The sequence below is a fragment of the Pleurodeles waltl genome, chromosome 5, assembly GCF_031143425.1.
Source record: "Pleurodeles waltl isolate 20211129_DDA chromosome 5, aPleWal1.hap1.20221129, whole genome shotgun sequence".
NCBI classification, from domain to species: domain Eukaryota; kingdom Metazoa; phylum Chordata; class Amphibia; order Caudata; family Salamandridae; genus Pleurodeles; species Pleurodeles waltl.
The window spans coordinates 1,146,800,858-1,146,945,036 of NC_090444.1; positions in this window are offsets into that span (position 1 = coordinate 1,146,800,858).

Consider the following 144,179-nt stretch of genomic DNA (forward strand, 5'->3'; position numbering starts at 1 on the left):
TGAGTGAGAATGATTGAGTAAGCATAAATTAGCAAGGAGTATTACAGAGTGTAAGAGTGATTGATATTGAGTGGGTGTAACTGATAGTGAGGATGAGTGAGTCAGTGAATGAGAATATGTGGCAGTGAGAGTAAGAGTGAATGTGAGAGAGTGAGTGCAAATGAATGAATGAGTGAGTCAGTGAGTGGGGATAAGTGAAAATGATTGTGAATACATGAGTGATAGTAAAAGTAATTGCAAGAGAGTGAGAATGAGTGGGTATGAGTAACAATGAGTATGAATGAGTGAATGTAAGTGAACGTGAGGGAGAATGTGGTGTTATACATACAAGTCTGCTGTTTGCCAGGCATACTCAAGATAATACTTGGCTTACAGAGGCACCCATAGCAAAATATTAATGATGACATACTGGAGGCAACAGTTATCATTACAGACACCTGTGACAAAATACTGGCACTGTTATACTAGATGTAATACTTGGCATATGGTACCCTTTTAGCAAAATGCTGGCACTGGCACACTGGAAATAAATCTTTGCATGGGCCAGCATGTGTGAGAAATACTGCCATACTGAAGTTAATTCATGGCATAGTGGCAACAATGGAACACTTCTGATGCTGGCATGCTGGAGAAATCTAGTAGCATAAGGCACTTGTGGTCAAATGTGGATGCTGGCACATAGGAGGTAATTCTTGACATAAGGGAGGACAACCATGGAATATGGGTTGGGTTAGGGCAACCATGACAAATTGCTGGCCATGACATTCCAGAAGTAATTTTTGACACATCGGTCTCTCATGGAAGGCACTAATGGCAAAATTCTGGCACTGACATATGTAAATTGTGGACGAAGGGTGCACCCATGGCATCTGACAGGCCATGCTGGCCATGGCACGTGGAAGTAATTTTTGACATATGCGGGCTCTTATAGTACACTTTGGAAACAATGGGGTCAACTCCTGGAGAGCATCAGGTTTTGTTGGTTTGGGACACAATGAAAGGACTTGAATATTTGATGAATGCCTTTTCAGATCCTATGCTTTTTTTTGTTGCAAGTTTAGGTGAGTATTGTGCATTCAAAATGCACTATATAACACAATCTTTGTTTTGTTTTTTCTTGTAAGGGGTGGGGAGATACACTGCTTCTCATTAGTCTCCTTAGAAGAGGTGGGATTTCCTTGCATCATTGTGGAAACAGCCCGAACCACAACTCTGGAACAAAGACTGCGTTGTTTACGAAAGCGGAACAACGCTTTCGTGAACAATGACTCTCTTTTTCTCTGCCTTAACCACGCATGTGCTGAACAACACACGTGCGTGGTAAAGGCAGAGAAAAAGGTAGTCAGGATCGGGAGAGGACATGGTTAGGTAAGTGGGGCTGGGGCAGGGGGTAGGGGTAGTTTTAGTTTTAGGGGTGGGGTATCGAGGTAGTTTTTGTTTTTTAGGGGCGGGAGTAGGGGGTCGGGGAAGTTTTAGTTTTAGGGGCGGGAGTCGCTGTAGTTTTAGGGCCAGGGGTGGGGAGTCGGGATAGTTTTGTTTTAGGGGTGGGGGGTCAGGGTAGTTTTAGGGGCAGGTGGGGGGTTGGGGTAGTTTTAGTTTTTAGGGATGTGGTGGGGGGTCGGGTAGTTTTAGTTTTAGGGGTGGGGTTGGGATAGTTTTCATTTTTTGGGGTAGGGGTGAGGGTAGTTTTGTTTTAGGGGCCAGGTTGGGGGGTAGGGGTAGTTTTGGGGTTGGGGTAATTTTAGTTTTGAGGGGCGGGGTGGTGGGTCAGGGTAGTTTTAGTTTTAGGGGCAGGGTGGGGATGTCGGGTTAGTTTTAGTTTTATGGGCAGTGGGTTGGGGTAGTTTTTGTTTTTAGGGGCGGGGTGGGGAGTTGGGATAGTATTAGTTGTTAGGGGAGGGTGGGGGGTCGCGGTAGTTTTAGGGGCAGGCCAGGAGTGGGGGGTTGGGGTAATTTGTGTTTTAGGGGCGGGGTGGGGGGTCGGGTTAGTTTTAGTTTTTAGGGGCATGGTGGAGGGTTGGGGTAGTTTTTAGGGGCAGGGGTGAAGGGTCGCAGTAGTTTTAGGGGTGGGGGTGGGGGATCAGGGTAGTTTTCGTTTTAGGGGCGGGGTAGTTGTAGTTTTTAGGGGTGGGGGTCAGGGTAGTTTTAGTTTTAGGGGCGGGGTGGGGGGGTCAGGGTAGTTTTAGTTTTTAGGGGTGGGGTGGGGGATGGGGTAGGTTTGTTTTTAGGGGTGGGATTGGGGGTTTGGGGTAGGTTTGTTTTGAGGGGTGGGGGTGGGGGATCAAGGTAGTTTTGTTTTAGGGGTGGGGTGGGAGGGTCGGGGGTCGCATGCTAGAACCACGCATGCCTTGCCACACATGCCTTTACCAGGCATGCCTTTACAACAAAAAATTGTTGTAAAGGCATTCGTGGTTAAGGCATTCGTGGTAACAATGCGGTCGTTGTTCTGACCGCGTTGTTCAGAAATGCGTGGTTCCAGCATGCATTGTTCCATCCTATATTCATCACTTGGTGATATGATTCAGGGCGAGTATTATGCCCCACCATTTCCAATGATTACTACCTCCCATTTCAAGAACAAAAGGTAAACAGTTTCTTGAAGAGTGTTGTTTACTTTCTGCAGCTTCCAGCAGGGACCCGGACATTATGCTTTAGGTTTTGTAACATAAAGAAATTCAGTAGTGCAATGCATAATCTCTCCTGATTAAGTCAAAAATATGAACAAAATACACATTTTAAACATGTTTTTGCCATGTTTCATTATTGTGAATACATGAAAAATAATGTGTGCATAATGCATTCTTCTCTGTGTTTCACACAAGTGATAGTGCCTTGTACACAATCATAAATCAAAATGTAAGCCAATAACAAAGTTCATATTCGATATATTGTCTATACCAGTGAATACATGTGGACATAGCTACTATTTTATTAATCTAGTTTCCTCCTCTCTATAATTTATCAATACATTTCTCATTACAGCAAACACTAGGAGAACAATTATATTCTGACTGCTTGTAAGTAGCCTCTGCTCGTCTGTGTTATGTTACCCTATATCCTCTTTGGGTGAGCACACAATTTTTCATGTAAAACAAAGAGATGTGAATAATGGGCCCCTGGCATATCATGTCAGCACCCTAATGCAGTTGATATCTAAAACAGCCGTTTGTCTGTGCTATTATGTTAATCATGCAGTTAATATAGAACTTCAGCAATATTAGCTATTGTGATATCATCAACATAAAGGTATGTGACATCACTTCCCAGGACTAATCAGGGATATCCTTAAGATGAAAGGGTGTTTGATGTCACATTCCCTATCCCTGGCATTTTGTTGAATTGACGTTCAAGTATAACTGTCACTTCTTCCCCCTCCCTGCTGTTTCCTCCAAAAGATTTCTGTAGAAAGGGTCAGACTGGCCTATAGGGCAATCAGGCAGTGCCCGATGGGCTGGTGTCCCAGGTCTGTGTGTGGGACGTTTTTTGGCTGTTTGTAGGCCTGTTTTGTGGTCTGCTAGGTCGTTTTTTACTTTTGAATTCTCTGAAAATAAAAGAAACATTACTCACAGCAAACTCAGATCCATGAAATCGTGCATACATTGCAAAACAATTCAAGCAAGCCTTTACAAGTTCAAAACTGCCCCAATTTCCAAACATGGGCCACATTCTTAGTTTCCTAATTCACTAATGTGGGCACTTTTATTTAGGTGCCCTGGCCGATTTTCAGCCTCAGTCCGACTCTCGCAGTAGTTCAAACCTACTTTAATGCATCTGGGGCAAGGGACCAGAATAAAGCCCAAAAACATATAGAATTTTGTGTGTTAAATACTGACTCTGGCTGTTATGCCTTATTTCCAAGTTGAAAACTCGGAAAAGAGGACATTTATCACTTCTCACTACGGTGATACATATCTTACTTTAGGATAATGGCAGTTCTTTAAATGCGCCGGGACTGTCCGGTACTGAGTACCGGCACTTTTTTATTTTGAGAGGGAGAGTACCGGCAGTTCTAAAAAAAAAAGTAATACTTTTAATTGGAAAGTACCGGCACTTCTCAGAAACAAGCAGTTATTCTTGTTCAGAGTACCTGCACTTCTATTTTTCCATTTCAAGCACTGGATAATGGTATTTACTTTGTTTTGTAAATACCTCAACCTCATGGCCTAAAAAATAAGTCTGTTGCCTGTGTTTAGAGGCAGCTCTTTCAAGAAGGCTTCAATGTATACTGCAACTAGGGTTACCATCTAGCCTGTTTTCTACCGGCGCCACCGGCCTTTTAATGTCACAGCCGGTCCAAAGCAAAATGACCTAAAATTACCTAAAACCAGTAGTTTTAGATCTTATTTGTATATACCTGAAAGAGCAAATGTATACAGAAAGCATTGTAAATGTTTTCTAGTGCTATGTAACCACCCCTGACTTATAATTAAAGTAGATAAAGGCAGACTTACCTCTGCTCAAGCACGAACATATAAATGGCCCTCTCATATCCACTTTCGCAGTTCGTCAGAGCAAACACTATTGTGGCGCGCAAAACACATTTTGCCTTTTCGTTTTATTAACCAAACCAAACTTCTTAATTCCTAGGCATGGTGCAGTAACATAAAAATCCACAAGAGGGCAGTATTGTATGAAAATTGAAGCAGGGGTCTATATTATGAGGAAACTACCCGTCTTATTTGCTTGAACCTAAAGTTGGGAGGAGAGAAGGTGGGTTCACTCAGTACCTATTGCTAAATACTTTCTCGCCAGATGTTAGGCTTTCTCCCTGTGTACTCATCATTGTTGTAGCTCCTGAGTCAGGGGTCCTTACTGCTTTATTCTTCTACATTGATGTGTGTTTTTACAAAACAGACCTAGCTACAAAGCTACAGATATCAAATAGAGATTCCGCAGCTGTCTGAGCTGTTTTAGAAACTACGTGATGGAAAGTAATGCCTGACATATTGTGTAACAGCCTAGGTTAGGATTACTACACATTTGCCCCTTTCCATCACAAAATGAAATATTTTTCAGCGCGCACACCATAACAAGTGTTTAGGGAACAAGGTGAGCTTCTGCAAGAAGTCCCAAGACCCACTGAGTCATGGATGCTCCAGCAACAAAGAAGTGGGCGGTTAGGAATAAGGGGCATATTTATACTCTGTTTGCGCCGGAATTGCGTCGTTTTTTTTTGACGCAATTCCGACGCAAAACTAACTCCATATTTATACTTTGGCGTTAGACGCGTCTAGTGCCAAAGTCCATGGAGTTTGCGTAATTTTTTAGCGTGGACACCTACTTTGCGTTAATGATATGCAAGGTAGGCGTTCCCGTCTAAAAAATGGACTCCGAGGCATGTGCGCCGTATTTACACTCCCGGGCAAAATTCACACCCGGGAGTGGGCGGGTCAAAAAAAAATGACGTACGGCCGCTTTTGCGCCGTTTTTTAGCGCCTGGACAAGGCAGGCGTTAAGGGACCTGTGGGCTCGGAAGGAGCCCAGAGGTGCCCTCCCATGCCCCCAGGGACACCCCCTGTCACCCTTGCCCACCCCAGGAGGACACCCAAGGCTGGAGGGACCCATCCCAGGGACATTAAGGTAAGTTCCGGTAAGTATTTTAAAAAAAAAATGTTGTGGCATAGGGGGGCCTGATTTGTGCCCCCCTACATGCCACTATGCCCAATGACCATGCCCAGGGGACAGAAGTCCCCTGGGCATGGCCATTGGGCAAGGGGGCATGACTCCTGTCTTTGCTAAGACAGGAGTAATTTCTATGGGGGTTGGGAGTCGAAAAAAATGGCGCAAATCGGGTTGAGGCGAAAAATTTGCCTCAGCCTGACTTGCCCCATTTTTTGGCGCCCAAGCTCCATATCCCCCTACGCCGGTGCTGGCTGGTGTACGTCGTTTTTTTTCACGCACACCAGGCAGCGCCGGCGGCTAACGCCGGCTAACGTCATTGATTAAATACGGCGCCCGCATGGCGCTTCAGAATGGCGTTAGCCGGCGCTAATTTTTTGGACGCAAAACTGCGTTAGCGCAGTTTTGCATCAAAAAGTATAAATATGGCCCTAAGTCTGGGAGATAACTGCGTGTTTTCCTGTGCGGAAACTTACCAAATGCCTCCAAATTACACAAAATGGCAGGTTATGATGCAAAGTGACGGTCCGAAATTTAGTGCCATTTTTTAAGCATTCTACCATTTGGACATACGTAAGGACTCATTTGGTGCTATAAAATAGTGGAAAATCCAGTGTGAGGCGAACAACAACCATCCGCTCTTGGGTCCATATTTATACTTTTACACGCAAAACTGCGTCAGCGCAGTTTTGCGTGTAAAAGTATAGCGTCGGCTAGCGCCATTCCTGGACGCCGGCCGGTCGACAATATTTATGGAATGACGCTATTGCCCTACCGGGTGGGGGAGACGTAGGGGAAACCAGAGCTTGTGTGCCGAATAATGGAGCTACACTGTTTAGAGGCAAAAAAAGGCTCTAACCAGTGTAACACCATTTCCTGGCGCACAACCCCCCATGGTCTTAGTAAAGACAGGAGCCATGCCCACTACCCCAGTGGCCATGCCCAGAGGATAAATGTCCTCTGGGCATGGCCATTGGGGCCAGCGCCATGCAGGGGGCTCCAAGTCAGGGCCCCCGAGTGGGTGAAAAAAAAAAATACACTTACCGGGACTTACCTGGGATGGGTCCCCCATCCTGTGGTGTCCCTCTGGTGTGGGTGGCGGTGTGCCTGGGGCCAGGGAAGGGCACCTGTGGCTCTTTCCATTGTCTCTGACCATGGAAAAAGGTCCACAGGTCCCCTAACGCCTGCCCTGTCCCAGGCATTAAATAATGGCACCAAGCAAGCTTAGCGCCATTATTTAAGGCCCCCATCTCCCCGTGCTAGATTTTAGCATGGGGGGATAAATATGACGCTAAGGCCATATCGTCATTTTCTGGACGAGAATGCCTACCTTGCATCTCATTGACGCAATGTAGGTTTTCACATCCAGAAAATGACATAAACTCCATAAATTTGGCGCTAGGCATGTCTAGCGCCAAAGTATAAATGTGGAGTTAGGTTTCCGCTGAATTAGCGTAAAAAACATTTGATGCTAATTCGGCACAAACCTAGTATAAATATGGGCATAGGTTTGTTTGCGTTGTTCCCGTGCTGCGCAATTGGAAATTTTATGGAAACAAGATCTCAATTACACGACGTGGTGCAAATTCAAGCATTTCACATGATAATGGTTATGTGAAATGCCGGAAATTACGTGCGATAATGCTGGTGTGAATGAAATTTCGCCTTGGCTTAGTTAAGACCACATGGATACTTGGGCGCTTGGTATAGTGAATGATGAGAGATCTGGAAAGAGATTAGCGTTTAGCCACCCAGAGAAAAAGGTGGCAGAAAATGTGTTCTCCATTGTCCAGGTTACCAGTAAAATGAGGTATTTAGGATTAGCAATAGTTTCCATAAGATGGGAGGTGAAGGAGACATCTCCAGCGAAAAGGGAACAATAATGGAGGGGACAAGACAAAGACAATGGTCCTGGAGAGATCAAGGAAATTGCATGGACACCCACGTCAGTAACACAGATGTAGACTACAACATATAGGTTTTACACCTGTGTTTTATTGCTGCTGTCAGGCTTGACCTTGAAAAGGTTATGACCACCAAATTAAATAAGGTTAGGCTGGACTGAACACAGTCATCACATTCTTAGTATGAGACTTCCATTTCATTGCTACTGTATCTCCTGAGGCATGTGGTGTGGGTTGTCAACCATTCCTTCATCTGAGATGTCCAAACCAGTCATAGGGTACAGACCTTCTGGCCAATGACCCTTCCAAGCCAATATCAAGAGATAGGTGTACTGGAAGAGACTGAAGGATACACGTACAACAGTCAAGAGAGCACTGAGATAGTAGTGCCGCTGAGAAAGTGGGACAAGTAGGGGAAAGAAGGGGACAAGATGGTAGAAACAAGTTTCAAGCTAAAATCGGGATTGTAGGACATGACATATCGGTACAAATGGATCAATGACATAATATTAGAACCAACAATATCGTGGAACAAAAATATCTTGTAAAAAATATAGACTACAACAATATAGTTTTGCTATACTTATAATGGTAAGTACAAAAATAATGAAAAATATCGTTTTACACTAATATCGTTTAAAACATACAAAAATATTGTTTTTAATGTATATATAGTTTAAAATAGTAAAACTTAAATATTTTGATATAAAACATTTGTACAATTTTGATTAAATAGACTTAGATAATATTTGTGAATATTTACATGTATATAATGTAACACTATTATTAAAATATATACTTTCTTATATTGCATTTTTTTATTTATTTTTAGAAAATGTACTACTAGAATATATATATGCATGTATCTATATATATAAACACACACAAATAAAACTTAAAAATATAAACACATCAACTGTAAAACATTACATAAATAACCAAATTAACTAAATATAAAAAACTATGAAATCTAACAAAAGACATACTAAAAATATTACAAAAAATAACACACACACACATATATATATATAATCCTGTGTTGCTCAACATGTATGTTTATTGAGAACGCTTCTCAATAAACATACACGTTGAGCAACACAGGTGTGTCCGGACCTTCCTTTGCACTAGGCGGAGTTAACTGTTTATGTTTTGGTTGACTGGAGTCCAGTCTAGACAAATGCGCAGCAGCCAAGAAACTCCGGGACGCTGGATATATATATATATATATATATATATATATATATATATATATATGTATATGTATATATATATATATATATATATATATATAATATATACACATACATACATATATATATACGTTTACATGTACATATATATATATATATATATATGTATATATATATATATATATATTTACTGAATAAAACATAAAACAAAGGTTACAGCAACATTACGCTTCGGAAACAGAATTAAAAGAGCCATAGAAATTCACTTAAAAAAACAAAGGTTACAGGGACATTATAGTTAGGTTCACAGGTAATTAGCAGTGCATGGCGAGGGCGGGTGTTATAGTTAATTGAAATAACTCAAACTATGACAGCTGAATTTCTATGATTTTGTGCATGTAAAATCTGAACCTAACTATAACGTCCCTGTAACCTTTGGTTTTTTAGTGAATTTCTAGGTTTTTTTTAACAATAAGATGCTCATCGCATTGCACAGTGGTGGTGGGGGTTGGATGCAGGGCCGTGCTCCCTAGTTTCCTTAATTACTGCAGTATCCTCAGTAGCAAATGCTTTCAGTTTTCCACTTCGATTCCATGAAGGTGGCATTCAGATGTGCTACAATTTTGGCATAAATTCAGAATGTTAGCACTTTAGTTGCTCATTATAATACTGTAAGCGACTGATCACCAACCAGGGAGTTAACTGGCAGTCTGGTGCTGGTGTTGAAAGTGCATGTTTCAGTCTGCATGTCAGAATGTTTTAATGAAATAAAAGTGTAAGATATTTGAGAACTCAGTTAAAGCATGTGCTGTTTTTTTCTTCATAAAGCACTAACTATAATTTCTATGACAAAATGAACCCCCTCATTTTGTTCCTTTCTAAATTAAATGTTTTAAGTTTTACCAGTTTGATTCCATCAAAGTGGCTTCAGGTCAAAACAGTTCTCTCTCAACATGATTCATGAAATCCCAGCAAGGTAAAATCACCTTAGAACACACCACAATTCTGATAATTAGTAAGGTACCACCAACAAATGATTTATATTGTAACTAAAATTTGTTATCACACTTTATATGTTATCTTTTTTGTGACTCTGAATGCCTGAAAATCACTACAATGAATTTCAATGGGGTGCTATCATGTATATTGGTCCCAAGATGGCTGCTATCACTTTCTGGTTGAAGTGCTGACAGCCAATCAGATCTCACCATGAGATCTGTGCTTATGCTCCAACCAGATGTACAAATTATTTTTCCTTTTATATCCCGAAAACTACTAAATGAATTTACACTGAATAACAAAAAGCACAATCTGTGGAGCAAAATCAGGCTTTCTGCCACATTTGGTGTAATTCCGTCCCGCTTTTTGGGCTGTAGTCGTGTTCAAACTCCTATGTGAAATTAACACAGGAAGCACATTTGTTTTTTCCCCCTACCCCTTTTTCTCGGCCCTCACTTGACCAATCACCCCGAAACTTTCCATGCACAAGAAGAATCATTCCCACACTTTGTTTGGAAAATTTTGTGAAGATTCATGAAACAGCGCCAAATATATAGGTAAGTAAAAAAATGCTTTTGCTATGGAAACATGGTCCTAACTATAACTACCTAAAGGTGACTGCCAGTAGGTACTCTCTCTCTGTCTCTCTCTCTCTCTCTCTCTCTCTCTCTCTCTGTCTCTGTCTCTCTCTCTCTCTCTCTCTCTCTCTCTCTCTCTGTCTCTGTCTTTCTCTTGCTATTACCACTCCAGTCTGTGCAGCAGTAAAAAAATTGTTGGATTTCTGAGGGGTGAAATTTACTATTCCAACTCCAGTTTGTGCAGCAGTAGGGAAAGCGTTGGATTTCGGATGGGTAATATTTAATATTCCCACTCTAGTCTGTGCAACAGTATCGTAAGCGTTCGACATCAGAGGGGTTACGTTTACTATTCCCACTCCAGTCTGTGCAGCAGTAGGGAGAGCATTGGACTTTGGAGGGGTAATATTTATTATTTCTACTCCTGTCTGTGGAGCAGTAGGGAAAGTACTTCATATCATGCACATAACTCATTTAAATAACCCTATTAATTTTATTTTCAAGAAATATAATATGAAAACGAATGATTAACCAAAAAAATAAATGATATATAAAAATAAAAAAACAATTAAACAATTTACATGATTATTAAATATTTAATTAATTATTATCAATAAAAATAACAATTATCACTAAACTACATCCCACACTATATCCCCACAAACCCAGCACTCCACACTTAACATGTAACTGAATTAAAGAAGTATAACACAATTAACATAATAATCAATTTACTAGTTATTAATAAATTAATAATTAAGTACTAATTATTACTTTAATACCCTCCCAACCTATGCCCTTACAAACTCAGCAGCCTGTACCTAATATATACCTTATAATATATCATTACTGCACAATTTACACAATTAATAATCAATGAAATAATGAATAATAAATGTGTTAATTAAGTATTACTTAATGACCCCGCTATAGCCCTAGAAACCCAGCTGCCCGCACCTAATATAACTTAAAAAATATAATTATTACACAATTTACATCATTATAAATCACTTCAATGAATGATAAATTGATAAATAGTTGTTCATTAACTATTGCTTAATGCTCTTCCCATGTTATACGCCTGCAAATTCAGCATCCTGCACCAAACATATAACTAAAAATATACTTATTACACAATTTACATCATTATTAATCAATTAAATAATTAAACAAAAAAAATGGTGAATTAATTATTACTCAATTACCATATACCCCAACAAACCTAGCAACCTGCACCTAATATATAGTTAAAAAATATAATTATAACACAATATACATCATTATTAATCAATTAGAAATGAATTGTTAATTAATTATACATAGTTATTTTCCCACCTTATACCCCTACAAACCTAGAACTCACTGCAACACTATAAATTACTGCTATCAATCGAATTAAAATGATAAACCACTTAAAATTACAAAATATATTTAAAAATGTCAGTAATTTTTATACAAATAATAATAACACATAACAATAAATGAACGAAAACACTTAAAGATAATGATAAAACAATATTTTTGACAAATTCTATTATTGAAAACGATAATAACAACAAAGGTATTCTTGAAAACAAAATTACATATTTTAAAAAAATCAATATTCTTGACAACGATATTTCTGCATCATGATATTTTTGTATCACACTATTTTTTTCGATACTTCTGCTACTCTATATTTACAACTCAATATTTTGTCTAAATACTGGTACAAACCTAACAGTTTACTTCCAACTCATCCAGGAATAGATCAAGTGAACAGGTTAGAAAGCTACCAAAAGGTTACTGGACAAGATGACAGATACTTGAACAGACCGAAGAAGATATCTAACCATATTGAGGATGCCATTTCCAAAATAAAAGCACTACTTCTTTTATCACCAGTCAAGTTACCTTTGAAGAACATTTACATAATATGGTATGCCACAAAATAAATCTTCAAGACCCTTGTTCTAGCTTGACTCTTCTTTCCATTACCTACCTTTTTGTATGCCTCTCCTTTGACTTTAGAGAGAGATTAGTGGCTTCTATTGTAAATACGAGGCAGAAAAACAGTTTGCTCAAAATCATAAGGGGTAGCTGAAGAGACAGCACTTACCTTTGTAAACCCCCTCCCCAGGCGACATCACAGAACAGAACATAACATGAATACAGTAAAGTGATATGAAACAACAATTGGCTGCAATGACGTCATGGGGAATGACCTCAACCCATCCTACACTAAGGGGGTCATTATGACTGTGGTAGATGGTTTACACTGCGGGCCCCATTACGAGTTTCCTGCTGGGGCAGCTGGCTGGGAAACGGCCTCCAGCATTGTCTCCGGATCGTAATCGAGCCCGTGACAATGCAGTTGTGTGTAGGGTGCACCAGCACCCGTCGCAAAACAGACACTGAACTTTGCGACGGGGCTGGCCAGCGCGGCCCCTTGTCTGCCGGGAACCACAAATAGCCTTGTTGTGGATCTCATGTACACAGCAAAGACTCTAACGGTAGGGTTTTAAATAAGGATTTAATGATAAATTAATCACCACTAACTAGCACATCAAGCAACTTTCACTCCATTTCGCGATCCGTCTCCAACTCTGAAAATGCAAGCCATCACTGGAGAACAGGAACACAGAATCCAGCGCCTGCTAGAATGATGCCTCCAGGTAATATTCTAATCATAGTAACATATAAACACAGCCTTTAAATTAGCTGTACAGAATACTTGTAATACAAGAATACAACACATCTCCCCTTTATAAACATTCATAAAGAGGAATAGTTTTTGTAAAACTTATACAGAAAAATTATGCAGGTAACCTAGCTCCATACAATAAAAAAAAATATATGCATGCAACTTATACAGTAAAATCATGCAGATAACCTGACTTCTTAGATCTCCTACTGTTAGAAATGGGGTCTTTGGTTGGCAGTCAGGTTACCCCCTGTCCAAGCAAGGACCCTCACTCTAATCAGGGTAAAGGAGAATCACCCTCAGTTAATCCCCTCTTGGTAGCTTGGCACGAGCAGGCATGCTTAACTTCAGAAGCAATGTGTAAAGTATTTGTACCAACACACACAGTAACTCAGTGAAAACACTATGAAATGACACAACACAGGTTTAGAAAAATAGACAATATTTATCTAAACAAAACAAGACCAAAACTACAAAAATCCAAGATACAAAAGTCAAGTTATGAATTTAAAAAGCAAAAGAGCCTTATATCCTTTAGAAAACAGTGAGATGTTTTTAGCCTACAAAAGTACCTGGGTAGCGTCAAAATAACACTGCACGGGCGAGTGTGCATCAGAAAAGGCCAGTGATGTGTCGATTTCTCACTCGCAAGCGAGACCGTGCGTCGTTCCTCCTCCGGTCGGGTCGGGCCGGCGTGCGTAGTTTCTCCTTTCCTGCAAGAGAGCGATGCGTTGATCTGGACAGGCACCTCGGGCCCAGGCAGGCTTTGCCCTGTTTTTCCATGCCCAGCAATGTTGCATTGAAGATCCGGTTAAACGGTATCACAAAACCACACTGTGTGGGGTTTGCGTTGTTATGAACCTCCGTTAGTGGGTGTTGCATGTCATTTCTCCAGCCGCGTTGCGTCGAACTTCCAGCCGCGATGCAGGTGGAGCATTGATTTCAACTGCAAAGCCAGTGGCACGTCGTTTATCAGCTGTGTCATGGAAGGTGCGTCGAAAATTTCCCCGCACAGCAGACTGTGCATGGATTTTCAGTCTTTGGCTGCCAGCTTTACCTTTCAAGGGCTCAGGAACTGGATAGGGCACCACTTGGCAGGGCAGGAGTCTCAGCAGAGAGTCCAGGTGCTGGCAGGGGAAGTCTTTGATGGCCCTGAGACTTCAACAACAGGAGGCAAGCTCAGTTAAAGCCCTTGGAGATTCTTCACAAGCAGGAATGCACAACAAAGTGCAGTCTTTGTCCCCTTTCACAGGCAGAAGCAGCAACTGCAAGGTAGCTCCACAAAGCAGAGTCACAGACAGGGCAGCACCTCTCCTCAGCTCTTCAGCTCTCCTGCTTGCCAGAGGTTCCTCTTGATTCCAGAAGTGATCTAATTTTCAGGGGTTTGGGTGCTCTTCTTATACCCCTTTCTGCCTTTGAAGTAGTCCTACTTCAAAGGAAAGTCTCTCTTGTTTGTGAGATCCTGCCTTGCCCAGGCCAGGTCCCAGACACTCACCAGGGGGTTGGAGACTCCATTGTGTGAGGGCAGGCACAGCCCTTTCAAGTGTGAATGACCACTCCTCACCTCCCTCCCAGCACAGATGGCTCATCAGGATATGCAGGCTACACCCCCAGCTCCCTTTGTGTCACTGTCTAGAGAGAGGTGCAAACAGCCCAACTGTCAAACTAACCCAGACAGGGAATCCACAAACAGGTAGTCACAGAATGGTTTAAGCAAGAAAACGCCTACTTTCTAAAAGTGGCATTTTCAAACACACAATCTCAAAACCAACTTCACTAAAAGATGTATTTTTAATCCATATGTTCATCTACTCCCAAAGGGAACCTGTGCTTTAATAATATTTAAAGGTAGCCCTAATGTTAACCTATAAGAGAGACAGGTCTTGCACAGTGAAAACCGAATTAGGTAGTATTTCACTGTCAGGACATATAAAACACATTAGTATATGTCCTACCTTAAACATACACTGAACCCTGCCCATGGGGCTACCTAGGGCCTACCTTATTGGTGTCTTACATGTAAGAAAAGGGATGGTTTAGGCCTGACAAGTGGGTACACTTGCCAAGTCGAATTGGCAGGTTACAACTGCACACACAGACACTGCTGTGGCAGGTCTGAGCCATGTTTACAGGGCTACTAATGTGGGTGGCATCAGTGCTGCAGGCCCACTAGTACCATTTGATTTACAGGCCCTGGGTACCTCTAGTGCACTATACTAGGGACTTACCAGTTAATTAAATATGCCAATCATGGAAAGCCAATAACACATACATTTTATATAGGAGAACTTGCACTTTAGCACTGGATAGCAGTAGTAAAGTGCCCAGAGTTACAGAGTCCAGCACATATCAACAACTTGGGAAACAGAGGCAAAAATTTAGGGGAGAACACACCAAGGATGTTAAGTTTAACACCTACCACTCCTGATTGTAAAATAAACATTGTTATCATGTGCCACGTCTTTGTACAACTTTCTTGCTTCGCTGAAAACACCCACCACTACTTATGGAGCTGAATCAAGGTTGGATGTGGCTGGCTGTAAATGCAAAGAACAGTTATCTTTTAAAGCTTCATTAACAGGCAACAACTTTAAATTCCCTGGCTGTGAGAATTTTCTTCTCACCACAGAACTTTGAAAATTGTCAATTTGAACAAGATTTCTTATTGCCCACCACCATCCATCTTCCAACATAACCAAGGAACGTGTAACTTTAGACATTTTAGATGGACCAATAAAGTAAAACTCTGCTTTTGATTTCCTGGATCTCATGTCTTTCAACATGACCCATGACCCCTCACATAATTCTCTCTTAATTATGGAATTGGTACCCTCATGACTGAACTTAATTTTCTCTCGAGCTTCCTTCACTCTGGACCTCGTCTTATCCAAATCTATGAAGTTGCTAGTTTGCCAGAAGATTTTAACCAACTTGGATTTAAACCTGTGTGAGAATGTCTCCCCCTTCACAAAGCAAAAGGTGGCAACCCTGTAACACTGTGAGGTGTATTATGATAAGCCCAAACGTTACTCCAAATAAACTTCTTAACTTTCGTTCAGCACATCAAAGCGATCTGACTACCTTCCTTAAGCAACCTGTTAACTCTCTCAACAGCAACATTAGCCAGGGGGCTATACAAAGCTACATTATATCGCTTAATGCCTTTGCTTTTAAGAATGGCTCCATCTGTTCAGACACCATTTGAACCCTATTATCTGTAACAGGTTCACCTGGGTGTCTTTCCAAAGCAAATATTTTGTCCAAAAATTCAATAACAACTTGAGTAGTAGTCTCTCTTACAAAATCATAATATATCCACTTTAAATAATAAGCAATTATCACTACTAAATATTTGGACTCATTAGGTAGTGTCTCTGTGGGTCTAATGCTAGCTTGCTCCATGGTCCCTCAGGTAATAGAATACGTAATAATGGAGTATCAATGGTTGTTGAACATTATACATTCCTGGCACTTACTCACAAACTCATCACCATCTTTCTCCATGTAAAGCCATCAAGAATGACATCTCAAGTTTTTTTGTAGCCGTAGTGCCCCGATGACCTTCATGAGAGAGGCCAATTATTTTAAGCCTTAGACCCTTTGGTACTACAAATCTGCCTGCATGCAACAATATCCCAAATTCAATTCCCAGATTCCCAGATTCCCAGATTCAATATCCCAGATTCAATAGTGAGCTGAGCTGACAAATGACCAAAACAATACAACCCCCACTTGCATTTTTTAAATGTTGGCCAACTGTTATGTACAAAATCCACAACTTTCAGGAGAATTACATCCTTTTCACAAGCCTTGTTCCATTCCTCTTGAATCACAGTTTCATGGCACTTGTGTTTTATATCTATACTAGCCACTACATTTGTTATAAAAAATACTTTCATTTTGCACCACCTCCTTCTCCGAAGCAGACTGCATGGGTATTAGTGCCCCCTGGTATATATCTGACCTCAAAATTGTATTCCTGCAACATTGACAAGATACGCATCAATCTTGAGGAAGCAGCTGATGACGTTATGTAACCCAATAAATACATTAATGGTTTGTAGTCAGTACATAAAATGGTTTTAAACTTTTCAATAGCCCAAGCACAAGCTAGGGCCTCCCTCTCGATTGTGCTGTATTTTATTTCCACCTTAAACAATACATGAGCTGCATAGGCTAAGGTGTAGTCCTCATTGCCAACACATTGGCATAAATAGCACCTAAACCAACTGTGCTTTGATCCTCTGTTATCACACACGTGTGGCCATTGATGTGAGTCTTTAATACTGGTACCTTGGTCAGAATATCTTTAATTTCTTCAAACATTTTATTTTCTTCTCTGCCCCCAAAAAATCTTACTTTTTCCCTCAACATTTTCTTTAAGGGTTCCATTAAGGTAGCATATCCCTCCATAAACCTTGAATAATGGTCACTTAACTCAATGAATGATTTCAACTCCTCCTTATTACTAGGAGCTCGTACTTCTCTTAAGGCCTTGATAAGATCCTCCTTAGGTTTGATACCCTCTGCATTGATAGAGTGATCAAGATATTCCATACTATTGGTATAAACTTATATTTATCTTTATATACCGTCATTCCATATTTACTCAAGATATTAAGTACTATATCGAAAATGCAATTATATTCACACAATTTTTGCAAATATTAGAATATTGTTGTGAAATTCCTGCACTCCGAGAACATCTTTAAAGAGTGTAAACCTGAGCTTTTGAAATAAAGTGGCTGCTGATGCTAGGGCAAAAGTTATGTTTAAGTGCTTATGAACCCCAAATGGGGGGATAAATGTCATGAGCAGCTGTGATTCTTCTTTCAGAGGTACCCGGTGGAAAGCTGCTCTGAGGTCCATATTACTAAACACGTTTACCCCTTCCAAAGGTATTAATAGCTCACGAATCTTGGGAAGCGGATAACAATCAACCATAAATCTGAACATGAGCGGATTTCATCATTTTTTGTTTTGTAGCAATCACCACTGCACTGACCCATTCTGCTGCATTTACTGGTTCTATGATTGTACATAAACACAAGTGATCCAGATATTTCTTTAGGTCCTCTCTCACACACAATGGAAAATCACATACTCTGTTTTACAAGAATGGCATTCTGTTTTAAAATGATTTCATGCTCAAATCCCCTCACTGTGCTAGTATCATCTGACAAAACATTGTGTTATTTGTTTGTGCCCTCGACACTTTAATTTTTTAGATCCACTAACATAAAGGGAACACTTGTACCAGGCCTTGGCTCTATGCTGAGCCTTCCCAGGCCTATCTAACACACAGGGGGTCATTTCAACCCTGGCGGTATGGGACCGCCAGGGCTGAAATGACGGAAGTACCGCCAACAGGCTGGGGGTGCTTCCAGGGACATTACGACTGCGGCGGAAGCGCCACGGTAGCACCGCCGGGGCCGGCGGTTTCCCACCACAATGGCCCAGGCGGTTGTAATCCGCCAGGGCAGCGCTGCTAGCAGCGCTGCCCAGGGGATTACGAGTCCCCCTACCGCCAGCCTTTTCATAGTGGTTTGAACCGTCAGGAAAAGGATGGCGGTAGGGGGCGTCGTGGGGCCCCTGGGGGCCCCTGCACTGCCCATGCCAATGGCATGGGCAGTGTAGGGGCCCCCTGACAGGGCCCCATGCAGCTTTTCACTGTCTGCTCTGCAGACAGTGAAAAGCGCGAGCGGTGCAACTGCACCCGTCCCACGACCGCAACACCGCCGGCTCCATTTGGAGCTGGCTCCCATGTTGCGGCCCACATCCCCGCTGGGCCGGCGGGCGGAAACTCTGTTTGGATGTAAAAATGGGCACCGCGGGAGTGCGGCCGCATTGGCGGCCGCACAGCGGTTACAACCGCCGCCTGCCATTGTTGTAATGAGGCCCATAATGTCCCTGCCCTTCACTGCTACATACATTTTGGTAAAAATCACCCTGCCTGAAAAGTGTAAAACATCCTCACAACCTCAAATTACCCCACTGTTTCTATCTCAGAATCCCCATATGCTTTGGCTTTAATATCTGCTTTTTCAATGCCACATCTTTCCAAGATGACTCAAAAGTTTATTCTGACAACATAGTCAGTGGTGAGCCCGAGTCGATGATTATCTTTGATTCAACTTTGCCATTTTTAACCTCAAAAAGGTCAATTTGTTTAGCGACTATTACTGCATCTTGATCAGACTCATTTTTGTCAACTTTCACACAGGCATTTTGGTCAATACCAACTGTCAGAATTGTCACAGTATTCATACTATCCTCCATTTGTGAAATACACTGTTCAGCCTCAGGCACACAACTTACTGTGACTGCAACTTCCCCACTTTTACAGACTTGCATAAAGGGACCATTTTTTTTGCATTTGTTACACTTTTTACCATGCGCAGGGCAATTTGAACTATTCCCCACATGACTATTAGATCCGCACCTCGTTCTGAGCACTCTACTACACTGGTAGTTATCTTGTACTTTTTTAAAAGCATTGACACTCATACTCTCTGAATTTGCTGAAGCACCAGATAACACTTTCACAGATTCTGCTAAGCATTCAGTTCCCCAGCTATTTTCACAGTTTCTTCCAATGAAGGATTGGCGCAACAAAGATGTTTCTGAAACTTTTCTAGAATAACAATTCAAAATAATTTGATCCCATAGATGTTGATCCTTGGCATTTTCAAAATTACATGTGCTGTCTAAAATTCTGAGAGCTGCAACATACTGGTCAATATTTTCATCAGGAGCTTGTTTCCTTGAATAAAAATTGAGGCCCATGTTTATGGAAGGTTTGCGTCACCTTAGCGCCATTTATTTTGGCACTAAAGCGGCACTAACCTAACTCCATTTATATACTTTAGCATTAAACCCATCTAGCATCAAAGTTTTGGAGTTAGCACCATTTTTTGGATGCACCAACCCATCTTGCGCGAATAACATGCAAGGTAGACGTTCTCCTCCTAAAAATGACGTTAGCCCCCAGCGCTATATTTAACTACTGACACACCATGGAACGGGCACAAAGATGCCCACCCTAACCCCCAGCAACACCACCACCCACACCACAGGGACACTACAGGAGGAGGGATCCCATCCCAGGTAAGTTGTAGGTAAGTGTTTGTGTGTGTGTCTCTGGTGTGCCATTGGGGTCCCTTGCCTGGCACTGGGTATGTAGGGTTTGCCCAAGGGACACTGGCCCCCTGTGGTGGGCATTAGACTAGGGGTAATGACTCCTGTCTATACTTAGACAGGAGTCATTTTTTGGTTGCTTGTGCATCCAAAAATGATCCCAGTCTGACTAGTGGCAGATATTTTGCCGCTAACCAGCCTAACGTCATTTCAGACACACTAGCACCATTTCCCCTAAGGCCATTCCTCATTGACTAGCATCTTGTTTTGAGACGCTAGCCATTCATTAGGGCCATCATGCGTCATTTTATAAATATGGTGCATGGTTGGTGTTAGGGAATGGGGCTAGTCAGCGTTAAAAAAATGACGCCCAACTGTGTTAGCACAGTGGTGCACCATTTTTCATAAAGAGGGGCCTGAATCTTTCCAAAATAATACTCTGTTCCTCGAAATGTGAAGAAAGTCTCTTCTCTGCTTCAATTAATATTTTCCAAATACCAGCATCACCTGACTCATCTGTGGGAGGTTGTATTTCTGACAGGTTATCAAATATCTTTTGCCGTTCAGTGCCAAGACAGTTATACAATAAATCCAATTTCCTGACTGGACTGTAACCCACACTATAAATGGCAACAAGGTAGTTATTAAATACATGGAACCAATGCTTCCATTCCAGTCTAGGTTTGCCAGGATTATCAATAAGATGTGCAGGTTGCTGCACATTGCCCCCTCATGACATGATAACAAATTATTAAGTGTATGTAATGCAAAAATACAGTGGCTGTTACAGATAGTGAAATCCTGTGAACCAACTTGTTGAGAATTATATGCAAATATAATACATATTGCTGGTATATATTGAATAAAGTTAGCAGATCTGAAACTCTCCCATTGCGTATGTTCTTCAAATTGCAACTGCTTAGCAAAATACGGAGCCCACCAAAATGCACTGAATATTGTCAAATATGAAAGATGGCCACATGCAATTCACTTACATGAGTACATAATGCTGCTAACATCACATTGATCCCAAACCAAAATGGCTACCAGTGCTTTTCCTTACCTGACTCAGGTGGAGCCTTCTCCTGTTGGTTACAGTATGGCCATTTCCCCTTTACCCAAGGACAACTGATTCTCCAACACGTTCTTTAATGATCCAGAAACACAGCACAGTTCCCAGTGAGTGATGTGCTTTCACTTTTGAAGCAGAGACTGTCACTGTCACAACAAGCTGATGTTGATGAGTCCACACTACTGTCTTCAACTTCTTTTCTCCTCCTCACCATTATGTTGTGAATTGCATGTACACAGAGAGGGCTCCAAAGGCAAGTTTTTAGATAAGGATTTCATGATGAATTAATTAGCACAAATGAGCTCATTAAGCAGCTTCCGCTCTTTTCAGCAATCCGTCTCCCACTCTGAAAATGGCAACTATCATTCGAGAACAGGAACACAGAACCCAGCGAACACTAGAATGATGCATCCAGGTAATCTAATCATAGGAACATGTAAACACATCCTTTCAATAAGTCAAAGTCAGGGTAAGTCAGATACACGCCATAAATTCACCTGTGCTCACCCTCTCGTAGCGTGACACAGAGCAGGCAGACTTACCTTAAGAGACAATGGCCCTCATTATGACCTTGGCGGGCGGCTACAGCCGCCCGCCAAGATCTGACCGCCGTGCGGCCGCCAATGCGGCCACACCCCCGCCGCGGTTATTAGGAGATCCCCGCCGGGCCGGCGGGCGGAAACTTGGTTTCTGCCCGCCGGCCCAGCGGGGATCTCGGCTGCAACATAGGAGCCGGCTCCAAATGGAGCCGGCGGTGTTGCGGCCGTGCGACGGGTGCAGTTGCACCCGTCGCCCTTTTCACTGTCTGCATAGCAGACAGTGAAAAGCTGCATGGGGCCCTGTCAAGGGGCCCCTGCACTGCCCATGCCAGTGGCATGGGCAGTGCAGGGTCCCCCAGGGGCCCCACGACTCCCTGTACTGCCAGCCTTTTCCTGGCGGTTCAAACCGCCAGAAAAAGACTGGCGGTCGGGGACTCGTAATCCCCTAGGCAGCGCTGCTAGCAGCGCTGCCCAGGCGGATTATCACCACTGGGTCAAATGTGGCGGAATACCACCCGCCCCGGCGGTGCGACCGCGGCGGTTCTGCTGCGGTCGTAATACCCCAGGAAGCATTGTCAGCCTGTTGCCGGTGCTTCCGTCATTTTAGCCCTGGCGGTCTCGTACCGCCAGGGTCAAAATGACCCCCATTGTGTGAAGTATTTGTGCAACAATGAACACAGTAAAAGCAGTGAAAACACCACACAAAAATAATCCACACCAGCTTAGAAACATAGAGCTTAATTTAATGAATAAAACAATACCAAAATTACAAAAATCCAATAAGTAGAAGTTGTTAAAATATGAACTTTCAAGAAACTCTGAAAACGTAGTGTTTAGAAACTTAAAAGAGTCAACCAGGGCTATCTGGTTGCGCTAGACTGGAGTAAATCCAAAAGTTCAGGCTGATTGCAATGGAGCGTGAGCTAGTTCTAGGGACCAACTTTGTCCAGCTAAAACAGTACCTTGTATGGAGGGTTGCATCGACGTTGAGGATCCAATGCGAGGAGCAGAGGAGACTATGTGAAGGCGGTGCGTCGGTTCTGATCTGTAACATCATAATTGAGCCATGCAGTCCTTGTTGCATTGTCCTTGCTGTGCGGTATTGAACCTTTTGTGACAAAGGGATGCATTGGGACTGGGGGTGATGCGCCGGTTCTGAGCCGCACAGTGGGTGCTATGATGTCTGTCCTCAGTGGCAGCAGTGATGTGTCAGTGTTGAGGAGCGATGCAGTAGATCCAATCGGTGCAGTGGCGGCGCTGCATGGACTTCTGTTGAGAATAGCTACAGAACTCTCTTCCAAGGGCCCAGGACTGGACTGGCACCACTTGACAGGGTAGGACTCACTGGTGACAAAATCCAGAAGCTGTAACAAAGTGGAGTGAAGTCTTTGATGCCCCTGAGACTTCAGAACAGGAGGCAAGCCAGCAAGCCCTAATAGTCCCTTTGTTTCTAGAGATGAAGAGATACAGGTCCAGTACTTCTCACTCCCAGGCAAGGACAGCAGCAGGCAGCAGGGCAGGCACAGCAAAGCAGGAGTCCAGCAAAGTCCATCAGAGTGACAGTCCCATTAGCAGCACAGCAGTACTTCTTCCTGACAAATTGTCCTCAGGTCCAGAAGTGTACTGATTTGATGTTGTCTGGGGTCCAGTACTTATACCCAGTTCTGCCTTTGATGTGGGAGAGACTTCAAAGAGAGGTCTTTGAAGTGGACAAAGTCCCTGGTCTTTCTTCCCTGGCTCTAGACACACTCCACTGGATTATGCAGCCTTTTGTGAGGGCTCAGGACACAGCCTATTCAGGTGAGTCAGCTCCTCTCCCCCATCCTGCCCAGGATGACCCATCAAGATGTTAATTTCCCATCAGGATATGAATGACCCATCAGTCAAACCTAGCTCCCTTTGTATGTGGCTGTCTAAAGGGAATGCCCAGGAGCCCAGTTGTCACTCACCTGTCACCTACACACATACACCTAGACGTGTATTCAGAGACAGGCAGAGGCACAGAATAGCTAAAGTAAAAAAATGCCATCTTTCTAAATCTTCATCTTGCAATTTAAAATCAACCATTATCATCAGTTGTGATTTTAGATTGTGAGTCCAGAGACACCAAACTCGAAATATCTACCTGGATCTAATAGTAAATTCCACTTATAAAATGTAATTAGGCAATCCCAATGTTAACCTATGGGAGAGATAGGTCTTGCAGTAGTGAAAAATGAATTTAAGAGTTTGTCTCTACCTGGACATGTAAAACTGAAAAGTACAAGTCCACCTTTTTAAATACACTGCTCCCTGCACTTGGGGCTGTCCAGGGCCTACCTTAGTGGTGATGTATATGTAGCAAAAGGAAATGTTTGGGCCTGGGGAGAGGATTAACTTTCCAGGTTGACATGGCAGTTTAAAACTGTACCCACAGGCTCTGCAATGACAGGCCTGAGCCATGTTTGAAGGGCTACTGAAGTGAGTCGCACATCAGTGCTGCAGGCCCACCAGTAGCATTTGATTTATCGGCCCTGAGCACACTTTACTAGGGACATTTATGTAAATTAAATATGCCTTTTGTGGATAAGCCAATGCTATCATGTTTTAGGGAAAGAGCACATGCACTTGAGGACTGGTCAGCAGTGGTAAAGTGCACAGAATTCTAAAGCCAGCAAAAATGTGGTCAGCAAAACAGGCAGTCAGAAGGCAAAAAAGACAGGGAAAACCACGTCAAGGATGCCAGGTCTAGCAACTTGTAATACAAGAATATGACAAGGCTCTTTAGGGCCTTTAGGACGTCTTTCTAGTGTCTTCCTTGATTACCCGAACAAAGGACAACTCCTCCCAGTAGCCACAGTGTGTTAGGGGAAGGAAGACTCATTTTATATTGATTAGGCATTACATGACATTACAGAAAAAGACGTTGACACCATTTTGAATTGGGAACTTCAGGCTACAAACACTGGGAAAGCCAACATCTTGATGGGAATACACTTACAGCAAGTGAGACGCAGTGCCTATGAGAATGGTGGTTTCCAGTATTGGCATGTGTAGGAAGCCCTGTGTTTGCCATCCATTCTTCTGCACTTCCCAGCTTTTTCCTTAGTCCAGCACTCCACGTGATACATGGATTAACTATTCTGTCGACCATAGAAGTTCAAAGACCTCCACTGGCTGTGCAGAATTAAAGATGACTGATCACCATGTGCCAAGTGCCAGGACCCTAAATGTGTTGTTTTTCCTTCCATGGTTGCGAGGTCAAGTGAGTATGCTGCCAGTCCTGCTGAATGTGGTCCTCACATGTAACAAGTGATGGTGGGCCCAAAAGATAGACGGTAATTTTTTCTGAGACTGTCAAAACTTCTTTCAGGTTGCACGCATTATGCCTCAGGTGTTAACAATTGCCATTTATTACAGCTTACACTGCTTCACAAAAAATTGGTTCTCCTTATTTGACATGAGAAAAAAGAATCAATTTAGGACTTGTTGTAGTGTCCTTCTGGTAAGCGTTCTTTTGTAGATATGTAAATATGTAGAATGTTGGGATGATGAATTTGATCAGGAAAGGCGATAGAGCGAGCATTGGCAGTTGCTGACAGGCTGTATTGCTGTTGGTGTCAATAAAATGCTTGATTACATTTTGTGTTTGCGAGTCTTGCTACACAAATTGGCGACGAGACAGAGGAGCAGTGACCGAACCACATGTGTTGCTGGAGGAAACGAATCGCAGAAGGGTAATTAAGTTTCAACTCAAGCATTCTACTTGTATCTTTAGCTCTCAGCAGATTAACTGCGCATTTTCAGAATTATATATTGAAAGAAGAGCTGGCTGGGAAGATTAGTTTGACTTCTGCTGGGTGTTCAAAAGTTGTTTTTTCTTCCCGACTGAGAAAGTGGGTGCTCAAAACTGAGCTTGAGCCCAGAGGTGTTCATGTGCATTGGATTCTATTGCAGGACCGAGGCTCTGATTATGCTTTCTCTATCTTCAATACTCCAAAATAGCAGCCAATCACAAAACAGTGAAACATACATCAGCAAACTACGGCCCAGAGTTAACAAAAGTTAACGCCACCTTTGCGTCATTTTTTCACATAAAATCAGTGCTAACCCAGCGCCATATTTAGATTTTGTTTGCTAGAGCAGTCAAGCATAAAAATTCCTGAGTTAGCCTCATTTTTTCAGAGCGCCACCTCACCTTGCATCGTCGACAATGATATGCAAGGGAGGCGTTTCCTCACAAAAAATGACACTAGCTGGCTAGCGCCATATTAAGAAGCCAATGGAAAAACAACGCACGCATAGGACCAGGTCCAAAAAATGACGCTAATTCCAATTAGCTTCAAAATTGTAAAGCCTGGTCAGACCAAGCATTAAAAAGAGCCCCAACCACAACTATATAAGGGACACACACACATAAGGAACACTAGCAAGCAACTGGAGAACATGTACCTGTTACTACTACAGCTCGGCACCCGGAGAAGATGACAGCAACAATGCCAAATGCCACCACCACCACATTAGCAACCTCCAACACCACCACTACCGCCACAAAGGCAGCGCAGAAGGAGGGAGAGGATATTTTGCCAACGCGCATCCATCCTTGGCCCCAGGGAAGAAGAGGTGATCAGACTCTACCCTCTGAAGAGGGAGTCCAATGTACGGCTAATCCATCACATTGCTCCTGACATCACAGCAAGAGTGGAAAGCCACACAAATATACCATCCATCACCAGACTCCTGGTTGTCCTACACATGCTGGCCTCAAGATCTTTCCAGACCACTGCTGCCCAAGGGGGCGGTCTTTCCGAACCATCCCTTTCTGCCTTCCTTTCTATGGTCCTACGTTCCATCATCCGCCTCACACCCCACCACATCCGGTTCCCCAATACCCAGCAACTACAGCAGGAGAGCAAACAAGGATTCCATCAAATAATGGGTTCCCGCATGTGCTGGGTACAATGGACTGCCCCCATGTCCAACTTGTCCCTTCTGCTACAACGGAACACCTCTACAGGGACAGCAAACATACACACTCAATCAATGTGCAGGCCATTGTGGACCACCATGGAATATTCTCCAACATCCTTGCAAAATATCCCAGCAGCGTCCATGATGCCTATATCTTCAGCCAATCAATTATCAACTAAAGATTCCAGGATGGACAATATGGCAATGGCCTACTTGTAGGTAAGCCAGCATACAATTCATAACACAGACAACACACCAAACCTGTGGGACAAACAATACATACACCACATGAAACACACACGGACAGGGAAACACAGATGATCTGACAGAACATATCTCACCTGCAACACTACACAGCATTCAATGCACATCACCCTCACATATGCCCATATATACAATTGCACCACCTGACTGACACCTTACATGACAGACAAGTAGAGCTATGTCCTCTTTGCATACAAAACCGGGAGTCAAACCACTACATGTGTCCACTGGTTGACAACAAAATACAGATCCTTCACACATAACACCTACCAAGGAATAGCTCAGCTATGTGTCTTACATTGGCTATGTCACTGTCAAACAACTCACATATTGGCACTGCCCCACATATATCATGCTGTAGAAATCTGAGGCAGCACCAATATTTAATGCCACCCGAGTGGTGCCATCACCATCTACATATCACCAAAGCATACCTGATATACTCATTGAGGACAACATTCCCTTGTGTGGTGCATGATGCAGCACACATTGAAATTCAACATTGCCATCTTTGATAGATCGTGTGTAGGAATAAACACCTCACAGCACACCAACTATAAAAGCCATAAATCCCACATTTCCTTATCATGATACAAGGGTACCAACAGTGGACTGTGGCACCTGAACTACTGCTGATGTACTGGCAGAGCCCAGAAATGCATATGATTGAGGAGACATGGGTCTCAGCAGGACTGGACTGGTGATGCAGGGCAGGGCAGAGAAGCACATCATGCCCTGTTCTGTCCCACCGGTGTCTGAAAGCGCTTGCATGCATCACAATACATCCCCTACAACTATGTCACACTGTGCATATGAACCTTATGCACATACGCAAGCCAGCCAGTAATTAGCAACAACAACACTTTGTGCAAGGGAGGCATTTCAAGGGCAAAGGTTTGGGATTCACATGCAACACACAGGGCGAAAAACCTGTTTCATGGCACACAACACACAAAATAGGTACAAATTTACCTAAGATCACTCATCTGCAGGTCTAAAGTCTAGGGATTAAGGCCCACATGTTAGAAAAGTGGTGCAGCATACAAAGCAACGCCACTTTTCTTGCACCCCACGATGTGTGCACCGTATTCAATATACAGCGCACCATGGCGCAGAGTAGGTGTAATAGTGTCAAGATAATTGATGGTATTGATGGACTGTATAGGATCCTGCTCAGTACACAGGGGCCCTTTGAAAGCAATGGTGTGCCCCCTCTTAAGGCCAGCTCTGTGCAGGCGTTAGAAGTAACTGCAAACAATGATGCTTTGGAACCCCTTAGATTCCTCTGCACCATTTTTGCAGTCCCCCTATTGCATACATGATGACTGGCACATGCATAAAGTTGCACAAGGGGTTATAAAGTGTTGTACTGCATGCGCAGTGCCACTTTGTAAACATGGCGCCGTGATTTTGGCCTTGTTGGGCCACATTAGCATCAATCAAAATGACACTAAGGTGGCACAAGGAGGCGATAGGTCCTCCTAAATTTGGGCCTCAGGCTCAAATATAGACAAAACCACACATATTCTGCATGGGTGAACTGTCAGACCAGTATTTATTTAACAATCACCAGGTCCCTGAGGCACAACCCATGATAGGAAAGTGCACCACAACATACCATTACAACCATCCATCCAAACAGGAACACACACAATACCAGAAGCAAATAACAAATATGCATGTCTGACACATTTTCACACATTCCTAAGAGCAGATCAAGGTTATGGCATCCAGCAAGGGTCATGATCCCTTTTGGAAGTCCAACTACTGATGGTGAGCGGGCTTACAATGAAGGCCATAGAAGGACCAGGAATGTGGTGGAAAGGACATTTGGTCTTCTAAAATCCAGATTCAGGTGCCTAGCTCTTACAGGAGGAAGTCTGTTATATGCACCACCCCTTGTCTGCAAAATGATACTTGTGTGTGCTATTTTGCATAACATTTGGGTACGCACCAATGTCCCCTGGGACGAACAGGTAGATGTCCCCAATGAGGAGGATGACAACAATGATGCACAACAGGAGGATGGGAAACAACTAAAACTCTGCTGCTGGAGCATGCAGAAGTGAACACATTGTGCACAACCTTTTCTCATAGACACTCTCCTCTAAGATTCACCATTTAAATATTGCAGTAAAATCCCATTTACTCTGTTTTCTCATGGCGTACTCATTATCACCTTCACATACCATTCTTAACTTGACCATATCCCTGAGAGCATGACTACACCACAGCTGTTGTAAATAACTTTGGAACATAGGCCCAGATTTAAGTGGGCCCAGCGCCTCCTTGTGCAACATATGTGTAATTTTCTTTGATGCAATATGTGGCCCAATGAGGCTAAAATCGATGCACCAGATTTACAAAGTGGTGCAATGCATGCATTGTACCACTTTTTAACTGCTTGTGCCACAATGGACTTGCTCAGGCATAATGTAGGCAAGGGGGGGAGTACCCCCATTATGGGAGCTGCAAAAATGGTGCAGTGGAATTAAAGAGATTCCACTGCTTCATTTATTGCAGCTACTTTTAATGCCTGCTAAGAGCAGGTATTAAAAGGGGCACACCGATGGTTACAATGGGCCCCTATGTACTGATCAGGGTTAGGGCCACACTTTTGGCCAATAAATCTAAACAGTACATCAATAGAGTCAAAATAATAGACACTATTGCCCCCTACCCTGCCCCATTCTGTGCCTTATTTTCAATATGGCACACAGATGGTGGCCGTAGGGGGGCTCCAAGGGGGGCAAGAACCAGGCTGGCGGGAACGGGTGTCGTGGGGCCCCTTGGTGCCCCTGCAGTGCCCATGCCACTGGCATGGGCACTGCAGGGGCCCCCTAACAGAGCCCCACATTGATTTTCAGTGTCTGCTTGGCAGACACTAAAAATCGCGACGGGTGCAACTGCACCCGTCGCACACCAGCAACTCCGCAGGCTCCATTCGGAGCCGGCTTCCTCGTTGCTGGTGCTTTCCCGCTGGGCGGGCGGGCGGCCTTTTGGCGGTCGCCCGCCAGCCCAGCGGGAAAGTCAGAATGACCGCCACAGTCTTTTGACCGTGGTACGGTCTTTTGACCGCGGTACGGTCTTCTGGCGGTTCCCGCCAGGCGGGCGGCAACTGCCGCCCGCCAAAGTAGGAATGACCGCCCATGTGTTGAAATGTGCGCAATGCAATAATTGTAGCTATTTTAAACCCTGGTCTCAAATGATGCTTGTGCCAGGCATGATGAATGCAAGGTGTGTATTCCTGCGGTAGGAGGCACACAAAAAAATGAGCATTTAAATCTACTAGTTTCCTCTGCGCCATTTTTGGAGTGCACCTGAATGCGTGCCCAAGGCAGGTTGGCTAAATGACAATCCCATTGTTTTCAATATGCCTATTTTCACTTAGCAGGTTTGGCACCTTCATGAATGGTGCAAGGTATTCTAAGTACCAGCATGATGTCATAGTTTACAACGTCAGTGTCCTAACATGCGCCATGGTGCATCATATGTCAAATATGGCACACACATGGTGGAATTATGTGGTGATAGTAAGGGGTTGAAAATGGTCACACATCTCAGTGCTTGCTCCATTTTCACATAGATATACTACTAAGTACTAAGCTTCTGTCAATTGACAGTATCCTGTCCCCAAAGAATTTGTAACATATGTATGTGAGACATCTTTGTATGGGTGAATCCCATATGTGTAAATGTTGGTGTGGGCTAAATATGTCTGTCTGACTGATGGTATAGATGCCAGTTGGTCATTCCTAAAACTAAGTTGACTAGGTCACTCAGCTGAACAAGTGGTATGAGTAACAGTTGTCCATGCTTTCCTTTGTTCAGCAATCACACAGCTATGTCTTCCTGTCATGTCTTGCAGGTGGGCGTCCGCCCTATACTATTGGCGAGGTTTCCCGATTTGAAGACCGCAATGTAGCCAGTAAGTGTCACCTTGTACGTCACATGTGTAGATCAAGGGTTGTGCAAGAAAGAGTATGATGTGTGGAATGCCATGTTCAAATGGCATGTGTATCAATTAAGACACCATCCTTGGGTATCAACATCATGTCTAATGGTATGTTGAGGATGTGGAATGAGTTGAATGATGCACAGCTGCAAACGTGTGCTGCAATGGATTAGTGAGTATTTGGAAAAGGTAAATATGCCCCCAAACACAGTGATGTCAGTCAAGATATGTGTCAGAGGTGTGGGCTTTCAGAAATGTATGGATGTTGACAACATATTAGTCACAGCACGTTATTGCACTGTGTGTCACACATTGCACATATTTACCTGGACATGGTACAATTTATGTACATGAGTTGAAGTCTCCAAGGGGCTTATCAATGAGATACTTGCACCATCGGTGATTCACTACTCTACAGAAATGAAGTGAGGCACTGGCCGTGGAAGCAGCTTTTTGAGAAGGCCAAGAGTCAGTTGGGTACACATAGAGATTTTAGCTCATCTCAAGATGGATGCGTGGCATGTCTACGGATTGTAGCAAACACGATGTGTGCATAAAAACATACATGAGCTAACAATCATGATGATTGTGAGCGAAAATGGTCAATGTGCTACATTAGATAGCCGTTATCCCAGCAATATGAACAATATATCGTAGATGCTTGGGAGGCAGATTGGTATACACTTTGGTCTTAACATTGCTTTCGGATGTCTTGTGGATAACATGTGTCATCAGAAGAAGCTGTTTCCATTGCATGCTTGTTCTTCCTCTACCCAATGCAGTTTTTGATAACATGTTTTCCTCATATTTTAGCAGCCACAATGACTCCAGCACAGAAGCATGCATTTGAAAAGAGGCAGAGTGATTCAAACACATCTGTGAGGTCCAAAATTTACAGGATGTTGCAGGATGGGCAAAAGGTACAGAAGGGCGAACACATCGGGGTTGTGGAAGGGGTTTCCACACGGAGGACCAGTAGCAAACTCAAAGAAGAGTGTGACCTCAACGCAGAGGGTCACGGGTGCCTCAGCAGGTCACGCCCCCTGCAAATCCACTGCCTGTAAAACACTGGCATCCCAACAACAGCCACCAGCAGCTGCCACAGGCAAATATGCGCAAGGACATGGTGGAAGTGAAAGCAAGGTTGGCCAAACTGGAGCAGGACAATGCAAGTAACAATAAACTCTTGAAATACATCAAGAAGAAGCTGTAAGTGTGGACGGGGTCCCCTTCCAAGTACCTTCCCTTCCCCTAGTGTCCATTGTAAATAGTTTTAGTGGGTTTTAGGTGGGTAGGCATAGGTTAAGTAGCATAGTGTAGGTAATAGTTAGTATAGTTAGGAGGATAGGGTTTTGGAATTGTTTTTGTTTGGGGGCGTTTAGGTATAGGGGTATATGTTTAAAAAAAGTAACAAATTTAACAAATACAGAAATATATATATTTGATTAGACAGTAGCTTTAGTTAGTCTATGTTTAGCTTTAGTTCATGTTGTCCCACACATCTACTGTCTCTTAAGAGGGGTGAAGGGCCAATGTTTTGCGTGGCATCACATGCATAAGATAAGTTTAGATTAGTATAGATAGCTGAAGGAATAAGTTAAGATAAGTTAGTATAGGTTAGGTTAGTGAAGGTTAGTGTGTAGTTTAGGTTTTTTAATAGGTAGTGTATCTTAGTGATAATAAATCTGGTTAGTTTTCAACAAGATGGTGTCCATGATGATTGATTATCTGGGTGTTATCATGTCTGCACTGGCCACGTTAGACAAATGCCTTTGGGTATGCATTCAGTATTGATTTACATGTGTAACTATGTGTATGCCCTATAACCAAGGACCTTTCTGATTGGCAGTGGTATGACATCAGCTACTCAATACACTTTTCTGTGTAGTTCCTGGCACTCGGTTTGTGGATGGATATAAATTCTGAGATAGGTAATCATGCAACATCTATTGTTTGTGTTAAGTTCTGTAACATTAATTCTTGAAACGTTTAGCACATTGCACTCCACCTCATTTGGGTAATGGAAACTGGCACACAAACGATTTCCTCTCACAGTCTGACATATGCCTATTCCAGACACTTGTGTTCTGAACCACACATGCCAAATGTGAACTTGCATGGTACCTGTATATCACATGTTTGGAAAACTCAGACATTTTATCATAGTCCACAATACTATCAGTCACCTTAATCATGTTTGGGTCTATGGGTGTGGCTTTGTGTCAGACAGAAAGCCACCCTTGTTCTTTTGATCTGTGGTTATTGTTCTAACTTCATTCTATGCATACATTGGAAACAGTTTATGGATCACAGCAAAGTACAGTACATATGTGATAATTGAAATGTATATACATGTGCAAGTTTTGTATTAGATGATTTACAGGGCACAGTTCACTGACCCCAAGAGAAATCCCAAGCCTTTGAATGTCCAGGCAGAGTCCAGGGGTGAGGGACATGTCATGAGACACGTGTCGGAGAGGTGAGCATCAGTGAGAAGGTGTCCAATTTGACAAAAGGTAGGAATTGAGACTGTGGCAGACCAGGCATGACGAGTCAACAGTGATAGAGTGAAGAGGGCAAGTTGGCAGCTGTCACTATACTGGCATGATCTTAATCACAGAACTAAAGCGATACTGTCCATGTGATACAGACTGAAGCTACCGGGTGTTTTTTTTACTGAATGTATTTCCTTCCACATCTTCATCCTCTGACGTGTGTGGTGCCTCCTGTGCCATGGGTAGTATTGTTTTGAAGTTGAGGGGGGCACACACTCATCAGGGGATTGAGATTTGGAAGCAATGGTCCTGACTGCTGCCATTTGTAGGAAAGCCAAAGGCATCACTGGAGCTAGGATGAACTGCTGGTTTCGCAACACAGCAGCTACATCACGGTGGTAGGCAGCCATGTTTTCAATGAGGGAGGCCAGATCGCACTGCATGGACTCCAGAAAATTTTGGATGGCTCCCAGCCTGTTGTCAATCATGCTGCTGCCACCTTGGGAGGGCAGTTATTCCAGCCTCTGCCTCAGGACAGCAGCTGTGTTGGCCAGGGAGTGCTGGAGTCCATGTAGCAGACAGTGGGTGCCTCTGATGGCAGCAGAGTTGTCCTTATTTGGACTGAGGCACCTCTGCACTCCCTCTAGGCTGCCTGCCATGGTCTCCATCCCCACCCACACTTGTTGTGCCAGCTCCCGCTGGATTCCTACAGCTGTCCTCTGAAAGGTAATAACTAGGTCCTCAGAGTCCATGGCTGTGGCTGGACTGGTCGGTACAGAGTGTTTGTTGTTGGGTGGTTCATTTGGAGACCCCGCAATACTGTGTGTCCTCCCTATGACTGGAGATGGTGTCTGGAACGAACCCAGGACTTACTGGAGAGTGTCAACATTGATGGTCGTCATTTGGTCATCCAGATCATCAGAAAAATCCAGGACAGGCAGCTCTGCAGGAGGTAAGTCTTAATCGTCCGCAATGGGATAATGAAAGGTCAATATTGGACTGTGATGGCTGTTGACACGAGTCACCATTTACTTGCTACTTGTGGCTTTGTGACATGGTACAGGCCACACATCAAGGCACACATTTATGGACCCGTAGTGCTACAGTGTGCCACTTGAGCATCATTTCAATGGAGTCACCATTTGACAATCTGCCAGTCCATATTCCCCAGTGAGTTACCCCACCTTGATTGCCTTATCGTAGTCTTTTGCATATGTTCCACTTTCATTGATTTGACTGTGTTACATATGCATGCCATGGGCATTGTTAGCGATTTGTGCACACACCACAAATGGAGATGTACAGACTACTTAGCATTTGTTTTTTAGATATTTGAGTGAATCACTGACTTCTTTGCCACCCTACGTGTGTTGTTGGAGTGATGAAAGGGTCAGAGATGTCAACATACATCCTCCTAGCCACTTTGAATCATGTGTCCAGCATCCTGCATCACCGATTGTGAGATTCAGCCACTTCATGTGTATGTGTGCAAATAGGAATTCCTCCCTTCTTGCAGAACAACACTCATCCATGCATTGCAGGTTTCCTTGTTGCAGAGCTGCAAGGATGCCTGAATCTCTGTAAATAGTTTTGTTTTGCTGGAAGGTAGACCTTCTTGTTTGCACACATACACAGATGGTGGTCCATCATTACGTTGTGTTGTGCAGGATGCTGAACGCATGACTCAAAGTGGCTAGGGGGATGCATGTGGAAAGCCCACTCACTTCCATCAGTCAGACAACACATGTGAGGTGGCCTGAGGACGTTACACATTTTAAGGCTTGTTGATGTGTGGATGCATCATATTTGGACACTGCATCAGAGGTGACATTGTAGTTGTAGTACTAGTGACTGGCATTGTTGTAATCCTGTGGTGGACTACTTTAAATGGGTGTTGAAATCATCATCAGTCATTGTAAGTGGCAGACAGCATTCCTGTTAGTTGAATTTGCAGGATGTGTGCCTTCCTGCACATGTGCATTGGGACCGATAAGAGGGACACCCCTACACCATGCAGTTTATCTGGCAAAGTTGGTATTGTCTGTCATATGTTTTGACATAAACAAGGTTGATAAAGTAATGCTTTGACTATCTCTGACAAATATACATCCCTGCACATTTGCATGATGCAGCACAGCACAGCAAGCTGAGCTGTTGCACTGCGTCTTTCATCATATATGGGTACATATGTGACACAAAATCCTGACACAGACATCATAGTGCTCTACCAATGCATCGTTTTGTTTCTGTACACTCCAGTGGTGGATAATAGTAGCTCATAAGTACCAGGCCAAGGTAAGGCACCTTGCATACCTTATCCTGTCCTACATATCATTTTCCCCTCTCACACATGACACTGTATATAGTAGGCATTCCATGTGCATATTTGGGATCTTCCCATGCAACATGTGTGACCCACCCAGCTTCTGATGCCTTTACAAATTTTGCACATCTGTCTTTAGTTCAGTGTAGTCCAGGAACTCACGGGTGGTGTGTGAGTAACAAGTAGGTACGTTATAAGTTTGTATTTTTAAAGATTGTAGTTGTTCATTGTGTGTTGCATTGTGCATCACACATAGGACAAACGTTCTGTGTGTTTAATACATTGATCCCAGACCATCTTTTTTCTAGCAGCACCCTTGCCCCTGCCAATAACACCATGGGACCACTTTATTTACATTACTGGTCACCATGGTGGACATTTCCCCAGTAGTCTCATGATTTGTTTCACTATTGTGTTGCTTTACTGCATTGGCACCATATATGATGTAACTAGTGCAGCAAAGCACAGATAGGTCCATTGCTTAGAATAATTGCATCACTTTCACATATGCCCTTGGCAGGCCTAAAAAATTAGGTTTGCAGATAGCATAGTGCAATCTTTATGGAATGTTTGCCCCATTTCTTCTTCCCTCCCTGCGTAAGAAATATTTCCTTGGATACATCATATATGGCACAGGCATTTTGTGGTGGAAGGATGTACAAATTGGATCTATGCATGTATCGTGTGACTTTGTTAAGGCAGCACAAGGAGAATGGGTGGCTTGAGTCCACATTGGCATCACAAGATATGATGATTATGTTGCAGTAAGGGCTTGTAAATATGTGCCTCTAGTGACACAGTGAGACCACTTGATGTTATGCATGAAGGTGTCCCTTTGTGAACAACACCAACCATTTGAGTGCACAGGCTACCTTGTTACTTGGTGACATGGAAGCTGCTTGTACGGCAGCACAGATGATGATCACAGACATGCCCCATATGTTATGACTAATCACTTTTGTGGCCATTCCCAATGGTGCGTGGAGGCGTCTCGCAGTTCTGTGCAGCAAGTGTTGTACATGTTGCCCAATGAGTGTTACACATGGGCAGGTGGTTCAGTTGCAACAGTGTAGGGATTGTTGTGTGGGTTGTGTAGTGATCTTTGCATATAGGGGTTAAGGTGTGAGTGCATTGGAAGAGTTTGGGCATTATTGTATCCCGATGCAAGCCGTTTGCATTCATTCAGTGTGTCCTAGGTGCCTCCCCCTTCTGCCACTTGTTAGTTTCAGTTTCAAGATTGTCTCCCACTGCAACTTACCCTGCATTTGTGGTAGTCTTGGAAGTCTGCGCTGTTCAGTCCTGCGACTCCGGTAACCAGCTCATCTGGGATGACCGCTGTCACCATCTCCTCCAGCTCATCCAGGTCCTCCTGTGGCGCGGGACTTCCACCTCCGGTCTGCAGTGCTGCCTTTTGGTTCCTGGCCAATTTCTCTTTAGTTTTGTACGTGCAATTCTGGTAGTGCTTCTTACAATCAGTGATTGTCCTCTTCACCTCAGCCACACCGTTGAATTTGTTGACGATGACTACCATATGTCCTCCTTCCTACCTATTGGCAATTTGGAGGTGACAAAGAGCTGGTGCTGGTGCTCCATCACCTCTCTGACCAAGATGTAATTATCCTCCTCACTGAAGCAACACTTCCGCTTCCTTTTCTCATCCTGGGATTTTGCTGGTCCATTCTTGCTTATACTGGGCTGGTTGGGATCTCTCTGGGGTCTCTTCTGTCCTTCATTCTCCATCTTGGGTCCTTGTTTTCTTTTTTTCTTTCTGCCAGGATTTTTTTTACTCTAATGATCACAATTATATATAAAATGTGCCACTAGTCATGCTAATGCCTCTTTTGCAGCATTAGCATTGTTTTTCTTTACGTGTCACAAAGGTTGGCCTAATTTGTATTTAACGCTAACCTTTCCTTAGTGCCATGGTGCGTCGTTTTCTAAATACTACGCACGCATGGCGCAAGGAAATGTCGTTGGCGGGCACTAATTTGTTTTGATGTACAACTGCAATAGTGCAGTTGTGCGTCATTTTTCTTAAATCTGGCCCCACATTTCCCCAGAGGTTTTGAACAACGCCTCCATCATAGTCCACCAATAGTAACAAGACATAACCTACAAAACAGTGAAGCACCATCTTGACTGCCTCTTTCCTTGGTGCTCCGCACTCAAGATAAGTATTTCACCGTTTTCTAGTTTATGCAATACCATATTGTGTGATTATTTGCTTCCTACATGCTTATATTTGCTGCTCTCATAGTGCTAAGTTTATGTTAATATTACTTTGATTTTGCAGGCCCGTTATGCGCTCTGCACTTTCAGGTGCTTTTAGCGTGACCACCTTCTGGTCTGCGTTCTACTTCCACCCGTTGGTGCGTGTTTCACATTTTTCATTCCCCACATTTGTCCCAATCATCATCAGTCTCCTTTGCGCTCTAGTGCATCTGCCGACTGTTCGGCAGCTCCTCATGGGAACATTTACGTGTGCATAGCTCTTTTGGGCTACACATGCACAAATTGTGAAGTTGTCAACGCGTGCTTCCTTTTCACTCAGTGGCTTCACGGAATACTTCTCACTGGTGCCACTGTACCCGGGCTGAAATAATAGGGCGTTTCCTGCAGACAGCAAAGAGACTTTGGGGCATTTTGCCTATGTTTTCATGACATTCTTCTGATTTAAGGAGTTTATTCTCCTTTGATAAGGAATAATAATTTTTTGAACTGCTGTTATAGTAATAGCTTAGTGGCCTACTTCCAGCTTGTTGCTCCCTTTGACACCCTTCATATCTGAGTGCTGGGGTTGTCATAATTATTATCAGTGTCTAGTTTCCTCCCCCTTTTTTCATTCTCGAGGCTTGTTTTCCTCTGAGGACCATAGAATACAAGATTTTCCTTCCCTCTTGTGGCCATGTCTGAATATGAGTCTTTTGACCAAGGCCTTAAGGCTTATGGATCCAATGAGGACGAAGATTATTATTATGATGATGGCTTTGTAGAAGTCATTGACCAGTCAGTCTAACGCTCCCAGGACAAAACCCTTTTTTCAGCCCTTCAATCCCTTTCAAAAAGACTTAATGAACTCTCTGGCTGTGCAGACATTCCCTCTCTTACCCCTCCTGCGAACTCCTCCCAAACTCCAGATCTAACCACTGAGTCTTCCTGGCCGCAATTCAGGTGCCCTTATCAAGTTATCTCAAGTAGGTTTGGTGGAACACACTTACATTAACAAGAAGCACTCCTAATCTCCTCTGACATCCCGAGACACTGATAGAGATTCAGATACCTCTTTTCCAGTCACCAGTCCAGGACCACTAAACATTCCAAAAAAATTTAAACATCCATCCCCTTCCTGTCCCATCCCTCTTCCCTCCAACCCCTTCAATTTTGAACCCTCTGACATTATTCATCCCAGATCCTCAGAATGGGTCTCGCCCCTGCTGTGGCAGATTACGTTCAACAGCATTTCCGCAAAAGTTTTAAGAAAGAAGGCCGAGTCAGCGGAGCGCCCAGACCCTACCTTCCCCATAAGACTGCCCAAACTCCGGACATTGATTCTAACATACTAATCTTTCTAAGGAAATTTGCCAAGGATCCAAAAAAGGAGACAGACAGAGCCCTCAGAGCTTGTCAGTATAAGGTTCTGGACATTTCAGGCCCCTTAGCAGAAATTCTCTGGTCCTCCACACTCAAGATATGGGCACCCCCATCAATCCGGATATACCAGCAGGGTGGACCCAGCGTGCTGTCTGTCTGCTGGGCAGCGCCAACTGTGTTCTAGCTTCTGAAAGGAGGAAATCAGTGCTTTGGAGGATTGACCCCCAACTGGTAAAATTGGCCACTGCTTACCAGGTCCCTTAGCTGAAGGGCAACTTTTTGGAGATGGATTTGTCAAGGATCTTTGCAAATTCGTAAATACCTTCGCTTCTCTTGATAAGGTGCAGATTTCAATGAAGAAGTTGTTTAACCCCCTTTTTGGCAGGGCTGGCCGTGGCAGAGGACGTCTGACCGGCTGCTTCAACCAACAAGTTCCTCAAGAGGATTTGTTTACAGACATAGAGGTAACTGGCAAGACCCAGCCCAGGTGGACTTCTTCTCCTCCAGGTCTAGAGACTTCTGAGGAAGATACAATAGAGATGTCAATAGGGGTAACCAAGCCTCCAACTCTCAGTCAACAGGTAATGACTCTTCTTCTTTCAAATCTTCCATTGGGGGACAGACTACATAATTTTGCACACAATTGAGAAAGCATTTCAACAGATTCTTGGGTGTTAGACACAGTTCAATGTTAAAGTATAGAACTCTTTCAAATTCCTGTGTAAACATCCCAACCCCCTCCCCTCCGTTTTCCCAACTAGACATGAATTTCATGGACTCCGAATGCAAGAACTTTTGACAAAAAAGGCTATTTTATCAACTTTGCCTTATCCAAAGGGATTTTGGAGCAATGTGTTTTTTTCCAGAAAAAGGGTGGAGGTCAGAGACTGGTTCTCAAACTCAGAGAATTAAACCCCTGGGTGATCTACCGCCATTTCAAGATGGAGGATATTCACCTACTGTGAGATCTCCTTCAAGAGAATGATTGGATGGTGTGCTAGATCTCAAAGATGTATACCTGTCAGTCTCTATTTTTCCTCATCTCAGGCATTATCTTCATTTTCAGTGGAGAAATCAATGGTACCAGTATCTCTCCCTTCCTTTCAGGCTTTCTTCAGCTCCTTGGGCATTCACAAAAATCATGGAACCAGTGGTAGAACGTCTAAGGGAGATGGGAGTTTGCATGATCGTCTATACGGATAACATGATTCTGATGGCACGACAAGACACAACTATTGATGCATCTGTCCTGGGCAGTGTCCCTGCTGCAGGATTTGGGGTTTGTAATCAATTTCTAAAAATCCATGATGATTCCTTTTCAACAGGTAGAATTCTTGGGATTTCAAGCAGACTCAGTCAAAACCCACCTTCTTCGTCCCCACACAAAAGTGAAGGCTATCAAATGAGAATTGAAGACAACTCTGTGCAAACAGATGGTATCTTTGAGATCCCTAGCACGGATTGTGGGTCTGTTAGCTTCTTGTATTCAAGTAATCTTCCCAGGTCCATTACATTATAGGGTTCTTCAACGCCTGAGGATTCATTACCTTCAAAAAGGTCTTTCTTATGATGCTTTAGTTCCTTTATCTCCCGAAGCTCAAGACAAACTCCAGAGGTGGCTCCTCCACATGGAAGCTTAGAATGGCACATGAGAATCCCATTAGCCACTGATAACGCTCCTTGAATCACAGACCATGGTTTATCCAGCTGCATACTCTTACCAGATTAAATTACTTCTATAATCTTAGAGAGGACAGGATCCTTTCCAACCTTATCTTTCCACTCACCTTCTTCAGTGGCCCCTGATGTAACCTCACACACACTTATTTGTATGTCCTGAAAGTCATCCTGAATATCATCCAACATTGACAGGTTATCTGGACCAGGAATATATTCATCTAAAAAATTGTAATCTTGTAAAGAAATAACCCACCTCTTGATCCAGGAAGAGATGGTATGAAGTAATTTTCTTTACTTCTATCAATGGTTTGTAAACTGATCTCACAGTAAATTCTAGACCCCACACCACATTTCTAAATTTGCCAAGAATCCAATTGTAAAAAGCTGGGTTGTTGGTTGAATTGGGTGTGAGCCTTGGTGAAGCAGTAAACACAATCCTTGTCAGCATAAGACACATGCAAACCCCAAATTAATCTTTGCTCAACCCCCTGGTAACTTGGCACCGAGCAATCAGGCTTAACGTAGAGGCAATGTGTAAAGTATTTGGTCAACACTTTAAACAGTAGCACAGTGAAAACACGCCACAAAAGGAGCCCACAACAGAGTTAGAAAATAGAGTAGATTTTAATAAACAAAACAATAAAAACCACAAAAATCCAACTAGTAGAACTGGAGATATTGAATTTTAATATTTATTTAAAGATTGTGCCCAAAAACACAAAATGTTATTGGGGACATCTGGTCACGCCAGACCAGGGCAAAGACATGAGTTCAGACCGACTGTGATGAGCCCGGGCCTGCTACAGGGACCCAATAAGGCTTGCTGGACAAAGTGCCTTAAATCCCGGTTGTGGAGCATTGCGTGGATCCGCATCGAAGATACGTCACGCAGCCTAGGTCATGTGTTGGCTCTGAGATGCAGCAAAGCTGTGGTGTGAGGTACTGTTGCACTGATGTTGATGATGTAGTTTACGGGTCTTGCAAAGGCCAGTGTTAGTGATGCATTGCGAAGTCAAGGTGATGCGTCAATTCCGATGAGTGGTGCAGCTGTGATGCGGAGGTTCAGCGTTGTTGTTGAGGCTGCCATGGACAGGAGATGTGAGGACTTGCTCCAGGGAAGTATCACACAGCAGCGGTTCCGAAGGTGATGCATGTGATCCAAGATGTGGGATGCAACAGTAATGCAAGTCTTTTGCAAAGGGTCCAATCCACACAGCAGCTGTGATGAATCGGTACTGTTTGGGAATGTGCCGCTCAGCCAAGGAGATGCATCGGTTCTTCTCTGGGATGTATCGCTCAGCAGACAGGATGCATCGGTTCCACTGGCAAGCATCTTAGGCCCACTTCCAAGGGTCTAGGCCTGGGGAGGCACCACTTGGCAGGGTAGACTTGTGGATGGGTGCAGAAGCAGGGTTGTTGGAAGTCTTATGTTCCTGAGACTCCAGATCAGGAAGCCAGGCAACTAGACCTTGGAGTCACTCTGGGTTCTGGGTTGCAGGTTGGTGGACCTGGCCCTTTTTGCAGCATCATTCCCAAACTTGTTGCCTCATTCCTCCTATTTTGTCTGACCAGTTTTTGCTGGCTTTAGGACTCTGAGCACTTTATCACTAACGTGCATATGCTCTATGTGTAAATTGTATTGATGACTGGTTTATCCCTGATTGGCATATTTGATTTACAAGTAAGTCCCTAGTAAAGTGCACTAGAGGTGCCCACGGCCTGTAAATCAGATGCTACTAGTGGGCCTGCAGCACTGGTTGTGCCACCCACACGAGTAGCCCAGTAAATATGGCTCAGAACTGCCACTGCAGTGTCTTTTTGTGCAGTTTTAAACTACCAAGTCGACCTGGCAAGTGTATACACTAACCAGGCCCAAACATTCCCTTTTTATAAATATAAAGTACCCCTAAGGTAGGCCCTAGGTAGCTCCATGGGCAGGGTGCAGTGTATGTTAAAGGTGGGACATGTACTGATGTGTTTTACATGTCCTAACAGTGAAATACTGCCATATTCGGTTTGTACTGTTGCAAAGCCTATCCCTCTCATAGGTTAACATGGGGGCTTACTTTAAATAACTTTTAAGTGCTGTTTCCCTTTGGGAGCAGATGGAGATATGAAGAATGGGGTTTCTGAACTCACAATTTAAAAATACATCCTTTGGTAAAGTTGCTTTTTAAATTGTTTGAAAATGCCACTTTTAGAAAGTGGACATTTTCTTGATTAAACCATTCTGTGACTCTGCCTGTCCTGGTCAGACTGACAGTTGGGCTGTTTGTGAATCTCCACTAGACAGTGACACAAAGGGAGCTGGGGTGTAGCCTGCATATCCTGATGGGACAGCTGGGCTAGCGTGGAGGATTGAGTGGTCACTTACACCTGAATGGGCTGTGCCTGCCCTCACACAATGCAGTCTCCAACCCCCTGGTGTGTGTCTGGGGCCAGGTCTCGGCAAGGCAGGATCTTGGTAACAACAGAGACTCTCCTTTGAAGTTTGCCTACTTCAAAAGCAGAAAGGGGTATAAGTAGTGGACCCAAAAACCCAGATTTTCAAATTACTTCTGGAACCAAGAGGAACCTCTGCCAAGGAGAAGAGCTGAAGAGCTGGAGGAGGAGTACTGCCTCTTTGATTGTGGATGTGCTTTGCTGGGTTGGCCTGCAGTTGCTGCTTCTGCCTGAAAGAGGACAAAGAATGGACTTTGTGGTATATTCCTGCTTGTGAAATGCCTCCAAGGGCTTGGACTAAGCTTGCCTCCTGTTTTGAAGTCTCAGGGCCATGAAAGACTTTCTCTGCCAGCACCTAGACTCTCTGCTGAGACTCCTGCCCTGCCAGGTGGTGCCCTATCCTGTCCCTGGGCCCTTGAAAGGTGAAGCTGGCAGAAGAAGGACTGAAATCCACGCACAGGAAGCTGTGAAGGGAAATTTTTGATGCACCACATGCAACACAGCTGTTAAAAAGGCACGTCACCTACATCGCAGCTGAAAGCGACACACCACCTGCATTGTGGCTGGGAAATCGACGCCTCACCTGCATCGATGCTGGAGAAACAACACAACACCCTCTTGCAGCTGCTGTAAACAACGCAAACCCCACACAGCGCAACTTTCCATCACCCTGCAGCCAGATTTCACAGGCATCATCACTGAGCGTCACAATCATCATGAACCTGTGCATATCCGAGGAGCCCTGTCTGGAAATCAATGCATCTCTCTCTTGCGGGAAAGAAAAACGGTGCATCCCCTACCCGACCGTAGAAAAAAACAACACACGGCTTCACTTGCGAGTAAGGAATTCACGCATTGCGGACTTTTTTGATGCACACTCGCCCATGCAGCTTTATTTTTTACGCAAAACAGTTACTTTGTGTAACAACAACGTTTCCATTGTTTTCTATGGAGTAAGACTCTTTTTACTTTAAAAATTCATAACTTGGTTGTGTATGTTGGATCTTTGTCGTGTTGGTCTTGTTTGATTTAGATAAATATTGGCTATTGTTCTAAACTAGTGCGGTGTCCATTTTCTAGTGTTTTCACTGTGTTACTGTGTATGCCAAGCTACCAAGGGGGTGGGCAGGGGTTATCCTAGGTGTATATCTCCCTTACCCTGACTAGAGTGAGGGTCCGTGCTTGGACAGAGTGCAAACTGACTGCCAACCAGAGACCCCATTTCTAACACAGGTCCAGTTCTTCTCACCCAGGCAAGGGGGCAGCAGGTCAGCACGGCAAGGCAGGAGTCCACCAGAATGCAGCCCAGCAGAGTGGGGGTTATTCTGCAGTAAAGCAGTCCTTCCTTGCAGAGTATCCACAGGACCATCAGTATACTGAAGTGGTGGTGTCCCAGGTCCGCTGTTGATACATTGATGCCCTGGTTCTGAAAGGTGGGAGAAAAGTCTATGCAGTGGCTTTGAAGTGCAAGTAATTCCCTGCCTCCCCTCCTCTGACTCCCAGGTGGTTGGAGTGACAATAGAGGGCTGGCCTAACTGTCAATATTCACACATCAACATTCTATAAGACCAATATGAGAGAATGCTTTGAACTGAAAGGTTCCTATCTAGAACTTCCCAATCTCATCGCACAGTGTGGCATGTTGCAGGTTCTGGATGAATCTCTGTGTGGTAGTTTGAAAAGAGTTGTACAACCTCCTGTGACGTTAAAAGACTACATTTGTGAGTGTGTTAAACATGTTATAATAATATTAGAGTTTAACTTTGCTCTTTCACTTTAAGTATTATTTGTGTTCATTTTTATTAGTCGTTTATGTGCATACAGTTGGGGAAAAATAATATCTCAAATGTATTTTGTGATTGTATATAGAGGGAAGGGATCTGTAGTGTCCTATGGTAAGCATTCTTTTCTATCTGTTCAAATGTATATAATGTTGGGTCGATTAATTTGATCAGGTAAGATGTTAGACAGAGCAGTGCAGTTGCTTCCAGGCTGTGTTGCTGTACAGTCGTAACAAAGGTGCTTGATTACATTTTGTGTGTGCGACTCTCATTACATTTATCTCTCCTAACTTGCTTACTTGAATACTTCGGCTTTTCCAAATATACTTTCGTGTCTTCCTTGCGCTGATATTCCTTTTACTACTTCAAACAGATTTATTTTTGCCTCACACATTCGTCATATCTCTTTCAATATCCCTGGAATCCTACTTACTTTTCTATCAGCCTCAGCAAGGCTTCGTTGGATCTTTAGGTAATCTTTGATGTTCTATTTCTAAAACTTTCCAGAGAATTATTAACGTGCTTCATACATGGGAAGATTTCCAAAGCCTTTGTCATAATTATTTTATGTAGATTTTCATAATTCATACCTATTTCTGATTCCTCAAAGGGACATTATTCATCCGATGGTGAGTGTAAAAAACGTCCATATGCAGTGTCATTGTGGAGGCGGTGAGGTCTGCATGTGCACCACTGGATTTTAAAACCGTCTCCATGCCTGAAAAAATGCATTTTTTACTATTTTATCTATGAAAACATCCATTTAATTTTCCCACAAACCTGGCGTTGTGGTGTGGTACAGCAGGGCATCCCAGGCCAATTACATTTACAATTTGTATTGATATTCGCCCAATCTGTGGGCATGTTGAAATCAGATACAGAAAAGAGGAAAGAAGGACCATCAAAAAACACGTATTGGTGAAATCAAAGCGAAGTTTGAGGCTTGCTCCTACGGGTTAATTCAGTAAGTTCAGTCACGACTGTATTTTTTGCTTGACCAGTCTGTTTCTCATCAACTATGATAACTCTCTTGCCAGTGTCTCCCATAAAAAGGAGCTTTTTGAGTTCATATCATTGAGGTGGCTGAGTCAAGTCTGATTACTAACTTGCTTTGTCACGTCTGTGTCCAGTTTGATCTGCCCCTACTAATTGTATGTTTACACATTGTTTGCCAAGGTGCTCACCATTTTATGCACCTGCCCACCAAAGCTTGGTGGCCTAAGGCCTGTGATCACATAATGCAAATGCTGCCTGCTTTTATTGCGCTTAAAATAACTGCATGACGCTGTGCAGCTAATGTGTTATTTAACATGGTGGTGGGCTTTCAGTTCATATTCATATAATGTGTAGTGTTCTTCGCTTAGGGGTTTTAATATGGACAAATACAGGTAAGAATTGCCAGGCGTTTCTTCTCACACTACATCAAAAATTACGGGTTAACTTTCTCACAATAGGCAGTGAAACAGTACACATATAGCACCTTCAGCTGTCTCAGACCGAGAGGTGCATTTGCAGAGTCCAGGGAGGATGCTCTACCACCACCAAGGATATAGGCTGATGACTAGCTTGGTTTTCACAGGCAGAGGCATCATGGAGCCTGCCTGCAACAAACAGTATTGTGATAAGAATTATATAGAGACATGTATTACCTATTTGTACATTATTTAATTTGTGCTTTACTCACCACAGTTTTTGTGGTATTGCTGCCACAGTTCTGCATATGTTCTGCACTAGCCTGACTTCTAATAAAAGTCAATAAAAGACTAGTTCTGTTTCTTTCTGTGCATTCGATTTCAGGAAAGGATGATGGGAACTAAAGAAATATCTGTATCTATGACAGGTATCATTCATTGCCAATGTCGATCCGTTTCAGGCAAGTTTGGGAGAGATTATTGGGACACTGGCTGTCTGTTTTCCCTGCTCCATGTGGCATGTTGGGATACCTGTACTGCGTGTGGGTCAAAGGAAATCTACATGTGACTGGGATTAGCCTGACATGCAACATGGTGCCCATCTGCTGGGCCTTAGTACCGTGAGTACTCTAGAGGGCAACATACAAAAATGATAGAAGTTCCTTCCTTGCATCAGACAGGACTCCCCTGCTCTGCTGAACAGTTTTCTACTAAAAGTAAACCCTATAATTTGGTTGAACTTTGAAACCAATTCTGAATCTGTTGTCAAATTACTATGCAGATATAGATTAGTGATTAACTATTTAATGCCCCTAGGGTTCCCAGCCAAAGGGGGTCAGGTGACACTAGTTGTTAAAGCAAGTCCAGCTCATCTGGTATAATCCAGTTATTGTACTCGTAGGTGAAATTCGCCCCAGTTGAAGTACATACTTCGCACTTTATCAGACATAAATACTTAAAAGCTCCTGCCAGTTACATGACCTATTAAAGTCACGGGATTCCCATGAGTTATCAGGAACACTTGCAGTGGCTGAGTGGGGAATTACCATACACAGTAGAGTCACTGAGTCTTCCAGGGCTCACATGGCCAGTGTTCGAGTGATACACGCCCCCTTCAAACGCACATGATTTATATGCAGATCAGTTGAGACAATTGCTGAGAGAATCAGTGACAGTATCGAGATACCTCCAACAGTGTGTCCTACAGGCACTGAGGTTGAATGGGAATACCATGGTTTCACATTGGTCCCCTGCAGCTGCAACAAATCCACACTCAATAAATCTCCGTGTTCAGAAAAGGAAAAGAGCCTTCTGTGGGGGCGTTCGCTTATTTATTTGGATGTAAGTTAGGGAACGCCTTGCCATTAGAATGTATGCAAATCGAAACCACCTGACCTTTGAGAAAGCTTCACAGACTGCTATGTTATGTTACTTTCAGTCAGTCAGTGTGTGTTTCTTTTTTTGGGTCACACTTTCTGTTTCATATTTTATTGTTTTGTCTTTAGCTCCATGAAGTCTTTAAGTTGTATTCACCGCCTTTATAAATAATGTAGTAAATAATGAAATCAAATCAAATGAACTTAGATATGTCAACATTTAACGCAAGCTACAGCCAGTCCACTTCTCGATGGGCATAGAAAGACCATTGAGCGACCCAGTGCCACCATCTCTTATACCCATAAAAAAGCTAGGAGCCATCTATATGAGACATTTCTATCTTACTTTGTCCAGGACATGGAGAGGATATCACGATTGCTTGTACTAAATATTTTAGATTGTTCCAATAGCAGAAGCTGTAGGACTGAACTTTGGTCTGCCGGTCATAACAATAGTTTTCGAACATAATTTCTTTGTCCAGTCTGATAATTGGCTGCCTATTGCCCACTAAACTATTGGATTCCAAATATTGAAGAAGTTGTAGCATAACCAATGTACCGATGATCTTTGCCAAAAATAGAGGTCGACACATAGAATTATACCAGATCGGTAGGACCCTGTGATGGCTTCCTAATCAAGAAGCAATCCATGCTCTAGGAGAGAATTATCAGCAAAAGGCAGATTGTTGTTTTGGCAATGTTTGTCAAAAGACCATGAGAACCGTCCTTGCCCAAAAGAATAGGACATGGGCCACTAGTGCTTTGTGCCGTTGATAATGTTGATGCCAGGCTACTCCATCTAGCAGAAAGTGTGTTTTAGAGACTTTTAGTAGGGAAGGTTTCTTTTTCAAGTTTGCAGGACCAGTGGTCATAGCCTGGAGTACTGTATGGACGCCAGGGTTGGCTCTATCTTTATTGATTTGATTTCTTGTGCTTAGTTGCTTTTCTTTCTTTATTGTAATGGGGTCATCTTCAGATCTATCAAACATAGGTGGGCTTCTGTTTTAACCTGTATCACATTGCTGCTTTTTTGTAGAAACCCCATTTTCAGTTGTGTGGTTGAAAATAGGATTTTGTTTTCACGTCTCAGAGCTGGAATTGGCAGCATCTTTATCAGATTGATCCTTTTTCTAAAATGTCTCTAGGTCAGAGCACTGTTTGCCCGTTAAACACAAGCAAACCTCCATAAACCACCTTTGTTTCCATGTACACTTGGTGACAGCTCATAAGTAATTGCCAAAATTGTATTGTTACATAGTTCGATAAATCTGTGCTTCTGTTTAGCTAGTCTACATTGTTTATATAATCAAGTAACTTTTCTGCAATGGTGTCCCTCAAGAGGATTCTGTTCGTGGTGTTGTTAACCTGGCACAACAAGACTAGAAATACGATCACCCCCCCTCTGAAAGAAGAACCTCCTCACCCTTTCACTCTTCCCAGTTCATGCTAACATGAGGTGTGTATACCTCCCATACAGGCACCCCTCTGCCCACCTAAAAGAAAAACCTGCCCTGGATTCTTACAGTGGGAGTGCCCCGCTTCAATGTCCCAAGCACAATATAAGCAGAGCAGGCCTAACCACAACTACCTACTTATGCATCTGTCTGTGACATACTCCTCACTTTACCCTCATTGAATGGCCCATCTTTTGCTTTTTTGTTTTATTCGGATCTGGTGTTGGGCATGGATTCCAGGTTTGGAACTTGGTGTTGTCCGTGGACGCTGCCTGGGTCAGAGGCAAAGATCAGGGACTGCTAATGAGAGGTAAGGATTTACCTTTTTATTGTCATGCCTCCCTCCTGTTTATTTGCTTCCTTCTCCTCACTGAATGTTTGCTGGGGATGTAGGGGTGTCTACACACCGTGCTGTGACTGTGCCATGGCGTGTGTGCTGAAGTTGGTACTCTACTACGTCACTTGTTTTTGCTATTGTATTTGTTCTTTCCAGGCGCTGATTGACAGCTTATGTCAATGCTTCTACATTGTCGGAGTTTTGTCCCTTAATGAGTTTGCCATGCTGCCTTACACTCTTTTGATGAGGGCTTGTTGAGACTGACATGGCTTGGCTTGCATCTGTGTTATATTGCAGTTGAGTAATGTCTACTTTGGGGCATGCCTCTGTCCAGGCACGTTTGTGGGAGAGTTTCTCTTGGGACTGTGCTACCTTTTGAGATGAATCTGTGGAAGACATCGCACAGGCTGCTTCTGCTGCAGCTTTGACTTTCTATTCCCTTTTCTACTCTCTCTGATCTACAGTGTTCATGGGAATGCAGGGAGAAACCTTTATTTTTTTATATGGTTATTCATGGTGTTCTTGGCTCTCAGTTGTGGCACTTTTCAGTTCTGTGGCATGTACATTGGGCATCTTGTGTGTGATTCTTTTCTGGTCGTTGTATGAGTCTCCTTGAGAATATCCCTACATTAGTAAGAACTGTGATGAGGAAGTAAATAAGGAGGTAATGCTCTGATTATTTACTGGTAATCCCATTATTCTGAATCCATGTTCCATGGCCCACCCACCCTTACGGGCTTGACACATGCCTTTCTCATGTGGTTGCTATTTTGGTAATATGTCTGCATGTTTTCAGGTGGCAGCACCATCGAGTGTAGGTGACTGAGTCAGCCCCATGCTGGCTGGAAGATGTCTGCCTATTTCCTGGCTAGCCAGTAGTGCCCCAGCAAACCCTAAAAATGAAAAGTGATTTGTGGCAACCTAAACATGACACTATGACTCCTCAGGGAAGTTGTGGTGAACAGATCATACCCCTTTCGCTCAGTGACTCAGAGACTCACACATGCTAAGGCAGGATACAAGATGCAAGATAGTTTTCAATGTATTTATTGAAACAATTGCATCAGATTATAAAAAATATGGTCTGCAATAATTAGGCAGACGAAACATAGAACAGTGATCATCATTACGATTAGTGTGAAGGATGTAAACAACCTCACCATTTTTGCATGATCCTAAAAGCCTAAAGATTCCTATGTACACCCTATGTCTAAAATCTGAGAGCAGAGCCGTAGTAACCCTTCTGCCTATCCCGGTCTAAGTGAAGGACCCTTACCCCACACCTGAGGTGGCTGGCAAGGGTCTGCCTGTTGTTTGAGTGGCAATCCTCTCTGGAGGCTGAAGAGTCAGCGCCAGGATCAGAGAAGCTATCAATGGAATGATGGAATGATGTGCATCGCAGGACGGCCATGACTGGAATGCCCTCTGCCTCCCCTTAGGCCGGTACAGTGTTTATATAATATAAACTGCAGTGTTCTAAAAACAGGCCACAAATTTCATTTTACGAGTCGGATTGCAGTGTGAATCAAAGAAGTCTGCTCGCCAGTTCCGGTCCGCTCGCATCGCGGAGGTCTCCATCAGCCTCGGGCCGGGCGGGACGGTTCAGAGCCCGTCAGAGCCCGTCAGAGCCCGTCAGTGGACGGAGGGCTCGGCGTGCAGCGGCGCACGGAGCCAGAAGGAGACCTCCCTCCGCTCCAGGATCAGCAATCTTACCTGTTTCCAGGCCGCGAGGGGAAAACGGACGCGGCCCGGTTCGACAAACAACGCCAGCAGCAGACGCTCTGCCTAGCCCGGGGAGCCGGGAACACGCAGGCACGCAGGCAGGCAGGCGAGACAGCGTTTCACAGCCCCCTGGTAAGCCGCATCGCACCGCACAGCTCGCCCCTGAAAACCGTCGCACGCGGTCACACTCGGTGGCCTCTTACAATAAACATTTGCTCAGTTTAAGCGCACGCGGCAATAGCCGGACATTGCAAACGAGCGCCCCACTCATCCCGCGCATTTAATAGGATTAATCGCCTAAGTAAAAGTGACTGGGAAAGCGCTTTAGTCTCTGATTCAAGTGGCATTTTCTTTAACGCCAGCTAGTTTGCCTCTTTTTAGCGAACTCAAAAAAAATCCCGGGCAGTGAGCCGGAGAACGATCTCAACAGAAAGAGACTCGGGTGGTGGCACTCTTGTTAGACGAGCTGACGACTTTAAGAGAACGACAAACTGAAAACTGAGGCAAAGCAAACCAATTAGACCTTGAGAGTTAAAGCAGAAGAGCGGACATGAGACTTGTGAAAATGAGAGACTGAGCAAGGACTGATTTGGGGCCTAGAGAAGCATAACAGACTTAATAACACTTTTGGTCTCCTTTCACGCCTCTCCTTTTTGTGGAAACGGAACTGGAAACGTCTTGGTTGGTCATTTACGTCACGAGGCCAAGTCAGAGATTACAGTGAATTTACCAACGCCCGCATCGTGCTGCATACCTGTGTGCCCCTGTGGTTCTCGGGGCTGCTGTTCCTTCTGCTGGCCTCCACGTCTCCCCCCCGCCGTCGCCTGATACCGCGACCGCTGTGTGGGGGAGCGTTTGACGGGACAGGACGTGACCACATTACTCAGGCCCCCCTTGCACCCCAAAAGCGGATCCAACGCATTTTGCGCGCCCGAAGGCGCTATTAAACTGCCCCTGCCCCTGGTTGAGCGGGACCACGCTAAGCCCGGGCAAAGGGCGGGCCGTTGTGTGGTCGTTAGGGGGCCGGAAGGGGTCGGGTTGGGCCAATTCGCTAAGCTATCGCTAAAATATTAATTGCTTCTATTTAATCTGATAACGCTTTAGTAAGCTGTACACTTGGGCTCCATTCAATTGAGTTATTGTGCCTCCTGGGTCATATACACTTGTTGCTCTGCGTTATTGCTGATATATATAGGTGCCCTACTTCGTTACGATATAAAAGCTCTGTTTGGGGAGGGCTATAATACTAGACAGTCCATCGAGTATTTTATTTTATCAATACTAGTAGTGGCTGTTATATACGTGAGGGTGGTGTAGAATGGCTAAAAATATTTCCACCCTGGATAATTACTTGGTTAAAATGGTGAGCAAGATAAACATCGATAGAAGGAAATCCTTAGGGAAGGAGTCCACCTCAGAAATTTTTTCTTCTGTTGTTGATGGTAGCGGTTCTATTATGGTGGATCCCCTTAATATTGAAGCTTCCCCTTTGGAAAACTCAGCCATTTTACCCTTAGCTTTAGAACCACCTATTCAAGACCCATTGGAGCCCCCGAGTGAGTCTGCATTGTCTCATTCGCCTCCTAAGAGAGCTGTTAGAAAATGCAGAAAAACGCAAATTAAGCGGGGGAACATACATCTTAAACCAACGATAGAATATGGTCATAGAAGTAATGTAGCTAATAACGAGATTATAATTAATAAGGACGATGTGAATTGTGATCCTTTGGGTCACATCGCTAAGCTATTTGAGGAAAAACTTGACCATATGACTAAACCTCTTATGGAAAAAAATGAATTGTTATCTATGGAGGTATCTAGGTTGGGTGGTCTTTTAGACAAGATGTACAAGGTACAGACTATGAAACAGTCTGAGCTACCCGTTCAATCCGGTAACTCTGCACAATTTGGTTGTAGCACAGAGGTCATGTCTACCAGAATCTATGGAGCCACCATGTATGGTGGATAGTACCCCTCATATGAAAGCAGCTGCATCTAATATCGTGAGGTACACTACTCCCCTGAACAGACCAAATCATATTAATCTTCCACCTGATTGTGAACCATATGTCATAGTCCTTTCAAATGTTCCTCCCTTAGACCCGACAGCAATGAATTTCCGTGAGGAATCACATGATTCTCTCAAACGGAAATCAGTTGCTTGGTTAAACAAAAATTGTGGTTTCCCCCCACATCTATCCAATCATATACTGCCTACTAGACGGGTACCATGGATCGGAAACGCGAGGAAAAAATGTAAAGGGGATTGTGTAATTGTTAATTTTAGGCACCCTCAACATGTTGCGACTGTTCTTCTTAGAGCAGCTTCTTTGGATGTAGAGGAGTCTGACGTGGGTGTGCATCCTCTGGGTTATTTTTATAGACATCTAGCCAGTACATCAGAATTTTCTAAAAAACACAGACTCTTGACTAATAGAAGAAACACAAATTTCTATATTCCAATTGAAAATAGATTTTCGGTACTGAGTACTTTGGATGAAAACGATTGACTCCCACGAGCAGGGGAATTTATCACAGAAATGTTAGTATATACCCAGACGTGGGAACAAAAACAGAGTATAGAATATTTAGAACCGAAACTTATAGTACCTTCGAGCCCCAGAAATTCATGGACAGTTAAATTGGTAAACAGCGTTAAATCCCCTTATTCTAGCTTGAGTGAGGTAATCAGTTTGGGCGTACCTGATAAGTGCCTCACAGTAACTATGGAGGTTAATGACGTTAGTAAAGACTATAATCAAGACAAAGAGTTAAATCCTTTAGTTGAACTAGAGGATGTTACAGAAAAAGACAACTTCCCTATAGTATTAGATTCACCCTGTGTAAAAGGGAAAACAAATATTAGACTGATATCTTGGAATATAGCTGGCTTAGCCAGGAACCTTGAGGATGTGGTATGGTGTTCCTATATTGAGAATTACGATATCATATTCCTACAGGAAACTTGGATGGTAGAAACCCCCCATAGGTTGGGGTATAAAACATACTGTTCTTATGCTATTCCATCAACTAGAGGTAGAGCCTCTGGGGGGCTGGTTATCTGGGTTAAAGTGACCCTAGAAATAGATGTCACCCAGTTATCTATCCCCTCTCCGGACCTACTAGGCCTTAAAATTGATACAAGAGGGAAAGAAACTATACATTTAATAAATATATATAATAGACCGTCCCCATCTAACAAGGAATCAGAGGTGGTAGAACTCTTGGATTCCTTTTTAGATTCATTAGGAGATAATGTAAAGGTGTTAGTTGGTGGGGATTTTAACTGTAAATATGAGCCTGTCTTGGGGTTGGAAAAACTATTTGATGAACAAGATGCTGCTAATGATATCTTACCCTTAGAATCTGCAAGTTCAGCTAAAAGCACAAAAGCCGCCTTACAGATTCTACAGTTGACTGTGGTACAAGATCTAAGGGCTTGTAATGGTCGATTTCGATCAGATAGACCAGCAGCTCCAACCTATTTTAAGGGAAATTCCAGGTCACATATAGATTTTGTAATGGCTACCCGGAATCTATGGAACCAAATAACCGATTTCAAGATAGACCATAGGACGGAGAGTGATCATTTCCCCCTCCAACTATGGCTAGACTCTCAATCATTTATTATTAGATCCGAAGAAGAGACCCTATTAAATACCACGGTCGCGGAGCTAGAGGTAACCAATAACAGGCGTGCTCTAAGATGGCCATATATCTTGGGAACAGAAAAGACGCTGATAAATATTTACAATGTATTTACTGAAACGGTAGGAGACTCACAGCTAGCATTATTGGGAACACAAGGTGTTCTTGATTTACATCTTAAGCTGGTAGATGCACTAACTCCACTATTGAGTAAAATTTATAAAAAAGATGGTAATAGGATAAGGAACCATCTTGAGACAGCGAACCCATGGTATAATAAAGATTGTCGAATAGCAAAATTAAGACTGATCCAGGCAGTAAAATCCGGGAACTGTTTGGATGTAAAAAGCGGTAGACTAGCCTACAAAAACACTATGGCCCAAGCTAAAAAAGTATGGGATGAAAGTTTTTGGGAGGATCTCTTGAATGCAGCTAAGTTACGGGATAAGAGCATGTTCTGGAATTTAATCGCTAAGGGAAATAAGCAGGGTAGATCAACAAAGGATATTTTCCTAGATGAAAATACTTGGTGTGATCATTTCACTAAGCTCTATGCTAATAAAAAGGAGAGTTTACCCTTCGGGGAATATGAGACAAACCTAGAAATGAGTATTGCTCCATTAACTTTTAGTTTAGAAGAAACTAATAAGGCTTTATCAGCTGTGAAAATGGGCAAAGCCCCAGGCCCTGATAAAATTCCCGGCGATCTACTAAAATTTGATGTGGATGTGTGGGGGCCTTATATAAATTACCTGAGTAATTCCATTGTGGCAGGCACACCGATCCCCGATTCATGGAAGGGGGCAGAAATTATAACAATTTTTAAAAAAGGTGATTGCTATGATCCAAGTAATTACCGCCCAATATGTTTAATAGACATTTTTCAAAAGATATATGCCAGACACATTTTAAATAGGCTTTTAGATTGGATTGAAGAGTTTAAAATATTAACCAAATATCAGGCTGGTTTTAGAATAAAAATCAGTACGGTTGACCAGGTGTTTAGGTTTATGTGCATCTGTTGGAAGTACATAAACATAAGGAAGGGTAGTCTCTATGTGGCATTCGTGGATCTAAGGGCCGCCTTTGATCTTGTTCCGCGCAATTTGTTGTGGATTACATTAAGGAACATGGCGGTCCCTGGGGAACTACTTAAAGAACTTATCAAGCTTCACACAGGGAACTATGCAAAAATTAGATGGGGAAAAGAAGGTGAAACCTCAAGGGCCATACCTGTAGACCGTGGTGTGCGCCAAGGTTGCGTGTTAGCACCTACACTCTTTTCATTATATGTTAATGATATTCCGAGCTATCTAAGGAATTGTGTACATGACTCCCGAAGCTAGGTGGTGAGCCGGTTACGGCATTATTATTTGCTGATGATACCATCCTCATTTCTCAAACTCCGAGAGGTTTGCAAAATTTGGTGGATTCTTTCCAGAAGTATTGTGTGGGGAAGGGGCTAGAAATAAATCCTACCAAAACTAAGTATATGTCCATAAACCCCAAGAAACCCCTCAGGAATAATCTGTCCTTGGAGAATCAAAAACTGGAACAGGTAGGGAGTTTTAATTATTTGGGGTTAATGCTGGATAGTAACCAGTCCTGGAAAGGACAGATGGATAAAAGCATCTTATCCCTTAAACAAAACTCAATGCCTATTTTAAAAGTACACGGAGCTAGTTATTCTAAAGCAATCTCACGGGCACTTGAAGTATATAAAGCGAAGGCCCAATCGGCCGCCCTTTATGGTGCTGAACTCTGGGGTTACTATTGTAACAATAATTTTGGAAAAACGGAAAACCACTTTGTACGAAGGCTACTTAAAATACCGATAAGAACTCCTCTAGTCCCTGTTTTCCTTGATATTAACCTTAAAAGAGCAGACTATCAAGCATTATTAAGACCACTGCTGTATTGGGTCAGGTTATGGGTAACCCCGGAGTTGAGTGATTACAAGAGTGGATTGACTGAACTAACTCAGATAGATGGTCATATGAATACCCCTTGGTTAAAATATGTATCTAAGTGGTATGAGAGATTAGGTTTATCACACCTATGGGAAGTTCCTCAGAATATGACAACATGTACCAGGAAATATGTAAAGGACACCTTTTGGTCTTATGTCAACGGAGAGCTATTGCATAGTTCATCGATTGGTATTCTGTCTTTGAATTTTTTGAACATAAAAGATACACCTAAATTCGAACAATTTTTGGATGAGATCGGTCCTCCACTGGCAAAAACACTATGGCCCTCATTCTGACCTTGGCGGTCGGCGGAGAGACGGCGGTCGGACCGCGAACAGACCGGCGGTATTAAAAATGGCATTCTGACCGCGGCGGTCCCCGCCGCGACCGACCGCCACTTCCCCACTCCGACAGCCACGGCGGTCATGACCGACGGGCTGGAGTCTGCGCACTCCGGTCCGGCGGTCGACCCAAGACCGCCAACGGTATCATGACCCTGCTTACCGCCGCGGTTTCTGGCAGTCGGGAACCGCCATGCGAACCATGGCGGTAGGCACTATCGGGGCCAGGGAATTCCTTCCCTGGCACTGATAGGGGTCTCCCCCACCCCCCACTGCCCCCCCGAGTCCTCCCCCCACACCCTCCACCCCCCTGCCACCCCCCAGAGGTGGTACGAACCCCCTCCCCACCCCCACCCCGACATGCACATACACGCACCCCGACATGCACACACCCCCTACATGCACATATACACACCCCCTACACACACACATACACAACGGGGACACATACCCGCACACATACATGCCGACATGCGCACCCGCCGAACTACACACATTGCCCATAGGCACAGCAGCACTCCCCGCCCGCATGCACGCACTCACACACCCCCTCTACACACTCCCACGCACACCCCCATGCACGCACACATCACACAACACCCCCCCACCCCCTCCCCTCACGGACGATCAACTTACCTTGTGCGTTGGTCCTCCGGGAGGTGACAGGAGCCATGGGGAGGTGACCGCCAACAGAAGACCGCCAACAGAAGACCGCCACACAGAAATGTGGGTCGTAATTCTGTGGGCGGTGTTCTGCTGGCGTGGCGGTGGAGGTTGACCAGTCTCCACTTTCCCGCCGACCGCCAGTGTGGCTGCTGGCGGTTTTCCGGCGGTACGCTCCCAGCGGTCAGAATGCGCACAGCGGCATACCGCCGCGGTCGGCGGTCTTCACCGCGGCGGTAACTCGGCGGTCTTGCGAAAAGACCGCCAAGGTCAGAATGAGGGCCTATATCTACAGTTTAGGTATGGGGTCTTACAGATTAATGCTTACACATGCAATTGGGGAGGGGTAAAAGGTTGTGAATTGTGCACTCTCTGTACTTTAGGGGCTAAAGAAGATGTTGTCCATCTACTCTTCGTTTGCCCAGTATACAAGAAACCAAGGGATTGTTGGATCAAACCCGTTTGCAAATATGTGGGGGTTAGATCCTACAAAGAAGCAGAGCGCATATTTCAGTCTAATACTTCACAATTAGTGGTGTTTGGCACAAGTAGATTTTTATTTAATGTGTACCTTATCAGAAAACGACTTGGTCACAAACTGTAATATTTTGTTAGGTGGCCCGCTCTTTCCCTTCCTTGTAAAGGTATATGATGCACTGTTTCTTCGATCCAAGTTATTTAATTTTTTAGTTCTGGCTTTTAATTAATTTATAAATTGTTATTTATATTTTTATATGCAGTACTGCTTAATCATGGAGACATCCATATATTTCTTGCCAACTGTATGTATTGTTTCTTATATTCAATTGTGAAATGTATATATGTATGTTGTATTTATCTCTTGACTTGACTTTTATGGCAATATTTGCCGAAATAAAGTTTAACGAACGAAAAAAACAGGCCTGACCTGAAAATGTGTCTAGGATTTGGGGACTGACTCCTGAGCTCCTGGATTGGCAGTACGAGTTACATTTTCATGTACCAAACATGACAGCCTTGAACAGGTCACAAAGTGAAATGTGTTAAAAGGACTGATAAAAATATGCAACACTAACAACTATGTCTTCTCAGAATGAAGCAACTGATTAAAATATAAAAACAACGAGCTACAAGCTGCTGTGCTAAAAATATGAAATGAATGAAAATGTGTCTGCATGTAAAAGGCACAGGCTAAGGGCCTAATGCTTAAATAATGTGTCTGCGTGTAAAAGGCACAGGCTAGGAGACTAATGCTCAAATGAGGGTGCCCAACCCAGGAATCTAAGGAGAACCCACAACACCTCTGTCTAGTTGAGGGTTGGGCAGTCTAATCAGGAATTGTGGTTGGATCTGCTCTGGTTATATAGTGCATGGAGTACAAGTGGCAATCTCCATTATGAGGACATACAAAGATTGTGTTGTTTTGTTTGAGTTGAGCAGTGGTTTGCCTGTCTGGCAGAATTATACACTTCACATTATTAGGGACTAGGGGGAGCAAGATGGAATTGGTGTAATGGAATTACTATTAAGAAAGGACGTGATGACTACAGACTTTGAAGGCAATGCGAACTAAAATTAAAAAAAAAAAAAACAGTCATTGACAATGCCTAAGAAGCTGTCATACTTCTACTGGAACAGACATGAGCCACTGGGGGTAACTACAGCTCTACTTGCAAATAAACTTTCAGCATAATGATCCTAACCCAACTGCTTAATATAGCAATTTATGTTTTTTGGTCATTTTTTGCTGTACCTATTTTCACATAGAGTTCCTTCCACTCTCTGAGCCCAGCCACATTGATGTCATATTATAGCATTATCTAATGAACACCCAAGAGTGTTGATTTACCTGCCTCTGATATGTCTATGCAACCTGGAGGAATCACCTCTTGCTATCAGTGACATTCTGATTTTTGGAAGAAAGAACTGAGTTGGTGCTGCAGTTGTGGTGTGTGGAAGGATTATTTCTTGGGGATCTGAAGATACCAGGAAACCTAGACACCATAAAGGCTTAGCAAATAAATTGCTACAAAGATCAATTGAAATCTACCAAAGACCATAAAGGGATCTCTTTGCAGATGGCTGATGACCACAGCGAGATCCTGAGGGGCGAGCACCACCTTCGGTGAGTGGTTAAAAACCCTTTAGTAAGTGGAAACGAAATGATCCAAATATATTAAGTTAGTAAATGGCGGGCAAACATTGTAATAAAAGTCCTCCGGATTCATAATGTAACCACAGACAAAGGGCCTGATTCTAACTTTGGAGGACGGTGTTAAACCGTCCCAAAAGTGGCGGATATACCACCTACCGTATTACGAGTTCCATAGGATATAATGGACTCGTAATACGGTAGGTGGTATATCCGCCACTTTTGGGACGGTTTAACACCGTCCTCCAAAGTTAGAATCAGGCCCAAAGTTTTCCTAAATCCTTCCTTAGACACTTTGTTACGACCCTAACAAAATAGGCACTTTGGAAACCCAATAGTTATAGTAGACACCGTCAGGTTTGTCGATGAAAACACAAGCTTAACTGACGTCATTCCCAGTGCTTGCTGTCCAAAGTACCTGTTTCCTACTGAACACTGCTGGTACTCTCCCATTAAAAGTACTGTACCAGTGCTGCGGAGAGAAGCACCCTCCCTTTCAATTTTAAGAAGTGTAGGTACTCAGTACCAGACAGTAACTACCCATTTAAAGCACCACTCATTCCTAATCCTTGCATCCTTTCATCAAAATCATACAGCACTGAGCGGTTTCAACTCTGGTAACCATTTCTTTCCAGTTGGGATGGGGCCCCATTCTTTTGATAGTTTCCTTAGGGGTGCAAGTGAAGGAATAGGTCCAACTCTTGGGGGACCTCTAATGACGTGGTGACGCGATCTCCTCTACTTTGGGTACTGAGAAAGTGGTCCCCATTGCCTGAGAGTAGCTGAGTAGCAGAGGTTGCAAGCAAGCTCTGAAGACCTTCAGGTGGATTTGCCAATAGCAAAGAACTCCATGGCTTGATCCTAAATATTGATCAATAATTAGCTATTACTTAAACGAGTTCAGAGAAAATGTTTCCGAAACCAGGTCAAAACCTGTTTTTCAATGTATGTATCTTTAAGGGGTTTGCTGGTGTACATTAATATACGACTAATATGCACCGAGATTATCATAATAAATAATTCATTTTAAATTGTATAATCTTTTGTTTAGTACGCTTTCCAGGTACACGGGATGCGGGAGCACTGTTTGCATTTTCTAAATAAATATGTAGCAGGTTTAACGTGGGAGTAGCAATTCTATTTGCATATCTCCATTCTGTGGTTTACACAAAAATATTACCGTAACTGTCACCTTCTCACAGTTCCCTCGGATGCCAGAGTAAATCTCAAGCATTGAACAGCTCTGACGGGCTGTGGATTTATGGGGCACCAGGCCTCACCTCCGATGGAAAAGAAACCTTCATTTCCCGCCCGCTTTTCGATTTCCATTTCATGTCCTCAAAAAGATTGGAAATGAAAGCTAATGAATGATTCCCCCGTGGAAGTCTCTGCAACCGAGAGATCAATCAGATGCCTGCTATGCAAATAGTCCTCCTTACATACCACGCTGCATTTCAAAATGGAGCGGAGCAGAATATAAAATATTGTGAAGATGGGCTGGAACGGAATGCTTTTGAGACATAGCCCCCACAGGTGGTCAGTGGGATGGTGTGCTTGGTGCATGAGGTCCTCTTTGGTTGCCCGTGCCAAAATCGCTTCTTAGTTTTTCAACATTCATAGGTACAGGAAGGAGGACAAATCATACCTCTGCCTCCCTGGACTTTACCACATTCTACGCCAATTGCTCCAGGAAGTGGTTCCAGCCTGCATAGTGCAGTGTAATTGCTCTTTTTAGGTTAACCACTCTTCTTCTTTGAGGGCACATCAGCTATGCTAATACTCGGAGTTAAACAAACAGGCCCTATTCACAGCTTCCACATTCTTGTAGCACAATTTGTTGCTTCATTATGGTTTTTTCTTTTTGGGACTCTTGGGGGCAAATCAAGCAACTCCTCCAACTATTACTAAACACTTCCATTAACAAAAAGCCAGATCTGTTCCTTTTGCCATTGCCTATTTTTATTGCAGACTGGGCCTGCTTTACCTTATGCTCCCTGCCCAAGCAGCAGGTGATGTCTCTGGGAGCCATCACATTTACTGGGAGTACAACCTCCTTTACAGTGAAACTAAAGTTCCTGTGCATTGGACAACAAGGGCCCTGGCGGTCCCCCAATGCCACAAAGCCTTCCTACTGGAGCTGGCTCACGAGATTCCCCTGGTAGGACACCTGGCTCAAGAAAAGAGCTTTGCAAGGCTTGTCCCCCACTTTTATTGACCTAAGATCAGAAATTCCTCAGACATGTTCTGCAGGACCTGTGTGACCAGCCAGGCCTCTGGGAAGACAGGGAAAAAGCAAAAAGCTCCCCTGGAACCATTACCCTTCATTAGCACCCCCTTTGAAAGGGTGAACATTGACATTGTTGGGCCTGTGGACCCCCAGACTACTTCTGGTCACAGGTTTATCCTGGTGCTGGTGGATCATACCAAACGGTACCCAGTGGCTATCCCTCTGAGGACCACCACTGCATCTGATCTTTGGCAACAGCAGCAACACATGGAACAACACCTGGTGGCCATCAGACCTAAGACCCGCACCCACTACTTTCGACAACGCTAGTCGCCTCATAATCATCATTGACAACAAGCTCACTATGAAATCCCATATCAAATCCGTCTGCTCCGCCTGCTTCCTCACTTTGCATATGCTATGTAAGATCTTCAAGTGGCTACCCCTACACACAAGACACACCCTGACACTGGCCCTTATTGCCAGCCGACTGGACTACAGCAACACCCTCTACATAGGAATTACCTCCCACCTCCTACAGAGACTTCAGACCTTTCAGAACGCCGCAGCCCGACTCATCCTCGGCCTACCACGACTAACCCACATCACACCCCATTGCAAGCAACTCCACTGTCTCCCCATACTGAAGAGATGCCAATTGACAGCAAAGTGTCAGACTATGAGGGCTTGTGCAATCTGTTGGTGAGAGCATATTTTGAATAACTCTGTGTCTGACTTGTTGTACCAGTACTTCGTAGACTCAGATCTGACCTCTCTCCAAGAATTGGGAAAGAAGGCAAGACAAGGACAAGAACAAGGATGGTAAGTTACATGACAAAGGTAGGGACAAAGAAAAAAACATAGTCTTCATCATGCCCCCAAAACTCTTCTGGGGGTGGGTCTAAATCCTCTTCTCACAACCATCAGAATAAAAAGCCTTGGTGCTATATCTGTAGGAATGAAGGCCATGGGGCAGGAGATAGCTCTTGCCCTAAGAAAAGCACCAAGCCCCTCACCACCACAACGCCCAGTGCTACAACTAGTGCCCCTAGCAATAGCAGTGGTGATTGAAAACTAACACTACAAACAGTCAGTCCAAGGGTGTATCAGGGCTCACTCTGGGAAATGTAGTGGGGGTTGGTTCAACCACTGAGGCTGTTTTAGTCTCTGATGGTGGCATTGGCCTTGCCACCCTTGTTGCTTGTCCCCGTAATATGGATAAGTACAAGCAACAACCCCTAATAAATGGTGTTCAGGTTGAGGCCTACAGGGACACAGGTGCCAGTGTCACAATTTGACTGAAAAACTGGTGGCCCATGAGCAACACCTACTTGGTCATCAGTACCAAGTGACTGATGCCCATAGCAACACTGTAAGCCACCCCATGGCAGTTATTGATCTCAGCTGGGGGGAGTTACTGGTCCTAAAAAAGTTGTGGTATCCACAGACCTACCTGTTGAGTGTCTACTAGGGAACGACTTGGAGACTTCAGCTTGGGCTGAAGTGGACTTAGAGGCCCATGCAGCCATGCTGGGCATTCCTGGGCATGTCTTTGCTTTGACCAGGGCTCAGGCCAAGAAGCGAAGAGGACAGGGAAACTTGGATCCTGAAAGTATAGACCAAGAGCTTCCCAAAAGTAGGGGTAGAAAGGGTAAAGAGCTATCCACTATCCCTCCCTCCACTTATGATTCCCCTTTTGAGGAGGAGGAGTCAACACCCTGGGCAGAACCTACACCTGAAGGACTTCAAGCTGATACAGCTGAACTCTTAGGTGCAGGGCGCCTGCCAGGGAGGAGTTAAGTGTGGCACAGCAAAACTGCCCCACACTTGAGGATTTGAGACAGCAAACTGTCAAAGAAGAAGCAGGGGATATCTGTGGCACCCACAGGGAGTACTGGGAGAACAATCTCTTGTATTTTGAGGCAAGGGACACGAGGCAAGACGCCACCAGGAGACTGATCATTCCCTTTCAATACAGAGAATATTTGTTACCTTTGGCACATGATATTCCCCTTGCTGGACATCTGAGACAAAGCAAGACCTGGGACAGACTGGTCCCTCACTTTCACTGGCCTCACATGCCTGAAGATACCAAGGAGTTTTGTCGCTCCTGCATCACTTGTCAAGCCAGTGGCAAGACAGGTGGCACTCCAAAGGCCCCCTTAATCCCACTGCCAGTGGCTGGGGTACCCTTTGAAAGGGTAGGGGTTGATATTGTTGGCCCCCTTGGCCGTCCCACAGCTTCTGGAAACAGATTCATTCTGGTGGTGGTGGACCATGCCACCAGATATCCAGAAGCCATACCTCTTAAGACCACTACAGCACCTGCAGTAGCCAAAGCCCTACTGGGAATCTTTTCCAGGGTGGGCTTCCCAAAAGAGGCTGTTTCAGACAGGGGTAGCAACGTCATGCCTGTATACTTAAGAGCAATGTGGAAAGAGTGTGATGTAACTTATAAATTCCTCTCAACTTACCATCCCCAGGCAAATGGGCTGGTTGAGCGTTTTAATAAAACACTCAAAGGCATGATTATGGGACTCTCTGAAAAACTCAGGAGGAGATTGGATGTCCTGTTACCATGCCTCCTCCTTGCCTACAGGGAGGTGCCCCAAAAAGGAGTGGGCTACAGCCCCTTTGAACTCCTCTTTGGTCACCCTGTTAGGGGTCTAGTAGCTCTTGTCCAGGAGGGTTGGGAGTAACCTCTGAAGCCCCCTAAAGAAGATATAGGCCCTCATTCTGACCTTGGCGGGCGGCGGAGGCCGCCCGCCAAAGTCCCGCCGTCAGGTTACCGTTCCGCGGTCGAAAGACCGCGGCGTTAATTCTGACTTTCCCGCTGGGCTGGCGGGCGGTCGCCTTCAGACCGCCAGCCAGCCCAGCGGGAAAGAGGCTTCCACGATGAAGCCGGCTCGGAATCGAGCCGGCGGAGTGGAAGCTGTGCGACGGGTGCAGTTGCACCCGTCGCGTATTTCACTGTCTGCGCAGCAGACAGTGAAATACATGTAGGGGCCCTCTTACGGGGGCCCCTGCAATGCCCATGCCAGTGGCATGGGCACTGCAGGGGCCCCCAGGGGCCCCGCGACCCCCCCTACCGCCATCCGGATCTCGGCGGTCCGACCACCGGGATCTGGATGGCGGTAGGGGGGGTCGGAATCCCTGCGGCGGTGCAGCAAGCTGCGCCGCCGCCGAGGATTCAATGGGGCGGCGGTACACTGGCGGGACCCCGCCAGTGGTGCCGGTCCGACCGCGGCTTTACCGCCGCGGTCGGAATCCCCATTGGAGCACCGCCGGCCTGTCGGCGGTGCTCCCGCGGTCCTCCGCCCTGGCGGTCAAAGACCGCCAGGGTCAGAATGACCACCATAGTGGGCTATGTGCTTGGCCTAAGATCAAGAATGGCCGAGTACATGAAGAAGGCCACTAAGAACATTCAGGCAAGCCAAGAATTGCAAAAGCAATGGCATGACCAGAAGGCTGTCCTGACAGTGTACCAACCAGGGCAGAAAGTGTGGGTCCTGGAACCTGTGGCACCAAGGGCACTCCAAGACAAATGGAGTGGATCACAGATCATTGCGGAAAAGAAGGGTGAGGTCACTTATTTAGTTGACCTTGGCACTCGAAGAAGTCCTCTCTGAGTACTTCTTGTGAACCGCCAAAAGCCCTACTATGACAGGGCTAACTTAACCCTGTTCATGGCCACTGATGCGGCACAGAAGGAAGAGAGTGACCCTCTCCCTGATCTCTTCTCTAATACTGCAGCTGACAGCTCAGTAGATGGAGTGGTACTTTCAGACTGCCTTACTGAATCTCAGAAGGAGGACTGCAGGAACCTTCTAGGACAGTTCTCTGAACTGTTTTCTCTAACACCTAGTCAGACTACATGGTGTGAACACACCATTGACACAGGGGATAGTTTGCCTGTTAAAAGTAAAATGTATAGGCAACCTGATCATGTTAGGGATTGCATCAAAGCTGAAGTGCAGAAGATGCTTGACCTAGGAGTGATTGAGCACTCTGACAGCCCCTGGGCTAGCCCAGTGGTGCTGGTACCAAAACCTCACTCCCAAAATGGGAGAAGAGAGATGAGGTTCTGTGTAGATTATAGAGGGCTCAACACAGTCACTAAGACTGATGCTCACCATATACCTAGGGCAGATAAGCTAATAGATACACTGGCATCTGCCAAGTATCTAAGCACTTCTGACTTGACTGCAGGGTATTGGCAGATCAAATTGTCAAAAGATGCAAAACCCAAAAATGCTTTCTCAACAATTGGAGGGCGTTATCAGTTTACAGTTATGCCCTTTGGTTTGAAGAATGCACCTGCCTCTTTTTAGAGAGGGTGAATACAGTCCTCCAAGGTCTGGAAGCCTTTAGTGCTACATATCGAGATGATATAGCTGTCTTTAGCACCACCTGGGAGGATCATCTCTGAGAGAGCCTCCAAACTTTCCACCTATGGAAATTTTGGAGGCTTGCCAGATAGGGCAGGTGAAGGTGGTTTATCTGGGACACCTGGTAGTTGGAGAACAGATTCAGCCACTCCCGGGGAAGATCCAGACTATTTTAGATTGGACTTCCCCTGCAACACAGACCCAAGTCAGAGCCTTTCTAGGCCTCACTGGGTATTACATGAGGTTCATCAAGAATTATGGCTCCATTGTGGCCCCCTTTAATGACCTCACATCCAAGAAGATGCACAAAAAGATATGATGGACAGTCAGCTGTCAAAAAGCTTTTGAGGAGCTAAATCAGGCCATGTGCTCTGCACCTGTCTTAAAAGCCCACACTACTCTAAGAAGTTTATAATTCAGACTAATGCTTCAGAGGTAGTGTTGGGGGCAGCTCTCTCACAGTTTAATACAGAGGGCCAGGACCAACCAGCTGCTTTTATCAGCAGAAGGTTGACCCCCCCAGAGAAAAGTGTTGGTCAGTCATAGAGATGTAGGCCTTTGCTATGGTCTGGGCCTTGAAGAAGTTGAGACCATACCTCTTTGGTACTCACTTCATAGTTCAGACAGACTTCAAACCTCTTTCATGGCTTAAGCAGATGAAAGGAGAAAACCCAGAATTGTTGAGGTGGTCCATTTCCCCACAGGGTATAGACTTTACAGTGGAACATAGACCTGGGAGTAACTACTCCAGTGCAGATTGACTCTTCAAATATTTCCACTTAGACAATGGAGACTCAGCTGGGCAAGGTTAGCCTTACTGTCCCTCGTTTGGAGGAGGGGTTGTGTAGGAAAGTACCCTCTTTCTTGGCATTGTTACCCCCATTTTCTGCCTAATGTCAGTGTGTGTGACTGTGTCTATTGGGAACCTGCTAATCAGGACCCCCAGTAGTTATGCTCTCTCCCTCCAAATTAGTCACTGGATACTGTTAACACAATATTCCACTAACAATTGGCACATTGGTGCCCCCTTATAAGTCTGTAGTATATGGTACCTAGGTACCTAGGGCAATGGTGTTCAAGGTGATCCCTATTGGCTGCAGCATATATTTTGCCACCCATAGGGAGCCCATGCAAAGGCTTCTGCAGGACTGCCATTGCAGCCTGACTGAAAAGGTGCATGCACCCTTTCACTGCCATTTACACTGCACCAGGTCACTCATATCTAATCCCTATAACAGGCCCTCCAGCCCTGAGGGCAGGGCACAAAGTATTCTGTGTGTGACTGCACCCCTGCACTAGCAGAGGTGCTCCCACAACCTCCAGGACCATTTTCCCAGACTTCGTGAGTGCAGGGACGCCATTTTACGCATGTACTGGACATAGGTCACTTCCTATGCCCAGCTACATAATGGTAACTCCGAACATAGGCATGTTTGGTATCAAACATGTAGAAATCATACCCCCATACTTTTGCAAGCATTGGTTGTATGATCCCATGCCCTCTGGGGGCTCCTTAGAGCACCCCCAGTACTGCCATTTAAGCCTTATGAGGTTTTCCAGGCAGCCCCAGCTGCTGCCACCTCACAGACAGGTTTCTGCCCTCCTGTTGCTTAAAAAGGTGAAGCCGAGGAAGGCAGAACAAAGTATTTCCTTTCGGAGAGGGGTGTTACACCCTCTCCCTTTGGAAATAGGTGTTACAGGCTTGAGAGGGGTAGCCTCCCAAAGCCACTGGAAATGCTTTGAAGGGAACATTTGGTGCCCTCCTTGCATAATCCATCAACCCAGGGGTGGTGCTCAGAGCTCCTCCACAGGGTCCCTGGGTTTTGCCATCTTGAATTCCAAGTTGGCAGGGAACTCTGGGAGCATCTGAGTGGCCAGTGCCAGCAGGTGACATCAGAGCCCTCCCCTGATAGGTGCTTACTTGGTTATCTGACCAATCCCCCTATATGGTCTCTCCTTTGGGTGGTTCTTCAGATTCGTATTGCAAAACTCCAGCAGGAATCCTCTGCATCCTCCACTTCAACTTCTCACCAAAGAAACTGCATCTGGACCCTCCAGGAACTCTACAAACTGCAACAAAGAGGCAAGACGCCTTCTGCAACATTGTATCTTCAGCTCCTGCAGCAATTGTAACTGTTTCCTGGTCGTGCATCCTCTGAGGACAGTCCATCTTCAGCCTGCACCAGAAAAGCGAAGGAACCTCCCTTGGGGTTAAGAAGTCACTCCCTTGCTCCAGCAGGCACCTACTGCAACGATGACGAGTTGTATGGATCCCCTGTCCTGCTTAGCTGCATGGTTCCTGCATCATGGGTGATGGACTGAAGTGGTCCCGACGGTCCTGACGTCCTACTGTCCAACTTTGGTGGAGGTAAGAGCTTGCCTCCCCACACGAGACAAGTCCCTTGTGCACCACGTGTTTTGCAGTTGTCAAGGCTTGTTTGCATCCTTGCACAAAGTTCCTCCTGCAGCTTGCAGCTCCGGCTCCCAGCACTCCATCCTGTAATGCACAGCTTCCTGAGTGGTTCTCCGATGGCATGGTAGCCTTTGTCGTAGTGCTGCGTGGGCCTCTTTTGCACCTTCGTTCGTCCCCGTGCTGTGGGACTCCTGTGTGCACTGCCTGGTCTTCTGTGGGCTTTCTGAGTTGCTGAGAGCCCGCTTCGACTCCCCCTCCTGCGTAGCGTCCACCTGGTCCTTCCTGGTCCTGGGCAGCACCATTGTCTGCTAACCGCAAACTTTGCGTATGCCAAGGCTTGTCTGCAGACTCCAGTAACACAAACCAGACTGCAATCCTCCATCCAGCGTGGGACATCACTTGCACCAACCAGGAACCCGACTCTATCTTCTTGGGTGCAATACTGACTGTTCTTCTTCACTGGTGGATCTTCTGTTGCACCTTCATCTGGGTTAGCAGGGGCTCCTGTTCTCCCTGGACTCTTCTGTGCTTCTTGGATTTGGTCCCCTTCTTCCACAGGTCTTCAGGTCCAGGAATCCACTGTTGGTGTCTGGCAGTCTCTTCTGGTTCTTGCTTAATCTTCTTTCTCATTTCTGTGTGTGTTCTGGAAAGTTACTGTGTTTTACTCCTGCTTATGTGGCACTGGGGTGGGTTGTAGTACTTACTTACTTTTGGGGTTTTCTAGTACTCCCAGCTCCGCCTCTACATACTACACTTGCCTAGGTGGGAAACCAACATTCTCATTCCACTTTCTTAGTATATGGTTTGTGTTCCCCCAGGCCCATTTCTAACTATTGTGATTTTCACTAATTGCATTGTTTTCCAACATTTTTTACACCTGTTTTTGCATACTGATGTATAATATTTGTGTATTACTTACCTCCTAATGAAGTATAGTCTCTAAGGTGTTTTTTGCATTTGTGTCACCAAAATAAAGTACCTTTATTTTTGTAACACTGAGTATTTTCTTTCATGTGTGTGAGTATTGTGTGACTGCAGTGGTATTGCATGAGCTTTGCATATCTCCTAGATAAGCCTAGGCTTCTAGACACTGCCTGCACTACACTAATAAGGGGTAACTGGACCTGGTATATGGTCTATGTACCATAGGTACCCACTACAACCAGGCCAGCCTCCTACACTCCAGAAAATCAGTTGTGAACAAACTAAGCCACACAAGTCGGTTCAAATCCAATTTCAGAACAAACATACATGCCCAGTCCTCAGGTTGTGACTGCTAACAACCTTATATTCAAAGAACCAATCTAAAAGGAGAGCACTTTCCTTATCCTAAGTCACTTATTGATCAATTTACCCGCTTTATGGAGAGCCACTTCCATTTATCACTGCTTTAGAAGATGCTAATTCAATGAAAATAATTTTCAGTCCAATGCGTCTTCAATTAATTTGATATTCTCCTTTATTGAAATTCCATTTCAAGCAGACACAGCTAATGAGTTTCGTTCCTTCCTAGGAACTTCATCAGGGAATATTGTATAGTGTTCATTCACATTAAATAGAAGACAGTTTCACATGTCTTAAGTAGATTAGCCTTCCTTTTCAAAGGAATATGCTTCAGATGTGGGTCAACAATCCGGCAGCATCACAGCGTGCCAGAAACTCAAGACCTGGCTTTTCTACGCAGGCGCAGCAACCTCAGCACCCATATACCCCTAGGGGTGATAGTGTTGCGGTTTAAAAAAGGCTGATTGATTGATTGATTACTGTGTGTGTGTTTCACAAATACTTTACACATTGCCTCTTAAGTTAAGCCTGACTGCTCTGTGCCAAGCTATCACAGGATAAGATGTGTATCTCACTAACCCTGACTAGGATTGTGGTTCGCTAGTTCGTCAGGGTTCATACCGCTGCCAACTAGAGACCCAATTTCTAAGACGGCAAAACATGAATGTCTCAGAAAATATACAATTTTTCCTTTTGAATGTTTTTATCCACTTATTAAGTATTGTTTGTCTAAAAGATAAAAGGAAAATTGCTATCCCCCTTGTAGACCTGTGCTATTATTGCCAGTGTCTCCCACTTTAGGCAATAGCCCATAGATCACTGCTGCAGAAAAAGATGGATAGTGGGCCTTGCTCTGTGACACAATCATACATCTGACCTCGGTCATAGTTATTCTTTGCAAATATTAGTCATTTTTGAGCACCCTGCTTATTAGAATGGATTCTACCACTTCAGCAAGCTTATAGTGATCATTGATTTAAACGCCAAAATAGGAGCTGGTCATAAAAATGAGGATCAAAACATTAGGAGAAATTCTGCTTGTGGAAACCCTGATGTGATAGCTTCTAATTCTTGGCAGTACAGGGATGGGAATGATCCATTTAAGTATACTATATTTATTTAAGAGTTTTGTATAGTGTTAAATGCCATCAACGCCACTTCAGAACAATGGCTCAGTAACAGAAAACATGACAATGAATCAGCAAGAACATGAAAATGAGAACCAAGCCTGATGCAAAGGGCGATCTTACGTCTGGCATTCTTTGCTTGCTTTCATGTGGGTGCTGAAGACCTTTTTGAGAAGTTCATTTTTAGGAATTCCCTGAACTGAAAGTAACCAAGATCTTTCTGAAAACAAGACTAAAGCAGTTGCATAATTGTGGACCTGGTAGTACTTCAGTCTCTTAAAAGGTCATGGTTGTATCAGGTAGACTGACAAGGAACACAGGTTTCTTGCTGGAACCTACTATGCTTTGTTTGGAAGGTAGCCATGTCTTTTGCACAAATATGCTGTGTCCAAAATGCTTGCAGTTATGAATTTGAGCCTGAATTCATATGATAATGAAAATCTTTCCGGAATGCCTTAATTTGGCCCTGTTTTTTTAAGGTAGGCACATTCCGGCTGCTTGATTTTGCACTATTTGGAGTCTGCCAATAAATGTTTTTGGGAGGGGCATATAGAATACTTTACAGTAGATCACCTGAGCCATGTATCTGCTCTCTTCAGTGGTTCCTTTGGAGGAGTCGTATAGTTTTTCCATAGAGGATAGAGTTGGAACTTGAATCCCTAGACAACTACTTTTATTTGTGCTCCTAAATTGAGGTCCAAGTCAAATATGATTCCCTGATTTCCAACATATTAGAAGGATGTGGGGGAGTTCGCAGGTCAGAAAGCAAGTTGATAAAATGTGACTGTGAGTTGACACCTCACGTGATTAGGTCTTCAGTCTTTGACCAGTTGAAACAAATATACTTTCCTTCATTCACAAATGAACATGTCAAGGCACATCTTGAAGTTAGCCTGTTGCACCACACTATTCCCAAGGAAGATGTGGCTTTGGGTATTATCTATATATATATCTAAACGTTTACTTGATAATGGTCTACTGATTGAAACATATAGATATTAAGGATGAGCAGTGATAGTGAAGACCTCTGTGGCATTGTACTGTCCTGTTAGTCAGACAAGGAAACAAAGATATATACTTATTTGTTGACTCCGGTTATGCAGAAATTAGCCAATTCACTTAGGGGCTGTCCCTTGAGATGCTTCCACATATTTTGAGCCTGCCAACCTTGCAATTGTGTCTGAGTGTCTTGCAATCAGTTTGAGTGGACCAGGATGATAGCAAGAAGGTCTCCTATAATATTTAACTGCGCTTATTCTATGCCTCCAGTGAGTCTGAATCAAGACTGGCATTTGTTCATGATGCTGTTCTGTTCCACATACTCTTGCAGTTATTTTAGAAACTTTATTCAGCTTAAGGCCATAAAAGACAAAAGAAAAACATAAGCCAAGATAAAAACAACTGTAAGTTGCATCATAAAGTGACAAGTGCAAAGTGCAATGCCACTTGAAAAAGCATCAAAAAGTGGCAGGTGCATAGTGCAGGTAAGTCATTGGCATGTGATGTTCAGGGCAAGCCAGAAAAACGCTACTAGCTACACAATCTTTCAATAAAACAAATGCAAACACGAAATAAAAAAGCAGTTTTAAAACACAGGAAAATATAGAATATGATGATACATATAACTGTCAAACATACTACTCGTTTTTCTGAAGGCAAAATTTCCTATGCTTCATTACACATTGTATGTAGCTCACCACAGTCAAATATATGCCCAAATATTGAAGGGATTGTAAGTAAGTGTTGAGATTTAGTACACTGAGTAAGATTAAGTAAAACAAGTTTATTCCGAATACCACCAACCAGGGCAGGCACACACATCTCAGGCTCAGCTCAACTGCCGTGGAACCCTGCTCCCAGAGTTCTTAAACCCTCATATAGAACCTCACCAGCGAGGAGGCTCTCTGTTGCATGCCCAGCGTTCCACAAGGTAAAACACAACAGTAAGACATGGCTGACTTATAGTGTCTAACACAGGGGTCTCCAGCCTTTTCTGTAGCAAGAGCTACTTCTGATCACTGAAAATCATCATGAGCTACTCAAGGATAAAGAAGTTGTGCATTATTACCAGCCGCTCTCATGCTCAGCTTCCTTGACCATAAGCATCATGTCCATAGAGTCAGATACTATGGCTTGAACAAAATACTTTGACTAAGGGCTGCCATGAGTGTCAGTGAGAGCGTGGTCTTTGGGGATGTATGAACATGTGTGCATATGAATGAGATGTACATGTATGGGTAACTGAGAGACTGTGTCGTATGTACTTGTGGCACAGGAAATACCTATCGCCATATGTGGCACCATTACATGTATAACACAAACATACAACCATATTTCTAAATTGGAGAAATGTAAAGTACAAAAAATTTCATAATGTGGAAAAATTTTCTGCACTTAAAATTTCTCCCATTTAAAAATTACTATTTTTCAGTTATAACTATGGCACAGTGCTCTACTGGCTATTGGGAACAAGAGACCTGCTGTTTGTAAATGCAACACTTTGAACAAAAATTTAGAAAACTAAAATGGAAAGTTAACTTAATCATAAGGTAACTTTTCATTTTAACTTTCTCCACTTTAAAGGCAGTGAGAAACCTCATTTTGTCCCCACCTCCAATACAGAGCTGACAAACACTTTTATTTAAGAGTTACATAGCTCACAGTTTTAGTTATTTAATTCTGTGCCTGGGTCATAAACCTGACTCTAGTACTGCTCCTTATCAGGCCCTGCTATATGCAGCCTGATGATAATAATGTTAAATAGACACAGCCTTCCCTTAACTTTAAAAGGAAAAATGTGACACTGTGCTCCTTTAAAATTGAATACCAGGCTGTGAGCTACTCTGAAGGTATCTGGGAGCTACTGGTAGCTCATGAGTGACTTACTGGAGACACCTTGTCTAACATTAATGTCCTTTAAAAGTGGAAATAAGATAGTGTTGCTGAAACTAGAATAACATTTACAGAATAACATTAAATGCAGGGTGGACTGTGCTGAATGATCATCACATGGGCAAAAATCAATAGTCGTTGGATACCTAACATGGTCTGGAAAGGCAACCAGTGCAGGGTGCTTAATCCCAACTTGGTTAATAGGATCCACTGGTAAGTGTTGCTTACCCATGGAAGATAGAGTTCCATTACCAATCCAGAGTTTAAAGGACTGTACAGGCATACTGAGCTCTTAAACTTCTCAGTACAGTCTCTACTGTCCCTAGTCTACTATTGCTAGCCCAGCTCCAGAAGTGACCTTTAAGAAGCTGTCTGAAGGCCGAAGAGAGGACCTGTGGGCTACTGTAAAATATGGGAAAGCCCAGAGTATTACTCATATTATTTCTATACAGGAGCCAAAGGATGCTGGCGACCTTGCCCAACTTCATGCAATCCCTGATCATATTGCAACTAGAATTAGTCTCTGGCTCTGTCCTGATTGGCAGCCACAGAAGAAGTGGTTGAATTCTGATAAGGTCATTTACATAGTTGAGGCCAAGTTCTGCAAGACTTATATAGGTAGCTGTGCCATGAGGGACTCCCAACAACCTTTTCAGACACCCATTTTCCACTCTCTGCATAGCCATAAAATCTTTAATCTCCCGAAATCCAGATTCATAAATTGCACTGTAAGACATTTGGCTTTGTGAACTGTCACTAGCTCCTTAATGGGTTTTGAGCATAAGGTTTTCATAAACTTAAAGATCCCTTGCACAGTTCAGACAAACTTAGCTGCAGTGGCTACATCAAGTTGGTTCTATGTGCTATGATCATTAAAATGTATGCCCAAATAAGTAAAAGATTGAACAGGTACAATGCCGGTGGTGCTAATGAAAAAAGACTTTCCCTTATATGATCTTGCCCCATAAATCATAATGTGAGTTGTAGAATGATTCATTGCTAACTCCAACCCATTCATAAAATTCACAAAACTATCTAGGAGCGTCTTTAAACCAAGTTTCATTCTAAACAATTAAGACAGCATCATCTTCATAATTAATACTGGAACCGAGCCAGAAACTATATGCAGCACATCAGCATTTATGTTAGCCAGGTGATGTTATAGACCATTTGTACTGAGAGTAAATAAAAAGGTTGCCAAGACACATCCCTGTCATACACCCCAGAAAAGCAGAAAACTTTCAGTACTTTCCCCTAAAGACCCATACCTTACACTAGCTGAAACCTCGCTAAGGAGTTCTCTGAGAAAGTTGACTATATTTGCCTCCAGTCCCATGGCTGTTGATGATACTCCAAAGTTTAGTACAATTTACATGGTTGAATGCAGTCTTTAAGTCCATGAAGACTGAAGAAACATGCCCTGACTTGGCTATGGTATATTTATTAAGTATTAGATGTCAATTTAGGCATTGTTCCACAGTGCCTAGTCCTGCCCTAAAACCATATTGAAAATCAAACACAATATTGTTTTCCTGAACCAAGGCCCCTAATTGGTTCAAAATAACTACACCCTTAATTTATGATGTTGTGTTAATCAATGGGATGGGCTGATAGCATTTAGGGCTGCCTCTGTCTCCCTTTTTGAATATGGGCACAATGAACGAGTGAGACCAGGACTCTGGCGGTCCAGTCGTGGATAAAACATTCAAAACATTAGTCAGAAGTGTTGCCCAAAAATCAACATTGTCTTTGAAAAAATCAGCAGGAACCCCATCAGGGCCAGATGCTATTCTTATAGGGCATCTATTTATGGCTGCTATTCCTTCCTTCAACTCAATTGACATTCCTTTATCAAAAACCAGTGATTCTCCTACCCTATTACCCACGAGATGGATTAGTGAGTTGGTTAAAGTTCTTTAAAATGCTCGAACCAACTATCAGGGCTAACAACTGAGGCAAATTCCACTAGAGGAACATCTTTTAAAAAAGAGTTTTAATAATTTTCCAAACTTGCTGGGAGTCTTTCAAATTGCTGGCAATTATCAAGGTCTCATAGGACTCAAATCCGAAAACACTCTTTTTTGATTCTAATGCTAACTTATAGGACCTACTGCCCAACATAACAAGCTCAGCATGTCGTTGGACAACTTTTATAGCCTTTAGTAGGGCTGTATGTGCTTTAGAATAATTAGACTCAAACCACCTAACAGGTTTCTGCAGGCGGTTCACAACCCAAATCGTAAGCATCTCTTTAACCAAGGTGCAGAGAGAGTCAAAGCATGTTATGATTTCAGAAGGTACCCCATCAATATCTCAACATGTAAGCAATGCCCCCCTATTGTTCTTCACAAGACTGTTAAACAGTTGTAGCTTGTCAGTCCTGTCCCATTTCTGTAGAACACCTTGTTCTTAGTGACAGCTAAGGGGACAGGTACTTTGTAGTTATTCAAGGGGCATTTGTAGCCTAAAGAGAACACAGCAAGTAAGTTGGAGTCACTAAACACATTACCTTCAACATCATACCCTGTAAGAAATCCAAGAAATCTTAACAGGTCATCTGAAGACAGCATGAAATCAATTATACTGTGGTAGTCCCTGCCAGTAAAAGTTGGCTTTTAAACAGGGCACTCAACAGTTGAATCAAAAGTGAAATGCAACTGATACTTGGCTACAAGTTCACTAAGGGCATCCTCCTAAGGTTTGTGAGTATAGTGCATTAGTGGTTCACCATAAAAAACCTCAAGACACTGTACAGCCTAAGTTGCAGCATTGAATAATAATATTACTCATCCATAAAATAGGACAATACACCCAAGAATGTGTGGAAAAACCCTCCAACACTCTGCTCGCAGTGTAAATAATGGTACAACTATTAAAAGCAAAACAATTGCTATAATAATTAATGAGCAAAAGCTTCTTCGAGCAGTATTCCAACCCTGAAATTTGGAAGTTGCTAAAGCTTAAATTCACTTTGGTAATCTGTCTGGGAAATGCGGTTAATATTAAGGTTAGCAAGCCACCCTGGTCCCCACCAAAAGAGCCTGGGATTGCTGGTGTAAAAAAGGACATGTAGCCTAGTAAAAAATAAGGATTGAGTGTCCATGTCTCTTGAAGTGCAATTATGTCATGACTATAAATAATGTCTGTACAATGGGGATCGTTCATTTTGGAACCCAAAACAGCCACATTCCATAGTCCAGTTTTCTCTCTGAGCTTTTATTCAGAAGCCAGGCTGTTACCCAGAGTGGAAAAGCAGTCTCCAGAGAGGTTTTGGTCAGAAACTTTAACATCACTATCAATATTGCTGTCCATGATGTCACATGGCCCCATTATAGTAGGAACTTAACAGTTTGTTGCTTGTCAATCCACAGAATCACAATGAGCAAGTGCAGCAAATCTTTAATAAAGTGGAAGATGGTAAGTTAAGGTAACAACTCCACTCTCAATGGAGGCCCTAAAATCAGGCTGTGGATCCTGGATGTGTTTCGGTCTGTAGCAATACCCTAAGGGAACAGCTACTATTCCATTACAGGGCTACCTGCTGTTAAAAAGTCTCAAGAGAATGCTTCTGACTTGTGAATCAGACCTAAAGTTGACAATGACACAATCACAGTTATCTAATTTAGGACTGTTACCAATCCATGCATCCATCTTTGTAATGTCTCTGTGTAAAGTAGAGGTATCCTTCAGCCATGATTTGAACCAATGAGGTACCTTATTAAGCAATTGATAATACTTTTCTAACTTACCAGGGGCCAATGAGGGGACACCTTTTAAATCAATAATATAGGGCGGGGCAGCAGGTGGAAGATCTCTAACTTGCAGTTGTTTAATGACTTCCCTTTCCAATATTGTGCTTGGGATGGGGGATCATAATTGGTTAGTAATTGGAAAGCATGTGTGGATCTGCAGTAGGTTTCTTAAGGAGGGGATTGATAATTACACGTTTCAAAGCATTAAGCATTCTGCCACACAGAAGGGAGGTGTTACTGATGTTTGTGATACCAACTGCCTGGGAAGAGAAAACGTTGCTCATGAATGCATCTGGGCATGACTCAACTGGGAGTTTTCCAGGTTCTATGCATTGTCTTGGGGGGGAATTGCATAGAGCCATCCCTTCATAAGTGTTTAAAAAACTGCACCACAACCTCCCCCAAAGGACTCTGACGGCAAATATTTAGCCGCTTTTAACTATTCTGAGGTTTAAGACGGCCCATATGGGTAGTCTCTCTCTATTTTACCAAGCTCCTTCATGGCTCTTGGTATGTGTTTGACCACGTGTCTTTCAGACCTTTGTTAAAACACTGTCTTCTGCTAACTTACGAGACCAATCTTTTGGTGTTCTTTTGTGCCTGTTTTCTCTGTCCTAGTGCCACAAATCTTGTAAAGAAAGCCTTTGAGCTCTACTAATTTGATCAATTAATCAATCAAACATCGATACAATGGCTTGTGCATTTATTTACCACTCTCTGCTGCAAGTTGTAACATTTGTAAAATGGGTTGTTCCATTTAATTATAACCTCCAGCTTTGGTTGATGGCTTTGCAGCCATTGCTAATGGCTCCTAATTGGAAGATCCTAGAGGTTACTGTGATTAGAGTCCGATCATCTGGATTGGGAATACATCTTTCAATCACTGGCAAGCATATCATGTACTCTGACAGTTCACTAAGGCCCTCATTCCGACCCTGGCGGTTTGAAACCACCAGGGTGGAGGGCAACGGAAGCACCGCCAACAGGCTGGCGGTGCTTCCAGGGCTATTCTGACCGCGGCGGTAAAGCCGTGGTCAGAAAAGGGGAACCGGCGGTTTCCCGCCGGTTTTCCCCTGGCCCAGGGAATCCTCCATGGCGGCACTGCTTGCAGCACCACCATGGGGATTCCGACCCCCTTCCCGCCAGCCTGTTCCTGGCGGTAAAACCCACCAGGAACAGGATGGCGGGAATGGGTGTCGTGGGGCCCCTGGGGGCCCCTGCACTGCCCATGCCACTGGCATGGGCAGTGCAGGGGCCGACTAACAGGGCCCCACCATGATTTTCACTGTCTGCTATGCAGACGGTGAAAATCGCGACGGGTGCTACTGCACCCGTCGCACCCCTGCAACTCCGCCGGCTCCATTCGGAGCCGGCTTCCTCGTTGCAGGGGCTTTACCGCTGGGCCGGCGGGCGATCTTCTGGAGATCGCCCGCCGGCCCAGCGGGAAAGTCAAAATGACCCCCGCGGTCATTTGACCGCGGTGCGGTCTTTGGGCGGTTTCCGCACGGCGGGCGGTGCCCGCCGCCCGCCGGACTCGGAATGAGCCCCTAAGATTGAGGAAAGAGAATGCCACCTTCTGCAGTGCTAACCCAGCAGTCTCATAGACATTTTCTCCAAGCACACTCTAAAAGGAAAGAAAACAGAGTCGATTTCTACTAAAAGATGTCTGCCTGTTGTACTAAGTAATTGCTGACATTGACTGGTAGGTAGGTCACCAAGTGAATGGAAACTATCTTGAGATCTATTCTCTGCTCTGTCATCCATATTTCCTCCAATAGAACAGCTTTTCCATTCTCAAAATCATCCAAAGTCTTGCTCAATTAGCATACACTGATCGTAGATATCAGACACAGTATTGTGTGAGACATTCCATAGATACAATAATTTCAGTGAGCAATTCCCTTAATAATTCTGTTGGACTAAAAAAATAACAGGATTATGGAGGACTACACGTATGTTTGCAACATGGATGTTCAACTTGAAGACTCTATCATGTCTTTAGTGGTACCTTTGTCTTCTTGACAATATATGTGACTATTAGTTGCCATATAGCATTAACATAATTTGCCAAAACATTGAAAGCATCACCACTCCTACTCTTAGCAGCTCTGCTTGTAAACATGCTTCATGCTGTCACCTACTCAATGTCATCATTGTGAACGGGGTTCCCCTGATGGCACTAGCTGAACAGACATCTTTAAAGTTCTACTCTTTGGGGTATTGCCGAACTCCCCCTCAATTAGCCCTTCAACTGTGTTACTCTCCGCTAGTTGTAGAATGGAAGCCCTGTGTGTCTTTTGGTTGATTTTAAGTGTGTGCAATTGTTCCAAAGGTGATCCATGCTTTTCCTGCTGACGTGGTATTTGAAAATATAGTGATGTGACAGAGAAGTGAAAGTATAGCCGCTAATGATATATGTTATAAACACACACAAGCACACACACATACACACACACACACACACACAGATGTATATCTCACAAGTAATTCTTTAGCAAGAAGGAAAATGCCACAGATTAATTGAGGTCAAGCTTCCAAAATTATTTTATCACACACAACCAGATGAATGACTCTCTTTGACCATACGGCCTTGCTCACGATCATTAAGAGTACTTTTATTGTTTCTTTGAATTTTTACTTCAACCTTCCCTAGGCCTTCTGGGTGGTGTAGTCTTTTCTACTCACCTTTCACAAAGCGCTCTTGTGCAAAGTTACATTCTTTTTAAGTCCCCATTATGTGCATTTGTGAAAAATGCTTAATCCTAACTCATTGAAAATGTTAGAATTCTTATACAGGCTTCACAAATCCGAATATTCCACTTCAACTGTCCTTTATATTTTTATTTTCTGTTTTGTGGATATTTTCTCAGAGTATCTCCCACGACGTGGTCTAGTGTCCTTAGTGGATCATCCTTTATTGCTGGTTCCCATTTACCCCATTGCTTTTCAGTTCTTTCAGAAGCTGGGTCTTACACCAACACTCTACATAATATTTTTGTCCCTCTCAAGTTCCATTTTTGGCATTTTTATGTATCAATATTATTACTAGATTGATAGGTGATTTACACCTAATTCAAATATCTTACCTAGGTCAGTGCTATCTTTTGCCTCTATGTTATTTTTAACTTACAGGTAAATGTTCCTAAGGCCAGCCTTTCTGTGCTGGATATTGTCCATTACTGATTTATATATGTCTGTGGGTTTTAATTGGTTTGATCTTCAATTCTCACATATTCTTTTTCAAAAATGTGATTTGAGACATACATCTATTTCCTCATCTTGATTCAAACCTTTTAGTGTCAGTATAGTTAACTCTTATGTTTATTTGTAATTGCAAATGTGTGCTACAAATTTTTTTTTAGCTCACAAATGGTACTTCATACATATTTCAAGTTGTAGATCTTGTCTATCTGCTCTTACAAGTGATGACAATATATATATACTGAAAATGCCAAAGGTTACGGATTACCAGTGCACTAAGGTAACTATAACTCGCACCCCTTCCATGCATAGTTATCTCATCAATAATTATACTGCAAATGTTACAGTGACATCATCAATGGTGTTATAAAAGATGTCAGGCCAAAATTTAGGGGGGCTGCGCAGACCTCCCTGAGGACCACCACCTCCCCATGGTAACATTAAAAAAGCTTGTGCGGGACCACACTGACCACCCCAGGCCCTGGGGACCACCACCTCCCCAGGGCAACATTTTTAAACAATATGGGGGGCTGCACAAACCTTCCCCCGGACCCTGGTGACCCCCACCTCCCCCAGCCTGCATTATAAATAAACGTAGGGGGTGCCATGCAGACCCCCCTGGGTCACACGCACCGCCACCTCCCTGAGATAACATACAAAAAATAAGGGGGTCCTCACTGACTCCCTGGGGACCACCACCTCACCAGCACAACATTAAAAAAATATGGGGGTGCAAGGACTTCCCTGGGCCCAAGGGACCACTACCTTCATGGGGCTACATAATATAAAAACTTAACGGGTCATGCAGAGCCCCCCACCTCCTCCCTGGGACAACATTGACAAAGTATATGGGTGGGCACACGGACCACCAGGTCCTGGGGACCACCACCTCCTTGGGTCTATTTTTAAGAAATTTATGGGGGGCCATAAGGACCTCTCCTACCCCAGGGTACCACCAACTAACCAGGTCCAAATACTTTTTTTTTAAAAAGGGAGAGGGGCCCTACCTAGGCCAATTTTGGCCCCGGGTGTCCCCATCTCCCAGGCCCAGCCACATGTACCTGTGTGCCCAGGGCAGCCAGTATAGATTTATGCAGACCACGGGGGAAGCTTCAAGGCCCCGAAGTCCCAGCCAGCTCCCATCTCCTGCAGGACGCAGCATTGCTCCTGCACACAAGGAGCTGCTGCTAATAGCAACTCCCTGTTTGCAGGAACAATGTTTTCATCTCTTTCCCTGCCCGCATGTCAGGTGGCAGGGAAAGAGATGAAAACTCCACTTTCAAGAAACTGGAGCATTTTTAAAACTACCATTTGCTGAAAGCTGAGTGTTTGCTTTTCCTTGGGCGGGCTGTCACCTCCCACCAAGCAAAAGCAAGCAGCTACCTCCCAAGGGTGGGCACCTCGAGAGGTAGCAGGAGTGGGCCCTGGCAGTCCTCAGGCCATGTATGGCTGTAAGAGGGGGGCAGTGCAGCCCCCCCCATCTATTTTATTTGCCCCAGTAATGTGGTGGTCTCCGGAGGAGCGTAAAGGACCCTCTTCTAAAATCATTTTGCAGCTCCTGGGAGGTGGCGGTCCCCAGGGCACGGGGGATCTGCAGAAGCCTCCTATTAATTTTTTTAAATATTGTCCCAGAGGGGCCGCCCGCATACTATTCAAAGATATCCCCGGGAGGTGGCAGTCCCTGGGGCCCAGGGGGGACTAAGGACCCCACAATTATATTATCACACATCGAGCCCCGGGGACGTTGTGGTCCCCGGGGCTTCTAAAAGCTATTTTGTAGCCCATAATGCCCCTGACACCTGGCCCACCTGGGGCCAAAGCATTTACTGGTGCGGGAAACTGCGTTTGTTTTTTAATCACAGTGAAATTCATAGATCCAACTGTGGATTTCTCTGTGATTTAGCAAAATACTTTTAAACCTTGGGGGGAACGTTGCAGGAGGACCCCTGGACAAGGCTAGGGGGTTAGGATATATATACTGTGCCCCCTTTTCTTTTTTTATGTTTTTCCTTTGGGACTCAGCTGATGCCAAGTCCCAAAATGGCTGCCAACACTTTTTGTTAGAAGTGTTGGCGGTGAATCAAATCTCAGCAGGAGATCTCTCTAGATCCACGGGCCTACCTATAAAAAATGTAGTTTCCCTTAAATATCTCAGAAACTACTGAACGGATTTCATTGAATAAAAAAAGGGTGTTCTGCAGACCAAAAGCTACCTTTTTGCCAAATTTGATGAAATTCCATCCAGTGGTTTGAGCTGCAGGAGTGTCTAGAGTCTATGGTTATGAACATGGAAAACACCGCCCCACCCCCCTTTTTCTTGGCCTCGGCTTGACGGATCATCCCAAAACTTTCCATGCACAGCAAGACCCACAATGGCACTTTCTTTTAGAAAATTTTGTGAAGATTCTCCAAATAGTGCCAAAGATATAGACAAGTAAAAAAATGCTTATCATGTGGAAAGTAGGTCCTAACTATAACTAACTACTGGTAACCGCCAGTAGGTAATATATGTGTATATATATCTATATAGCAATACCTATATGTCTATCTCTCTATCTATCTATCTATCTATCTATCTATCTATCTATCTATCTATCTATCTATCTATCTATCTATCTATCTATCTATCTACTCACTGAAAAAACATAGGTTACAGGGATGGTATAGTTAGGAAATAAAATTAAAAGAACCTTAGAAATTCACTGAAAATCACAAAGGTTACATGGACGTTATGGTTGGGGTCACATTTCACTCGTACAATACTGTAGGAAGTTGGCTCTGTATATACTATTTCAAAGTAAGAAATAGTGTGTACAGAGTCAAAGGGTTCCCCTTAGAGGTTAGATAGTGGCAAAAGTAGATAATTCTAATGCTCTATTTTGTGGTAGTGTGGTCAAGCAGTAGGCTTATCAGGCAGTAGTGTTAAGCATTTGGTGTACACACACACAGGCAATAAATGAGGAACACACACTCAAAGACTTACTCCAGGCCAATAGGTTTTTATATTGAAAAATATATTTACTTAGTTTCTTTTATGAACCACAGGTTCAAGATCTACAGTTAATACTTTAAATGTAAGGTACTTCATTTAGATACTTTAGGAACTTTGAATGAAAACAATATGTACAGTCTTTGTAAAAATGGCAATAAGCTATTTTCAAAGTGGACACAGTGCAAAAAGTTCCTGGGGGAGGTAAGTAAAGGCTAGTTGTGGAGGAAAGTAAAACACTTACAAGTCTCAGTCCTGGGGCATAGGCAGCCCACCGTTGGGGGTTCAAGGCAACACCAAAGTAAACACACCAGCAGCTCAGGGCCGGTCTGGTGCAGAGGTCAAAGAGGTGCCCAAAACACATAGGTGCCTATGGAGAACAGGGGTGCTCCGGTTCCAGTCTGCAGCAGGTAGGTACCTGCGTCCTCAGGGGGCAGACCAGGGGGGTTTTGTAGAGCACTAGGGGGGACATAAGTAGGCACACAAAACACACCCTCAGCGGCACAGGGGCGGCCGAGTGCAGTGTGCAAAGCAGGCGCCGGGTTTTGTATAGGTTTCAATGGAGGGACCCGGGGGTCACTCTAGCGGAGCAGGCAGGCACAGGGGGGGGCTTCTCGGGACAGCCACCACCTGGCAAGGCAGAGGGTCACCTGGGGATCACTCCTGCATCAGCGTTCGGTTCCTTCAGGTCCTGGGGGCTGTGGGTGCAGTGTTGGTTCCAGGCGTCGGGTCCCTTGTTACAGGCAGTCGTGGTCAGGGGGAGCCTCTGGATTCTCTCTGCAGGCGTCACTGTGAGGATTTAGGGGGTGTCATCTCTGGTTACTCACGGGCTCGCAGTCGCCAGTGAGTCCTCACTGAGGTGTTAGTTTTCTGCAGGTCGAGCCGGGGGGGGGGGGGGCAGGTGCAGAGTGTAGAGTCTCTCCCTTACGGCGGGAAACGTGAAGTCCTAGGAAGTTGCTTCTTTGTTGCAAAGAAGTAGCTGGTTTTGAACAGGGCCGCTGTTCACAGGAGTTTCTTGGTCCTGTAGTCCAGGGCAGTGCTCTGAGGCTTCAGAGGTCGCTAGTCCCTGTCTGATACGTCGCTGGAGCAGGTTTTCGAAGTTGGAGACAGGCCGGTAGGGCTGGGGCCAGATCAGTTATCGTCTTCCTCCTTCTCTGCAGGCTTGTAGGTCAGCAGTCCTTCTTCTTTCTTCGGGTTGCAGGAATCTGATTTCCTGGGATCTGGGGAGCCCCTAAATACTGAATATAGGGGTGTGTTTAGATCTGGGAGGGCAGTAACCAATGGCTACTGTCCTTGAGGGTGGCTACTCCCTCTTTGTGCCTCTTTGTGCCTCCTCCCTGTGGGGAGGGGGGCACATCCCTAATCCTATTGGGTGAATCCTCCAAACTCAAGATGGAGGATTTCTCAAGGCAGGGGTCACCTCAGCTGAGGACACCTTAGGGGCTGTCATGACTGGTGGGTGACTCCTCCTTGTTTTTCTCATCATCTCCTCCAGCCTTGCCGCCAAAAGTGGGGACAGTGGCCGGAGGGACGGGCATCTCCACTAGCTGGGATGCCCTGGGGTGCTGTAACAAAGAGGAATGAGCCTTTGAGGCTCACCGCCAGGTGTTACAGTTCCTGCAGGGGGAGGTGAGAAGCACCTCCACCCAGTACAGGCTTTGTTCCTGGCCACAGAGTGACAAAGGCACTCTCCCCATGTGGCCAGCAACATATCTGGTGTGTGGCAGGCTGGCGGGAACTGGTCAGCCTACACTAGAAGTCGGGTAAGTATTCAGGGGGCATCTCTAAGATGCCCTCTGTGTGTATTTTGCAATAAATTGCACACTGGCATCAGTGTGCATTTATTGTGCTGAGAAGTTTGATACCAAACTTCCCAGTTTTCAGTGTAGCCATTATGGAACTGTGGAGTTTGTGTTTGACAAACTCCCAGACCCTATACTCTTATGGCTACCCTGCACTTACAATGTCTAAGGTTTTGCTTAGACACTGTAGGGACATAGTGCTCATGCACGTATGCCCTCACCTGTGGTATAGTGCACCCTGCCTTAGGGCTGTGAGGCCTGCTAGAGGGGTGACTTACCTATGCCACAGGCAGTGTGAGGTTGGCATGGCACTCTGAGGGGAGTGCCATGTCAACTTAGTCATTTTCTCCCCACCAGCACACACAAGCTGGGAAGCAGTGTGCATGTGCTGAGTGAGGGGTCCATAGGGTGGCATGAGACATGCTGCAGCTCTTAGAGACCTTCCCTGGCATCAGGGCCCTTGGTACCAGGGGTACCAGTTACAAGGGACTTACCTGAGTGCCAGGGATGTGCCAATTGTGGAGACAAAGGTACAGTTTAGGGAAAGAACACTGGTGCTGGGGCCTGGTTAGCAGGGTCCCAGCACACTTTCAAATCATAACTTATCAGCAAATGCAAAAAGTTAGGGGGTAACCATGCCAAGGAGACATTTCCTTACAAATACCATATAAATTCAGCAGTTATAGTTACCTGAGTTATCTGTAACTTATGCCCCCGTAATGCAATGCTTATGACCTCACATATTACATCACTCATGACAAGGTCAGTGGCATCACTTATGACATCACTAATGACATCTCAAATTACATCATCCAGTGAGTGTAAATGTTTTGTTAAAGTTTCTGAGAAGTAAAGAAATATAATAAGCTACTGCCTAAGTTAAATTACAATCTTTTATACTATGAATGAGTGATACTGTTTCTAACATAAGCAATCTGAGTGGGTGTGTTACTGTCTATATCAATGTGTGAGTGGCTGCATGGGTGTGTGAGTAACTGTATGAATAAGTGGGTGTGTGAGTACTGTATGGGTAAGTGACTGTGTGAGTGGCTTTATTGGTGAGTGAGTGGGTGGGTGACTGGCTATGTATGTAGGTGAGTGACTGTGTGAGTGGCTGCATGAGTGGGTGAGGATGTGTATTAGTGGCGGTATAGTTGAATAAGTGAGTGCGTGAGTAGGCAAATGGGTGAATAAGTGGGGGTATCAGTAACTGTATGGGTGAGTGACTGGCTGTGTGAGTAGCTGTATTGGTAAGTGACTGGGTGTGTGAGTGACTGTATGGGTATGTGAGTGGGTGTGTGAGTGGGTGTGTGAGTAGCTGTATGGGTGAATAAGTGGGCATGTTAGTAGGTGTATGAGTGTATACCTGGGTGTGTGAGTAGCTTATGGGTGAGTGAGTGGGTGTATAAGTAGCTGTTTTAGTGTGTAAGTGGGTGTGTGAGTGGCTGAATAGGTGAGTGAGCAGATGTGTGAGTGCTTCTATATGTGTGTGAATGGGCATGTGGGTATGTGAGTAGCTCTGTTTAGAGGCTGTATAGGTGAGTGACTAGGTGTGTGAGTAGCTGTCTGCATGAGTGAGTGACTGTGTGAGTGGCTGTATGGGTGAGTGAGTGGCTGTGTGAGTGACTGTATAGGAGAGTGAGTGGCTGTGAAAGTGGCTATGTGAATGAGTGGGTGGGTGTATGAGTGGCTATGTGCCTGAGTAAGTGTGTGTGTGTGTTTGTATGTTTGTGAAGTTGTGTTGGTGTGTGAGTCAGGGTTTGAATGGTTCTTTGATGATGTAATCAGTGATTTCATTTGATATATCATTAATGATGTCATCAGTGAAGTCACTGACCATGTCATGAGTGATGTAATATGGGAGGTCGTAAGTTATAGTTAGCTTAGGTAACAGTTTTTTTAGTGCATTTCTAAGGTTTTTTAAATGTTTTTACCTAACTATAATGTCCCTGTAACCTTTGGGTTTTTCAGTGAATTACAATGTTGTTTTAAATTTTATTTCCTAACTCTAACCTGTATCTTTTTGTTTTTATTTAGTGATGTTTAAGTTTTTTTGCAAGGTGTCCATATTAATATGATGTTTAAATATATCTACATATTTTTAAATATATTTTGTAGAGTTGGGCCCTGGTTGCGGCTAGTCGTGTGGGAGACACGACTCCACCATATTTTTCATAGTCCTAAAACAGATATATACACATTTTATAGGTTTTGATTACATTAAGAGATTCATCTATAAACTAAGAGAGACAAACTTGCACAGAAAATTCCTTTTACAGGGTTTTTTTAGTTTTTGGGGGTCATGATGCGTACGCAACCCATGCCTCGACGTATTTCAGGAGACGCAGTGGTGACGCAACTCTACCGTATTTTTTACAGTATTAAATTATATAGGAAGACACTTTTAAAATTTAATTTGAAGAGGTTTACTAATAAAAAATTTAAAGTAGTATAAATGTAGAGAAACAACTTGATGAAAATGCGACGGCTTTGCACACCCCATGTGACACAGACAAAAACGGATTTGATTAATTAAACACTTTTCTATTATTTGCAGAGGAAGGCCCCACCCATTTGTCTGCCTCCTTTTGGTGTGTTTCAGTTGGAACAGACCTGTGTTTTTCAACTGCAATTCAGGGTTTTTTAGTTTTATACTTGTTGGAAAATCTACACCATGGCAGCTGCTTTACAGACAATAAAAACTTTCACAGCAGTACATCTGAAGAAGAGGAATCTGCAAGAAGGAGGAAGGAAAGCATAGTATGGACCTTTTTTTAAATCCCTGAAAGAGAAAAGAAGGTGAATGCATGAACGATGGCATGTATATTGTGCAAAAAAGTACTCTCTCAGGAATCCGAGAAAAAATATTCATGTGTATCTTCAATTATGATGAAGCATCTCCAAACTATTCACAGCACACGCCTTGCCAGAGCACAGAGGGAAAGGGAACTCTTTCTTGGAACATCCACTGAACATGGTTCGCAGCCAGGTACATCTGGTCTTGTGCTCTCTACAGATCCACCAGCCACTGTTCCTGAATTCGCTGCTGTGGAACAATACTGCCTAAAATGTAAGGCAATTTTGAGTGTTGGCGGGCAGTCGATCCTTACCATTGTTAGCAGCATCAACACTCGTAAGTGTTAGGTTTTACATTTTTTATTTTAGCAGCAGTTCTTTGAGGAAGATTAGTGCTTTTTATTCGCTAGCACTATGGTTCAAGGTTTTTAACCCCTTCGCTGCCAGGTCTTTCCCCCCTTTTTTTGGCTATTTGGGGCAGTTCGTGCATAGGCCCTCATAACTTAATGTCCACATAAGCTACCCACGCCAAATTTGCATCCTTTTTTTCCAACATCCTAGGGATTCTAGAGGTACCCAGTGTTTGTGGGTTCCCCTGAAAGAGACCAAGAAATTAGCCAAAATACAGCAAAAAGTTCTTTTTTTAAAAACAAATGGGAAAAAGGGCTGCAGAAGAAGTCTTGTGTTTTTTCCCCTGAAAATTGCATCAACAAAGGGTTTGCGGTGCTAAAATTACCATCTTCCCAGCTTTCAGGAACAGGTGGACTTGAATCAGAGAACCCCATTTTTCAACACAATTTTGGCATTTTACTGGGACATACCTCATTTTTACTATTTTTTGTGTTTTTAGCCTCCTTCCAGTTAGTGACAGAAATGGGTGTAAAACCAATGCTGGATCATGAAAAGCTAAACATTTTCGAAAAGTAGTCAAAATTATGAATTCACCAACGGGTCATTTGTGTAGATCCTACAAGGATTTCCTACAGAAAATAACAGCTGAAATAAAAAAGAATTGAAATTGAGGTGAAAAAAACTGCAATTTTTCTCTGTGTTTTACTCTGTAACCTTTTCCTGCGATGTCAGATTTGTAAATGCAATATACCGTTAAGTCTGCTGGACTCTTCTGGTTGCAGGAATTTATAGGGCTTGTAGGTTCATCAAGAACCCTAGGTACTCAGAGCCAGTAAATGAGGTGCACTTTGCAATGGCTTTTCATTGGATACCCAGTATACAACAATTCATTTGGTGAAATATAAAGACTGAAAAATAGGTATCATGGAAACCTTTGTATTTCCGAAATGGGCACAAGATAAGGTGTTGAGAAGCATTGGTTATTTGCACATCTCTGAATTCCAGGGTCCACATTCTAGCATGTGAATTGCATGGCATTTCTCAAACAGACGTCTTTTTTACACACTGTCTTACATTTGGAAGGAAAAAATGCAGAGAAAGACAAGGGGCAATAGCACTTGTTCTGCTATTCTGTGTTTGCCCAAGTCTCCTGATAAAAATGGTACCTCACTTGCGTGGGTAGGCCTAATGCCTGCGACAGGAAACGCAACATGAATACATCATATTTTTAAATTGAAAACTGACGTGCTTTTTGGAAAGTGCCTAGCTGTGGATTTTGATCTCTAGCTCTGCTGCACCTAGGAAAACCTACCAAACCTGTGCATTTTTTTAAATTAGGCACCTTGGAGAATCCAAGATGGGGTGACTTGTGGGGCTCTCACCAGGTTCTGTTACCCAGAATCCTGTGCAAACCTCAAAATTTAGCAACAAAAAACACTTTTCCCTCACATTTCGGTGACAGAAAGTTCTGGAATCTGAGAGGAGCCACAAATTTCACCCAGCATTCCTCCAAGTCTCCTGATAAAAATGGTACCTCACTTGTGTGGGTAGGCCTAGTGCCTGCATTAGGAAATGCCCCAAAACACAACGTGGATACCTCACTTTTTCCCAAAGAAAACAGAGCTATTTTCTGCAGTGCCTAGCTGTGGATTTTGGTCTCTAGCTCAGCCGGCACCTAGGGAAACCTACCAAACCTGTGCATTTTTTAAAACTAGGCACCAAGGGGAATCCAAGATGGGGTTGTCGCGTAGGCTCTCATTATTCTAATGAGACTACTGGATTTTGAGCAGCAGAATCGTCTGCGGTGTGGGAGACTGAGTCCAACCCACTGCGGGTGGCACCTGTCACTCCAATCCGGGTTTTTCTCCGGCTAACTAGCAGTGCCTCATCTCATGATTGGGCAGCCGAGCACATGACATACTAGGCTTCTCAGGGAAGTCGTGGTCACTCAGGTCGCATCCAGTTCTCTCATTTACAATTCAGTCTCATATATAAACAACAAACAGAGGCAGTATATGTTTCAATAATAAGTTTAATAAAACGCCTGCATCTTAGATAGCGAAGCGTGAGCTGCAATAACCAGGACGACACAACATGACAGTATTAAAATTGTGACGAGAAGAGTGAAGCATAAAAACAACTCTATCATATTGTCACTATGATCGATGGTCTATTTCCTATCTAAGTTATCCTTTGAGCACTGCATGTTAAGCTCTAGTTCTGCCTTTCTGATGTTCTGAGAAAATGTCCCTACGTAAGTATGTGCATTTTCTACGAATGTTGGAGAGTAAACATCTACCACGTTCACCGGCAATGTACCGAACTGAAGCCTTGAATGAAGCACAGAGTGATCAAGAATGTCTTGTTTGAGAACAGAGTGCTGGCCTAGGCAAAACAGTTAGATAGATGAAAATAAAACAAGACCGTAAAAATGGTTATTATAATAATAATAGTGCAAAGCTGAATAAAACATATCTAGGTTAAAGTGCACAGCGGCCTAGTGTGTTAAAATAATGTGCATGGAGCTATAACTAAAATGGCTACACAACAGGGTGATTTGTGGGGATCTCACCAGGTTATGTTACCCAGAATCCTTTGCAAACCTCAAAATTTGACAAAAAAACTTTTTCCTCAGATTTCGGTGACAGAAAGTTCTAGAATCTGATAGGAGACACAAATTTCCTTCCTCCCAGCATTTCCCCAAGTCTCCTGATAAACATGGTACCTCACTTGTGTGGATAGGCCTAGTGCCTGCGACAGGAAATGCCCCAAAACACAACGTGGACACATCACATTTTCCCAAAGAAAACAGAGCTGTTTTTTGCAACGTGCCTAGATGTGGATTTTGGTCTTTAGCTCAGCTGGAACCTATGGAAACCTGCCCAACCTGGCATTTTTGAAAACTAGACACCAAGGGGAATCCAAGATGGGGTCACTTAGGGCTCTCACCAGGTTCTATTACCCAGAATCCTTTGCAAACCTCAAAATTTGGCCAAAAAAACCAAACTGTTTCCTCACATTTCGATGACAGAAAGTTCTGGAATCTGAGAGGAGCCACAAATTTCCTTCCACCCAGCGTTCCTCCAAGTCTCCTGATAAAAATGGTACCTCACTTGTGTGGGTTGGCCCAGGTGCCTGCAACACAAAAAGGCCAAAAACCTGTAGAGATTGAGGGGATAGAACAGTGAGTTGATAAGCACATATTTTCCATTTATACATCTTTAGGCTGACTCTGCTTTGGGGACCCACACAAGTGAGGTATCATTTTACTTGGGGGACTGAGGGGAACACTGGGTGGTAGGAAATTTGTGCCGGAGCGGTGATCTTATGAAGAAAAGTGAGGAAAATATGCTTTTTTAAGCAAAGTTTGAGGTTTGCAGAGGAGTCTGGGTAAGAAAATGTTGGGGGATCTACACAAGCCACAACTCCCTGGACTCCTTGGGGTGTCTAGTTTGAAAAGATGTCTGGGTTTGGTAGGTTTCCATAGATGAAGGCCGCATCCGGGACCAAAAACATAGGTGCCCCCCTCCAAACACAGGTAGTTTTTTAATAGATCATTTTGATGTGTCCACGTACTTCTGTGATGTTCCAAACACTAAAATTGTGAAAAGAAACACACTTAGGTTATGTTAAAAAGACCCCGCACCCACCAACCAAGTTGGTGGCATGCTTCATCATCGGGGTCCCACCCGAGACACCTAGCGTGTCACGGGTGTGCTGCGACGCCTGATTACAGTGGAGCAGGTTTTTGTCATTTTTACCACACATACTAGTTGGATTTTGCACGAGGGTGAGTGATGGTTCAGTAGATCAAATTTTATTAACAAGAGATTTCACAAAAATGAAATGCACTGTTAATAACTGAAAGGACAAAAAACTGAACCAATGACTCACAACTCATGAGCTGTAAAGCCACAACAAGGCACCAACCGCTTCACAGTCCATTCACACTCCTTTCATACATGACATGCACAAGACCATTCACGCTGCCAGCCACGGGCTCAGCACATTACAACATTTACATCGACAGACCGCGCCACTTAAGGGTTCATCACTTACATACGCCCACATGCCTGATACAGCAGACACAACAGCTGATGGGAGTGTGTAGACTGGCGTTTGGCTGGCACCGCCAGTCAAGCACCACTCCACGCACACCTCCAGCCAAGCGCCACCCCATGCACACCGCCAGCCAAGCGCCACTCCACGCACACTGCCAGCCAAGCGCCACTCCACGCACACTGCCAGCCAAGCGCTACACCATGCACACCGCCAGCCAAGCGCCATACCACACACACCACCAGCCAAGCACCACTCCAGGCACACCACCAGCCAAGCGCCACTCCCTACACAGCATCAATCCTTTTTGTTTTTAAACAAGAAAGAAACCACTAACTAATTATAAATAAGTACAAAACTACAAACACAAAAGCTCTAACTGAATACATGACAGAAATGCCAACCGTGAAACCGAACATATGAAAATATAAAACTGGCAGTTTACACTCACGGTATTTCCCAGAAATTTTTCTGGGTGTGGTTACTCCCGAAACAGCCGGCCACACATAGCCCAGGCTTTGAAGGGCAATAGGGCAGTACATCCGGCTCTCCCTCCGGATACCTCTTCGGGAACAGACTCTACATTTCTTAGTGGGCAAGTCTTTTTTGGGAGTGGGAGGAATGTGATCAGGAAAGTGGCGATCTTTCAATCTAGCCACTTCCTCCACCACTGCTACTCTAGGAACTCTTGCCTGTTCCACCACAATAAGGCTCTCTATCAAAAGCTTTGAACTAGAACAAAAAGGTGACATAAACTGTTACAATCACAAATACAGATACTTTGCCAGTTGACAAACACCCCGCCACCAAGCACTTACAAACTTTCCCTGCTGCCCCCCAACACAAAACACACACACACACAAGATCCCTGGTGCCTAAGTGGATTCTGCCCCCCTTGGGGGCAGATGGGTTTAAAAGAATAGGCCGGTCTGCCTCCAAGGGGGGCAGAAATGGCCTACAGTTCTGTGCCCCCTTTGGGGGACCCCAGCACAAAAAAAAACAAAGGGGAACAAAAAAAGAATCCCTGGCGTCTTGGGGGCTTCAGCCCCCCTTTGGGAGCAGATGGGCCTAAAAAAAATAGGCCGATCTGCCCCCAAGGGGGGCAGAAATGGCCATCAGTAATGTACGCCCTTTGGGGCATGACCCTTGCCAAAGGGGCCGCCCCCACACAACACACACACACAAGATCCCTGGTGCCTAAGTGGATTCTGCCCCGTTTGGGAGCAGATGGGCCTAAAAAAATAGGCCAAGACACCCCTGAGGTGGCTGAAATGGCCAACAGTTCTGTGCCCCCTTTGGGGGGGCGACCCTTGCCAAAGGGGAACAAAAAAAAAATCCCTAGCATCTTCTGCCCTCTTTGGGGGTAGATGGGCCTAAAAGAAATAGGTCGATCTGTCCCCAAGGGGGGCAGAAATGGCCACCACTAATGTCCCCCCTTTGGGGGGGGGGCGACCATTGCCCAAGGGGTGCCCCTAAGTAACAGAAAAAACACACACAACACAATCCCTGGGGCCTAGTGGGTTCCGACTCCCCCGGGGCGAGATCAGCCGAAAACATGGCCAATCTAGGCCCCGGGGGGCCGAAACAAATAAAAATATATTGCCCCCAGGGCAGCGACCCTTGCCTAAGTGGTTGTTGCCCTAAAACATTATTTCAGACAGAGTCCCTGGTGTCTAGTGGCTTTGTCCCCCCCTCAGGGCAGAACAGCTGAAAAAACAGCCGTTCTGCCCTGGAGGGGATCAAAACACAGATATATTTATGCCCCCAGGGGAGCGACCCTTGCTCAAGGGGTGACTCCACAAAATAAAGAAAAAACAATCCCTGGTGTCTAGTGTGTAGATTCCTGCTCCACGATCGCAGGCATTGCCCGCGATTGTGGAGCAAGAATCCACTCAAAACAGGCACAAGGGGAAAGGAAAAACTATTTCCTATCCCCTTGTGTCTGTTTTCTACCCCCAATAATCCCCCTGGAGAAGGACTTACCTTTGATGCGTCCTCTCTCCTAACGTGCTGGAAGCAAATGGCTTCCAGCGCATCCCCGGCAGCATTTGATGATATCGGCGCGCTGTGAGCGCGCTGACATCATCAGATTGCTGAGGGGGGGGGTCGGGGTGGAAGGGGAAGTAATTCTACCTCCATCCCCGACTGGGGGGGAGTGGGAGGGAAGCCCATAGGGTTAGTGCTAGTGCTCCCCTGTGGGCCCAGTGCAGGACAAGCTGGTTTCGTCCCTGGCACACGGGAACCATGTGCAAGGGCGAGACCACCTCGCCCCAGGCACCGTAGGGGTTAAAAAAAAATAGAAAAAAACACTGAAAACACACAAAATTGTTTGAAAACAAAAACATTTTTTTAAAAGTAAAAAAAAACAGTTTTTTGAGAACCACTCATTCTGGTTAAAAAATAATAATTGTACATTATATGTTTGTAACAATCTGAATACATGTTTTTTGTTTTGTGTTTGTATGACTTTGTGCATGAGTTGTTCACTGAGTGTATGAGTGGTGTATGTATGAGTGAGTGAGTGTAGGAGTGGTGTATGGGTGATTGATTAAGTGCATGAGTGCAACTATGTGTAAGTGAGTGCATGAGTGGTGTATGGGTGATTCACTGAGTGTATAAATGTGTGTATGTGTGAGTGAGTTCATGAGTCATGTATGGGTGATTGAGTTCATGAGTGTTTTGATAGGTGAGTGAGTGTATGAGTGGTGTATAGGGATTGACTGAGTGTGTGAGTACATGTATGGGTGAGTGTGTGGGTGCATGAGTGGTGTATGGGTCACTGATGGAGTGTATGAGTGTGTGCATGGGTGACTGAGTGAGTGTATGAGTGGTGTATAGGTGACCGAGTGAGTGCAGGAGTGTTGTGCGGGTGATTAACAGAGTGCATGAGTGCATGTATAGGTGAGTAAGTGACTGCATGACTGGTGTATGGGTGAGTGAATGAGTGCATAAGTTGTGTATGGGTGAGTGAGTTAGTGCATGAGTAGTGTTTGGGTGAATGAGTGCATCAGTGTGTGTATATGTGAGTAAGTGAGTGACTGTATGAGTGGGGTCTGTATAAGTGAATGAGTGCATGTGTGTGTATAAGGGTGATTGAACAAGTTCAACAGTGCGTGTGTGGGTGAGCGAGTGAGTGTTTTAGTGTTGTATGTATGAGTGAATGAGAGTATAAGTGGTGTATGGGTAATGGACTAATTGTATGAGTGCAACTATTTGTGAGTGAGTGCATGAGTGGTGTATGGATGATTCACTGAGTGTATCAGTGTGTGTATGTGTAAGTGAGTGAGTGCATGAGTACTGCATGGGTGATTGACTGAGTGCATGAGTGCATCTATAGGTAAGTGTATGAGTGGTGTATAGGTGACTGAGGGAATACATGAGTGGTGTAAGGGTGATTGACTGAGTGTATGAGGGCATGTATGGGTAAGTGAGTGTGTGACTGGTCTATGAGTGAGCCAGTGAGTGCATGAGGGGATTATAGGTGATTGAAGGCCTGACTGCATGTATGGATGAGTGAGTGAACCAGTGGTGTATGGGTGAGTGAATGACTGCATGAGTGGTTTATGGGTGAGTGAGTGAGGGAAGGCATGAGTGTGTGAATGAGTAAGTGAGTGTATAAGTGGTAGATGTATGGCTGTGTGAGTGCTTACATGGGAGAGTGACTGATTGTGTGTGTCAGGGACTGTATGGTGAGAAGACAAGAAAACAAACTGGTGGCAACGCATAGGAAATACTTTCTATGCATAAAGACTGTCTCCATAAGTATCTCAAATAAATATTTCTCTGCCACTACTGTTATCTTGACACATTTGACAACATATATCTCCAAACACTGTTGAAAAAGAAAAAAATAACATAAATGAAAATTAGTATTATGTTTAGAAGAGTCTTGAAATAAAACAGTATACATTGCTTAAGCTGTGACACTATATGACATCATAGTAAAACATTTTATTTTCCCTTTTTTCTGTTCTCAGCCTTTATGCTAGTACATATAAATGGAGTACTGCATAAAAAATCATTGTTGAAAGTGGGGAAAAAACAATCATATAGATTGTACAAAACAAACCCACAACTCCACAGTATTTCATTAAAAATATGCGATACTGTGAATTGCCCTCACTACACTTTGTAAATTATTTATTTAAGCTACACTAACTACACTAGCCTAAATATCATATTTTAAAAACATTTTGCTTATTATTATACCTGGTACAGAACTATGAACAGATACATTCCACACTTAAATTTTGCAGATCCTTTTGTAGACATCACCCTTGATATGCTAAATGATGTCTTTAACAGTGATGATCTATGTAGAGATAAAACAATATACCAATTTTTTTCTAGAAATCCTATGAACACATGCCACCCACATTTCATTTTTGGACACTCTTTTCAAGACATCACCCCAATAGGCCTAATGATGTCTTAAGCCGTATTGATCCACGTAGGCAGAACACTATATACCACTTCTTTTCTAGAAAGCCTCCTATAACTTTGGCTGAAGAAACAAAAGCAAAAATTAGGAAATTTGAAAGTCAGTTTTTGTTTGCATTTCAGACTGCTGGTTTTTCATTCCGTCCATCCAGTTTGAGTCTTTAAACATACAGTATAATGTATAGATGTAATATTAAGGCATTTATGGAAGATTATATCTAAAGTACAGTGTGTTCTCCAAGAAACTGATATTTGTCCAGATTTGAAGTTTGTAATTTCAGTGTCCAATTTCTGTCCATCTGCTCTGCATCATTGAAACATTAATATAATGTATTTACCACTTCGCTAAATAAGCAATGTAGGCAATACATTTGAGTTACAATTCAGACAGGTCATGTTTTGGTCGATTTTTTTTTAATTAATTTATCAAAAGACACACTTTTTGAATCTGGCAGAGTTAGGTAGAGAAATTGCTCAGAATGGATTTCAGTGGTAGATGAAAAAGAGAAATCTTCACACTTATGGTTCTATTCATAAGTCAGTCCAAATATGTCATCAATATTTCCATCTTCATGTTCTAAAACTCCAAAGATCACCTTAATAAATTTGTGTGCATCTTGTTGAGTGTTCAGAGTAAATACTACAGATCCAGTATATATGTCTGCTAGTTCTCGAATACCTGAAGCAGAATGTATTACAGTCCTATCACGAGATAATCGTTGAAGGCAATGACAGAGTGAAGTGCACATGTTTTTCTTGGCTTTTTTTTTATTGTATTTACAATATGTGGTAAATGGAAGAGTACATTGAGAACAACATTAGCTTAGCAGTTTACACCATTAGTGTTTTCCAACTGGTGACCTACAATATCTCTATAATTTTCCAGTTTTCGTAACGCGTGGCGTTGAAAGGGGATCTGAAATGGAGTTACCTCCGCAGCGCGTGAAGTGGATATAGGTGTCCTTATGGATTATTTTATGGATTGATGCGAAACCAAAAAATCCTTTTAAATTGAGGATGGTAATTCCCTGAGAGTGGATAATGGGGATGTTATATGAGGAATTTCCTTTTGTAAGATGCCAAGGCATGGAGATACTGGATTCCTTAGGCGAAGCAAACCAGTTTGATGAATAATAATGATAAACTTTATGTTTCCCCCATATGATTTATGTCCTGATGAAGACCCGCAGTTGAGGCAGATAGTGAGTCTTATATATTTCGCCGGGTTGAAACATCGACGATCTACATTGAGCCTGGATTCATTTTTTTGAGATCACCAAAGGGCAATAGTGATTTGGACATTTTACCCCTATGAAATGTGTGATATATATTGTAGTAGAATGGTCAACTGACAAGCTCTGTTGTGTATAATTTGTATAATAAATAGGAAGTGTTTCTTGAATTTCTCTGTTATTTCTCTCACAAGCAATTTTTCTGTTCACTATATATTCTTGGGTGCTTTGGGGAAACAACATTTAACAAATTTTGTATTTATAAATATAATGTATATATTTTTATATCATTGGTTTAAAAATAAAAATATGGTTTGAAGTTCATTACATGAGTGTATGCTGCATGGATATATATTAGTAAAACCTTTTTTTGTTTCACTAAACAGCCATCCCATCCAAGTACTGCATATTTCCCTTCTTCTATGTTTTCACTTACATTGCTTCTATATCCGTAGTGTTGAAGAATTTCATAAAGGCACATGTCTTCTAGATGTGGACTCCTTCTTGGTTAGTATGTATCCAACATATTTGATTTCACAATGTCTGCATTTTGTGGGTCAAACTTTGCTAGGTACTGAATTTCTGGAAAAGACGTTAACACTGTTTCATGTAGTAACGAGGCTTAGACATACCCAAACAATTCGCCTAGAGTTTGAGCACAAACTGGACAAACTTAACCTGTCACAGGCTTCATGAGATCCCATTTCCCTGTAGAAAAGCATTTTCAAGTTGAAGGAGTACAATTTCTTCGTAAGTGATTTTTGGCAGAAATCCCTTCCCACATCTCCTTCATCTCTGTCTTTTCTGATTTTGTAATGTATGAAGTGACGTACTGAGCCACAATGATTGAGTTGTCTGCATCAAATTGCATGTCCATATTAGCATTCAACATTTTGAGAATCACAGGGGCTATATATATTTGGAGACCTCTGTTCTTCTTATGTTGCATGTGTTCTTTGGTGATTTCTGTGTCAGTTCATGTCTGACTGCAGACAAAAAACAGTTCACTCTTCCTTTGAAAATGACTGGCATTTAAAATCCAAATTGACATCTTGTGTAAAATTTTCCTTCTTATCTTTATTTATGACAGTAGTACTTCCCACATCTATATGTTTGGAAGTGCAAAACTTGTCTGAGATCTTTTTGACTAGTGTCTTTTGGCATGGCGCATGTCATATACTGTTCTATGAAAGACAGTACAAACTCATCACTGTGTGCTCCAAAGTTTGGTTTGTCTTTTAATGATAACAGCATGTGAATATGAAGAGCACCTCTTGCTTGGTACTCTTTACAGCAAAAGATATCAGTTACTTCACCAAGAAGAGGATTGGTTTTGTTGCAGATGGATGAAGCCAGCATATCTTGAAACCTGTGGTTAGAATGTTTATTAACATTAGAGAGTTCTATTCACATTTATTTCCTTTATGTTTGAGTTAGCTTCTCTTAAAAATTCAAGCAGCTCATCCAATGCAATCCAAGACTGTCAGAAAACAGGTAGGTGCACCCAGGTTTCTCTTGAGTTCTCAAGGACAATACTAATACTCGTTGGTGCCACGTTGGCACTCAATTAAATTATTCAAGTTATCTTTTAAGTTTTCGTCCTTTCCATGAACTTTGTCAACAAATTTCCTTGCAGAGAGATTTTGAAGATTAATTCCTGTCTTTAGAATGTGGTTTACACCATATGAAAGTCCAGGCAAGTCACTCTCAAACAGAAGATAAAGTATGTATGGAATACACTGGTAAAATCTTGGATCCTCTGGATATAATTGTGTTGATCAGTATTCAGCTGCTGGTATTTGTGTGGGTCAGTCATCATAGGGACCACCTTCTCCAATGTGAAACAACTAGGTGAAACAGCGTCCCTCTTAGCGTTTTTTTTCCACACACTCATGGGAGCTCATTTTGCTTGTTTTATTTGAAAGAGCTCAATAGCATCACCAATTACTTCTTTGTAATGTAAGGGATGGATGCTGTAGTGCTCATAAATTTCTTCTGATCTGGATCAATCCAATTTTTCAATTTGTCCACTTGCTGGTAAAGTTTCATCATCCACATTTGCTATATCATGTTCAACATCAACATTATTTATAATAAACATTATTTTGTACCAGGTATAATGTTGCTTGTTTTGCTTTATTAACATCAACTAACTCTTGCCAGATTTATTTATTCTTGGTTGGCACACCATTTACTAGAATGATAAGTGGCTCATCAATGTTGTTGTCTACTCCATCAATATTCTGATTAAAGTCTAGTGGCAAATACATTACTCTTCCTTTAAGGACTTACCGTAACTCAGTTGAAGGTAATTTACCTGTTTATGGTTCCAACCGTTTAATAGCTTCAAATGGATGTACAGACTGTATAAGGATTGATGCATAAACATTTAAAACTCATAGTAGTTCTGAAATAGTCACTAGCTCTAACTTGTTATGTACTGTTCTAATTTGCATTTTGTTATCCTCTAAAATAGCAGTGCTAACATATAACTTGCTGTGTGGACAAGTCAAAGCGCTGTTCTACGAATAAATAAACAGCAAATTCTTGCTGCTTATCTGTGTTTTCCTTCTTCAGTTTTGGAGAATACAACTACATTGTGAATTTGACTTTTGTAGTGAGTATGTCAACAACAAAAACAAACACAGTTTGGTTTCTCAAAACATACTGTTTTAAACTCTATAATATCTTGTGTAAATTTCTCAGTACTAACACCTGTGCTTTGTCCCTCAGCACCTGTACATACAAATTTTTCATTGTCCCTAGACTCCTCTTCAGTACCAAAGAAATGAAACTGAACATCTTCACAAAGTTTTTCTACCTCTGCTACTGTACCATGCAAAAGTACTCTACTCATTTCTCCTAAACATAAGGCTGGAGTTTTGACATATTAAAGCCTCCTAACTAAAGTTCACATTTTTGAGTGGTGAACTGCCAACATTCTAAAGTGATGAATGGTGCTTTGGAACACTTTCTTTGATAGACATGCCAGTGAGTGTCCTTGTAAATTACTATACTTTCTTACTTTCCATGGATCTACTCCTTGCAAAATTAAAAAAAAATGTTTCAGACTTCTGCGTGGAAAATTGCATACAAAAGTTCTTAATATATCAATTGATTGTTGCTGAATACTACAAATACTGCTACAGTTCCATTTCTATACAGGGGCCTGTCTATGCCTTTCCTGTACCTCTTCAGCTATCACTTCTTCAACATTCCTAGGAACAATCTCTTCTTTTTAAATCGGATTGCCATTCCTCACCCCATAACATAGACCAGTTTAATCAACTGCATGCACAAATGTGTTCTGTTGGACGTAGCTTCCTTCATCAAAGAAAGGCTCTGTACTGAAGGTATACTTCCATTCACCACTAACAATTTTACAAAAATTAGTTGTATTAACAAGTCTTTTCCTTTGGCTGCGTTTCTTCACTATTTTATCCAGTTTTCTCTTTCTGCTGAGAATGAAAATAAAATGTTTTCTCTTTAGGGCAAATGCCATATCAACTACAGCCTCAGACTGTTGCTTTTGTTTCACTGCGTCTCTTCTCATGTTATACTGTTTCATAGTTTTAATGAGATTCTTATTTACTTTGCCACAGAACATTCTAACTCTAATTTTCATAAACTGTAGCTGTCTTCTGGTTAAGCTACGTGCTTTCTTCAATTATTTATTACTGTTAATTTGACATGCTTTTTGTCCTTTGTTGGCTGATTTCAAACTTTGCTTTTTATTTACTTGATTTTGCCACTTTGCAGTTTCTCACATACAGGTTTAAGAATGTTTTTGTTTTTCTTACCAGAAGCTCTTTCCTCTTTAACTACATTGTCCACATGTTGCCCCTTTTGTTTTTCTGTTGTTAGTAGATAGTATGCTTTCCTCAGTTGCTTATGTCTTTCTGTTTTTTTCAGCATTTTAGATGTCTGTTTTTATGTACAAATGGATGTCTGAAATAAAAAAAGAAATCAAGATATTTACATTTTCTTTATACACTATTCAATTACATATTGTAAGTATTTAAGTCTAATACAAACACTCACATCACTATGTTGTAGGCACTCTGCGTCTGTTAGTTTTCATATTTAAAGGTGAGTTTGCCTGCCTATGTTACCATAGGCATCAGTCTCTTCACTGTGTGTACTTGGGTGTGTCACTGTATGGATCACTGTGTGCCTGGGTATCTTATTAATGCATCAGTGTGCCCCTGGGTACATTAGTGTATGCATAAGTGCGAGCCTGGGTGTGTCAGTGAATGTATCCGTCTATGCCTGGGTGTGTCGGTGTATGCATAAATGTGTGCCTGGGTGTGTTAGTGTATGGACCAGTATGTGACTGGGTGTATCAGTGTCTGTATAAGTGTGTCGTTAGGTGTGCTAGTGCATCCATGACTCTGTCCTTGGGAGTGTTAGTTCATCCATCAGTGTCTGCTTGTGTTTATTATTGTATACATCAGCGTGTAAGTCAGAGTTTTAGAGTATGAGTCAGTGTTTGATCAGGTATGTTAGTGTGTGCATCAGTGTGTGCCTGGGTGTATCAATGTATGGATAAGTGTGTCATTAGGTGTGCTAGTGTATACATGAGTCTGTTCTTGGGTGTGTCAGTGTATGTATCCGTCTATGCCTGGGCGTGTCAGTGTATGGATAGGTGTGTTCCTGGGTGTGTTAGTGTATGAATCAGTTTGTGACTGGATGTATCAGTGTATGTGTAAGTGTGTCATTGGGTGTACTACTGTATTGTGAGTCTGTTCTTAGGTGTGTTAAGTTATCCATCATTGTCTGTTTGTGTGTATTACTGTATATATCAGTGTGTACCCCAGTGTTGTAGAATATGGGTCAGTGTGTGACTGAGTGTTAGTGTGTGCATCCGTGTGTGCCTAGCTTTGTCAGCATATGCATCAGTATGCGTCTGGTTGTGCCAGTGTATCCATAGATGTGTGCCTGGGTATCCTACTATATGCATTTGAGTGCCTCTAGGTGTGTCAGCCCCTGCATCAGTGTGTCCCTGGATGTCTCAGTGGATGCATTACTGCAAATGAGTGTGTTAGTGGATGTATAAATGATTACATAGGTGTGTACATAGTTTTCTCAGTACATGTGTAAGCTATTATGTAGGTATATGACTAACTGTCATAGTATATCTATTACTCTCTATATATCTATGTAACTGGCTGTATGGATTGCTTACTGCCTGTATTAGTGTCTTACACTGTCTATCGATCTGTATATATGTACGTAAGTGAGTTTAAGGATAAATTACTGGCAAGTGAGTGTTGGAGTATATTTCTATTTGAACAACTGGCTCTGTCGCTGCAGGATGCATTACTGCTCTGTGGGTGTGTTCTAAAATATATAATTTCCTAAATATCTGTTTGACTGGGTGGGTGAGTACCACTATACTTTTGAGAATAGGTTTGTGACACACAGTATAGGTGAGACACTGGACCTGTAATATACCAAATGGAACTGAAAGTGCACAAATGACTAAGACTTCAAAGGATATCACTTACCTTCAAAGCACACAGCACCTTCCCTGTAGCCTACATATAACCTACCGTAGGTGTAACATATATCTAATGAAAAGGAAGTCTAAGGCTTGTAAAGTGGTTATAAATGTCAACTCAACCTGGAAGTGAAACTCTACATAGAGTCTGCTGTAGCACGCCATGTGCATGCTTTAAAGCCCAATAGTGTTATTAATTTTCTCAAATGATAAATACCTTACAACGCATGTCAATAAAAGTGTTGATACCCCTCTGACTGTTTTGGAGACACTATACTGTTCTGAATGCCATACACACTGTTATCCCCCTATCTACAAATATCCCTGTGAATACAAATTTTTTATAAATATGCACTCTAATTCACATACCTGTTAAATGGCTTTTGCTGATAGATAACCTATTCTCACAACATCACTTTGACTCTTTTCTTACTATAAGCATGAAATCTAAGCATAAGAATGGTGCATCACTCTCATACAAAACAACCATTAATGGCAATCTTTTCAACTTTTCTCTCAGTGATACTGTTGTAGTTAGCAAATCAGAAACTGATCTCAATGATCAGTGTCTGTTAACCCTTCCTTGCAGTTTTGGAGAGAAATCCAAGTTGGTAGTGTCAGTGGCTGGAGTCGCGACTCTGTCGCAGGGCGGCCTTTGTGTAACTTCGTGATGGAGTCGCGACTCCAGACAAGGGTTCTAAAATGTATTTACCATTGTGTTGCTGTCATTTTTCAGGTACATTTAACATACAATGATGGTAGTGAATTAGAATACTATGTTTTATTAACTGACCTTCACCCCACACTGTTTCACCTCATCTGCCATAGCAACCTCCTTTGGAACACTCTACTGCACCAGTATTACGAAAGTTCACAGCACTTTCTGTCAGCAGAATACTAGCTTTAAATTGTTCCATAGCATGTGTGGTTGCCTGTTTCAGAATATAAGCATAACCAAAATGGCATAACTTCTTTGTGAAATAATTAGAGACTATCACAGATCTACTTACTTAATGTTTTAATTCACTACCTATTTTTATCTACCAATATAGGTACAACATCCAATGAAAATATGTTGTTTTTTAAATTAGGTGCTACCCACCATTTTAACCACCTTACATTTTGAAAACTGCCTCATACAGCTGCAGCCTTCTCCTGTGTGCTACTGCTCCTTGCCTTCAAAATGGTTAGGGTGTGGATTATAGGTCATAGCTATGTGTTTGGGCTAGTGAGTGTGTTAGAACGAGTGGAATTGACAGGGACTTGGGTTTGCCTATTGTGAATATTTCCTGGGTTGGCCAGAGAGGGTTAAAGTTGCAGCAATTGCTGCCATTGGTTGAAAACATTATGGATTACCAACATCCAGCCCTCATGATTGTGCACTGTGGTGGCCATGACCTGGGCACAATGACTGGGGTAAGACTGTAAATCCTATTGAAGTATACCTTTGGTCAGTTAATAAAACTGTTCACTGATACTGCCTTGGTGTTCTCTAACATATGCCAGAGGCAGAAATGGAAGTGGTCAACTGAATTTTATCCACAGACTGACAGAGCCAGGAAACATGTTAATAAAACAGTTTCAGCATTCCTCAGAGATCACAACCTGGGCTCTGTCTACAATAATAAACTGCACTTTAACATGGACAAAATATATAGAAAAGATGATGTTCACTTCTCAGACAAAGGCAACAGGGTGTTTCTGAGCAACTTGAGACTCTGCGTTCACTCTTATATGTAGTAATCATATACACAATAAACACAAAGCCCCCTCCTATTTACCACCCTATTTACCAAACCCTAGTTAATCTTCAAACAAAATCTGAATTTTTTAAACAAACATTTTGGAGTTGCAACTCCTTTGTGGATTCACAAACCAAAAGCACACATTCAATGCACAACACCAAACATATTTTTCCTATGTCTTTGTTACACTCTGTGCATGTCCCAATAGCTTTCTGAATACCTGTGTGAATGTTTAATGAGGCTCTGTGAGTGCCGGAGTGAGTCTGTGAGTGTCTGAGTGGGTGTTTGAGTGGGTGTATGAGTGTCTAAGCTGGTTTCCGAGTGGGTGGGTGAGTCTCTCAGCGGGTCTGTGAATGACTGCATAAGTTTCTGAGTGGGTGCCTGAGTGGGTGCAGGAGTGTTTCAGTGGGTCCATGAATACATGCATGAGCCTCTGAGTGGGTGAGTGAGTGGGAGCATGAGAGTTTCAGTGGGTCTGTGAATGACAGCATGAGCCTATGAGTGGGTCAGTGAGTGGGTGCATGTGTCTCAATGAGTCTGTGACTGAGTGCATGAGTCTCTGAGTGGTTGAGTGAGTGGGTGCATAAGTGTTTTAGTGGATCTGTGAATGAGTGCATCAGTCTCTGAGTGGGTGAGTGAGTGAGTGTGTAAGTGTCTGAATAAGTGTCTGAGACAGTGCATGAGTCTTGGAGTCGGTGAATAAAGGGCTGTGTGAGAGTCTGAGTGAGTCTGTGAGTAGGTGCGTAAGTGCCTGTGTGGGTCTGTGAGTGTCTGAGTTGGTCTCTGAGTGGGTTCATGAGTGTCTGAGTGGGTCTGTGAGTGGCTGCATGAGTCTCTGAGTGGGTCTGTGAGTGGGTGCGTGAGTCACTAAGTGGGTCTCTGAGTGGGTGTATGAGTGTCTGTGTGGGTCTGTGAGTGGGTGCATGAGAGTCTGTGTGGGTCTATGAGTGGGTGTGTGAGAGCAAGTGGGACTGTGAGTGGGTGTATAAGTGTTTGAGTGAGCATGTGAGTAGGTGTGTGAGTCACTGAGTGGGTCTGTGTGTGGGTGTGTGAGTGTCTGAGTGGATCTGTGAGTGTGTGCATCAGTCACTGAGTGGGTGTATGTGTCTGTGTAGATCTGTGAGTGGGTGTGAGAGTGTCTGGGTCTGTGAGGGGGTGCATGAGTGTATCTGTGGGTCTGTGAGTGGGTGCGTGAGTCACTGAGTGGGTCTGTGAGTGGGTGTATGAGTTTCTGTGTGGGTCTGTGAGTGGATGTGTGAGAGTCTGAGTGGGTCTGTGAGTGGGTGCATGAGTGTCTGAGTGGATATGTGAGTGTGTGCATCAGTCACTGAGTGGGTGTATGTGTCTTTGTAGATCTGTGAGTGAGTGTGTGAGTGTCTGACTGGGTCTGTGAACGGGTGTATGAGTGTCTGTGTGGGTATGTGAGTGGGTGTGTGAGTCACTGAGTTGGTCTGTGAGTGAGTGTATGAGTTTCTGTGTGGGACTGTGAGTGGATGTGTGAGAGTCTGAGAAGGTCTGGGAGTGGGAGAATCTGAGTGGGTCTGTGAGTGGGCGTGTGAGTTATTGAGTGGGTCTGTGAGTGAGTGTATAAGTGTCTCTGTGGGTCTGTGAGTGGGTGTGTCAGAGTCTGAGTTGGTGTGTGACTGGGTGTGTCAGTGTCTGAGTGGGCCTGTGAGTGGGTGTGTGAGTGACAGAGTGGGTCTGTGAGTGGCTGTGTGAGTGTCTGAGTGGATATGTGAGTGGGTGCATGAGTGTCTGAGTGGGTCTGTAAGTACGTGCATTAGTGTGTAAATGAGTGAGTGAGCATAGATTTAAAAAAAAAATCTGTAATGTTTGCTACTCTGTTGCGACATTACACAGGGGCTGCGCTGGGTGTCGCGACAGAGTCGCGACTCCATGCATGTGGAAAGAAAATGATTTCTGGCATTTTAAAACTGATAAGGAGTCCGTCAGAGATACCTGAAATGCCCCCATGCACTATATTAAACCCTCTGACACAAATCAATCCAACGCTGGGTTGGGAATAGATGGTCTATTTTACAGTGTAGTACTCACATTGCTCTAATATTGTACAAGTGTAACAGTTTTGTTCTTTGTGTTTTATTGTGTACAAGTGAAATGTTTTTTATTAACTAGTCACACTTATAATACATTTGATTTGATTTGATTTACTTAGTTACTGGCATCTGCTTTTTATTTAATTCTGGAAAATGATGTTGCATATTGGGCAGACGATGTGCACATTAGATATGATTAGTGGGCTTTAGCAGAATTTAAGCACCAGAAAACAGTTGCGCATTCATTTACATGTGAAAAATACCAGAAAGTGCCATTTGAGGCAACAAATGTCCAATGTGAAGTCAAATTGAGTGCCTGGGCCACAATTTGTGTTATTTCCTACCAGAAAGGGTAAATAAACCAAGACGTAGGAGCAGTACCCAGTTGTTCAGGAGTTATGAGTACTGATGTTGAGAATGAAGGTGCAGAAGATATGATTTGGACTATACTGCTATCCGATGATGATGATGAACAAAGTGCAGGATTCTCAGATCACCCCCCAATGAAGTAGTCAACTGTTTTGTCAACAAGACATTGCTTTACATGCAAGCGTTGTACATTAGGCGTGTGCAGGAGTACTCTATTGTGAAAAGGGAAAAAAATACACCAAAGTCTGAAACACTCCATAACTCCATCGCCACACTCGACAATCACCAATCCCAGTTTTCCCTTTGCTTTAAACTCATGCCTATTAGTGCATAACATTATTTCCAGTAAGAACAAAAGTTAAAGACTCTTTGAATTGTGATCTATTAAAGCTGTGTTTTTCTGATACACAAATTGAAGCTACTGCTTGCTCCTACATGCAGCTTTTCAAAGTCTCAATGCTCGAAACCCCTTTAGAAACACACCTAAGGTTAAGTACCAAGTCTTATGGTTCACAAAACTGCTGAAGACCTTTGCTAAAAAATATTGATTGATTAGTTTATTTATTTATGAAGCCCACCATACACTACCTGATGATTTTCTGGGACGCAACTTAAAGAAATTATTATATGAGTATGTTTCAAGCAGATGATGTTTACAAATATTTACTGTGTGATATTGATTGTTGGGAGTGTTCTGGGCTGATTGAATTCTAAATGGGAGTTTGAGTTACTCTTTAGGGCCTGGCCAGGTTGGTCACAAGGTTCACTGCAAGAATAAACTCAACCAACAGGCAAGCACTGTGTGTTTCTAGGGTGTGTTTACAACATTTATTTGGTGTTGAGTTGACCAGGCAGCCCAGCAGCCAAACCTTGATGTTCACAGAAGTTCTTCTGGCATGGAAATTAAAATACGGTTTGAAATGTTCATACTTGTTTCAAGTTCCATGAGGAGACACTGTGCTGCCGCAGGAGGCCTAACTTCAGGTAGCGATCATTATTTTGTCAGATTCTCTCAGACTTAAACTGATCAGTGGTGAGTGCTCGAGCCAGCAGCTGCAAGAGCCATCTGATCACAGTGCTGCCTCCTCTGCGCACGCAGCTCAAGCAGCACAAGTGATGGTAAAAACAATTCCAGACCTCTGCCACTCGTTTTGCTTCCCCTCCTCCACAGCCTTCATTCCATAGCTGCCTTGCATGAACAAATGCTCATATAGTTCTCTAATAATAGATAATCCAGCCTTTGCTTCCCAGTGCTTCTCATGCCACCTAGTGGTCCCTCAACAGCAAACAAACACAAATGATGGGTGGAATACAGAACCAATCAAACAGTCACCTCCAGTCACAGATTTGGGTTTAATCCATCAATTCTTTTGCTCACAATGCCACCCCAGTATGGACCCAGTTGTATGAAAATCAGTCTTGACCCTGTTCCCCATGGAAACAGTCCAGCCCGAGCTGCCAGGCCAGGTCCACTCTGGACCGGAAACAAGCATCTTGGGACTTTCAAAAACCTTTCTCAAGTGCTTAAAGTAGGCGATACATAGATTTTAATGAGTGGTACCTCTTCCCTTAGGAAGGGCAGTCCACTTCTACTTTGTTTAAAATATACTTTTACATTCCAGTTGGTTACATATTAAAGAAGTAAAAAAGAGTTTGATTTCTTGGGGCAGTCTGAGGAGTTCAGTGGGAAAGAGGGGTTTAGGGTTTACAGTTCTTCCTCCTTCTCACTCTCCTTGTTGTCCTTGGCTGTGTAATCTCTCAACAGGTTGTGTACCATTCTGAAGCACGCTTCCCTGTTCAGGGCCTCTCCCTTGGTGTCCAGTCAGGTTTGGGCATACAGGAGGATGTCCTTTATGCAGCAGAGGATTCTCCAGCATCCTTGGATAGCCTCCACTTGAGTGTGTTTTTGGAAACAGCCCGTACAGCACGGAGTGGTGAGTAATGTTTGGGTTTGGGATGTGGGCTTCCATTTCTTGTCTTAAGGCTGCCCGCAGTTACTGGGTGAAAAGGCAGGCCCAGAATAGATGGTATGCAGTTTCCTCTGTTGGGCATCTCCTTGGACATTCTTTGTGTGAGCACAGGCCCCTGCTGTGCATGAATGACCGAACTGGCAGTCCCCCCTTCACGGCCATCCGTGCAATTTCTTTGCACCTATTGGCCAGGGATGGGGAGGATACATTTTCCCACACGAGTTGCTGTAGCGGGTGGCAGGTTGCTCACTGGTTCTGTGGTGTCCCTGGACCTGATTAGTCTGTGGATTGTCCTGGGCTTCCATAGGCTTGGTGTGACACAGTTAAGCCCAAATTCCACCATAAATTTTTCAATCTCCTTGTAGTAGCAAGGGAGGTCCCAGTTGAACATTGTTTCATTATCCCATTTATCACATTCCGGTCTCATTACAGGAGCAGGAAGAAGCAGAAGACCCTGTAGGCTGAGTGGTCCTTGTTCTCGTTTAGCAGGGTTATTCAGATGCAGCCACACACAAATAAGGCCCTGAGGATTGTCGGGATGTCAAGGACTGCCTTGCCTCCCTTGCGGTGCACCCTGTGCATGACTGACCTTTTCACCCTGTCCATCTTTGAGTGCCAAACAAAGTGATAAACCACTGTGCTGTTCACCTACTGTGCTACATTGGCCAGGCCTGTATCACGTACTGCAGCACTGGCAGTGCGTCGTTCCTGAGCATCAGAGCCTTTCCTTCAATGCTCAGGTTTCTCAGGCTCCAGACCCCAAGTTTCTGCATGACTTTGGCCAGGCATTCATTGCAGCTTTTTGCCACTGCTCCTGGCCCCCCAAACCAGACACCGAGGATCTTTACCAGTCCGGCCTGAATGGGGAAAGGAAGAGGCTTGTTACATAGGTCCCAACGGCCAAAGAGCTTTGCCTGTGATTTGTCCACGTTGATCTTTGCCCCTGATGCTTTGCCAAAGTCCTTGCATGCCTGCAGCCGGGACTGGATCAATTTCCCATCTGTGCAGAAGAGGGTGACGTCGTCCATGTACAGCGCACACTTGACTTCTTTCTTTGCGTCTCCTTGAGTCGGTATCCCTCTGATGTTTGGGTTCTTCCTGATGTGCTCGGCGAGTAGCTCTATAACCAAACTAACAGAGAGGGTGAGAGTGGGCAGCCTTGTCTTACCCCAGACCTGATAGGAAAGGGGGCTGTTTTCCATCCATTTACAATGACTGAACTGAAGATGCTGTGTGCATTATTTTAACATAATTGAAGAACTGCTCCCCTAGCCCAAAACCCTAGAGTACCCTCTCCATGAACTCGTGGAAGACATGGTCACAAGCCTTTTCCTGATCAAGACAGACCAGAGCAGAGCAGCACGGATGTTTCAGTCCGTAATGTACTGGACCATGTCCCTGATCAATGCCAGGCTGTCTGCGACCCTGTGTCCTGGAACCCCGCAGGTTTGATCTGGGTGAACTATCTCTCCCAAAGCACCATTGAGTCTATTCACCATTGTCTTGGCCATGATCTTGTAGTCCACATTCAGGAGAGAGATGGAGCACCAGTTCTAGAGGTCACATCTCTCCCCCTTATGTTTAGACAGGAGCATGATCATTCCCTCCCTCTCTTAAAGTGTGGGGCATGATTGCCTCCTGCTCCATCTCCTCACACAGCTCCAGAAGGTCTGGTCCCACCAGGTCGCACAGTGAAGTGTAGAATTCAACTGGCAGACCGGTCACTACCTAGTGTCTTACCTGACTTGAAGGATTTAACCGCAAGGTGCAGCTCCTCCAAAGTGAGGTGGGCATTAAGGACTTCCCTTGCTGTTGTGGAAACCGTTCTTGGGATACCTGACAAAATCTTTTCTGCCTGATCCCTCTCTGACCTCTTCTCTGAGTAAAGGTCCCCATAGAAGTCTGCCACAACCTTCTTAATGTCTTACTTAGTGTCACACAAAATTCCGTCCCTGTTGCACAGTTGAACCAGAGGGGTGTGCACGAAGTGGATTTTTCTAAAGAAGAAGGAGTTGCATTTCTCCCCCTTTTCCAGATTCTCCACCTTAGAATGGAAAATGATCCTCCTAGATACGTCTTGAAAATGCTCGCTCAGCTCTTTCTTGGGTTCCTCTAGAGGGTTCATGACCTCCCATCCCTGGGGTTGGAGGTCGTGCAGTACTTTCAGCTGTTGCTGCAGTCTACTGAACTCCTTCCTTCTCCCCCTTGCTGCTTTCCTGCCCACATTCTTAAAGAAGTCCTGAATCATTCCTTTCACCCACTCCCACCATTCCCCTGTGGACTGGAAGGTATCTTCCATGCCTTGCACTCACTGTAAGTCCTCCTCAGCTCCTCCTGTACATCCTCTCTCCTCAGCAGAGAACTATTCAGCTTCCAGGTGCCTGGACCTGCCAGGGACCTGATAGCCCTGTGATCAGAGAAATGCATTGTTACCATGGAGAATTGCTTGATCCTCACTGATTTAGAGGTGAAAACAAAGTCTATCCTGGAGCGCAAGGATCCATCAAGGTGGTTCCAGGTGAAGTTCCTGGCATCCGGCCCCATGGATCCAATGTAATCTGTCAGTAAGGCCTCATCCACCATCTCCGCCAGGAGTTTTGCGGCATCGTCCATCCATCTTTCTCCAGCCCTGGTCCCACTTCGACCATCACTTTCCAGAATAGAGTTGAAATCCCCACCCATCATGATTGTTCTTGAGGTGACCAGCTGTGGTCTGAGGCACTGGAACAGGTCCTGTCTCTCACCTACATCAGAAGGGGCGTAGACATTAATCAATGTAACTTGCTCTCCTGCCCACATGCCGTCAACGACAAGAGCCCTGGCGCCTTCCAGCTCAGTGACCGAGTCCACTGTGAAGCATCTGCCTTTGACTAAGGTAGCGACTCCTACAGACCTACTGCTGTTCCCCCCAGACCAAAAGTAAGGACCAAATGTCCACTGCTGTTCTAAGTGTGTGTAAAAAGTTGCAATGGAATGGAGCATTCCTGAATCATATACACATCACATTCCTGGCTGGCAAGAAAGTTCACGGTGCTAGCACATCTGCGCTTGTCTCTGATACTTCTCACATTTATGGAAAACAATAAAATAGTTATCCTAATTAGTGTTTAAGAGTTAAACCTAAGCTTAAATACTAATTAAGTCAGAGTAATTAGCGGTTTATACACAGTACGAAGGCTACTTACAGGGCTGGTTAGGCTCCTGGTGGGTCTCCAGTGATGGGACTTCTGTCTTGGCTACTCTTGTTTGGTACTTCTCTGAGGCTGGATTGTACTTCCAGCTAGTCCTAGGCTCTCCCTCCTCCAGGTTGGCAGTTAGGCCTTGCTCTCTGTCCTCCATGGAGGTCTCTTCCTGCTTGACTGTTGCTGGCATTGGTGGTGGGGACGCCTCCATAAAGCTTACCAGCGCCCTCATCTCCTGCAGCACTTTGGTCAATTGGCCCAGTTGGTTGTCTCACCCCTCCTTTTCTAGTTGATCCTCTTCCTCTGACTCCTTAGGATCGGGGTAGGGGTTGTGGTTGCTCCGGTGTTTCTTTCTGGTCTTTTTTGTTGCTTGTGGGGGACTGTGCTTCCTTTTCATGTGCTCCTCGAGGGCCCTTCTTCCTGGATCTCCAGGGCAGGTTGGGGAGTGTCCTCTATTGGCCCACAGGGCCTGCTGCTCTCAGGGATGGCAGGAATTTCTTCAGTGGTCTGTAGCTCCGGGGCCTGGGTGGGGTCCTGGTCAGTTTTGGCTCGCTTCTGCCTGGGGCCTTTCCTCATCCCAGTTTCCTTGGTCTTCCTGGGGGTTGGGACTGGAGGGCTGGCCACGTCAGCCTCCTCTTGTGTGGTTCTCCAGGGATGTTTGGCTGCCTGGGTGTAGGACTTGGCTCTTTGCGGGCAGTCCTTGAAGTGGTTGCCCACAGCCCCGCAGAAGTTGCAGGGGGCTTCTTCTTTGCATGCCCTGGCTGTGTGTCCTTCCCTTTTACAGTTCTTGCACACTTGCACTGTGCAATCTTTGGTGGTGTGGCCTGGTTTGCTGCACTTGTTGCACACTTTGGGCTGCCCGGGGTGGCACAGGTATCCCGGGCCACACCCTAAGGAGAAGCTGGAAAGTGGGTGATGGATTCCATCTCGGGCCGACGGGTCCTTTTCACCATGACTGTCCAGTTATCATCCCATATACGTCACTGTCCAGGTTGTGGGAAGGTTCTTTTGTCACTGTGCAGTGGTGGTGCAGGAAGGTGGTCAGATCCTAGATATTGATGTGCGGGTTGTAGACGTGCACGGTTATTTTCTTGACCTCCATCACAAGTTGGCACTCCAGGTGAAAGTCGGAGAAGGGTTTCTTGTCCCGCCTTGGTCAGCACATCTGCCAGTACCTCCGGCAGATTTGTTCCGACATGAACGTCAGCAGCTATGTGCCTTTCGGTGCATCTGACATTATGGACCAGATCTCTGCTGCTGTGAACCCCATCTTGGTCACCAGCAGCTCTGTGAAGGTCTTCCTTCTCAAATGCGGTGTGGAGCCGTCAGGTTCCACCTTCCTCTGTAGCTTCACCGTGTTGTGGAACCTGGTGTTCAGCGGTCTGCTCAGTTTGCCTGTGCTGTTGTGCCACGCGTTGGGAAAGGTCCTTCGGGAAGTTGCTGCAGGTAAGTACTACTCAGACCCATGCCTGGTGGCTGGCAGTGGTTCCCCTCAGGCAGGCAGGAAAGCTTGGTAGGCAGGGGATCCCCTCAGCAAGCAGGCAGACAGGGTGATCTCAGTAGCCAGGCAGCTCCAGCTGGCTAGGTAGAGGCTCCTGCAGGCAAGCAGCTCCAGCAGGCAGGTCAGAGTCCACAGCGAGCGGCCGGTGAAGTGCACAGCAGGCAAGGTTCAGCAAGCAGGTGAAAGTCCAGAGCAGGCAGGTCAAAGGGTGATTGTGGTGTTAACCCTGCTATCTTGCTACCAGTTTCAGGGTATTACCCTTCATCAGCCAGGCTAGTTTGAGTCCAGTGGCATAGTGAGCCTGGGACCCACATCTGGGCATACCCGGCACACTTAGGGCGACAAAAGCAAACAAATACAAATGGTGGACAGCATGCAGAACCAATCAAACATTCAATCCCAGTCACAGATTTGGGTTTAATCCATCAATTCATTTGCTCAGCCTGCCACCCCAGTTTGGACCCAGCCATATGCAAATCAGTCTTGATTTTGTTCCCTATGGGAACAGTCCAGCCCGAACTGCCAGGCCAGGTCCTCCCTGGATTGGAAACAAACATCGTAGGACCGGTTTCAGAGTATCACTCTTCTTCAGCCAGGCTAGCTTGAATACAGTGGCACAGTAAGCCCGGGTCCCACGTCTGGACATACATGGCGCACTTAGGGTGACAAAAGCAAGCAAACAAAATTGATAGATGGTCCCTCAACATCATAACACCTGCCTGTTCCATTCAGTGAGCAACGTTTACTATTGAAAACATTTTTTACCCCATGTCTTCAAAAACAAATGGCTTTTCATCAATCTACTGTCATTCCACCTAGTTTTTTGATGCTCATAGAGAATTCCCCCATTGAATGGGAGGGTTGGATTGAAACATTTGAGAACTACTTACAAGCTCCGTTGAGGGGTCAGATGTCACTCCCATCCTGAAAAAAGTGCTTCTCCTAGGGTCATTGGGTAAAGAAGGTCAACACATTTTTAAGTACTTGCCTCCAGTGACTGATAACCAAGTAATGAAATCTCTGATGTTTATATGAAATGAAATAATGCTTACGTGCGTGTTTTCTGAAAACAGTAAATATTGTGATGTCTCACCAAAATGTTTTACACCAAACTGCAGAAGCCCATGGACTCAGTTGATAACCTTGTGACTAGGTTGTGGGAACTGGCGGTTAAGTCCAAGTTTCGAATGATGACAGAGGAACTGATGAGGGACCAGTTTGCTAGCACAAAAAGTGCAGGAATGATTCTAGTGTGCCAGCAACCCTTCACTTAAGTAAGCTATAAATAAAGCTAAGGTGTTTAAAGAGGGTGAATGATCCATGAAAGAAATGCAATAGTTTGACCCTAATGTGAATGAGGTTTGATGCACTTCTGCATGAAACCTGGGGCCACATTTTAACAGAAAGTGTTGCATCACTAGTGATGCACCACTTTTCTGGAGGCCCACTTATGTCCCCTAAAGCCACCATGGTAGGGCCGTATTTACAATACGGCGCACCATGGCACATGTTAGGGTCAATATGCTATTGTAAAGCTATACTGGATTAGCATTAACCCCTTCGCTGCCAGGCCTTTTCCCCCTCCTGTGCCAGGCCTTTTTTTGGCTATTTGGGGCCGTTCGCGCTTAGGCCCTCATAACTTTTTGTCCACATAAGCTAGCCAAGCCAAATTTGCGTCCTTTTTTTCAAACATCCTAGGGATTCAAGAGGTACCCAGACTTTGTGGGTTCCCCTGAAGGAGGCCAAGAAATTAGCCAAAATACATTGAAAATTTAGTTTTTTTCAAAAAAATGGGAAAAAGTGGCCGCAGAAGAAGGCTTGTGGTATTTTCCCTGAAAATGGCATCAACAAAGAGTTTACGGTGCTAAACTCACCAGCTTCCAAGCTTTCAGGAACAGGCAGACTTGAATCATAAAACCCAATTTTTCAACACAAATTTGGCATTTTACTGGGACATACCCCATTTTTACGATTTTTTGTGCTTTCAGCCTCCTTCCAGTCAGTGACAGAAATGGGTGTGAAGCCAATGCTGGATCCCAGAAACCTAAACGTTTCTGGAAAGTAGACAAAATTCTGAATTCAGCAAGGGGTAATTTGTGTAGATCCTACAAGGGTTTCCTACAGAAAATAACAACTGAGAAAGAAACATATTGAAATTGAGGTGAAAAAAACAGCAATTTTTCTCTACATTTTACTCTGTAACTTTTTCCTGCAATGTCAGATTTTTGAAAGCAATATACCGTTACGTCTGCTGGACTCTTCTGGTTGCGGGGATATATAGGGCTTGTAGGTTCATCAAGAACCCTAGATACCAAGAGCCAATAAATGAGCTGCACCCTGCAGTGCGTTTTCATTCTATACCGGATATACAGCAATTCATTTGCTGAAATATAAAGAGTGAAAAATAGCTATCTAGAAAACCTTTGTATTTCCAAAATGGGCATAAGATAAGGTGTTGAGGAGCAGTGGTTATTTGCACATCTCTGAATTCCGGGGTGACCATACTAGCATGTGAATTACAGGACATTTCTCAAATAGACGTCTTTTTTACACACTCTCTTATATTTGGAAGGACAAAATGTAGAGAAAGACAAGGGGCAATAACACTTGTTTTGCTATTCTATGTTCCCCCAAGTCTCCCGATAAAAATTATACCTCACTTGTGTGGGTAGGCCTAGCGCCCGTGACAGCAAATGCTCCAAAACACAACATGGACACATCACATTTTTTGAAAGAAAACAGAGGTGTTTTTTGCAAAGTGCCTACCTGTGGATTTTGGCCTCTAGCTCAGCCGGCACCTAGGGAAACCTACCAAACCTGTGCATTTTTGAAAACTAGAGACCTAGGGAAATTCAAGATGGGGTGACTTGTGGGGCTCTGACCAGGTTCTGTTACCCAGAATCCTTTGCAAACCTCAAAATTTGGCCTAAAAAACACGTTTTCCTCACATTTCGGTGACAGAAAGTTCTGGAATCTGAGAGGAGCCACAAATTTCCTTGCACCCAGCGTTCCCCCAAGTCTCCCGATAAAAATGATACCTAACTTGTGTGGGTAGGCATAGCGCCCGTGATAGGAAATGACCCAAAACACAACGTGGACACATCACATTTTTTTGAAGAAAACAGAGGTGTTTTTTGCAAAGTGCCTACCTGTAGATTTTGGCCTCTAGCTCAGCCGGCACCTAGGGAAACCTACCAAACCTGTGCATTTTTTTAAACTAGAGACCTAGGGGAATCCAAGATGGGGTGACTTGTGGGGCTCTGACCAGGTTCTGTTACCCAGAATCCTTTGCAAACCTCAAACTTTGGCTAAAAAATCACGTTTTCCTCACATTTCGGTGACAGAAAGTTCTGGAATCTGAGAGGAGCCACAAATTTCCTTCCACCAAGCGTTCCCCCGAGTCTCCCGATAAAAATGATACCTCACTTGTTTGGGTAGGCCTAGTGCCCGTGACAGGAAATGCCCCAAAACACAACGTGGACACATCACATTTTTTTAAAGAAAACAGAGGTGTTTTTTGCAAAGTGCCTACCTGTAGATTTTGGCCTCTAGCTCAGCCGGCACCTAGGGAAACCTACCAAAGCTGTGCATTTTTGGAAACTAGAGACCTAGGGGAATCCAAGATGGGGTGACTTGTGGGGCTCTGACCAGGTTCTGTTACCCAGAATCCTTTGCAAACCTCAAAATATGGCTAAAAAACACGTTTTCCTCACATTTCGGTGACAGAAAGTTCTGGAATCTGAGAGGAGCCACAAATTTCCTTCCACCCAGCATTCCCCCAAGTCTCCCGATAAAAATGGTACCTCACGTGTGTGGGTAGGCCTAGCGCCCACGAAAGGAAATGGCCCAAAACACAACATGGACACATCACATTTTTTCACAGAAAACAGTGCCTACCTGTGCATTTTGGCCTCTAGCTCAGCCGGCACCTGGGGGAACCTAGCAAACCAGCGCATTTTTGAAAACTAGAAACCTAGGGGAATCCAAGATGGGGTGACTTGTGGGGCTCTGACCAGGTTCTGTTACCCAGAATCCTTTGCAAACCTCAAAATTTGGCCAAAAAAACACTTTTTCCTCTCGTTTCGGTGACAGAAAGTTCTGGAATCTGAGAGGAGCCACAAATTTCCTTCCACCCAGCGTTCCCCCAAGTCTCCTGATAGAAATGCGCCCGTGACAGGAAATGCCCCAAAACACAATGTGGACACATCACATTTTTTTAAAGGAAACAGAGGTGTTTTTTGCAAAGTGCCTACCTGTGGATTTTGGCCTCTAGCTCAGCCGGCCCCAGGGGGGCAGAAATGGCCTAAAATAAATTCACCCCCTCCCCGGGAGCGACCCTTGCCTACGGGGTCGCTCCCCTTGCGTGACATTGGCGCAAAAAAAAATCCCCGGTGCCTAGTGGTTTCTGCCCCATTGGGGGCAGATTGACCTAAAATCGGCTGATCTGCCCCCAAGGGGGGCAGAAATGGTCTAAATACAATTTGCCCCTCAGGGGAGCGACCCTTGCCTAATGGGTCGCTCCCCATCTCTAAAAAAAACAAACAAACAAAAAAAACACAAAAAAAAATTTGCCCTGGCGCCTAGAGGTTTCTGCCCCCCCTGGGGGCAGATCGGCCTAATATTAGGCCGATCTGTCCCCAGGGGGGGCAGAAATGGCCTAAAATAAATTTGAGCCCCCAACCCCCCCGGGAGCGACCCTTGCCTACGGGGTCGCTACCTTGCATGACATTGGCGCAAAAAAGAAATCCCCGGTGCCTTGTGGTTTCTGCCCCCATGAGGGCAGATTGACCTAAAATCGGCCGATGCCCCCAAAGGGGGCAGAAATGGTCTAAATACAATTTGCCCCTCAGGGGAGCGCCCCTTGCCTAATGGGTCGCTCCCCATCTCTAAAAAAAAAAAACAAACAAAAAAAACACAAAAACAAAATTTGCCCTGGCGCCTAGAGGTTTCTGCCCCCCCTGGGGGCAGATCGGCCTAATATTAGGCCGATCTGTCCCCAGGGGGGGCAGAAATGGCCTAAAATAAATTTGAGCCCCCAACCCCCCCCGGGAGCGACCCTTGCCTACGGGGTCGCTCCCTTGCATGACATTGGCGCAAAAAAGAAATCCCCGGTGCCTTGTGGTTTCTGCCCCCATGAGGGCAGATTGACCTAAAATCGGCCGATGCCCCCAAAGGGGGCAGAAATGGTCTAAATACAATTTGCCCCTCAGGGGAGCGCCCCTTGCCTAATGGGTCGCTCCCCATCTCTAAAAAAACAAACAAACAAACAAAAAAACACAAAAAAAAAATTTGCCCTGGCGCCTAAAGGTTTCTGCCCCTGGGGGCAAATCGGCCTAATCAAAATAGGCTGATCTGCCCCCCAGGGGGGCAGAAATGGCCTAAAATAAATTTGCCCCCCAGGGAAATGACCCTTGCCTAAGGGGTCGCTCCCCTTGCGTGAAATTCACGTAAAAAAAAAATCCCCGGTGCCTAGTGGTTTCTGCCCCCTTGGGGGCAGATTGATCTAAAATCGGCCGATCTGCCCCCAAGGGGGGCAGAAATGGTCTAAATACAATTTGCCCCTCAGGGGAGCGACCCTTGCCTAAGGGGTCGCTCCCCACCTCTAAAAAAACAAAACAACACAAAAGGAAAAAAAAACAAAATAAATGATCCCTGGTGCCTAGAGGTTTCTGCCCCCAGGGGGGGCAGAAAAGGCCTTCCAAAAAAATGCACCCCCTGGGAGAGACCCTTGCCCAAGGGGTCGCTCCCTTATGTCAGTTACAAAAAGAAAAAAGAAAATCCCTGGTGTCTAGTGGGCGTTTTGACAGCCGGATTGCTTTCAATCCGGCTGCCAAAACGCAGAGAGAGACTTCTTTGAAGCCTCTCTCGGCCTCTCCCACGTGATCGGAAGAGAAATGCAAAGCATTTCTCTTCCGATCGCGCTGGAAGCTGAGCTTCCAGCGCGATGGGAGGAGGCCCTGTGACAAATCAGCGTGCTGATGTCACAGAGGGGATGGGGAGGCCGGGGGTGGAAGGGGAAGGGCTTCCCCTTCCATCCCTGCCTTGGGGGGGTAGGTGGGGTACACATGGGTAGACGAGGTGACCTCGTCCAAGGCACCCTATGGGTTAAAGAAATGCCACTAATCCAGTACAGTGTTAAGAGGCTCATTGAAATCAATTGGAGTCTCATTTTAATGCCCGCTTCAAGCAGGTGTGAAAAAATGATGCTAGAAATGGCGCAATGAAATCTTGTAGATTCAGTTGCATCATTTGTAGCAACCCTGTAACGAGGGAACTCACCCTTTGCATACATCATGCATATACTATGCATGATGTTGCGCAAAGTGTTTACAAGGTGGCGCAAACCTTCTGAATATGGTGCTATGGTAGTGGCCTGTTAGCGTCACATTTGCGGCAAGTGCCTTCTAAATCTGGCCCTTGGTATCAAGCTAATGCTGTGAGGAAAAGTCATGCAGTTCTGAAGCTAATAACAACAAAACGGAAAATCAAAACCTTCGAACTATGTGGTGAAGCAGGGCATAAGGTCATGTTATAGGTGTAGTAGCAATCTTTATCACGGATATTGAAGGAACTGCTTTGCAAAGGCAAAGACTGTTACAACTGTGCAAAAAAGGGCCATTTTGCTAGAGTATGCAAAGCTGCGACTAAAGGTCGAGTATCTTCAGTAGATAAAGTATTCAAGGAAGTTGACCATGAGGTATTAATAGTGAATTGCCACATAATAAATTAACTGTGTCTGAAAAGAAAAGAACATTATTCAATATAAATGGAAAATATGTTTTGTTGATAGTGGTTTCTAGTTCTTTATTCACCACAGTACACAAACACGTATTTGAGGATATGTAGCCCAGTTAGAAATTAAAATCAGCTGATGTGATTTTGAAAGGATATCAAGGTGCAGAAATAGATGTGATGTGTTTTATCTCTTTGAAGATCACATTTCAAAGCTGTGAAACTTATGGTAAGGTTTGTGTGACAGAGTCTGAAATGTCTGTTTTGGGATAGTCTCACCAACATGATTTGCACATAATAGTTAATCCAAGAACAGCAAATCAAGTGTCGGTGGTGGAGGAAAATGTGGAATTGGAGGTAGTCTTGGAAAACTATCAAGCGTTTCTTTGTAGAAAAGTTAGGACAGCCCCCATTGGTCAGCACACAAGATTGTTGTAAAAAAGGGTGCTATACATGGCAGACATGTCACAAGTAAGGTCCCTTTAGCTATCAGGGGTGAGGTAAAGACAAACCTGGATCAGATGAATAAAGAGAGAATCATTGAAGCAGTGGAAGCTGCTGAGTAGAAATCGCCTGTGGTTATAACAAAGAAATCAGATGGCTCACAAGGTTCTGTGTTGGCTTGCACAGCCTTAACAAGAACATCAGCACACACTACTTTCAAATTCGGAACATTAGTGAGCAGATTTTGGTGTTGTCTGGATGAAGGTATTTCTGTAAACTCGATTTGATGAGTGCCTACTATCAGGTTGCTACATTCTGATTTGTGATGCTTAACTGCATTTATTACCAGTGGAGAGGTATTCCAGTTCACTTGACTTCAATGTGGCTTGTCGGCGGTGGCAAGCGTCTTTCAAATATTAACATTCAATAGTCAGTCTGATGTAAAGAACGCTGTGTTTTCCCAAGATTATGGGGGTCATTCTGACCTTGGCGGTCTTTTCGCAAGACCGCTGAGTTACCGCCGCGGTGAAGACCGCCGACCGCGGCGGTATGCCGCTGTGCGCATTCCGACCGCTGGGAGCGTTCCGCCGGAAAACCGCCAGCAGCCACACTGGCGGTCGGCGGGAAAGTGGAGACTGGTCAACCTCCACCGCCACGCCAGCAGAACACCGCCCACAGAATTACGACCCACATTTCTGTGTGGCGGTCTTCTGTTGGCGGTCTTCTGTTGGCGGTCACCTCCCCATGGCTCCTGTCGCCTCCCGGAGGACCAACGCACAAGGTAAGTTGATCGTCCGTGAGGGGAGGGGGAGGGGGCTGTTGTGTGATGTGTGCGTGCATGGGGGTGTGCGTGTGAGTGTGTAGAGGGGGTGTGTGAGTGCGTGCATGCGGGCGGGGAGTGCTGCTGTGCCTATGGGCAATGTGTGTAGTTCGGCGGGTGCGCATGTCGGCATGTATGTGTGCGGGTATGTGTCCCCGTTGTGTATGTGTGTGTGTAGGGGGTGTGTATATGTGCATGTTGGGGGTGTGTGCATGTCGGGGTGCATGTATGTGCATGTCGGGGTGGGGGTGGGGAGGGGGTTCGTACCACCTCTGGGGGGTGGCAGGGGGGTGGAGGGTGTGGGGGGAGGACTCGGGGGGGCAGTGGGGGGTGGGGGAGACCCCTATCAGTGCCAGGGAAGGAATTCCCTGGCCCCGATAGTGCCTACCGCCATGGTTCGCATGGCGGTTCCCGACCGCCAGAAACCGCGGCGGTAAGCAGGGTCATGATACCGTTGGCGGTCTTGGGTCGACCGCCGGACCGGAGTGCGCAGACTCCAGCCCGTCGGTCATGACCGCCGTGGCTGTCGGAGTGGGGAAGTGGCGGTCGATCGCGGCGGTGACCGCCGCGGTCAGAATGCCATTTTTTTGACCGCCGGTCTGTTCGCGGTCCGACCGCCGCCTCTCCGCCGACCGCCAAGGTCAGAATGAGGGCCTATGAATTGATCTTAGGGGGCAGCACTGCTGCTCACAATAAAACATTGAAGGAGGTATTGAGATGACTTGTGAATGCAGGGTTAACATTATATAAGGAAAAGTGGCAATTTTTGTACAAGAAGTTGAGTATTTGGGATACTTATTTTCAGGAGAAGGGGTTAATCCTAAATTGAATCTCATAAGTCTGATTGTAAATGCCAAAGTACCCAATAACAGAGATAAACTGCGATCGTTTATGGGCCTGGTGGAACATTATTCCAAGTTCGGTGAGGGTTTTTGCTAAAAAAACAGAGGTCCTAAGAGAATTATTGAGGAAAGGAAAAAGGTTTGTTTGGAGTGAAGCCCAACAATTGTCATTTCTTGAGATAAAGAACAATTTTGCCAGCGCTGATGTTTTGGTTCCATTTCATTTGGGTTTGAAAACTGTACTTACAGTGGATGGTAGGGCATGAGAGCAGTGCTGTCCTATGTTTAAGGGAGATATGAAAGGATGGGGCATTTGCATCTCTCTTATTGACTGTGGTGGGAAGAAACTATTTAGTCACTGAGCGAGAGGAACTAGCTGGAGTCTGGGCCATGAATTACTTCTGAAAAATTATTTGCAGGAGTAAGGTGCTATTAAGAATGGTTCCCAAAGGGTTACTCAAGGTAATTGGGAATTCAAGTACAAACAACTGTGCCAGGTGCTTGGCAAGATTAACTGTGAGGTTGCAGGAGTATGACTGTAGTCTGGAGTGTGTTTCCAGATAGAACTTTTGGGGGTCATTACGACCCTGGCAGTCGGTGGTAAAGCGGTGGTAAGACCGCAAACAGGCCGGCGAAAAAAAAAAAAGAATTATGACCACCTGCCACTTCACCATTCCGACCGCCATGGCGGTGAAGACCGCTGGGCTGGAGATTGCGGTCTCCAGCCCGGCGATCGTCACTAGACCGCCGACGGTATCAGGACCCTGGATACCGCCATGGATCTCGGGTGGTTGGGAACCGCCATGAGATCCATGGCGGTAGGCACTATCAGTGCCAGGGAATTCCTTCCCTGGCACTGATAGGGGTCTCCCCCACCCCCCCGCTACCCTCACGAATCCTCCCCCCACACCCTCCACCCCCCTGCCACCCCCCAAAGGTGGCACAACCCCCTCCCCACCCTGACCCTGAACATGCACATATACACACCCCTACACGCGCACACCCCCACATGCACATATACACCCCCCTACAGGCACACATACACCTGACAACACATACCCGCACACATACAAACAGACATGCACACCGTCCGACCCGCACACATTTACCATACACACAACACCCCCGCACGCATACACTCACTCACTCACCCCCTCTACACTCACACATGCTCACCCCCATGCACGCACACAACACACAACACCCCCCCACCCCCTTCCCTAACGGACGGTCAACTTACCTTGTCCGTTGATCCTCCGGGAGGGGACGGGATCCATGGGGCAGCTCCGCCACCAGAACACCATCACCAGAACACTGCCACACCGAATCATGGGACGTGATTCAGTAGGCGGTGTTCTGTTGACGTGGCGGTGGAGGCTGAGCAATCTCCATTTTCCCGCCGTCCTCCAGTATGGCTGCTGGCGGCTTTCCGTACGAAAAAGAACGGCAGGCTGCCAGCGGTCATAATACGCGGCGCGGAAGACCGCCACCACTTGTTGTCTTCAGCACGGCGGTACCTCGGCGGTCTTGCAAAAAGACCGCTGAGGTCGTAATGACCCCCATAGAGTGGTCATTTGTTTGTCATAGTTACCAGATATGGTGCCAGATGAGTGTGAGTTGGACACTGAAGAAATGGTAGCCAGTATCAAAGATGCCACAGAAGGTTTGGAGGGTACTTTTTCCAAAGAAGATTGGATTATGGCAGTGGAGGATAATAACACATTGAGGGAAAGTCATTTTGATCAAAGAAGGGGCTTGGTAACGTATGTATCCTGACAGCGTGAAACCTTTCTACAAAGTGGTTAACAAGTTGTCATTGTCTGGGGATAGGGTTGTGATGCAAGTGATAAATTTGTAACACCTAGGATGAGATCCACATTAATTAACTTAGCACATGAAGGTCACTTTGGGCAATCGTTGACTGTTAAGAAATTGAAAGAGAAATTTTGGTGGGCAGCTGTGGATAACTAGCTGATAACAAGATGAAGTACCACCATTTCTTCCAAACTCGTCAAGAATTCACAGAAGTAAGTGAAAGTAGGTTTGGAGGCCACAAAAGAAGAACACTATTGCCCTCATTATGAAATTGGCAGTAAATTCCGAATACCGCTGCGGTGACGCCCGCCAACATACTGCTGCAGGAGGCGAACATTCGTCTGCCAGATTATGACATACACACACCAAACTGACAGAAACCAGCCACAACCACAAATCCGCCAGCCCAACAAACGTGATAAACTATCAAAACTAGGACCCATACCGTTACGCCTCCAGAACAACACCCTCCAAATAATGACCCACGAATCACCACAGCGGACATTCAACGGCAGGAAACCATTGGCGGTGCACACCGCAGTGGCCGAAATGGCCACCCAAAAACAAAACAAGACAACATTGGCTAGAACAAAAAACCCACACCTGACACAAATACACACACCCCACACACCAACCAACAGCACCATAAAACATAACCCCACATCACCCACAAACCTTTGCAAACATGAGAAGACAACTACACCTTGCCATGCCAATCCTAGAGACAACTGCACAAACACACCACAACTACCCATTCATCCGTCATGCACCAGACACCACACACACCACCACATTACTCAACACCTTCTGCACAACACGCACCACACAACACCCATGTCCCCACAAAGGCACCCCGTTTCACTGATGAGGAGTTGCGGGTGATGGTGGAGGAATAAGTCAGGGTAGAGCCCCAGCTATTTGAAGTGCACGCATAGCCAATCTCCATTGCCAGGAAGATGGAGTTATGGGGGGAGGATCATGGACAGGGTGAACGCCGTGGGACAACATCCATGCACAAGGGACGACATTCGGAAGAAGTGGAATTACCTATGGGGGAAGGTGCGTTCCATTGCAGCAAGGTACCAGCTCGCCATCAGGAGGACTGGTGGGGACCCCCACCTCCACCCCCACAGCTGACAGCATTGGAGGAGCAAGTCTTGGCAATATTGCATCCTGAGGGCCTCACTGGAGTAGCTGGAGGACTGGACATTGGTGAGTCACCATTACCAACCTACCACCACCCCATACCTGCAAGTCATCTCACCTCCTCACCCTGACTCCCTTCACCCCACTCCATCCCACACAGTGCACCACCCTAGTTACCACCCCTGAATGTCTACCCCTGCATGCCATAAAGACTGCAAGCACATCCCTCCCAGCTCAGCATGAACACCCACCATGGACAGCATGAGCAGCATGGAGAATTACCATCACCATGCACTACCAAAGGTGGGAGGACAACACCAATATCATTGGGAAAGGTAGAAATGCACAATATGTTACAGACAATTACCCTAACTAATCACTCACATCCCCACAGGTGCCCCAGCCAATGTCAGCGGCGAGGGGGTGCCACGGCAACCCAGTCCCCCACCAAAAGATCCCCTCAGTGATTACAGCAACTCTGGAGGTCTTGATCTGGATGAACTTCCTGGCCCATCTGGAGCCACTGGTCAGTCGGCTACCACAACCTACAGCCAGTCCCCCACAGGGACCCCCACCCTCAGACTCAAACACCACAGCAGCCAGCCAACAACACCAAACCTCTGACCCCAGGACATGTCAATCAATAGTGTGGCCACCTGTACAGGGACCTGAGTCAACACCAACCAGGCAAGACAATGAAGGTCCTGGTGTCAGTGGGAGTGGGCACACCATTCAGGGGACATAGGTACAGGGGGCCAGGGACAGTCGGAAGACAGATGTGTGCCAGGGAGGACAGGCCCAGGGAACTGACTGCACAGAAGGCACTAACAAATGTCCTGTTAAACATCATGCAGGAGAAGCAGCGACTGCGGGGGAACACTACCACGAGGTCATGCAACAATTGCAGTCCTTGAATACGACCATGGCTTCCATAGCAGGGGTGCTGAATGACATGGCGAACATCATGCAGGAGTACACAGCACACCAGAGGGCCCCTACCACTAGCCAGTGTACTGACCAGCCCTCCACATCTGCTGCAACTAGTGGACAGGAGGCCCTGCCACAGGACTCACAGGCCACCAACACCCCTCCCCCTGCAAAAGGTGAACCCCACCTCAAACATTCCCTCCTACCCATAAAGACACCAGAGACAATTGCCAAGACCAAGAGCACTGCCAGGAAATGAGCCCCTTAAGAATGCCCCCCTTGTGTTCCACTGAGTCACCTTGTTCACTTTGGACTGCCATTTCTCCTCTTCCTATGGCCCCTTGGACACTGGACCTGTGCTACAAACAGACTGGCCCACTACACTGGACTATTCCAAACCATCACCCCACTCAATTGCACTTCCCATTGTTTTCATTATTCAAATAAACACCCTTGAACACAACTTGAGTAATAGTGCTTTATCAGATAGAAATGTGCAATGTTTTGAACTGTATTGAACGGCCTTATCCTGTGCAAATGTCCTCTAATGTGTCCATCCATCCAACAAATGTGTCTCAGCAGGCTGCAGTCATGACATCAATACACTGTTGTAACCACACCAACATCTGCAATAAGGGAAGGCATAGTTGACAGTCAATTGTGATGCAAAGTTAGAGGCTGGCACAACACTACAGTCACACAGCACTTTACTAAAATGGAGTCATATATAGATCAACAGTCTTACCTGAGTGTCATTGGAAGTACTGCTGAATGTTATGTGCCCTGTTGTCCACATCCTCCTCCTCTTCCTCCTCACTGTCCTCAGTGTCCACTGCTGCCACTGGTGCATTGTCACCACCCTCCTCATGCAGATAGGGCACATGGCATCTGAGGGCCAAATTGTGCAGCATGCAGCAGACTACCACAATCTTGCAGACTTTCTCAGGAGAGTAGCATAGGGATCCACCTGTCAAATGGAGGTACCTGAACATGGCTTTCAGGAGACCAAAAGAGAGTGCCACAATCCTCCTGGTACACTCATGAGCATCATTGTACCAATTTGCAGCCCCTGTTCTCGTATGTCTAACAGGGGTCAAAAGCCAGCTGGAGTCACCTGTAAGAAGGGAGGGACACACATTAGCAATGCACAATGGCATGGGGTATGACTCCAGTAGGCACACACTGACATACATTGGGTGGGGACTCAAGCTCACCTATAAGCCACACTCTAAGCCTCTGTAGTCGTGTCATCACCTGTGGGATGCTGCTATTCCTCAAGACATGGGCATCATGAACGGATCCAGGATACTTGGCAGTGACATGGGAGATGTACTGGTCAGCAAGGCTCACCATCTGTACATTGATAGGGTGCAAACTCTTCCTATTGATGTACACCTGTTCATTTGCCCTGGGAGGGACTAAGGCAATATGGGTCCTGTCAATGGCCCTAATCACATGTGGTATGTGTCCAATTGCATAGAATCCAGCCTTTAAAGTGGGCAAATCTTCACTCTGGGGAAATGAGATGTAGCTGCACATGTGTTTGAGGATGGCAGCCAAAACGCTTCCAAGCACAATCGAGAAAATTGACTGGGACATTCCTGCAGCCAAGCCCACAGTCACCTGGAAAGAACCAGTTGCCAGGAAATGGAGCACTGACAGTACCTGCACAAGTGGGGGAATTATGTGGTGCAATGGATAGGAGGTAGCAGATCAGGCTCCAATTGTGCATGCAGCTCGGTGATTGTGGCCCTGTCCAGACGATAGGTGAGTATGTTGTGCCAGTCCTCCAGTGCAGCCAAAGTCCACAAGGGGTCTGTACACAGGTGCTTGCCTCCTCCTCCTATTCCTCCGCAGTGGTTGATATCTAAGTGAGCCAAAAGTAAAATGGGTGTGACTACAGGACATACGGACACACAACATCATAGTACACACATATAAATTCCAAACATGAGTACTCACAGTAGGAAATGGCAACCCCCTGTCCTGTATGCAGGGACAGGTGGAAGTGACTTCACAACGCTGACGTTAGGCATTATGGCGGATGGCGGTCTGCACCGCCATGCAATTCCTCATTGGCTAACATGGGGATCTATGGAGTACAGGAACCAATGATGATCAGCGCCAGCAGTGATGGTGTTCACCGCCGCGGACATGACTGCCATTTTCTTTCTACCACTTCACTTGATTCCTGACTTTCCCTGAATGACATCTCCACTGCGGGACCTGTGTCTGGAACCTACCATGGCCCCTGCTACAGGGGAAAGGGCCCCAGCCTTCACATCAGAGAGGCTCATGGATGGGGTCCTACCCCTGAATGGGCAGTTGTATGGGTTTCCGGACCAACAGGTGAGTACATCATGGGTACGTTGCATGCGACATGACTGTATTTAGATGTATGGGTGTGCTAGCAGTGTGTCATTTAGTGGGTATGGCTGCAGGCAATGTGAATGCAGAGGTACGGGTCATGTGTGTGCTTGATTAGGGGCAAATTCAGTATGTGAGCCATTTGTTTGACTGGCTGGATTGTCTGGTTCATGGTGTCCCTCTGTCTGTGTTTCCTCTGCAGGTCAGTGCCCATCAGAAGACGGGGTTGTGGCATGTCATCGCCAAGGACATGTGGACCCTGGGGGTCCACAGCCGGTGGCTCACTCACTGTAGGAAATGGTGGGAGGACCTGAGATGCTGGGCCCGGGAAACCACTGAGGCCCAGCTGGGGATGGCCTCCCAACAACGGAAGGGTCCCATTCGGAGCTTGACCCCTCCAATGGTCCGCATACTGGTGGTGGCCAATCCTGAGTTGGATGGGTGCTTGAGGGCAGCACAGCAGCCACAAGGGGTGACTACAGTGTTTGTGGTATTCACTTTTTTGTTGCCTGTCATAGGATTTGGGTGCAAGGTTCTAGTCAGTGGATGCCCCAATATGCTGGTTTGCCATTCTTACATGGTCCTGCTTAGCTATGTAGGGTGGTATCCATTTTAGGTATTGCTAAGTAGCTAGCATGCCATGTCAGACAGGGCTTAGTTGGTCCCAGTAGGTGTGCAGATGGTAGTGTCTGGGTTCCTTCCTGCTGTAGTACATAGGCAATGGTCTGTCACTGTGGTCCATTCTACGTACTGTAAGTCCCAGGGAGTGATTGTGATGTGTATGCCATCTGTGCTGTTTGTGCTGTGGCTGACCCTGTGCTCCCTTTTTTTCTCCCCCCTCTCCTTTTGTCATCCTGTACATGTGTGCATTAGCATCATCTGGTGAAGGAGCTGGGGCACCGGTGAGTGAGGGAGCTGCAGCCCACCGGACCCAGCAGGCAGAGTCCATTGACGCCGAGGGGACCAGAAGGACGGAGGGCGAGGGGAGCACAACGGGGGGACTTAAGCTGATACAACTGACTCTTATTCCTTCTCCGGTGGAAGCTCCCTGGTGGTGGAGGACCTCTCTGGGACCACCCCAGCTACAAGATCTTCCGTCACCCCTGTAACAGCAGCACCCTCCCAGTAGCTCCCCACCCAGTGGCCCGTGCCCACTCACCCAGAAGGGTGGGCTTTTTCCTTCGCCCCAGGCACCTCAGGCTTTGCCCCAGTCAGCCCTGCTGCCCTCAGTGATGAGGTTACTGGCCACCTGAGATCCATCTCTGCAGGGCATTCAACCATAGTGAATGTCATCCAGGGGCTGGCATCTCAGTCAATGCAATGCCTACTTGGAGGGCATTCACGGTGCCTTGGCTGCCCTACAGAGATTGTATCAGGCTCTGACCTCCTCTCTGACGGCAGCCAGTGTCCCTGTTTCTTCTGCCCCCCCCTCCAACTACCTCTTCCCAGTCCCTGTCTGCTCTCCCCCAACCCATCCCACACATACATTCTGACAAGCATGCACCCAAAACAACAGACAGGACTCGCACTGACACAGGCAGCACACTTCTCTCCACAAACGCACACACACAACCTGATGCACACACAACAACAGCCACTGCCTCCACTGTCTCCCCATCCTCCTCCTCCCTCACAGTCACATCAGCACTCACACTTGCATGCACTGTACAGCCTTGCCCACAGTTTAAGGGAAGAGGTACCACTCATTAAAACCTTTGTATCGCCTACTTTAAGCACTTAATAAATGTTTTTGAAACTTAAAAAAAAAAAAACAGTTCCAAGATGCTTGTTTCCAGTCCAGGGAGGAGCTGGCCTGGCAGTTTGGGGTGGACTGCCAGATCTGTGACTGGGGTAAATGTTTGATTTGTTCCGCATTCCATCCATCATTTGTGTTTGTTTGCTTTTGTTGCCATAAGTGTGCACGGTATGCCCAGACGTGGGTCCTGGACTCACTGTGCCACTGGACTCAAGTTAGCCTGGCTGATGAAGGGTGATACTCTGCAACTGGTCTTAGGATGCTTGTTTCTGGTCCGGAGAGGACATAGTCTAGCAATTTGGGCTGGACTGTTGCCATGGGGAACAGAGTTAAGACTTGATTTGCATATGGCTGGGTCCAAACTGGTGTGGCATGGTGAGCAAAAGAATTGATGGATTAAACCCAGATCTTTAACTGGGGGTGAATGTTTGATTGGTTCTGCATTCCATTCATCCTTTGTGTTTGTTTGCCACAGTCACCACAAAAGCAGACCCGCAGACGTGCACTCCACACACCACATGCGCAGTCACCACCCCCACCACCTCATGCAGCACACCCACCTCACTTGCGGACACCACCTCAAAATACATCCACACGTCCTGTTTGTCCTCCCCCACCTTGTTTGCCCCTCCAAAGATGCACAAATTCTCCCACTCAGACACCCAACAGCCATCCACCTCACACATGCACACTGTCCATGCAGCTACACCCAAGTCCAGCACACCTCTGCCACCAACAACCACTCCCTCTACTTCCACTCCCATTCCTCCTCCCACACCCCCCCATTGGTCTCAAGAAGCTTTTCCTTTCCCACCTTGACCTCTTCCCTCCCCACACCCGTTCTGCCCATAAGAGAAAAGTCCCATCTCCCAAACCCAGTACCCCCTTCTCCAAGTCAACTCCTGTTCCTCCCCCTAAGAGTACTCCTGCCACTAAGGTGCAAAAGAGTGGAACTCCGTTCTCCCCGTCCCAAGGGTACCCCTCCTCCCCCACAACAGAAGGGCAAGTACCCGCCCCCTCCCAAATCCAAGCCCAAGGACCCCACTCTAATGAAGAACCCCCCCCATCCACAGTCCTCCCCCAACTCCCTTCCCCCTGAGGTGCCTGCCTACCATCTCAGTGATGCCCCTGCCCAGTGGAGTGCCAATGTTGTCAGGAATCAAGTTGGGCCTTGGGTGTTGCCCTGTGGCCATTTGCGTACTTTGGGCTGGCCAATGGCCCTGCCTGTATATATGTTCTCAATTATTTATTTGAATTTACGATTGTTATCCAACATGATTACAGTGGTTGGACCAGAGGTATCTATCCTAGCTTTCTTTGCTCCTACACTGTTTTCTAAACTTTTGCCAATTCTTGTTGTTTTTATGGTCTTTACTGATTGCTATTGTGTATATACTTAGTGTGTTTACTTACCTCCAGTTAGGGGGCCTGCCTTTAAGTATTCTAGTATTAGTGTTGCCATAAAAAAGTACCTTTTTTGGTAGCACTGTGGTTCTTTCAGGTGTGATACTGCTGTGTGACTATAGTGGTATTGAATAAGCTTTGCATGTCTCCTAGATACGTCGTGGCTGCTCATCCACAGCTACCTAGAGAGCCCTGGCTTCCTAGGCACTGCCTACACTTCACTAATAGGGGATACCTGGTATAAGGTGATAACACCATAGGTGCTCACCACACACCAGGCCAGCTTCCTACAGGCTACATTCAGGAATGTCTGCTGGCACATCCTGGTAAGCGTGTAGGGCGTGTCGGAGCTGTAGGTAATGGTAAACTTGCTATCGGTATTTAGGATTCTGCTTGAAGTTCCTAAAAGGATTTCATATGGCCTCCTCCACAGGCGTCTCCTATTCTTGAAATGCCAATGGAGTCCCATGCCCCGAACTCCCTAGCGAGGACACCTTAGTCAGCCACCTACCCTCCCAAAGCATCAATCTATGATTCCACCTCATCCATCGGAGGGCCGCCGTCCATTTTCCAAATGCTATGTGGGACGCCCCTGGAAGCTCGAAGGGATGGGGGCCTCATAGAGGATGTGCACAATGTTGTCTAGCCCTAAAATGGCCAATTTGCCCCTGTAGGCGGGGTCATCCCACCTCCGGGGAGGTCAGTTTTTAAAGCTGATTTCTCTAATAATACCAAAAATATTGCCTTCAGCAAACACAAAAGCATGCAGTTTCCCATACCTTGCAAAATAAAAGTGTGTCTTTACTAGTTCAAAACTGGCCTGATTTATAAATGTAGGCCATTTTTTTAGTTCTATGGTTCGCTAAAGGGGGCCACTTTTATTTTGGTGCTCAGGCCTATTTTTTGTCACCTTCCGAACCTGAGAATTCCAATTTGAGAGTCATCTGCATTGCAGAATGAGTGTCTTGCAATGTGCAGACTAGCGGCAGCAAAGGTTACTCATAGATGTTGATAGGCTTTGGGAACAGTGAAGTGTATTGAGGAACTCAATGAGAAAAATTAGCTACAATTGGACAAGTGAGAAATAAGTCAAGCAGGATTCAGCTAAATAAAGGGGGTCATTACAACATTGGTGGTAAAAGGTGCTTACCGCCGTGCCGAAGACCGCCAATACACCGCGGCGGCGGCGGGAGACCGCCACAGCTATTATGACACACATCACGGAATCTGCTGAAATTCAGACACCCACACAAGTCCGCCACACCAAAGGTCAGCGATAAATATGCGGAAACAAATCCTCCACCTCCACGCCAACAGAAACACGCCCATGCTATTACGACCCACGAATCCACGCGGCGGTCTTTCAACCGCGGTATTCCATTGGCGGTACACACCGCCGCGCTCAAAATACACACACCTCTCCAAAACACCGCCACATAGGACAATTCAAAATACACACACCTGATACACATACAAACACCACTCCCACACATCCAATACAATATAAAACAAACACTCACATCACCCACAAACCCCTACGACCACAAATTAGAGACGAAGGCCAGAGAGAGACAGCACAGAATAGATAACACCATCACACAGAGGCACACTACACCATCACCCACACAACATCCACGCACAAAACACCACATACCACTACACCCACCAGACTCATCAACACCTACACCACCCCACACATCACACACATCACCCCATGTCACGCCAAAGACACCCCCGCTTCTCCGAGGAGGAACTCAGGGCCATGGTGGAGGAAATCATCAGGGTAGAGCCACAGCTATTTGGCGCACAGGTACAGTACACATCCATAGCCAGGAAGATGGAGCTATGGCAAAGAATAGTCAACAGGGTCAACGCTGTGGGACAGCACCCAAGAAATAGGGAGGACATCAGGAAGAGGTGGAACGACCTACGGGGGAAGGTGCGTTCAACGGTATCCAGGCACCACATCGCGGTACAGCGGACTGGCGGCGGACCCCCACCGCCTCCCCCACAACTAACAACATGGGAGGAGCAAGTCTTTTCCATCTTGCAACCTGAGGGCCTCGGAGGAGTCGTCGGAGGAACGGACACAGGTAAGTCTAATCTTCACTATCATATCCCCCACCCTACCTGCATGCTATCACACACCCCAACCCTCACACCCTCCCCTATCACCCTAACTCCTCACTAATCTACCCATAACACCAACCACCCATCCCAACCCCAAGACCTGCATGACACAACTAAGCATGGACACCCATCACTAAAGCGTGCCCACTGCACAGACCCACAACACCCCCCAACCATCCCCACACAAGCCCCCACACAGGAATGCCTGCACTGGGGTTCACGCACACCCATCCATAGCACACCATGAAACACACACATGCAATAATCATGTTCTCATACCCCTGCAGGAACCCGAAGGACCGTCACCACACCAGAGGGTCCAGACAACACCACTCCACCCCCAGAAGAGGCCCACAGTGCCGACAGCAGCTCTGCCCTACTGGATCTTGATGACCAGCCCGGACCATCGTGGGCCTCAGGACAGTCGGTTCCCCTTGCACAGCCACAGCCCAACACCAAACTGCCACCCTCTGGGAACACCAGCCCAGCACCCACCCAGCGGACCCATACCTCCCTAACCAGGACAGGTCAATCAGCGGTGTGTCCACCACTACAGGGCACCCAGGCTAACCCACCACCCCAACAACAACAGGGACCTGGGGGCAGTGGTAGTGGGCACACGGTCCAGGGGACGGAGGCACAGGAACACAGGGGAACTGGGAGGGCTGATGTGCGACAGAGGGAGGACAGGCCAAGGGAACCCACTCTCCACGAGGCCCTATCCTCCATCATGGGAGCATACCACCACTCCCAGGAGACGATGGCAACGGTCCTGGACAAGTTGCAGGAGACCCTGCGCCTGCAGGAGGAGCAGTATTTGGGGTTCAGGGAGGAGCTCAGGACCATCGGCTCCGCCCTGGGCACCATCGTAGGGGTGCTGACGGACATTCAAAAGTCTTTGAGGGACACCGTGGCACTCCAAGGGGCCCCTGACACTAGCCAGGACGACGAACTGCCCACCACCTCCGCCGGCGCTAGTGGACAGGAGGCCCGGCCACAGGACCACCACACCAGCACCCAACCCCCTGCAGACGGACAACCACCATGCAAGCGGGCCCTGAGATCCAGAAACAGGACACAGCAAGATGGCAAGACCCCCGCCAGGAAATAAGACTACCTTGATTGTCCCCCCACTGTCCCACTTTGTTACCCTGTCCAGATTGGAACTGCCCCAGCTCCACTTCCAATGGCGAGATGTGCAATGTACCTGTGAGACTAATAGACTGGACTCTGCCATGGACATTATTCCACCATGACCTCTCCCCATTTCACAACCCCCCTACATTTTTATGCACTTCAATAAACACCCTTGAAACCTCAATAATATTGGAGTCAGTCAATGATTGTGAACTTTGTATTGTCAATTACAGTGTTAAAAAAGGTTAGCCATTGGAAGGTCAACATACCTATGTCACACATCACAAGCCTTTCAAGGGTGCAAGCTGTTGACACGTAGGTCAAGACATTAGTGAAACTGAAATGGAAGGGGACAACTCAGTTAACAAATAGGGAGTGAAATGTAGGTACAGGATAGAGGTAGACGTGTGAGATGTAATATAATGTGAAACATGAAATTGTACTCACCTGTGTCTCATTGAAAATATTGCTGTATGACTGACTCCCTGTTGTCGTTTTCATCTTCATCCTCATCACTGTCCACAGGCTCCCCAGGCTCCCCCGCTGCAACAGCACCGTCATCTGGATCATCCTCCTGCAGAAAAGGTACCTGGCGTCGCAATGCCAAGTTATGGAGCAGGCGATGATGATGTCGCACACCTTCTTCGGTGAGTAGAATAGGGACCCACCTGTCATATGGAGGCACCTGAACCTGGCCTTCAGGAGGCCGAAGGTCCGCTCGATTATCCTCCTAGTCCGCCCATGGGCCTCATTGTAGCGTTCCTCTGCCCTGGAACTGGGATTCCTCACTGGGGTCAGTAGCCAGGGCAGGTTGGGGTAACCAGAGTCCCCCAATAGCCATACACAGTGCCTCTGGAGTTCACCCATCATATCAGGGATGCTGCTATTCCGCAGGATGTAGGCGTCATGCACTGAGCCAGGGAACATTGCATTTACCTGCGAGATGTACTGGTCTGCCAAACAGACCATCTGGACATTCATCGAATGATAACTCTTCCGGTTCCTGTACACCTGTTCATTCCTGCGGGGGGACCACAGCTACATGGGTCCCATCAATGGCACCTATGACGTTGGGGATATGTCCAAGGGCATAGAAGTCACCTTTCACTGTAGGCAAATCCGCCACCTCAGGGAAAATGATGTATCTCCTTACGTGTTTCAGCAGGGCAGCCAACACTCTGGACAAGACGTTGGAAAACATAGACTGGGACATCCCTGATGCCATGGCCACTGTTGTCTGAAAAGACCCACTTGCTAAGAAATGGAGCACTGACAGCACCTGCACGTCAGGGGGTATTCCAGTTGGATGGCGGATTGGTGACATCAGGTCAGACTCCAACTGGGTACATAGTTCCCGGATTGTGGCACGGTCAAACCGGTAGGTCACGATGACATGTCGCTCTTCCATTGTCAACAATGGCTCAGCTCAGCTGCTCCGCTGCTGATGGCCTCCCAACGTGGGAGGGGTGCCCGTCGCACCATAACCCCCCTGATGTTCCGGATCCTGGCGGTGGCCTACCCGGAGTTGGATGGGCGCTTAAGGACATCACAGCAGACACAAGGGGGTGAGTTCAACCTCATGCAATGGACTTTGCGTGCTGTGGAGCTGTCTGGGTGGGGGTGGTGGGCTGTGGGTGTCCCTAGGCCAGGGCGAGTTAGGTAGGCAAGGCCCCTCCGTTATGTAGGCCATGTGGCACTCTACCCCAGCTCCAAAAAAAGGCAAATTGATGTATAGTTGCCCCTTTGCCATCCATGTGGGCAGATGTCTACCATTGCCATGTAGGCCATTTCCCAGGAATTGCATGTGCAGAGGGCAGGAGCACGGCGTAATGCAGGGGGCTGCTGCGTTTGTCTTGTCCGCCAACGGTAGCGGTATGCCATGCACTAAAACTCTCTTTCTTCTGTCTCCACCCTTTTTCTGCTCTCCCTGTCCTTCTGTACATCAGCATCATCAGGCGGAGGTACAGTGGCACCGGAGCACGAGGGAGCTGCATCCCACATGGCCATGGAGGGCCACACCACAGACTCTGATTTCACCAGTGGGACGTAGGGCGAGGGGAGCTTCACGTCGGCCACAGGATCACCAAACAGCGATACTGACTTGTCCCCCGATGGGAGCTCCCCTGTGGTGGCAGCACCATCTGTGCGCCCCACTTCTACAGGTACATCCGCCACCTCCCCTACCAGCACCGTCCTCCCAGCAGCCCCTCAGCGTTCGCCCCGTGCCCGCTCACCCAGGAGGGTGGGCATCACCTTCGCCCCAGGCACCTCAGGCCCTGCCCCTGTCACCCCTGCTGCCCTCAGTGAGGAGGCCATTGACCTCCTCAGGTCACTCACTGTTGGGCAATCTACCATTGTGGATGCCATCCAGGGTGTAGAACGAGAGTTGAAACACGGTAATGCATTCCTGGAAGGCATTCATTCTGGTCAGGCTGTCCTTCAGCGAACCCTGCAATCTCTGGCCTCAGCACTGATGGCAGCCATTGTCCCTGTGTCCAGCCTCCCCCCTCCAACTTCCTCCACCCAGACCCAATCCCCTGTTCCCCAGCCCATCCCAAGCACACCTACAGACCAGCATGCACACAAGTCAACACCCAAAAGTAGCTCAAGCAAACATAAGCACCACACTCACCACAAGCACTCACACAAGCATCAGACCCATACAGACACAGCAACATCCACTGTCTCCACTGTGTCCCCCTCCTCCTCTTCTCCCTCCTCCCTCCCAGTCTCGTCTACACACACACCTGCATGCACCACATCTACAGGCACTAGGACTCGCACCAGGACACCCAGCACCACAAGCCGCTCACCTGCACTCACCACCTCCACTGCCATATACACGTCCCCTGTGTCCTCTCCCAGTGTGTCTGTGACGCCCCCTCCCAAAGTACACAAACGCCGGCAATCAACATCCATCCACCTCACAACAGCCTCCAGTACCTGCACCTGCACCCAAAACACCTAAAGTGACACCTCCTACAACCACCTCCTCTTCCTCCACTCCCTCCAACTACCCATCCCAGTGTACATCAGAAATTGTCCCTATGTCAAATTGACCTTTTTGCCCCCCCTCCAATTCATCAGTCCCGTCGTAGCGCCTCAGCCAAAATGCCTCCAGTACCAGTGGTGCGTGTTCCAGGTTTTTGGAGTGCCCCGTTCACCAGGGCAGGCAGTAGGACCCGGAGCCAAGGCACTGTCAGCCCACCCCCTGTGAAGGTTCCGAAATTGGAGATTGGACGACGGGACCGTGTCAAGACTCCTGGTGGTACAAACAGTGAAATGGGATCCAAGGCGATTGGTGAGTCATCTGTAACTCAAAAGAAGGTGGGGAAGGTCCCGAGGAAGTCTCCCCAACCTGTTGTGAGTGTCACGGCGGAGAAGTACGCCATCATTTCCGGCGGTCCAGACACAACCGCCAGCACCCTTGTTACTGGTCAGGAGACCACCGCCAGAGTCATAGCCCAGGAGGGCTCAAGTATCGTTACTGGTCAGGAGACCACCGCCAGAGTCATAGCCCAGGAGGGCTCAAGTATCGTTACTGGTCAGGAGACCACCGCAACCGCCGGAGTCACAGCCCAGGAGGGTCCAGAATCTCACAGCCCCGCTGGGCAATGATGGAATGTCATGCCACACACCAATGTCAGTATCTGAACCACCATCTTAGGCTACCGATGAACAGTCCATAGGCAGCCATGGCAAAGCACCGCTGAACAAGGCCAAGACCGCCATGGTGAAGACCGCTGAACAGGGCAAAGACCGCCATGGCAAAGCACCGCTGAACAGTCCATAGGCAGCCATGGCAAAGCACCGCTGAACAAGGCCAAGACCGCCATGGTGAAGACCGCTGAACAGGGCAAAGACCGCCATGGCAAAGCACCGCTGAACAGTCCATAGGCAGCCATGGCAAAGCACTGCTGAACAGTCCATAGGCAGCCAATGCAAAGCACCGCTGAACAAGGCCAAGACCGCCAAGGTGAAGACCGCTGAACAGGGCAAAGACCATGTGGGTATGAATAGTCCGGCACATCAGGCATCGTTCTCCCATGTGCAGCTGGGACAGTGACAGGACAGGTACTTTCACGGGGAGACTCATCCAGTCTGGGCACCAGTCCCCCTCCAGAACCAGTGGAGACCTGCATCTACCTGAGAGACTGTGGCTTTGCACTCCCCAGGATATGGCAGTGGGCAATCCACCCACTGTAGAGACTTGAGAGACTGTGGCTTTGCACTCCCCAGGATGGCACAGTGGGCAACCCACCCACTGTAGACACTTGAGAGACTGTGGCTTTGCACTCCCCAGGATGGCACAGTGGGCAAACCACCCACTGTAGTGACTTGAGAGACTGTGGCTTTGCACTCCCCAGGATGGCACAGTGGGCAACCCACCCACTGTAGAGACTTGAGAGACTGTGGCTTTGCACTCTCCAGGATACATCAATGGGCATGGAGCCCCGTTGTGGATCTGGCTTCGCATTCATGTGGCTGAGGTGCCCCCCCTTCTGTTCCCCCTGAGGTGCCTGTAGTGTTTCTATCTGATGCCCCGGCAGTGTTCGCTCGGATTTTGGTCAGGTATCTATTGTGGGCGTCGCCCATGCATTTTTGGACTGTTGGTGCACGGACATTGTTGTGTACATACCTGCACTACTTCTTGTTTTGTATATTTATTTTTGACAGATTTCGTGATATATATCCGTATATTTTTTAATGAATTGTATATTGGCTAAATACAAAGTTTGGGCGCTATTCGCTTTGTCATTGCATTCTTCCGGGGGGGTTGTGGGTTGTGGGTTGTTACTGTGATTTTTGTGACTGCATTGGTGTGTATGTTGTAATATGCGAGGGTGGGGGTGGGGGTGTTTGGTGGGTGTCCCCGTAACTTTTGCCTCCCCGTGTCGTAGGTGCAGCACTCACCGGTATGTTCTGCGCCTACGTCGCTGTTGGTCGTAGATGAGCAGGAATGCAAGGGCAGGTAAGATTTGTAGTTCCGGGTCCATGGAGCCCTCGTTCCTCGTGGGATGTGTTGAGGTGAGCGTTTTCCCATTGCAAAAGCTGTTTCCGCCGTGTTTTTATCCACGGTGAATCCGCCCCGGAAAAGGTGGCGGATTGGTGTGTTGTGATAGTGTGGGCGGTACATTGTCTTCCGCCTGTCTGTTGGCGGTGACCGCCGCGCTGTTTGTCTGTACCGCCCTGGCGGGCGATGTGTTAAAGTGGCTGTCTTTGTTGGCGGTTTCCGCCAGGGTCGTAATTCAATTTTTTTGTCCGCCGGCCTGTTTGCGGTATTAGCGCAGCTTTAACACGGTCCGCCAGGGTTGCAATGACCACCAAAGACTTTTCTGGTCATGGCTAAGGTAGCGCACATATCATACACTCTGTTTTCATGCATGGAAATGTTTAAAGTCTGGGGGAGATCATTACAGCTTTAAACTCACTTAAGTTGCAGTAAAAACAAAGACTCTGAGGGCTTGGAAGAACCTACGTCTGAGGAACTGCAAAGGGCCTAGCGCACATTGCTGCTATAAAACCCCCTGATGAACCCCAATGATTGTGCCAGCTTCTGCCCTATTTCCAATGACTCTTTTTTTGTAAACAAGATATTGAGAACGGAGCTACATTACAACTGAAAGCCTACCTGGAAGTCTATATACTTAAGGTAATAAACAATCTGGCTGAAGGCAAAATAGAGAGGTGCAATTGGCTGTTTTGCAATTTTGAACATGTGAAGTGGGTAAAGCAGTGTGACTGATGGTGCTGGAGCTGTTTGCTGAATTCAGTACCCTTGCCTCCTTGTTAAGTATAGTACTGTAGGTGGTGGGGGATTATATTTAATATCCACATTATTCCCTTGAGTAACAGAAGCAGCATGTTAGATTGGAATCACGAGTCCCATAGTCAGTAAAGTGTGGAGGCCTACAGGAATCCTATCTTTGTTCACTGTTATTTAACATTTAGGTCAAGCCCCACATGAAAAACTAAGATGTGGGGCTGCATTTCCATAAGAGTGTTGATAACAATCCGATGGGGTTCGAAAATGACTTGGTGATATGACCAAGTCCAGGGGGACATTCGCAAACCGTTTTTGTAAATTCAAATTTGGATGAACAGAATCAGTATAAAATCTAATAAAACCTAATATCTACTTTCTTAAAAACTCATTACGCTCAACAAAGTACCATTTAAGGATATCATTTTTTTAATTAATTTACAATGCATTTAAACATGTATATGATTAATAAAAGATCTTCTTGATTTTTTTGAAAAACTCATTACTGTCCACCACATTTGTCTGACATATTCCCATCATTATTAGTCTAAAAGCTGCTTGTACGATAAAAAACCTCATGCCCGGCTTCACTGCTTACAGTTTATGCCTCTGGTACCATAGCGCCTCAAATCTCATTGTACAAACCCACACTAGACAAACATGACTTCAACACCAGGGTTGTCATGTGAATTCAGGTAAAATTGGGCAATTCATTAGGTAATAATGACGATATTAGTGGTGTCATGTTTTTAGACACAAGTTGCAACGGTCAGGAGATTGAGAATATTCTGTTATGGCAACATTTACGCTATTTTAAACCATGCATCGAAGTGGTATGGTTATCAAATGCATTTTTTATTTTAAACATGTCTTACCGAAGATTAGGGAAAGCTCCATCATCTAGGTGTCCAATAGAGCTGTATAGCGATTTTGTTGAACACTAGTGCCTGAAGGCCAGAAATGTGAACTCTGAAAGAGTGAACATACTAGAACAAGGGTCCATGTCATGGCAGATACTAAAACTAGGGTCATTGCCCTGGCATGGCACACCATTATTAATAGTAAACAACAAATAATTTCAACTAGAGTGAATCTTCGGAAACCTGGAGCCTTCCTACAAACCATCAATGGCATTGGTCATATGCAGAATCCAAAGAAGAGGGCCATAGTGGACCTGTGAAGGGGATATGTCAGAAGGACATAACAAGATCTCATATGCCTCACTCCATGGGTGTCTATCCCCGATGCCACCCATGAAGGGGGCAAATGAGAAATAAAGCAGTAAGTGATCGTGGTGGATGGGAATAATTGACCTGGAAGACTAGTGATTACTGGGCTGGATGACTTAAAAGAGGTAGAAAGAGA